This window comes from Ictidomys tridecemlineatus, chromosome 11 (genome assembly GCF_052094955.1).
Source record: "Ictidomys tridecemlineatus isolate mIctTri1 chromosome 11, mIctTri1.hap1, whole genome shotgun sequence".
Classification (NCBI taxonomy): Eukaryota; Metazoa; Chordata; class Mammalia; order Rodentia; family Sciuridae; genus Ictidomys; species Ictidomys tridecemlineatus.
In genome coordinates this window covers 68,239,292-68,379,173 of record NC_135487.1, presented here as the reverse complement: position 1 = coordinate 68,379,173, position 139,882 = coordinate 68,239,292, and the positions used below count along the sequence as shown (strand labels likewise).

The window sequence follows — 139,882 nt, the reverse complement described above, 5'->3', positions numbered from 1 at the left end:
ATCTGATGGTTTTGAGGATTAAAAACAATTTTAACTTTAGTGCATGTACCTGAGTAAAAATTTTAAACAATTCAGAGAGAAAATAAAAAGTAAGAAAGAGTTTCTTTCTGCTGTCCTCACCAATCCCTTTCTCAGAGCTAACAGCATGTTTGTTGCTGCTGTTCCTTAATTTATCATTTAAAAGTGTCTGTTGATTGTTTGCTCTGATGATAAGCAATTTATCTTTATTTCTCTTTACTATTAGTTATGTTTTTGATTCTTTTTTTTTTTTTTGGTTTCTTTTATACCTTTAATAATCTTGATTTCTCAGTCCATCAATTTTAAACAGTCTCATGACTCCCTACCAATTGAAGAAATGGTCAACAACTCTGGCTTCCTTTCCAACTTATTATGACCTTTTACCTCCTGACTTCTATAAATTATGCTATTAATTTACATAATCAGTATTAATAGATGTTTATTATTTTGAAGTTCTATATTTGACCTATGTTTTTCCTTTATGTATTGATCCTAAAAACTGCAGATCCGTAACTAGTTTGTGCTAGAGTATGTGAAGGAATTCATTCACAGGCAAAATTTTATATCTTTAAGTCTATATTGATTGAAATAAAATGTTCCAAGAACAAGGGGATAGATTCTTTTCTCTCATACCCTTAACACTCTAAAACATACTGTATGTTATTCACTTCAATAATAGCTTTTGCAGATTTTAATTTTTTCTTGGAGTATTTAATTTATTTAAATTTTGACAGATGATAAATAATTTTACTATAACTGTCTTAATAATACTGTGAATTACCAAATTTGTTCGGTGGTTTTAGTTCTCATCCTGGGATTCCTGAATTATATTTTTGTCTGTACTTTTCTTTGACAGAATAAAAATGCCTATGCCTTGATTTATCATTTAACTCAGTATATTTTCTATAACTCAGATCATTTTATGCTTCTTAATCAACTTTATCAAATTTCTGCAAAAGTTATTCTTTCTTTTTTAGTTGTAGTTGGATACAATACCTTTATTTTATTTATTTATTTTTATGTGATGCTGAGGATTGAACCTAGTAGCGCCTCTCATGTGCTAGATGAACACTCTACTGCTGAGCCATAACCCCAGTCCTGGAATATATTTTTTTGGATCCCACTTTTTTCTTGAATTTGTTTTGTTGTTGTTTGTTGTATCTGTTTTCTGAAGTATATTTGCAAGTGCCCTTTTTTATCCCCCCAAATAAGACTACCTGGAAGATAAACTTTTCATCTTTTTAGGTCTGACTAGGACTTTATTTCTTTCCCATGCTTCATTATGATTGGTTTGGTAATCCTACATTGAAATTCATTGTTTAGAATTTTGAAGGCATTTCACTATTATTTCCAAGCATCTGGTTTGCAGTAATCTAGGATAGAAAGATGATTGTTCAGATCAAAGAAGAAGCAATAGAGGTAGTGAGGAATGGTTGGATAATGGATATATTTTGAAGTAGGAGTCGAAAGAATCTGCCTGTAAGCCATGTAAGGAGTAAGGCCTAAGCAGCTGAAGAAATTGCCATCAAATGAGATTGAAATGACTAACTCATATTTTTAAAATGAGTTTCTTGTAGTAGACGTTATTAATACAACAGTTATCAAAATGCTTTATGATGTTCTGTTAACTAATAACACTAGTAGTGCTTCTGTATCTAGTGATGATGCTTGTAAAGTCATGGCTACAATCAGAAAGCAAAAACACTTCCTTGCATATATACCTAAGTAGTATCACATACCATATATTAACAATTTTTGGAAGTTTTCAGATTGTATAGTTTTATTTTAGGGAACCAAAAGAAATAGGTTTGGGTAGTGTTATGGTTCCTGAAAGGAATTTAGTTTCCAGACCATAGGATGATGTTGAGGGTTAGGATTATATAATTTAAGAACATTAGGTACTTTGATAAGATAAAGTTTTATTGTTTAAGAATAACAAGTCCTAGGGCTGGGGATGTCGCTCAGTGGTAGAGCACTTGAATTTTCCCTAGCATGCATCAGTTCTGAGTTCAATCCCTAGTATGGCGGGGGCAGTGGGGTTGGGGGGGAATGACAAGTTCTAATTTGAATCTTGCTTGACCTCAGAACTTTGGAATAAGAAATACTCTTTTGCCCTTTTTCTTGCTGAGTTTTCATTTTGAATCCATTAAGCTTCACATTTGATGATCTTTGAATGCCAGGGTTTTAATGTCAGTATGTTTGGTTGCATTCTGACTTAGCCAAAAACTGACTAGCAGAAATGGAATTTATTGAAAAGACTATTTTAGGGTGCTGAAATATTTTATATCTTGATCTAGGTGATTATATCTTAATCACAGGTGACTGTGTATCAGGTTGCATACTTAAGATTTGTGACCTTTATAAGTCTCATCAATTTTTTTAAAGCACACTTTTTAAAAACTAGAAAGCTGAAGACATGGACTTGAAAGATAGGCAGAAACTAAAAGAAGTTAAGTAGTCAAAATGACAGCAATCAAGGCCATGCCTGGTTGTGGTACTGCCATTTTTGTTACCACCACACAGCCCCCAGATCATCATTGGAATTAATTATAAAATATCCTGTTCTCAGCATAATCCCTGATTCAGGATCCCTGGCAGAAAGCTGTAGATGGTGTACCAACTTCTAGGCGTTAGTAATTGATTTTCATCCTTTCCCTAAAATTTATACAGTCAGTGGTAGATTCTGTGACTACAAGAAAGGCATTTGCTGGGAGGCAAAAGTGTCAAATGTCCACAATACTTCCCTAAACTTCATCTTTCCCTATTGCCTAAATTGAAGTCTTTCTCACTTACTTCCATATCCTACCCATCAAACGTCTCAGTACTGAATGTCTTGACCCTACACTTCAGTTTGCTCTATTACTTCAAGCTGCCATTATGCCAATCTCTTGTCATCACCTTTGCAATCAGAGATATCTCCTTTCTCCATTCCGACAATCCATCCTATTAATAGAAGCTAAAGTGATATAAAAAAATGAACCATTTCATTCCCTAGGCCTTCTACTTTGCTCTCTCTGCTCTAGCAGGAGGATCACAAGTTCAAAGCCAGCCTCAGCAATGGCGAGGTGCTAAGCAACTCAGTGAGATCCTGTCTCTAAATAAAACACAAAATAGGGCGGGGATATGGCTTAGTGATCAAGTGACCTGGGTTCAATCCCTGATACCACTCGCCAAAGGCTGTCTCTGAAAAGTCTATTAGTACTGAGATTTTTGGGGAAAGTAGATGGAGATTTGTGTTTCTCATAAAAAGTACTAATCATAATACTATTTGATTAAATTATAAGCATTTATAAACTTGGCAAATATTTACATTTAAACGAAATTTTAGAAGAAAAACTTAAAAATTATCAATACCATTTGTCATTGTTTGTCATATCACCTTGGCTTATTTTCATCAAGATGTTTACTTCTGAAGTTACCTTGTTTTTATTTGTTTATATTCCCTCTTTTAGAATGTAAACCCCAGTATAGTAGTAGGGACTTTGTATATGTAGTTTATTGCTGTATGACTAGGGACTGTAGCACAGAAGATCTTAAATTAATTATTAATAAATGAATGACTATAAAGGGACACTTGGAGAGTACTTGTCTTTTTCTTAGGGAAGGGCTAAGGACAATAAGATGCAATGTTCATATAATTTTTAAAAACTCACTCCTGAATAATTATTTGTGGTTAAGAAAGTAATGTTATCTCTTTTCTCCCCCCCCATTTCCCCCTTAATGACTTCATTTTTTAATTTTTATCTTTTGGAATTAGACTGGTTTTGGTAAAATTGGTGAATTTAAAAGTGGATTTGGTAAATTTTGGATAATTTTTTCTAGTAAATTTTTGATACACTATAGAGTAGAAGCAGTTTTTAAGTGATACCTATGTGAAAAGATACATCTTCCAATAAAAAGGAAGATTTTGAAGAAATAGCTTATTAAAATTCATCATTTGTTTCTTTAAAGAAATTTGTTAGCAAAATATGTCCTTAATTAATTTTGGTCTCATTTACTTGAATATACACTTTTTCTAGAAGTGGAAAAACCTGTTTTTCATTTTATTAAAAGAATATTTTTATAAGCTTGAATGAACCCTATAAATAGACTTCTTTATTAGAATAGCAAAGAAACCACTTTTGGGAACCAATACTATATTAAATGTTTTTCTTTTTTCTCAATGTCAAATGTTTATTTTAAGCATGTTAGAAAATGCATCAATATTGCCACTGGGTTGGGTTGACTTTGTCCTTATTTGTTTGATGAGACCATTTAACATGCTTTTAAGTGTTTTGGATTAACCTTGCTTTTTTTGCTTAAAGGAAATATAGATAGAGTGAAAGTTTGTTATGCAATATTCTGCATACTTCTTTGGAAATTCCATTCTTCAAAATAAACTTCTCCCTGGGGAGTTTAAAATTCCAACTTTAGAAAAGTACAAAAAGTACAGTTGATATTAAACCAAGAAAGGAGAAAGTCCTTTTCATTCAAGATTTTTTTTGTGTGAAAGTTATGAGATGGCATGCCCGCAGCTCAGCGTTTGTTTGTGGTTTTTTTACACTGTAGATATTGAACAGTGACCCCTTGTTCTTGACCTTTGCTCAAGAAATCAGATGCAGGTTGCCAGCATGTTTGTGTCTGTTCTTGCCTAACATTCTTTTCCCAGTAAAACTCACTCTTTAACCTAAGAGCAAGTTTGAATCATTAGGTAAGTGAAAACCGCTTGTCTGAACTGGTAGCTAAGAAATGTCAGTGCATAAAGTGCTGTCTGTCTGAGGTTATGTATGAAGCTCTAGTTTGATCTGTATTATATCAAAACACCTGTAAAGTCAAGCAAACTGTACATAAAAGCAGCCGCAGTAGTGTCTTTTTTTCTTCAACATTTTATTATGAAAAATTTCAATTATAAAGAAATGTTGAACGTTATTTACATAAGTATAAGCATTTTCCTATATTTGCTTGTTCACTAATGGACAGCCATTATCTTATTTTTGGTGGATTTCAAAGTAAGGTACAGGCATTGGTGCAATCCACAGTGTGTCATTTTGGAAAACAAAAAAAAATGAATTAGTGGTAAACTTTGTGTGACTATAACCTCTAAAAGTATCATATGATTTGTGAATTTGCCACAATATTAAAATTTTTCACTATTTGAAACATCCAATTGTGTTATATTCTAAAAAGTATTAAGTATTTTGAGTAGCTTGTGTTTTTTTCCACATTACTGTTAGCTATCCTAGACTTCCACCATTCACAATCTTTGCAATTTCTACCATATTCAAGAAATACCTGTGATATTATTGTTTTATTTCTCTTTATATATATATATATATTTTTTTTTTCGGCAGTACTGAGAATTGGACCTATGGGTGCTCTACTAATGAGCTTCTTCCCGAACCCATTTTATTTTTTTAGACAGGGTCTCTAAAGTTGCCCAGCTGACCTAGAACTTGCAGTCCTCTCACTGAACTTTCAATCCTTCTGCCTTAAGTTACTGATATTATAGGCATGTGCCACTGTGCTGGGCTCTCTAAAAAAACATTTTTAAGGGGCTGGGGATGTGGCTCAAGCGGTAGAGCGCTCGCCTGGCATGCGTGTGGCCCGGGTTCGATCCTCAGCACCACATACCAACAAAGATGTTGTGTCTGCCGGGAACTAAAAAATAAATATTAAAAATTCTCTCTCTCTCTCTCTCTCTCTCTCTCTCCTCTCTCACTCTTTCTTAATAAATAAAAAAAAACATTTTTAAAATTAAGTTTATTTTTAGGGTAAAACTTCATATTGCCCCATAAGCAGAAATTCAGCATCACTTGTCATTAACAAGCATAGTCTTTCCTGTATACCACAATAAATTCATAGCGATTAAGATAATTAAGATATTAAGATGTATTAAGATAATTAAAGTATGTGTTCTGTGTACAGTTCTGTATACCTTGGAATGCATACAGTACTCTGGAAAACACTGAGTTAATCTCCATCCTTCTCCCTTTTCCTAACACAAATATGGAAACAAAAAAGGGCTGGGGTTGTAGCTCAGTGGTAGTGTGCTTGCCTAACACATGTGAGGCACTGGGTTCCATTCTTAGCACCAAAAATAGATATATATATAAATAAATAAATGTCTACCAACAACTAAAAATATATTTAAAAGAAAAAGTCAAAGCTGGATTGGAAATCTATGGCAGAGCTAGGGAAGTTCTGGCTGCCACCTCCCTAAACACCATCCTAAGATTGTACACCTAGCAAGGATCATTTTTCATGAACTTTCTAGACCCCACTCTGGTAGGAACAGAGCTAAAGCCCAATCCTTGCAGCCTAAATTTCTTCCTTAGGGACTTCTCTGCTGTGGCTCTGACCACATTTTCTTTTTCATTTTTCTCTTTTCACACCTGTAACACTCTCCTATCATATATCTTTCCCTGAACTCTAACAGGGTGATAAGAGACCAATAACAGACCTATTTTTCCCTCCTAAATTTAGAACCACGACATAGGAGCTGGATATGTGGAAATCAAAATGCCATGTTTACTACTGATAAAGTTAATCTATAGAATATGACATGAATCTACAGCCAAATGGGCTTCGTCACCTGGCCACTGGCAGAGTTACTGGAAAATAGGCCTCTTCTGGCAGGGGGTGGTGCCTGTCAGCATTATTTTTTTAAGAATCTGCATCATGGTGTGTGTCTGTGTGTGTGTGTGTGTGTGTGTGTGTGTGTGTGTGTGTGTGTGTGTGTGCGCGTGTGTGTGAGAAAGAGAGAGACAGACAAACAGACATGTTCTAGGAGAGAGACAGTGGTGAGAACTCAGAAGGCACTCAGCCAAGCATGCTCAAATTCTCAGTTCACCACTCAGAGAAAGCCATTTTTTGAGACTTGGAGAACAGTAAATGAGGAGGGCAGAGTGAAGTTATAGGTGATCCTCTCATACCTTCTTCTCTTGAGAGTTGGAGAATAATTTCCTCCCTCTTATGGAAACAGGAAAAGAACAGGATTTTATCTCCTAATAAATGCCTCCTATTGCTTCCTCCTGTAGTAACCGAAGGTTACACATAAACTTCAGGACTTTTCTACAAATGGAGCAGGAAATAGAAATGATGCACTGTTCCTGGTTATTCTCATTATATCAAAGAAGACATTTGGTATTTGTTTTTTAGGGATTGGCTACAGGGAGGAAGAGCAGGAAGGAAAGATCAACATTAAACAGATACAATAGGTGGGAGGGAAAGGGAGAGAAAAGAGAAATTGCATGGTAATGGAGGGAGACGCTCATTGTTATACTAAAGCACTCATAAGAGGTTGCGAGGGGAATGGGTAAATAAACAAGGAGAGAAGTGAAATACAGTAGATGGGGTAGAGAGACAAGATGGGAGGGGAGGGGAGGGGGGATAGTAGAGGATAGGAAAGGGAGCAGAATACAACAGTTACTAATAGGGCATTATGTAAAAATGTGGATATGTAACAGATGTGATTCTGCAATCTGTATTTGGGGTAAAAATGGGAGTTCATAACCAACTTGAATCTAATGTATGAAACATGATATGTCAATAGCTTTGTAATGTTTTGAACAACCAATAAAAAAAATAATAAAAAAAAAGAAACCAAAAAAAAAAAAAAAAAAAGAAATGATGCACTGTGCATTGGGAGCCAAAAACAACACACAAAGATTCTCCGAGTAATTGTTAAGCAATTACTTTCATGGCACACCTCATTTATTTGCCAAGTGGTAAAAAATTGGGCATATTCACCTTTATTGATAAATTCTTTCATTTTCAGGTCCCTGTGGCCATGTGCCAGCTCTAGCTAGCTGCCTTGGGCCTAAGACATCCCAACTGGTCTTTCCCTTCCATTCCCAATAGAATCCACCACCTCCTCCTCCTCTACCTCCAGGGAAAATTTGCCTTCTGCAATCTCATTTGGAATCTTATTATATGATTAAAATACTAAGGTGTTAATTACCTGAATAAGATACTAAGGTATTAATGATGTGTAGGTTTTATTTGTACTTTATTTTTAAATGGGGGCATTAAACCCATTTTCAAGACTAACCCTAAGAAAGTATCAGAGGAACCTCCTAGTTTCTCTTGGTTCTGTTAATAGCCATATGTCCAAACATATCTATTTGTATACTTTATATAGAGAATATTTATAGTAACACTATGAAAAATGTGTGTGTTATAAACATGAGATTTGTGTAGAGCACAATATTGCAGGTGACAGCATAGACTCTGGAGGCAGACAGACTTGGCTTGTATCCTGCTGTCACTTGATTGCACTGTAATTAGTAATGTGATATCTGTTAACAGTTTTCAGCAACAAACAACCACTGTCAAATTACAAAGGCCTATTATAAAAATATTCAAGTAATACAGACTATTAAAAGTATTACCTTTGCTTCAAAGTAATCTAGAGTGAGGGCTATAGATTAAAGATTAGCCACATACTGTCTTTGTTAAAATTGAGGGTGGTAAAAGTCTGATCTTTGCTTTACACTCTTCCCTTCTTCCTTTCCATTTTTTTAGAATTAGAATAACTACCATTTTGATGACTTACTTCCAGGTTTTCATATGCAGAGAAATATGACTATCTATACCTTGGTATAAATACACATACATCTTTTTTATACAAATGGGGTCATATAATACTTGTACAACTTGACCTTTCCCTTGCTAATTTGTGGACTTCTTTCCTTATAAGAATGAACAAACCTGTAATCATTGCTCATCACAAATAAAGAGTAATCTTTATTTTGGATGAACATAATATATTTTTCTATTTTTCTATCAATGGACATGTAACTTCCTTCCATTCATTAATGTTGTCTTGGCTAATATATCCTCTCTTCAGTACCAGAAGTCAACACTTTGACTTTGTCAGCTTTCCATTAACAGTCTCCACCCACAGTTTTCTTGAATCCTCTAAAGTCCAGTGCATCCCTTAAACCTGCGAGGAGCCTGACCTTCACAGGACAAGAGAAGGAAAAAGAAATAAGAAGTAACTTTCTACTAGTATTATGTTTAAGTCACTGTGCAAACTCTGCTTTCCTGAGAAAGTATGGCTAAGGAATTTATTTTCAGGTTGTCTCTTTAATCCATAAGGTGAAGAAATTTCTTTTTCATTTTTTAAATTCGAAATCATATTTTTTAAAAATAGTTTTAGTTGTAGATGGACACAATACCTTTATTTTATTGATTTTTATGTGGGTGCTGAGGATCAAATCCAGTGCTTCACATGTGCCAGGCAAGCACTCTACCGCTGAGCTACAACCTCAACAAAATCACATTTTTAAATTATTTTTTGGAGTTACACTTTTTATGTGACCCTTTATGTTTTCTCTTTTCTTTCCATATAGAGAAACTAGTCAACAAATAAGTAAAATCTTTTACTGGATTTTCACTCCAACTTTGGAATCTTTATGAGTTTATGCTAGGTTGAATAATGACCCTAAAGATATCCATGCCGTAATCCCTGGAGCCTATGAATGTTACTTAATTTGGCAAAAGTATTTAAAGATATAATTAAGGACTTAAAGATGGAGGGATTTCCCCAGGATATCCAGATGGACCCTAATGGTAATTACAAGTGTCCATATAAAAGGGAGTCAGAGGGAGATTTGACTATAGAAGGGAGAAGGTGATGGATAGATTCCAGTGGTACAGCTGGGAGCCAAGGAATACTAGCTGCCACTGGAAGGTGGTAGAGGCACGGAATAGATTCTCACCAGAGCCTCCAGAAGGAACCAGCCCTGCTGTCACCTTGACTTTAGCCCCACAAGGCTCATTTCAGACTTCTGGCCTCTAGGAGAGAAAGAGAACAAATATCCTATTGTTTTAAGCTACTGAGTTCATAATCATTTACTATATAATCCCAGCAACTCAGGAGACTGAGACAGGAGGATGGGAAGTTCAAGATCAGCCTCAGTAACTTAGTGAGACCCTAGGCAATTTAGCAAGACCCTGACTCAAAATAAAAAATAAAATCAAAAACAAAAAAGAAACAAATACTGAGCTCTGTTCACAATACTGTGTAATTAATTTTTGTTATTTTTTCAATTTGTTACTTATTGTTCTTGTTGGTTTCTTTTCCTTCAATGAGTGTTTTTTTTCCCATATTTTTTTATTGGTGCATTATAATTATACATAATGGTGGAATTTGTTGTTACATATTCATACATGCATACAGTATAACAATGTAATTTGGTTGATATTATTACTCAGTGTTTCTTCTTTCCCTTCCTTCCTCCCTCCCCTCTGGTTCCTTTCCTATGAAAGAGATCTTTTGACCCTTTCCCTGAGTTTGGCTTCCTTCACTTAACATAATGTTCACAAGTTCCATCCATTTCTGCAAATTACATAATTGCATTTTTCCTTATGGCTGAATAAAACTTAATTTCTTTATCTATTTTCTTTATCAATAGATAAAGAAAATTTTCATTTTTTCATCCTTTGATGGACACCTAGACTGGTGTTCGTGGTTTGGCTGTGAATTATGCTGCTATCAACATGGGTATGCCTGTGTCCCCATAGTATGAAGACTTTAATTCTTCAGAATAAATATCAAAGAGTGGTATAACTCAATTCATATGGTGGTTCTATTCCTAGTTTTTTGAGGAAACTTTATACTGATTTCTATAGTGATTGTACTAATTTACATCCCATCAACATGTAAGTATCCATTTTTCTTCACATCCTCTTCAGCATTAATTATTGTTTGTATATTTGCTGACTGCCATTCTGGCTGAAGTGAGATGAGATTTCAGGGTAGTTTTTGATTTGCATTTCCCTAAGTGCTACCGATATTGAACATTTTTTCATATATTTGTTGGCTATTTGTATTTGTTTCTTTTTTTTAAGTGTTTGTTTAGTTCATTTGCCCATTAATTAACTGTGTGTGTGTGTGTGTGTGTGTGTGTGTGTGTGTGTGTGAAGTATTTTGAGTTCTTTATATATTCTGAATATTAATTCTCTATCAGAAGAGTATCTAGCAAAGATTTTCTCTCATTCTGTAGATTCTCTCTTCACATGCTTGTTTCATTTACTGTGCAAATCTTTTCAATTTGATGTGATCCCACTTATTAATTCTTGGCATTATTTTCTGAGCTTTAGGGGTTCTGTTGAGAAGGCACTGCCTATGCCTATCTGTTGGAGTTTGATTCTATGTTTTCTTCTAGGAGTTGCATAGTTTCTGGTCTGATTCCTAGGTCTTTAGTCCATTTTTAATGGACTTTTGTGTAGGGTGATAGGGATCCAGTAGTCTTCTACATAGAACCAATTGTTTAAAAGGCTATCTTTTCTCCAGTGAATATTTTTGGCATTTGTCAAGAATCAGTTGACTGTAACTCTTAGTGTTTGTCTCTGTGTCTTCTATTCTGCACCCTTAGTCTATATGTCTATTTTTATGCCAGTATCATGTGGTTTTTGGTACTATGGCTTTTAAATACAATTTGAGGTCAACTATTGTGATGCCTCCAGAATTGCTTTTTTGGCTTTGAATTGCTTTGGATATTCTAGGTCTTTAATTCTTCCAAATGAATTTTAGGACTATTTCTTCTAGTTCTATGAAGAATGTCATTCGGTATTTTGATGGGGGTTGTATTGAATCTGTATGTTGCTTGTGGTAGTGTGGTCATTTACGAATATTAATTCTGGGGTTGGAGTTGTGGTTCTGTAAGAGTGGTAGAGCACTTGCCTAGCACATCTGAGGCCCTGGGTTCAATCCTCAGCACCACATAAAAATAAATAAATAAAATAAAGGTATCGTGTCCAATTACAACTAAAAAATAAATATTAAAAAAGAATATTAATTCTGCCTATCCAGGGACATAAAAGGTCTTTCCATCTTCATGTGTCTTCTTCAATTTTTTCTTCAATATTCTATAATTTTCATTGTAGACATCTTTCACCGCCTTGGTTATATTTATTCCTAGATTTTTTTTAAGGCTATTGTGAATGGAGATATTTTCCTGATTTCTTTCTCAGCAGATTCATTATTGGTGTATAGGAAAACTATTGATTTTTGTATGTTGATTTTGTAACCTGCTACTTTACTGAATTTGTTTATTAGCCCCAACAGATTTTTGGTGGAGTTTTTTTTTTTGATCTTTTAAGTATAGAATCCATATCATCTGCAAAGTAATAATTATTCTTCCTTTCATATTTTATACCTCTTATTTCCTTCTCTTGCCTAATTGCTGGGGTTAGAATTTTTAGTATTGTATGAAATAGGAGTGGTGAGAGTGGATATCCTTATCTTGTTCCAAATTTTAAAGGAAATGCTTTCAGTTTGGGTTTTGTTATATTTTGTCATATGTAGCTTTTATGATGATGTTGAGGTGGGTTCCTTCTATCTCTAGTTTTTTCAGTGTTCTTTATGAATGGGTGCTGAATTTCATTGAAGGCTTTCTCACCATCTATTGAGGCAACTAAGGGTTTTTTTTTGTGTATGGGTTTTTGTACTTAATTTTATTTATGTGATAAATTATATTTATTGATTTGTGTATGTTAAGCCATCCTTTCACCCCTGGGATAAAACCAACTTGCTCATGATGTGCAGTCTTTTAATATGTTGTTAAATATCATTTGCTAATATTAAGGATTTTTGCATCTAAGTTTATCAGGGATATTGGTCTATAGTTTTCTTTCCTTCATGTGTATTTAACTGGTTTTGGTATGAGTGTGATATTGGCTTCATAGAATGAAGCCTGGAAGTGTTCCATTCCTTTATATTTTAAGGAATAATTTGAAAAACATTGGCATTAGTTCTTCTTTAAAGGTCTAATAAAATTCAACTGAAAATCCATCTGGTCCTCAGATTTTTATTACTGCTTCTGTCTCGTTGCTGGTTATTGGTCTGTTTAAGTTTTCTCTGTCCTCTTGATTCAGTTTTGACATGTCGTATATGTCTAGAAATGTATCAATTTCTTCTAGATTTTCCAATGTATTGAAGTATAAGTTTTCAAAACAGTCCATAATGATCCTCTGGATTTCTGTGATGACTGTGATGATTTCTCCTTTTTCATTTCCAATTTTAATTATCAGGGTCTTCTCTCTTTACTTTGGTTAGTTTGGCTAAGGATTTATCAATCTTATTTATCTTCAAAGAACCAACTCTGATTCATTGATCCTTGTGTGTATTTGTGTATGTGTGTGTATTCTCAATTTCTTTGATTTCAACTCTGATCTTAATTATTTCCTTCCTTTTACTGGTTTTGCAGTTGGTTTGTTCATGTTTTTTTCAAGGGCCTCGAGGTATGTCATTGGGTTGTTTATTTGGGATCTTTCTAATTTTCTTCTGTAGGCACTCATATCTATAAATCTTCCTCTTAGAACTGCCTTCATAGTGTCTTAGAGGTTTTAGTATGTTGTATCACTATTCTCATTTTATTTTAGAATTTTAAAAAATTCCCTGATTTTTCTATTACCCATATTCATTCAAAAATGTATCATTCAATCTCCATGTGTTTATATAATTTATGTTATACAGGGATTATTTAATGTTGACTTATAATTTGAATGCAAGATTATTTACTGAACCATATCCTCTTCCCTTTTTAGTTTTATTCTGAGATAGGTTCTTGATAAATTGCTGAGACTGGCCTCAAGTTTGCAATCCTCCTGCTTCAGCCTGCCAAGTTGCTGGAATTACAGGCATGCACCACCATATCCAGCTCTATCATTATATCTTATTTGCTGGATTATTAATTTTAGCATATGAAGTAACATTCTTTGTCTCTTTTTTTAAAGCAAGCTTTTATTGAAACTTAAATTGTGATACAGAAACACATATCAACTTATTTAAGTCCAACACAAATAAAGAGAGAAATTATGGCACCAAAATTTTCCTTCTTCTATCACACGAGGATAGATTCTATCCAATATACAGTTTTCATTTCTCTAGGCTTTGTTCCATACAAATTTGTGCAAGTTTTCAACATTAGAAGTCTTAAGATTATTAAGGGAAAGGAAAAAAATTTAATAAATAAAAATAAGACCTCAAGCCAACAAACATTACTAATCTACTGGGATACTGATCCAAAACAAAATCCACGTTGAGTATAGGTCCTCACAACAGAGCAAGTCAAAACATTTGGTGCTGTGCTCATTACAGAATCAGACAGATCAAGCTGATTGAGAGCTTCCTCAATGAAACATTCAGTCAACAGCATACTTGAGATATAAGTCAAACAGTGTTCCAAACATGTGATTTCAAATCAAGTAGATTTCATGAAATACTGAAAATGTGTTTCATTTATAATTATGGAAGGAATAAAGCATCAATCCAGAAATTATCAAGAAAATATTGTGAGTTCAAGAAATACAAAATGTAGTCATTTTTTCCTGTTCTCTCAGTTGCTTAAATACCACAGTATTTGCAAATATAGCTAAAAGATCCCAACTCTTGAAAGCCTATATACCGAGTCATTTCCCATTGAATATTTTTAGAATTTTAATTTTTAAAAATCTGTCCATATACTCTGCTATATGATAATATCTGAATAATCTGGACAGTTTTCATTCTGGGTAGTCATTCATTTGATCTTGTGGATACTGTGGTGGAAGGAATATGATGCAGGAACAGATGAACATAAACGTGTGTTACTTTACTTGATCACAGAACTTCTAAGTCTTAATATGGAAAAACACTGATTCTGCTTTGAACCAAAGTTCACAATACACTATTAAAGGAAATTACTGGCAATGGCTACTAAAAGTAAAATTTAAGTAGATGATCCAAGATGATAGGACTTAATGAATCCAGGACAACCTATATGCTAAATCTCCCTACTTATCCACTTAGTGATAAAAATCCTTTTATACCACTACTTAGGAAGTTAGTACAGGCATGGTACCCCATTAGAAGCTAATCTCATTTATGAAAGAGCACAGCATAGCATGGGGTATACAGTTCAGTACACGCTAATCTCAATCTATAACTCTCCACGTCCTCCCTGCTAGTCAACATTGGAGATGCTTAAAATTATTTTGTGGGAGACATGTAATTTTGTCACTTACCTTCCAAAAGAGCCCATGCCATTAAAAAGGAGGCCAAATTAATATGCCCTTAAAAGAACATTAAGCCCAGGGACTTTTCCTAATTCTCGCACCTGGGGTATAAGATTAGTATATAAACCCACAGTGTAAGTACATTGCTTCATTTGTGGGGCTGGAGGGGAAGACACCAGGTTGAGGGAAGAAATCAAAAGACTACAAATGCAGAAACAATTATTAAAATAGTAATACACAAAATGAGTAATTAGAATAATTTTCTTAAGGACTTGTGAAAGAAAAATTTAATTGTGGTTGCCAAAAACATCTCTATGAAGTAGAAACTGGTTTCAATAACATTAGTAGACAATATGTTCTAGAAAGTTGAGGTCACTGGATATAAAATTCTGGCAGCAATTTAATAGAACAGTCCCAGATGGTTCAGCTGAGGCCAACACCTAATGAGGACGAAAGCCTTGTCTGTGAGGAATTTTGGACAATACCTGCAGAAATATTATACCGTGCATAAGCCAGTCAAAATTGTTTTCACAGGTGTTGTAAAGTTTAATATAGTAAAAGTTTTTTCTGAATGCACTTCAGTTTCACAGCAAGAGTGGCATAGAATACCTAAACACAGAAGACAGCCTCCATGCAAGATATCTAACTCCTTGATATAATAATGCATACACTTCAAAATGATTACACTATCATTAGTCTAGGGCTTTCTGCAACTACAGGTGGTGGTTATGGAAAGCATAGCCCCCAGTACCAACATCTATAAAGCAGCCACCACCTTCTGTGGGTGTTCTCTTTTTGAATTTTTTTCTTCATTTTCCTTAATCAACTCTGCTGTGCTGCTTCTTGGCAAGATTAGTAAAAACAAAGTTGTAATCATTTAACTAACATAGCACTCTGGCAATCAAGACGAGTACTAAATGCCACACAGTGCCATCTTCTGTCGTGAATATATTTTGTATACAACTGGAGATACGAAAAATTGTGCTCTATAGGTGTAATATGAATTGTAATGCATTTCTTCTGGGGTGAAGAAAGCACTGTGTGACATTCAGGACTCTGACTAACAAACCAGGTGGTCACAAATTTTCCTGGCTTGAAGACTACCCAATCTTTCCTGATCAGATCATCATAAAAGATCTGACTTAAGTTTGTTTCAAAATTAACATAAGAACATTCTGGTTCTGGAGTGATGTGAATAGTCCAATAAGTTCCATTCTTTTTTATTCCATTCATTGAATACCCACAAGGATTGAACAGTACGGCATCAATGACAAAACCTGGTATCAGGTCACAAATTCCTCTCTCATGAGTGACACCCTTTGCAGTAACACCATCTTTCATGTAGAATTGGTTAGTAACTGCTGGGTCAAGCTCAGTCATCAAAATTTTCAGAGTTTAAATGCCGAATGTTTTCTCTGATATAAGGAGGCTGACTCATAGTGGGGTTGGGAGGGGGAGCGTGGGAAGATTAGACAAAGGGGAGGGAAAGGAAGGGAAGGGGGAAGGGGGTAAAAAAGATGAAGGAATGAGATGGACATTATTACCCTATGTACATGTATGGAGACACCAATGGTATGAATATATTTTGTATACAACCAGAGATATGAAAAATTGTGCTCTATGTGTGTAATATGAATTGTAATGCATTTTGCCGTCATATATAACAAATTAGAATAAAAATTTAAAAAAAAATTTCCAGGGTTTGATCTGGCTGACTTATTACCCGACTTTCTGGGAAATCCAGAGGATACAAGTACCAACAGTCAGAATTCATATGTCCCATAAAATACACTGTTCCATTTGGGAAAATTGCATCTATTTCTTCCTGGAAATTCTGGTGTGGGTATCCTTGATGAGACGGCTTCATGAAATTCTTACAAGAATAAAAGAAGCTTTGAACTGAGTCAAACCCACTGTAATCCTTAGTAAGCTTCAACAGGGGAAACAGTGCTTTCAGCAAGAGGGTGGTACCAAATGTCTTCAAAATGAAACGTCTCTTGGAGACAAACACACTACTCTCATAAGCTTCCTTATAATCTAGGTTGAGATTCCTCTCTCCCTTTATAGGTGTGGTATCCATAGACTTTGTGTTAATTCTGGTTTTGCTGCAGGAGAAAATGTCTGTGAGTGGGATCCAAGAGCCCATGCCTAGCCATTTCTATTTGGGTCCTGGTCATTAGTCTGAGCTTTTGCCTCTTGTTTTCATTGTAGTATTATTTTTTTTAATATTTATGTTTTTAGTTTTAGTTGGACATAATACCTTTATTTTATTTATTTATTTTTATGTGGTGGTGATGATTGAACCCAGGGCTTTGCATGTGCCAGGTATCGCTCTACCGCTAAGCCACAACCCCCGCCCTATTCAAGTGCAATGAAAGTTTGAGTGTGGCTAACTTTAAAAATAATTATTGTAAGAAAAATGATAAAACTGAGAAAAAAGGAAAAAAACGTATAATATATATCATGTATTATATATACAATACATATACATACATACATAGACACACATACACACACACACACACACATACACACACACATATACACATATCCATGAACCAATCAGCCCAGCAAGAACACAAAAGCAAAAAGAAAGGAAAAAAGTTAATAAAAAATGAAAAAAATTGTCTTGATTGAGGTGTTCAAAACAGTTGTTGAGAATGGATGGTCACTGCCTGTGCCCGACTGTTTTTCTTTCCATTTCTTCTTGAGCTAGGTTCAGAGAGAGAATCAGAGAGAGAGATATAACATACACAAAGTCTGGGAGTTGTGAAGCCCTTTCTCTTTTTGAGTTGCTCCCTGAGCTGTCAACTGGAGTAGCCTAAAACTGAAGCTGATTGAAATAGCTCTCAGCTTCCCTTCTCATCAGTATAAAGTAGGATGGAATGAGAGGTTCTGTTGATTGAAGTTTTGTCCACACAGACCTGGATCAATGCACTCCCCAGTTGGGACTGCTGTAGAGTTCTGTAAGGGGAATTCCACTGGCTAGGGCTTAGGTCTAATCTAGTGTTGGGACCTTTGTTGGGTGATATCTGCTCTGGGGAGATTAGATCAACACACCCCTATGGCCAGGCAGTTACTGATCACTGCTTGGAGTCTGGATCTTAGAAACCTCCTCAAAATTCTACTTATGGGTCAGGGGAGACTATCCTTTACACACTGCACCCATGAATATGGTCTTAGTTCCTGAATGTATTCACACTGCCTGTTCAGATTCCCAACCCTCAACTGGTCTTGTGAGCTACCAGACTCAAAGGAAAAGCGAATTTCACTCCTCTTTGTTTTTCCGACTTGAAAACCCTTCGGCGGCTCTCTACCTCCTAGTTGAGAAATACAGAGCACTTTTCAAACACCGGTCTGTTGTGCAGTCTCACAACTAAGTTCAGGCTGCTTTCCTGGTTTACAGGTCCATCTTTCGTGTTTCTCTCAACCCTCCCCCTCGGTGGTGAACCAGCGCTGCTGTTGCCACACCTGGCTTGGCTCCAATGTACTCTTTCTTGTTCTTTGTTCAGTGCACCCGAATTTCTGAGTCTCTTAGACACTCTGTCCCATGTTGAATTTTAGTGCATTCCCTCGTTCACCCACCTCACTAAGAAGCAGTACTTCCTCTGCTTGAATCCTGAGCCATGGAGCAACTGGAGATGCCACCTTCCTGTAATTTGCTAACTTGAATCTCTTCCATGAGTGTTTTGTAGACAACAGAACAAAGTTGTATATTCACAACTTGTAGTTAAGGAGTTCATCATGGCCTTTTGTGTTGTAAACAGGGGCTTACTACCTCCTAAACTTATTTGTTTCTTGCCCTCCCCACCCCACACTAGCTGCAACAAACTCCTGTTCCCTTGCTTGGATTTGGTCCCATGTCAGCACAGTGTGACTTTCCCTCCATGGAACTCCCCACTCTCCTTCTATCCCAGTGGTTCTTGGGGAGGAAAGAATGAACACTCTCTCACTCTGGGGACATTTGGAAATGTCTGGAGACATTTTTTTGTTGTCATAACTGAGGAAGTGCCACTCCTAGCATGTCGTGGGTAGAGATCAGGGAGGCTGTTAAGCATCCTACAATACAGAGAATAGTCCCACAATGAAGAATTTTGAAGTTCAGAGATCAACCGTGCCAAGGTTGAGAAACCCCATTTAGTCCCTGCACCCCAGCTCCACTTGCCTGCATTCAGAAAACTCCTATTCAGAAGCAGTTCAGTTAGACAGCTTTCTTGGAATTCCTTGTTTTCCTTGTCTCCTCCTTCTGACTAATGATTTCTAATCTGGACTGTGCATCTGTCCATCTCTAGTCACCACAGGTCATTCTCACATGTAGCAAAGATCAGGAAGAATTCCTTTCTCAAGTGTGCATTCCTTGGGGTAGTTAATGAATGAAGCAACTTAAGTATTTTCAAGTTCAGAACACTGTTTTGCAAATTCTTCCAGATTTTCATTCTTTGCTGAGTGACTATGCATAACAAGAATTTTAAAAAAATATTTATTTTTTTTTAGTTGTAGTTGGATACAATATCTCCATTTTATTTATCTATGTGATGCTGAGGATCGAACCCAGGGCCCCGCACGTGCTAGGCGAGCGCTCCACCGCTGAGCCACAGTCCCAGCCCCTTTAACAAGAATTTTGATATTAAAAAAATATTCAAATCCATCAGAAACAATTCTCTTATATCCTTTATTTTTCACTTGCCTGACCTTTGTTTAGCTGTCACTAATGGATTTAAGAAAAAAGTCTCATAGTGGGCACAGTGGTGCATGCCTGTAGTCCCACCTGCTTGGGAGGTGGAGGCAAGAGGATTGCAAATTCAAGGCCAGCCTGGACAATTCAGCAAGACCCTGTATTAAAATAAAAAGTAAAAAGAGTCTGGGAAGTAAATAGTGGTAGAATGCTTGCCAAGCATTCACAGGTCCTAAGGTTAATCCCCAGTACCAAATTAAAAATAATAAAAACAAAATCTGACTTTATTTCTTTTTTATAAAAATGGCTTCCTTAAAAATTTCAACAATATGGAATGGTACAAAGACAAAATTAAAACCATCAGAACATTGAATATGCAAATAAATGGTTAGGTTACATATTGTTGAATATCCTTTCAGACATGTCATAGTCCATAAAATGTGTATATGTTTGTGTGTATGACATCTTACAAAAACAGGGCCATAAATATACTGGTCTATATTTTACTTTTTTTTTTTTTTTGGAAACAATACTATGTCCTTGGTATAGTTCCTGGCCAATACATATAGATCTACATCATAATTTTAATAAATTTCTAGTATTACCCTTTGTAGCTCTTTAATGATTAACATAATCAGCTCCCACTGATGGACATTTAAGTGGTTTCTAATTATTCACTATCATAAACAGTGCTGATATGAACAACCTTGTGAAACAGCATGACCTGAAGGCAAGGTTGATATGGTATAACTCTCAGCTCTGCTGTGTAACTTTAGATGAGTTACTAAATTTGTCCCTCAGTTTTCCCATTAATAAAATAAAATATTATGATGCCTAATATTTGATAGGAGAACTGTGAGGATTTGGTGAGTTAATATACGTAATAGTACCTATTACATATATTAGTACATAACATCTCATAAAAGTTGTGTCCTATTCTAATATTTTTTCATTTGTCAGATATGTGGTTTGCAAATATTTTTTTCCTTGTCTATAACTTTTCATCTTCTTAACGGGGCCTTTTGCACATAAAGTTATTGAGATCCAGTTTCATGGATTGTACTTTCAATGTCAAGTTTAAGAAATTTCCTCTAGGCCTAGGTGCTAAAGATTTTCTCTGATATTTCTAAAAGATTTATAGTTTTACATTTAAGTCCATGATCTATTTTGTGTTAAGATGTGTAAAGATAGTACACTCATATTCATAGCAGCGTTTTTCACAATAGCTAAACCATAGAGGCAACCTGAGCATACATTAACAGATAATGGATGAAGGGATAAACAAAATGTGGTATAAACATACAGTGAGACATTATTTAGCCTTAACAAAGGAAATTGATGCCTACTACAATGCAAACGATGAAGACATTCAGCTAGATCAAATAAATCAGGCACAGAAGAGCACCTGCCGCATGACTCCATTCATATGAGGTACTTAGAATAATAGTTTCATAGAAACAGAAGGTAGAATGGCTATTGTCAGGGGTTCATGGGAGAGAAGAATGCGGAGTTATTGATAGGATCTGTGTTAAAACTTTGTACCATTTGGGGGAGAGTTAGCATCTTTATCATGCTGAGTCTTCCAATCCGTAGAAGGAGTCTGTACTTATTTGTCTTCTTTGGTTTCTTTCATTAGTACTTTGTAATTTTCAGCATAAAGATCTGTGTATGTTTTAAATTTCATATCATATTCTTTGTAGCAACTTGAAATGGAAGTTTTTTTTTTAACCTTTATTTATTTATTTTTAGGTGGTGCTGAAGATAGAACCCAGTGCCTCACACATGCTAGGCAAGCGCTCTACCACTCTGCCACAACCACAGTCCTAAATGGAGGTATTTCAAAAATAGATTCTGCAAACTGCTTTCTACTCCCCTATAAAGCTGTTCTGTCTTAAGGCTTCACCAATATTGAGAATTATTCATATTCTTTATCAACGTACAGGCAAAGAATAATAGTTTCTTCTTTGATATCCCAGCAAAGTTGAACATCTTTTCATTTGTGTTTTGGCCATTTGTTTATTTACATTGATAAATTGCCTAATTTCCATTGAGATGTTGCTTTTGGTTAATTTATGAGTTCTTTGTCTTTAGAGGCATTGATCCATTGTCTGTCTTGTATTGCAAATAATTTTTCCAAATTAAAAAATTCTTATTGGACTAGTATATGTGTGGGTGAAGGTTATCTGGTTATGAGTGTGTACATAAATAAAAATTAAGTCAGCTACACATTTACGGTGTGTACATTTTACTGTTGACAAGTAATACCTCAATAAAAAGAAAGGTAATAAATAAAGAAATTCATTGTTTTTTTGTGTGGTAATTCCAACAAAATATAAAAGTTTGTAGTATATTCTACTTGCTGGAGATTTGTTCTATTTATAATACTTAGGTTTATCCATTTATAAGACATAGTATTTACTTCATTCTGTTTTCTAATATAGTTATTTGAGTACATGGCATATTATCTCTATTGGATAATGTGTATTAAAGGCAGGAATTTATTATAGAGTCTCTTTATAACCATTCTGGGAATAAATGAAAGAGAAATAAATAACACACTATTTGGGGGTAATTTCCAGTTATTTCATGTTATGGATATTGAAGATCTATGTTTCAGACACTGTACTAGGAATTCTATCTATTCTTCACAAGAGCCATACAAGGTGGTCTATTGCTTAGCAACAAACCATCCCCAAATTTAGTGGCTTAAAACAATGATGCATTCACTATGCTAAAAAATCTGTGTGTGGGCATACATAGGCAGAGACAACTACTGTTCTCAGCATCCACTGGGTAGTTTGAAGGTTCAGGGTTGGAATAATTTGATGCCACATGCATTTAAATGATGTGGTCAATGTTGGCTGTTGGCTTAAACCTTAGCTGGGCTGTTGATTGGAACACCATATGTACCTCCTCCAGGTAGCTTGGACTACCTCACAGAAGTGGCTGGTTTCAAGGCTGAGTGCCCAGGGAGAGAACCAGGAGGAAGCTGTGTTGTCTTGTACGACTTAGCCTCAAAAGTGAACACAATGTCATTCATACTACATTCTGTTCTTGAAAGCAACCACACCACCCTGCTAAATTTCTAGGGAACGGGAAATGGAGTTTGGGGTATGGCAAGAATACGTGGGATGAGAAATACTGCTCTGTCCGTCACTGAGAGTTCCTTTGACCTTGGCAGAAACTCATCATGATTAGTTTACTAAAACTTCTAAGTGGCTTAATGCTCAGAATTCTGACTCCAAAGCCATGAGTATAAACTAGATATTTCTCTGATTTTTAGCGCCATTGACAAATATATCAATTCCTTTTATGTTTTATAAACAAATCCTTATGCATACCATTCATTTTCCATAGGAGGATCATCTATGAAATATTATTTTCCAATTATATTTAGACAATTTTGTGCTGCATAAGGTACTAATTTGTTTTAGAGTATTGTTTAATTCTTGGTTACTTTTTATCCATGGAAAGGGACTAGCATTTTTGTGGAAGCAGTGAAGAGAGAGCAGAGCTTAAAATAAATAAATAAATAGATAAATAAATAAATAAGAGAGCACAGCTTGTGTGGAGAATTGCATGGAGGGCAATGGCTTGAGTAGAAATAGGGGAGAGAAAAGCAATAAGAGATGAACTTAAAAGTAAGAAGGGCTGTGTCCTAAGCAGGAAAAGGGCTGAGACCCATTGCCCAAGGCAAGGAGGGATCTCTGAAATTTTTTAAATAGGGGATTGATGAAGTGCAGATTTGAATTTTAAATGAACACTTCAGCTTCAGTGTTCAAAGCAGGAGATTCAGAGTGATAATTTAGTCACTTCTTGCATAATTTGTAGTTTGCGTAGAATATTGTATGCTCATTCAACCCATAGATACAAGTAATTTTCAACTTAGGAAAGGGTTGTTCCCCCCACCCTCCATTGGACTATCTTTGGCCATGCCCCTCTTCCCCCTGTGTTTTATTAACTGTGCATAGGTTTAAGTCTTATTCTGGATTTTTAGGTGATAGTTCAGCACATATGTTCTAATGAGATGGAATTTCTCTAATTTACTTGAGTATATTAGGATAGGACAGGCCATGAAATAAATAAACCCAGAATTCTTCACAGTTGAACATGGGTAATTTTCCACTTGCAAAATGTCTGATACAGATTGAGAAACTTTTCTCTGTTTTACAAATTATTGGCATTAGAACGAATAGTACGAGAAGTTAAAATTGGAGGATTTCATGAAATGATTTAAAGTCAGGCCTGGAGTGGCTTCTATCACTTCCACCCACATCCTGTTGGCTGGAACTCAGTCAGTCACGAGATTCTCATCTAACTGCAGAGGGGGCTGGCAAATGCAGAGGCACACAGGGACATTTGACAAGAACAGTGGTTTCTGACACCACCCTCTGCCCAGATTTTATACTCTCAGTCAACTAAAATTAAGATTCTCAGAATAAGTGGATACAGAATCTTTTTGTTTCCAACTCTGTTTATAGTGTATCATCTCTGAGGACTAAACTCCTCACCAATATTCCCTAGTAGAGCTTGAGTGGATTTGTAGGGTTTGCTTTCCTAGTGCTATGCTGATAGCCTGCTGGAGAAATTCAAACAAAATTCTGTTATCTTGAAAAAATAAAATATAGTGGTGCTTACATGTTTCCCTGGTTGATATAGATTGGGTTGAGAAGAACACATAAAATGCCTTTCTACTTTTTAAACAGATGTCGCTCTTCTTTTAAGATAATGTTTACTATTTTTCCTTTTTCCAAGTATAAGACTTTAGGGCCTACATAATTGTTAAACTAAATTAATTGGCTACTAATACGTGTAAATTATTTATCCAATGGGTTAAAACTGTGGAATGTATTGGAAAGTTGAATGTTAATTAAACATCGGCTAGGGTTGGGGTTGTGGCTCAGTGGTAGAGTGCTTTCCTAGCATGCACGAGGCACTGGGTTCGATCTTTAGCACCACATAAAACTAAAAAATTTTAAAAAAATTAAACATTGGCTATTGGGAGTTACATTGTAATAAGAATATAGTACAAAAAAGGTCAGTTTACTCCCTTTGATACTTCGAGTCACCTCAGAATCCCAAAGTAGTTCAGCATTATTATTATTATTATTATTTCACATATATTTACAGCATTTAGACTTCACAAATTACTTTCATTTGTTTTATTTAATCTTTATAGTTCCATGCCATGGGAATTATCCTATTTGTTGGATGAAGAAATGAAGGTGATTTGCCCAGCATTATAAACCTAGTGAGTGGCTGAGCTTGGGCTCTCTCTGTTCTGACGACATTGAAAACCTATTGCCCAGTCCTACAGACATGACTGTTAGCTGAATTGTGCTGACACTTGGATGAACCTTGAATTTGGTCATCAAAATGATAAATCCTCAATTCATTTTTTATTATTACATTCAGAGCCATACAGCCTAGAAATGTCTTTAAAAATGACAAGCTGGTATCAATTTCAGTTTATAATTTAGCTTGCGTACTAAGGCTGAAATAAAGCAGACCATCAGCACTTAAGACTTGATTCTATATTGTTTAATTTTAACAATTTTTTTTCAAAGAGAATTATTATTCTTAAAAAAATATTGCCCCTTCTATTGATTAGGTTATTTTTTTTGGATGTTAATTTTTTGATTTCTTTATATATCCTAGAGATTAATGCTTTATCAGAGGTGCATGTGGTAAAGATTGTCTCCCAATCTACAGGCTGTCTCCTCATATTATTATTTTCTTTGCTGAAAATAAGCTTTTTAATTTGAATCCATCCCATTTATTGATCCTTGGTTTTACTTGAGCTTTAAGGGTCTTGTTAAGGAAGTCAGATCCTAGGCCTACATGGTGAAGATCTGGGCCTACTTTTTCTTCTATTAGGCGCAGAGTCTCTGTTCTGGTGCCTAAACGAAATAAGTCAATCCCCCAAAAAACAAAGGCCAAATGTTTTCTCTAATGTGTGGATAATAATTCATAATAAGGAGGGAACTAGAGAAGAGAGTTACCTTAGATTAGGTAGAAGGAAGTGAAGGGAGGGGAGGGGAGGGGTGTGGGGATAGGAAAGATAGTAGAATGAAACAGACATTATTACTGTATGTATATATGTGACTACATGACCAATGTGATTCTGCAACAACATGTACACTCAGAAAAATGAGAAATTATATCCCTTTTATGAATGATATATCAAAATGCATAAATGCACTCTACTGTCATGTATAACTAATTAAAACAAATTTAAAAATTAAAAAAAATATGGCCCCTAAAAAGAGCTGGAAAATGTATCTCTAGATGATAAGGGAGAATGTAAAATCTTCTATTTTACATTTTTCTAATTCTTCTCTGTAAAAGAATAAAAACATCCTAGAATGTCACAGTGCAGGTTAGTTAGAGAAACCTTACTCTCTGCCTATATTTGAGTGTGGGCATTGTTACAGGGAAATACAACCTATATCATTTGCCATACTCACCATGTATATATTTTGAGTCATAATTGTTGACAAGAAAGTAATTACACATTTTCTTTTTAACCATTGTTTCCTCAATAAAAGTTGGTTGGGTGTGTGGGATTCTGCTATGTGCACTTGTTTTACATGAACCTGTGACCCTCAAACAGCTCATCAGCCATGCAAGAAATGGATTCATCTCACAGGATTTAATCTGCCCTTCACTGAGATATTTTATTTCCATAGTAGGGATCTAGCTCTGTTATACAGTATCTGCCCTGGCAATGGCAGCCTAGCAACGGGGTAGAATGCCGCCTACCCTGGGCAGAGCCATGGGGCACTAGGGCACAGAGAGATGTTAATTATTTACAGTGGTGGATTAGCAAAGCTGCAGAGGAGCTCATGGGCCACTGACTACTGGAGTTAATTGCTTTTCCATCTGAAGTACACAGGGATGATGTGTTTATTTGAGGACCTGAAAATATGCTGGTTTAATTACACATTTCTTGGTGAATAAAAAGGATTTATAATGCAGAATAACAATTCAATTTGATCTAAATAAGTCAGATATTATTAGAATGATTCATTTCTTAAATAGCATTTTAATTTCTGCAAAACAGAAAGCTACTCTTCAGATTTTAAATAGTGTCCAATATTTGTGGTCTCAGGATGATCAAAAGCTAATATTAAGCCAGACGTGCACAGTTGCTGCTTAAGTCACATTTAAGAGTGGGAGACATTCCCATTATTAATAGTAACCAAAATGTTAAAATCAGAGATTATTATTTGGGGCAGAGGAAACACTGGTGGATGTGTCCTTGTGCCTGAGACCAAGCAGAGGAGACAACATCCATTAAGGGCCAACAATGCTCAGGTACTTCACATTATTTTTGTGAGTTGGGGTAGGTATGATCACCACTCCCATTTTATAGATGAGGTAGCCAAGACTTAGAGGACAGTGCAGCTTGCCCAGGGCATGAAGCCGGGCTCTGGACTCCAGCCTCTAAAGCTCTCCCTATTTTTACTACCCTGTAGGCCAGAACAAAGAACCTATGAATAGAGAAAGAAGACCAGATTGACCCAAAGTACAGCTTGGAAGGAATGGGCAACAGGGGACAGGGCAGAGCCATGGGGTTAGGAAGGAAGTACACCAGTTAACTCTGTTTTCATTCATGCCCATATTCCTACATCTTCCATTTTAGGTGTTTTGCTTCTTAGCTTGAGCCTCAAGCATGCTCTTTGCTGAGATGTAGCACGTCTGCCAAACAGAAGGTCTGGGCCAGAGAAAAGGACATCAGCTCGAGAGGCTGAAAAGCCTCAGAGAGATCTCATCCCATGGCAGCTGTGTGAGTTTGCTCAAGTTCCAAAGCCTTGGAGTCAAAGGGAAGAACAAGAAAATCATTAAACCATATCTGGCCACCTGAGACACATCCTGCACGACCTCTGCCCTTTCCTCTCTCCTTCTATTCATACAGATCGGCGTTGAGGGATGAAGTCTCTCCCTTGTTTCTCCCTCTTTCTCCCCCAGCAAATCCTTTGTGCATCTAATTCTGCTTGGTGTTTTCATCTTGTTACGACTTCAACTCCCAGGAACACTGTCCCAGCCATAAGTTATTATGTACTCTAGCATTTTGGAAGAAGGGAGCTTTGAGTGCCTGGTGGTCTTCAGCTGTTTTTTTGGACATATGTGACTCCATCTTTATCCCAAGTGGTACTAGACACGCGTAGGGGCTCTTTACAGAAGGTTGAGATATCTGATAAGCAGTTGGAACAAGAATTCACAAATCTTGGGTTCTGGCTGCTAATGAGACCCCATTGGTAGCCACAGGATAGGGACATGAGAGGACTTGGAAAAATTGAGTTTCCAAACACAGAATGAAAATATATTAAACTGATAGTAGTTGTAGTCACTAATATGATGAATCCCATGTTTAGTCTCTATAGCATAAATGTTGTAATCATTTTGTATTTGTAAATTAGGGGAAATAATAGCAAAATGTTACTTATGGCTTACTAAATACTAGTCATTATACAAAGTTATTATTATTATTATTATTTTGTACCAGAATTGAACTCAGGGGCACTCAACCACTGAGCACATCCCCAGCCCTATTTTGTATTTTAGAGATGGGTTCTCACTGAGTTGCTTAGAGCCTCACTTTTGCTGAGGTGGGCTTTGAACTAGTGATCCTCCTGAATTAGCCTCCCAAGCTGCTGGGATTATGGGCATGCACCACTGAAGTTCTTTTCTTGATAACCAAGGCAGACACTTATTCAATATTCATTATTTACCCCATCTTCTATGCTAATAAAATCCTGATTTTGAGAAAACAAAGTGCTTAGCCCTCTGTAGTGGTTTATGTCACATACCCATGACCACTCCTGTTCTCTGTAGTCTAAGCATTTTTTGCACTGAGGGATGGAGGACTGGATTATGGAATACACGTCCAGAAGATTATAGGTGAAATTCCTCACTCCCTTCAGGTCTTTGCTCAAATATCAGCTTCACTGGTCACCAGTTTAAAAGTGTAGAGTCTGGCACACAGTAAAATCTTAATACTTTTTTTTTTTTTTTTTAGTGAGTGCATGAAAATAAAACAAGGACTATCTCTGGAGAAGGTGCAGTACCTAGGCCTTGGGTTTGGAACATGCCTCACACATTTAGTGAATAGGAGGTCAACATGACTGGTGTAGGTCTCATGGAGGAGAGAATGAGTGATGAGACCCAGTAACAATGAAGCACACGGAGGCTTGCAGGCACGGTAACAACTTGAGCTAGGAAGCTGTGGGAAGAATGATATAGCACCTGACTTTCATTTAAAAATAGCAGCCTAGCTGTCATAGAGCGAGAAGGGAGGTAGAGGACACGGAAACAGAGAGAACCAGAGGTGATGGCAAACTCCAACCATGGTGAAGCTGTGAGGGAGGAGGGACATGATAAGGTTCTGGCTGTATATGAAGGTGTACTCCACAAGATTTGTGAGCAGATGGATGTGGACTGTGAGAGAAAGAGGGCGAAGGATGACCCCGAGCTTTTTGGCTCTAGCAGCCAGAAGCGTGGTGGCTGAGAGGATTGTCAGGAATGGGTTTTGGAGGGAAGGAAAGTCAGGCACTCAGTTTGGGGCATGTTGAAGTTTGAAATGACTATTACCTCCAAGTGGAGGTAGAGAGTCAAATGGCTCCGTGGCTCTTGGTTTTCTGGGAGAAGTCCAGGTAGTTTTTAAGACCATGAGACCTGGTGAATTCAACCCAAGATCCAAGTGCAGAAAAAAGTAAGACAACTCTAATAGGAATTCATCCGAATAGAAGCAGAAATCAAATTTTGCGCCTACTGATCACATTGCTTTTGTTCTTCTCTCCAAAAAGAGCTTCCCCTGTGAGACTGCACAAATTATAGGGCCATGTGCTAAACACAGTTCTAACAAATAAAATCTAGAGATAAACACATTTAAAAAAAAATAACAGATGGAGTCTGAGTTGGGTTTATCTAAGGTTAATTTAACCATAGAAGCTCAATAATTGACTAAAAGAAAGTATGAGGCCAAGTAGGTATAGAAAAACCTTTGATAAGGTTTAAGATCCATTCATGAGAAACAATAAAAACTTAGGTGGCAGAGAAAGAAGACAACTTCCTTTATCTAACGAAGGTCATCTAAAATAATCCTAGACCCATCATCACACATGGTGAAAAGCTAAAGACTTTCCTCTGAGTCGTGTCCAGAACCCGGTACCCACTGTCTTTGTCGTCCTGTTGGTGTGGTGCTGGGGGTTTGGCACCCAGGCACAAGGAGGAAATGATAACGTGTGAAATTGAGCTGCCACAGAATATGACACTGGGCTGTAAAGGGAAGTGGATTATAGATTGTGGGGAATTAATAAAAGGGCTAAGCAGGAAGGTGCCAGTCAGCTTTATTTTTAGGAAGATAAGGAACAGATTTGAGCCGGGAGGGTCTCCTGGCAGGAAAATGACATTTTTTTTTTTTTTTGGTTGTTGTTGAAAACTCTTATATGCAGGTACAAAATTCAGTGCACACTCAGTACAAAACTTAAACATATTTTATTGTTATAATCCAAATACTTTAATAGAAATGCAATAAAAGCCTATAAGTAAAACTACATATGTTCAATTTCATCTTATACAAAATAACAAATAAAACAAGACCCACAGAGACCCCCCCCCCACAAGTACCCCTTCAGATACTTTCCTATATGATGTCCATGTATGGCACCTTCTCTGTCTCTTTGGCTAGGCCAAGATTGATGAGGACACTCTTTTCCAGCTCCAAATAAGCCTCGTATTCCAATTTCAGTTCAGCCTCCACTTGTTCTTTTGACATCTGATATATTTTCTAGGAGGAAAAATAGCAAGACATCTCTAGAAATTGCTGATAGATAAAAACATCAAAGAATTAGAAGAAGCTGTTTTTGAATAGTTAGTGTGACTGGGCTCTCCAGAAGGGGCCGGGGAGGGTGGGAGGGCTAGAGGGCAGTCCATGTGCAGGGGTGGGGAAATGGGGAGAAGTGAAGGCCTGGCTCTCTCCAGTGCTTCTCTCCAAAAGTAAAAGAAAGCCCTCTTTCCCTTAACTCTTTCCTGGCTCTCACGGCCTGGAGGGAGAGTAACTTGACTACAGGCTGCAGAATCCTTTTGAAGTTCTCCCTCCCCTCAATCCCATAGAAAAGGCATAGCTTGTGGATCACATGGCTACTACTCCTTTACCCAGCTCTGGTTCTCCAGCTGAAATTTCAATTAGAAAGATTCCCATTTCATATGCTGTTAGAGCTGTGATTATTATTATCCTTTGAGAAGTGAGCTGTGTCCAGACTCGATGGTGGCAAAGAGATGCTGTATCATTTCCCTGGGGTCTGTGGGTTGGAGCCTCATCCCTGGCATCCAGAGGGCATTCATGAAGTCCAGCCAGGAAAATAGGATCCTCCCCTGACCTCTGACTAGCACTTTCTAGGTACCGATCACTGTCTCAGTGCTGGAAATATGGAAATATTTTAATTCACTTAAATCCCCACTGCAATCCTCTGAGGTTCATATTGCTATTGTTCTCATTCCCCCCCTTTCTCAGGGGATATTTCTGACTCACATTGTTTTTCCTTAGTGACTTTATTCATCATCCAAATGTAACAGAAGAGCCCTTTGAAATCCATTCACTTATCCATGATCTAGTTCCAGAGAAAATTTGAGAAGTGGCAGCTCTACTTACAAGAAGATAATGTGTCAAATGGAAATGATGTTACAAGAAGTAGTTGGAAAGGTTCTGGAAACTTTAAAGTAACACAATTTTAAGATATGACTATTGTAATATCCACTCATTTAAAAAATATTTCAAATGCAAGTTATTTTTTGGAGTTTCCATAATTCTACTTTGTTTTCACTGATGTCGGTAATTTGAAGTTGTTGCTATGATATATAAACACGCATAAAAAATTTGGATAATTACTTGGGTAAGGGAAGGGTGGCAGATATATCCCACCACATAATTTCATTGAATGTTTTTAAGTGTGAACAAGAAAAACCTAAAACCGTTTTTTTTTTTTTTTTTTGGTAGCAGTGGAACTCGATGAAGAGTTAATTGGCATTAATGCATAATTTGTAAAAGTAAGCAATGTTTTTGAAATGAGTTCCTCTGCTTCTATTGCACAAATTAGTTATCTATCAGTAAGTGATATTATTAATCTATTGGCTAGTGCAGTATGTTACGATATTTCCACATGTTGGTGCTTTTAACAGGGAACTCAGGTCTCACCTAAATAATTAAGGATGCTATGCATTTGGCTATAAGGAGACTACTGCTAGGACCAAACATAAAATTATTGGTGACAACGGGCAAGGGATGGAATGAACCAAAGAGAAGTAAAAATCTCAAGGGAAAAGGAGAGAAGAGCTTAATTAACAGACTATTGAAAAGACCCAAATTCCAGTGGATAAATGAAGATCAGAATTATAGAATTCATAAAAAAAAACAAAGAAAAGCTGAGAAAGAGGAGGGTGAGAGCTTGATTTAGAGTTCTAGGTTCCTTTTTGGTGGAATTAAAGATGGGTGTGTCCTGTACCAAATTCTTCTCTATTTCAAGTGTCATGCACAGCTCCAATATATTATATTATAGGAAAATTCACTCTCTCCTTGTCTGTCATCTGCCATTATAGTTATAGTAGCTCTCATTTGAAGACAGTCTACTATTTGTCAGGTTATTTAACTGAAAGTCTTACAGTAATCATCATCAAAGGTAGTTACTAATATTTCTATCTTCCACACGAGACAACTGAAGCTCAGCAAATCAAAGAAGAGCCCTCTTGACTCTCATAATGAGAGAAGGCTGGGGAAATGGGGGAAAAAGCCAAATGCACATATTTCCATGGGTGTGAGGGGGAAAACAACTTTCATTTCTACAATTTAACTTACAAATTTTTTCTTCTCCATTTCTAGTTCCATTTCTCTCTTTTCTTGCTCACGAATATTTTTGCGCTGTTCTACATATTCCAGATGCTTGACTTCTCTTTCGAAGTAGTGGTTAACACTTGCTATCTGTTAGAAACAATGGCTTGTGAGACAGTAACCCACAGGGAAGCTCTATGTTCTGTCCCAGACTCTTAGAATTCCTGCTGTTTGTAATGAGGCAGGCCACCTACCTGACCAACCTACTTAGTCCATCCTGACATGACCTAGTGACCATCTACCTAATCGTGAGAGAGATATCTACTTTGGGATGCTTCTAATCCTTGAGGTGAATGTAATTTGGAAATTGTACCCACCTGCCTACTACCAGAGTAGCTAGCTCAATATGTGCTTAGATTTAGGTCCTTGTGACTTGGAGGTTTTTGGGAAAGAAGTAGGTTGGAAGGAGGGGGCTGCAAATATCTGCTATTGCATAGTAGGAATATTTTTCCCTTTTTCTTCCTTGATTTGAAGGATATTTCATGTCATCAGCTGAACTTAGAAAACCCAGATGAGGATATCAGTGGAGACCCTGAAGGGACTGACGTAGAGCTGAACTCCTAGTCCCCTGAAGGGCTTAATATGTGAAAATAAGAACAGAAGCTGAAAAGTCAGCAGAGTCCTCAGGAAGGCAACCTGAGTAGGACGAGGGAAAGTGTGTCACCTGCCAGTAAGCAGGTTGTTGTTGGGATGTGCAGTGGGTTACAATCTGTGCATTTAATGTTGGTTGTGTATATACTTATGCATCTCTATTCATTGATTTTCTTTTTATAACCTCATTATTAGCATTGCTTTAAACTCTTGGGTAGTGTGTACCAGGTTTGGGGGAGGGGTGCAGAATATTGTCAGTTCGAATATGAGGCCTGCAATATACTAAGGTGGGAGGAGGAGGACAGAAAGATGCATAAACATGTCACCTGGGTTCTAAGGAAAGAACTTCACTGAAATTGGGAGGCTAAAATCTAGTTACAATCTGAAAACATTACTATTTATGATTATGAATTCCCAAACTGATTTTTCTATGACTCTGGGCTTCATCTAATTGCCTTCTCTCCCACCTCGTGTTAGGTCTTTTTTTCTAGCTTCAAACTAGTGAACTCCTATTAAGAGAAATATATCTCCTTTTTTTTTTTTACTGCATTAGTTTTTTTGTTTTCTCATAAAGCAAACATGCTGCCATTTTTAACACACTTTTAAGATATGCCTCAGCAATGTCTAGTCACACAAATCTTCAAAACTAAAAGTCACTAACCTCATTGAGGGAAGGGTGACTTAATGTCCATGGAATTTCTAATATATGCAGTGTTCCATAATAGTCAGCTATGGCTATAAATTGTTGCTTAGCTGAAAGATTTAAAAGAGAGAGAAAATTCAGCAAATTCAGCTTCAGAGGCTAAATAGGCAATGTGTTTTGTTTTGTGGTTTCCCAAGGGACGTGCTGTGGTTACAGTGATCTTGGCAGCTTCATCAGATGTTCATGACTGAAACATATAAACATGTAAAAGTCATTTTTTCCAGTTGATGAAATGAAAGCTAAGACTCTGAGTCTTCCTTGGCCTCCCTGTCACCTCAGACCTTGCTTTCCTGGCATCCATATGAGGAGTATGGCTGACAGCCGGCTTCTCTGTGGCTGGACTCATTGTCAGAGTTGAGAAGAAAGTAAGGAGGGCACATGGAAAGATTTTCAAAGAAAAGCCATGAAACATATTTTCACCAAACACCCTGAGGGCTAAAAGAATACCAGTTGAAATTCAAAGACATAGCCAGAACCACAGTCTTCATTACAAAACCGAATTGCTTACTTGAATCACTTAAAATGGGCAAAATACATTAAGTGTTTGAGAATTTTAATTTTCTATCTCGTTATATATGTCAGTATACTTTCTTCTCATTTTCAGAAGATCTAGTTCAAATGGTTGAATCCTAGACTCATGATCCCTGCAGGTACAAAAACAATGTTTTGTACCAAAGATAGGGAAACATACATTAGTGACACATATAGCTATGCAGTACCCAGATTGTGATACGCTACAGATGCTGATGACAAAAGTTTCTGAATCTAATGTTTCTGAGAGAAATGGATCGACAACTTCTTGCCTATACACCTTTGGAAACAAAAGGGAACTTCTTTTAGAAAAGGCAAATATGCTGGATTTACCCAGAAAGTACCATTTAAATGAAATAGAAAAATTGGGGAAAAGGAAATAAATTTGCTCTTTCATAGACACAGTCCTGGGTGTATGCTTGTTTTGCTGCATATTACCTTTTCCTCATCCTTAATCCAAAGATTAAAGTTTAAATAGCTATATAACCCCAGAGAATCATTTGATCTCGTGAAGAGAACTGCTTGATAGGGCCCACAGGAAAAATCACAAAAGTGACATAATGTCACAAAATATAAATTATAATAAAAAAGAGACAAAAATATTTTTATATGGAAAAGAAACAGCAAAAAGTAGCCAAACTTCAGGGATGATCCTGTCTGACCCCAAGAGGACAAGAAGGATGTTTCCCATCAAGCTTGACATGGTAAATGTGTATCAGAAATCATTGTCAACGAGGCCAAACAGTATGGGAAGCTCTGGGTGTACCCAAGGTTTGAGAGCAGGAGAGAAGGGGAAGGATGAGGAAGGAGGGAAAGAAAAGAAAGATGGAAGAAGGAAAGAATGAGGAAGGACAAGAGAGAATGGGGTGGAAAGATAAACCAAAACCTGAGAGAAAACACTGGATACTTTCCAAATGAATGTCAAAATGTTTCTCAGTTACCCAAAAGGATATAGCTCATTTATTTAGAATTAACATACAGGAAAAGGTCCAGGGCTTGATGTTGGTGATCATAGTTATGCAAATATTTTGTGACAGAGCTGGCTCATGGGTTTTCTCCAGAAGGTCCCAGACATCGATGTATCCGTCTTCTCTGCCAATATAGAAAACTCCAGGCCTTGTCAGGGACCAGTGTCCCGAGGTGTACCTTTTTGGTGCACAGCATGACTGAAGGAGAGGTCCATACTTCCAAGCAAAATTTTGAAAAGACAGGTTAAAAGCATTTGTTATTGCTGGAGAGAAACGCAATGATTTTCTTAAAGTATAACTCAGCTGGCCATGATCATTTAACAGCAAAATTATCCCACTGGAAAGTCTTTTTGTTGTGAGGGTGGAATACAAAAAAGCTCTTTTCTTTATTATTTGTTTTCATAGGTTATTTTTTTTTTCTTGTCTTAGTTGCTTTTAAACAAGATTGAACCTTCCAATTGAGCTATTGAGGGTCCTATCAATACCCACCTATCAATACCAGCTGTGAAACACATGTTGAAAATCAAGAGCTGAGCTGGCAAATTCTAATTAATTAACTTCAGATGAGAGTATCTGATGGCTTACAAAAGTATTTGGAAGAGATTTTAGACCACCAATGCATCTTGAGATTATGTCTTTTATCTATCTACCTTGGGATAATTTTCTGATTTGGGGAACTTTTCACAGAGTTGATTGGATTATGTCTTCCATCAACTGCCAGGGTCCATCAACCAACCAGGTTGTCTATGGGCATCTGCAGGGACTAAGCTAAACCACCTGCCTCATACCCTCCAATACACGGGTAGGAACCTTTCCCATGGAAAAAGAAGGTATCATGGCTTCCTGGACTTCTAGAGGTGAAACTTCAAACCTCTTCTTGCCTATGTCTCCCTCTCTTGCTCCTTCAGTCTCTATGAGGGTCTTGGCCCGCATGGTCTACGAACTATCTTGCCTGAATTTTCTTTTTTTATTTCTTTAACTACAATGTTAGCTCATTGTAAAAAGACATGTAAACATTCAGATGTAGATTGTTATAAAATAGAAGTCGTTTGTTGATGCCTATTTACGTAGTTTCCAATTTTTTTCAGTGACAACTTTGTACAGATGTTCAGATACATTTCTCTATTACTTGTGTAAGTTAGAGTTGCAAAGGGGAAACCATTAGGGTCAAGAAATCTATGTTCTACCTGGATCCAGCCCCTTTCCTAATCTTGACCAGACTCTTCCTCCTGCCTCCCTGTGACCCATGCATGTCTCTGACAGGCGATCATCTGCCTGGTGATGGACTTCTGAGCCCACTTATTCCCTCTTTCTGAAGCTTCCAGAAGAAAAGCTGGAGCAGAAGATGAGAGACTCAGTGTTTTCCCGTTGGACTCCACCCAGCCTCCCATCTTGCATTTTAAAGGGAGGCAAAAACACCAGCCACGTCAACCACCTGTGGTGTGTATTATTTCCAAGAAAAGGATTCGGAGAACAAGGGACTTGCTTTGCTGTTTACTGCCCGCAGGAAAGAAAAGCAAATGGATGTTTTCAAAAAGGCTTAAGGTGGTTCTGCTGACAAGCTGGGGCGCAGGCCATCTGTTCTAATTTTTCTAAAAAAGTACCCAAAGGCAGTTATGTCAGAATAGGCCATTGTTCCTATTGTCTTTCCCAAGAACAAAGGGCCACACCCCCACTCTTCCATTTCACAGGCCACTTACCATAACACCTTCTTTCCAAATAGCCACATTCCACCCACCAATGGTGAGGACAATGTCATTGTAAAAAGGTGATCTCTGGACAGTGTGGACAGCTCCATCATGGACAGTGTAGATGTTCACTGGTTTCTTTGCTGTTGGAGTGGAAAAGACCATTTTGGGGGTGAATGAATTTATAAGGGATAGCTCCTCATCTTTCTATGAAAAGGTCTGGAGAATTTCCCACCAGGGCTACTTTTCAGGCTCAGAGGAATACTTCGTCTTCTTATTCATTTACTCATTCATTAGTTCATTCAGGGAATCAATAAATATTATCTGTAGATTGCCTACATGTGCCAAGATGGATGGGTAAACAATGGCTAGTAAACGATGTGATCCTGCCCTCATGGAGCTTAAAAATCTAGCGGGAAAGACAGATGCTCAGTAAATAAATCCTAACATATAGAATTAAAGTATGGTAGAGACTGTTATTAAAGAAAAAATATTACAAGAAAGTAACAAGGAACATTTGTCATTTAGAATGATGGTCAGAAAAGCCTTCTCTGACGATTAGTCATGGACATTGGAAGACATTGGTGTGGAGGAAGATTCTAGAAAGAGGGAACAGCACACACCAAAGTCCTGAGGAGGAAAGTGTTTGATACCTTTGTACACCTGAGGAAATCAGCACCAGAGTTTAGTAATCACAACATGAGCCAGGAAAGGTCCAGACCATGCAGGGTCTTGCAGGACAGTTTGGAGTCTAGTCTAAGGGTAGTATGTTTTAATGAGTCCTAGAAAGGAGACAAATTGATTGGCGGTTCTAAAGGGCCTCTGGTTGTTGTGGGGGAATGGATTAGAGGCAGGTAGAGGTGAAGAGGGGACAACAGGGGAGGCTGCTGCAGTAGTTCTGGGGAAAGAGGGAGGTGGCTTGGATTAAGGTGCAGTGGAGAAAAGTGGATTATCAAGAAATATATGTGAGCTGGGATGTGGAGACCACTCAGATAAGGAGAGTAAGAGATGAAGTGCTGAGAACAAAAGCTAAAATTCTTTCTTTTTTTTTCTTTAGAGAGAGAGAGAATTTTAATATTTATATTTTTAGTTTTCGGTGGACAGAACATCTTTGTTTGTATGTTGTGCTGAGTTCGAACCCGGGCCACATGCATGCCAGGCGAGCGTGCTACCACTTGAGCCACATTCCTAGCCCCAAAAGCTACATTTCTGATGAGAGTAATTGGCTCTGTGAGGTTGCCACTTGTTGCAAAGGGTTGGGAGGGCACTAAAGAAGGAACATTCCAGATGGAAGATCAGAGTTGATGTTAGTCTCTGCCCCAGGCCACAGAGTCTTCCCACTTTTCTGGACTCTTCACCCAGAGCACAGGAAGGTTTTGCTTGGGTTTATTCTCTCCTAGGCCTGTCTGCAGAGCTCGATGCTCCTCATTCCTCATGTCAAAGCCCAAACCAAAATGTCTAGTTACTTTACACCAAAATCACGATCTTGTTCTGAATCTCACTGTAGTAGTTATGTGGGAGCTGGGGTTGTTCTTCCCCTGTCCCCAGAACACTGATGGAACATGAAGTATAAAAAGATCTACTACATCTTAGAAGACCTTATAAAGAAGGGTTTTTCTATCCACATTAATAGCAGCATTATTTACAATAGCCAAAAGGTAGAAGCAACCCAAGTGTTCATTGATGGTGAAATGGATAAATAAAATGTGATGTAGACTGACAGTGGATTATTATTCGGTCCTAAAAAAAGAAGGAATTATGATACATGCTACATTGTGGATAGATCTTAAGGCTATTATGCTAAATGAAATAAGGCAGTTGCAGAAGAGTAAACACTTTATGTTTTCACTTATATGAAGTACCTAGAGTAGACAAGTTCCTAGAGACAGAAAGCAGAATGGTGGTCACCAGGGACCAGGGAAAAGAGGGATAAGGAGTTAGTGTTTAGATGGTGTGGAGTTTCAGTTTTGCAAGAAGAAAGAGTTGAGATTGGTTACAGAACAATGTGCATATCCTTAACACTACTGAATTGTGCACTTAAAAATTATTAAGATGGCAAGTTTCTGTGTATATTGCCACAATTAAATTTTTTTGGAAAAAAACTTATTAGGAAAAATAAATAAATAAAAATGTAAACATAGCACTTCTGGATTAAAAAAAAAAAAAAAAAAGGGCAATTTTCCTCTACCCAGAGCCCAACCTTGAAGACAGTACAGAAGACATACTTCTAAAGGCCACCTTGAAGTGACCTAGTAGATTAAGACAGGAGACTCTGGAAACCAGTGGCTGTCTTCTTGCTGCTGCCCCTGTGTCTCAGGGTCTGGTGTTGCCTTCAGGGTTAACTAAGCTTCCCTACCCTGATGAGCAGGCCCTTCTGTAGTCTAGAACTGCAGTGACAGTAATATCCATAACAATAAAGGTTTGGGGATTTTAAAATTTTTTTATTTTATCTTTTTAGTGCTGGGGAACCAAACCCAGGGCCTCATACACCAGACAAGGGTTCTACCAAGGAGTTAAACCCCCGGCCCAGGTTTGTTCTTTAAAATAACAGCCCATAAAACCTTTTTCTTCCTTTTGTTCTTTGAAAGACCCGTTGGCCATTCAGCAATGAATGAAGCTGTCTTAAATTATTAAGTGGAGTGCCAGGGCCTCTGGGCCAGATCACTAAAAGAAAATTATAATAAGCGGAAAAGCAGTTTTTCTAAGTCATTGTCTCTTGTGGGATTCAGTAGGGTCATGCGGTTAAGAACATTGACTGGTGGCATATGTGACCAAATGCTGGCATCAATGCCAGCACTGCCACCTATGGCAGCTACCCATGGGGCTGCTATGAGGTGAATTACATGAGTTAACTCATAGAAAGTGCTTGGAAGAGTGCCTGGCACATGGCATGTGCTGATTTGACAACTTGAGAGCAGACTAAAGGAAATAACACGTCAGCTGTCACCATTCCGAATCTGCATTTCTTGGCTTGTCACTTAGATCATCTGGAAATGTTTGGTTCAGTCTTCTTTATCACACACATCTCAGTGGGTATAATCTGACTTCCAGGAACATCTCCTAAGAAGAAGAAATTCTCCTTCCTGCCTGGTTATATATTTGAGATAAGCAGAGCCCAGAGCATCAGGCCACAGTAGGTGCCTAACCTTTACTCAGAAAACTCCACACTGTTTAAGAAATACACTGGGATGGGAGGTGCCAAGAGACATCCCTCCAGTTCACACAAGGCAAATAGGGCACATAATTTACAGTGCAGAGCGTCTACACATTGACTTTCCTTGGACTTCAAACATTATTCAATGAGAATAATGGGTTTTTTTTTCAGCTTTCCATGCTATAAAATAGTTGACTGATGATTTAAAGTATTAACCGTAATCTTTTAGCAGTTAAAGCTATTCCCATTTTTAAAATGAACTAAATGCAAGAAATTAAAACAACTCCTCTAGTCCTGACTACCCACATTCCATTGGCCACAGAGTCCTGGCATGTCGACCCCTGCGTCTCTCTCTCCCCTGTAACCATGCTTGGACTTCAGTACTGTCTCTCATTGGGGCTGTTGCAACTGAGTATCCTGTTTTCGTTATGAGTATTATCAACAAACCAGCCCATCTTTGCTCTCCTTCCAGGAGATTTTCTGATTATATGCATGGCTCTGGGAAAATGTCCAAAGCTCTTAGGAGGGAGCTCAAGGGTCTTTGCCACCTGGACCAAGTGTCCTCCCTAACATCTCCCCTGTTGCCTTCTCTATTGCTGTGCTTTGGCCATGAACTCTTCCTTTTTCCTAACTATCCATTGCTCTTCAGGGTTTTTGTGTTTTTGCCCTTGATATATATTTTTTGTACCTAGAGTCTTTCCTCATCTGATCCAAATGGAAACTTCTGATCTATTTTCCAAGACCTAGCTCCACTGTGTCTCTCTTCAGTGGGACCTTTTCTTAATAGCCCCATATTGAGTCAGTTCTTCCTTGGGCTCCCACATCACTTTGCATTTTCTAATAACCATAGATCGAATGGCTGTGTGATGTCTGACTTGTTTTGTTGGATTTTTTCAATAGATCATGAAAATCTATTGAGGTGGAATAATATCCTGGTCATCTTGATCTCTCCAGTGCCTGGCACATAACAGGTTCTCAATAATCACCTGATAAGTGGATAAAAGTAAGAGGGAAAGAACAAGCCAATAACAGTATGTTTCAAACATAAAGCTCTTGCATTTTAACTTTACTGATATTTGTTATTTTACTAGTAAAATAAAAATCCATTTAAAATAGATGAATAAACCTGTTTGAGATGGGTCTTCCAAAAGGCAGTTTAGGAAGTTGACTGTTAGGAGGAGATGGAGCCTCAAGAGAATCTCTGAGACCAGAAGAAACTGGTGCCTACATGTCCACAACCAAGTCATGGCATCTGGTCCTCAGCCAGTGTCTCAATAGTGTGGTGACAACCACTGCCGTGTTATACAGCTACTGGCATATAGTACATGCACGATTAATATTCATGAATTATTGAATAAATAAATTACATGAAGAAGCATAAAAGAAGTTGAATATAATTCATTTTATCCAATATCTAATTTTGAGTTCAATTTTAAGTTATAGAATTAGGAATAAATGGAAAGCAAAAAAATCAGTTCTGTGTAACTTGATCCTTCTTTGGGTCACATCTGATCCTCTCTTGATGCCCCACTATTGTCAACAACACATATTTGAGTTTTTGGACAGGGGATACCATAGAAGGAAAATATAAGTGCTTTTGCTTCAAGATTAAAAGCTTTTGTTTCACTGTTGGCATGTGACAATGAAAGCCTTCCCAGGTCGATGGCAGACTCTGGTCTCTGGAACCAGATCAGTAGGACTGACTGGGGGGGAAGGTTTGAGGTAAAGATGCCAGCCCCAACAGCTGTCCCTTGCAGGATGTGGCTTTGACCTCTGACCTCTGTGGGTCATTCACTTGCCACTCTTCCGAACACCCACAGAACTGACCAGATTTCCTCCGCAAACTGAGCCACTGTTCCACAGGGTGCTGCTCCTACATGGTACTCTGAAGCCTTCCAGAGCCTTTATCTGCTAGCAGTTCCAAGAGCCAACTCTTCCTTTGCTTATGGTTATTTCAAACTTGAAAATGTGGTACAATTACATTGTCATGGTGGGATAAAATTTAAAGGTCTAAAGTAAGCAGCTGTAATTGTAGTGAATCCCAAGACTCTGAGCCTATCAAAGACAGGGAGCTTTGCTTATTGGTGTGCCTGTTCTCCTGGGTGTGACCCATGCACCTTTGCTTAGCTGCCCAAATCACGGGAGCAGGAGTTTGGGGTTACTGTTTAATTAAGTTGTTCAAGTGTCTCAGTGATGTAAGCATCATATAAGTCAAATTTGGGGGTAAAAATAAATCACCTAGAAAATCTTATTAAAACCTGGATTTAGGTTCAATAGGTCCCAGGGTAGGATCCAAGATTTTTATATATTCTTCTAGTAAGCTCTGTGGTGACAAATATGCCACTTAGTAGAGGCCCTCATTTTAAGTAACACATGTATTAGAACAGGTGCTCTCCCTTCCACGAGCAGGACAAGGACCAGGCCTCTCAGGACTTCACAATATTTCTTTGGATGGTTTAAATTAAAAAGAAGATCTTATAAATAACAGAGCAATCCACAAAACTTACTCATCAAAACTTACTCATAAATCGTCCAGTGTCAGGATCTCTTTCTAATTTCCAATCTGTATATATCACTTCACCTTCCTAAAAATATTACAGGTTTCTGATGAATACAATGACAACTTCGGAGACAAACCCTCAAATTCATGTGCTCAGACTAACTGCAACCAAGACAAATATGAGTCCACAGTTCAATGTCATCAAATGATAATTAGATAATCACATTATGAGAGGGTATCGAAATCATGACTGTACTTGGTTTTACAAAAAATGAGTTGGTATTTATATACATACAGTGACATAGAGAACATGGTGGCTATGGAAATGTGCTATGTACAAAGAAGCCTGACTTCTGGGGTTCCAAAGTTTTTGCTGAACCATGATCAGTTTCAACTCATTCAGTGATCTGTTCTTAACATGTAACAAAGTACTTAATAACGACTCATGGACTAAAAGAAAAATTACCTTTCAATTACCTTTTAAAGTTGAGACAGGAAACATTAAGTTCAGTCCAAATAAAACAACAAGTAGTATGTATTCTGTTAGTACCTTATGACCATTTTAAGAAGGGAAGGCAGAAGGACCCAGTGTAAAAAAAAGAAAGAGCCACATGAGAGGGAAGCGTACAGGGCCAATGAATGACAGAGGTGGAGAGGCAGTAGCCCCCACTGTCATCTTTTACATGAGAAAATGGAAACAGAGAAGTTCAATGACTTAGTCAAGGTCACCCAGATGTAGACTCCTAATTCTAATCGCCACACTGACCCAGCTGACTGAGGGTATTTAAAAAGAGGAGATGGGATAGATTGGAGGAGGAGGGGATAGAGTCGGATGTATAGGCCAGGGAGGGGAGATGAGAACACATTTGATTCATGCAAAGTGAAGGATGAGTTCAGTGGTGGTTGCCAGGAGCTGCAGAAACGTGAAAAATGAGGAGTTATTGTTGAGTGGGTGCAGAGTTCCGGTTTGAGATGATGAAAAGTTCCAGAGATGGATGGTGACAGTAAGAGTGGATTTAATACCACTGAATGGTACACTTGCAATGGTCATGATGGACAATTTTGTTATGTATATTTTGCCATAATTTGAAACAATTTTTTTAAAAAACCTTGATGTGACATGCAAGTTATAAAACATACGTCTATTGGTAGTGTCCCACTGCTTACTAAACCGAATTCCAAAGGCCATCTCAGGTATTGGACTCCAGTTCCCCGTGCCAGGCATAGCTCTCCCTCCTGCACCATTCTGTGCCACCACCTGCTGACAAATCCCGGACTTTTATGACTCCCAAATGTTACTCAGGCTATGACTCCTGCTTGGAACCATATTCTCACCCTGAGCCTTTTGGTTTCTTCTCAACTGCTTATGTCCCCTCAACCCTCCTGCTTCCTGTTTTGGCAGTTTCTGGACTGGTGTTGACCTCTGTCACACTGTCAATGTGTCTGCTCCTTAACTAGGCAGAAAGTGCCTTGAGGACAGGGACTGTAGGGCACACTTTATCTCTGGTCAGTGTTGAGCACTGCTCCTGGCAGGTGCCATGCTCCCCAGAGCTCGTGACTGGGGATTCATCTTGGAGTACCAGCTTGTGAAGGCAAACTGCATTCTGTTAAGACGGAGCTGTGGCATCTTCCCCTGGTTGATCTGGGAGTGGAAGGAGCATCTCCACCTGACTGTAGACAAAGTTCTGAGCCTCACTTTTTCATCTGTAAAATGGGACTAATAATATTGGCCTTTATTCTGGGGATTAAATGAGTCATACTTTGGAAGGTCACCTGGCACAGATCCTGATACATAACAATGTTTGATAAATGTGGTTTTGCTTTGGTTATTACGGTAGGTGCTGAAAATGGCATTCATTATCATTATTATACTCAATGGTTATTTATCTTCTGAATTAATTTTTTAACAGTCTTTCCCACTAGCTTGTGTTAGAGTAAGAAAGTGGTATTTTCTTAGTAAATCTCTAATACTTAGCATGTTTTTTTCCCCATACAGTGAAGTATTCAGTGAATACTTGCAGGTTGATCAATAAATTATTAGTAAAAAGTGTCCTTAGTTTTATAGAGGTTTTTTTTTTCAGATTTGTGAATCTATGAGGCAACAAGGTTAAAAATCTCAAATGCAAATAAGCAAAAGAAAACATGGAAAATATTTGAACACCATAAGTCTTAGTACAGGAAACACATAAAACAGGACTATAATCTCATATTTTGGTGTAATTAGGTATTGATTTTAAAAGCAGGGGATTCCTGTTTACCTCTGTCCCCACGAAGAACTTTGTGCAGAAGTCTTCTAGTGGCTTCAATTGCTCAGACATACCACCTTCCAGATTGTAGTACGGGCTAGTTTCTCCTGCCTTCAGTGCTTTGGTCTGGGCTAATATTTTGTCTTTCAGAGGAGCATAGATACAAGAACACATATTTACATGAAATATCTTTTAAAAATATAGTTTACATTTTCTATTCCTTGCCATATACATCTGTCCCAGTCTGTTCTGTTCTGTGGCATATGACGTATATCATAATTAAATACGCAAGCAGCATAAGAGCATAATTAGTCCAGGGGCTGAAATGCAAACACCATCAGGAAGATGCTTCTTTTAAAAAATACTTGATGTCACCTTGTCTTAAAACAAAGTTCATGGTCTAAAATTAATAAATATCATTTCCTGAATCTTTGGAAAATAGAGACAAACATGAGTGAAAGAACAAAAGTCACTCTTTATCTTGTCTCTTAGAGATAACCACTATTAAAATATTGGTATTTTCCCCTCTAGTGACTTTTCTGTATGTGTGTGTGTATGTATATATACACACACACACACACACATTTTTTAAAACATTGGACCATTTCTATTTGACCTTTTCATTCTGCTTTTCCATCTTAAAGATATGTCTTAAGCATCTTTGTAGATAATTTATTATTTTTTAAAAAATGTAGTAGTAAATCTCTGGGAAAGATGGTACAAAAAATACATGTTCACAAAACCCTTCTCATTGCACCTCCTCAGTCTGCCCTCTGGTTATATCTATGGGAAATACCAACTAATACAAAAACCAGCCAACAAACAGACAAAAACTAAAGTAGGGTAAGAACACTTTAGCTATACTAAAAATTTATGTTACATTAAAAAATCTTTAGCATAATACTGGACAAAATTAATAAATGACATAGTCAACCAACACTTCCTTTGTTCTGGGACCTATATGTTTTGAAAGGTCTCTTTTTTTACTGGGTAAGACATTAAAAGCAAGTAGTGAAATAACCCAAACACAGGGATTTAAAGAAACTGGACACTTAAGTAATTGTTTACAAAGTGCAAATCAATGTTTTAATAAATAACGAGGCACATTCAGTCACATTATTCTCCTTAAAAGAGACAATTTATACACATTTAGGAAAATCAAAGAGGAATTTCTATTCGTTTCATATATAAAATGAAATCATTAAAATATTTTAGATTCTTCACCCTTGTTTTAATGTCTGCTTTTCTTTTTAAATAGTGTACATAAATATATTAGTAGAGCATTACATGTACATAAGTTATAAATAATTATATGTACATTGGAGATCTGTACTCAAAAATATTTACTGAGAAGGTACAAGATCAAAAATCTCAGAGGCAGGCTGGGATTGTGGCTCAGTGGTAGAGTGCTCGCCTAGCATGCATGAGGCCCTGGGTTCGGTTCCTCAGCACCATATGAATGTAAAATAAAGATATTGTGTCCACCTAAAACTAAAAAATAAATAATTAAAATTTTTTGGAGGCCTCTGGTCTAACAAGGGTAATGAAAAACAAGAAGCAAATGAGAAGTAATATTGTAAAAGAGAAGAGAGGCAGGATGGGCTGGGAGTCATGAATTCTGCACTGGACACATTGACTTTGAGCAGGTGGGTTGGATTCAGGCCTGTGAGAGGTCTAGTGGAGCATTCTCAGCCAGAAAGTGGGAGCCACGTGAGCAGACTATGTTACCAACAAGGGTATAGCTGAAGTTAAAGTTTGAGGTACATTCATGATGAGAGCAGCAAGGCAAAATGGAGCCAGGAAATGGAGGAGGAACTGAAGAAGGAGCAGAATAGGAAAATCACCAACACCAAGGAATGAGTGATGAGCTCCAGGAAAATTTATTGTGGTAGTGCCAGAGGATGAGGCCAGAGAAGAATGTTACCATCAATTTCATTTACTCAGACCTGAGTGGGGCATCTTTAGATATTTAATAAATTCAAAGTCATCCTAAGAGGTCATGGATTTTTCATCATGGGGGTTAGTAATACTAGTAGCTCACATTCATCAAATGCTTATTATAAGCCAGGATCTGAGCTGTGTGCTTTATGTGAACCATTTCATTCAATCCTTGCAATAGCTTCCAAAGTGTGAATGTATTAATCCTCCTTCAAGGATAAGTAAACTGAGGTTCAAAGAGATTGAGTATTTGCCAAAGGTCTCAAAGATGGTGATTAACATTTATTGTGCTGTTCTTAGAGCTTTGTGCGTATTCACTCATGTTTTCTTCACAATATCCTATGAGATAGTTATCTTTATATTTTACTCCCTTTATCTTCTCACTCTGTTTTCAAGCAGACTAAAAAGTAAGGCAAAGAGAGGTAAAGTAATATGATCTGGTCAAATAGTGAACAGTGACTTTGAGATTTAAACCTAGACCATCAACTTCACAGTCTTAACCACTATACCACATTGTTTAGAAGAATATATGGCAGGCCCTGAAAGCTCTTGTAAAAGAAGAATTTCACAATCATTTAGAGCTAAGAATTCCTCATTAAAATAAATGTAGGATTTCTTAAAATCATTTCAATTCTTCAAAGGGCATTGTCATGGACCTAAAATGGGAGGCAAAAGGTGAGTGGTCTCTGGCCCCTAGATGGCGACAGAGCATGAGAAACTGACACTGAGACCAATTAGATCTCAAAGAAAATGGAATATCCAGGACTGGTGATCCACAGTGGAAGGAGGGCCAATACTGGATCAGTAGCAAAATGTGCTGAAGTGTTTATGAGTGTGTTCTAGTTAAAGGGTCCAAGTCTGGCTAGAATAGATAGATAACTGGCAGTTTGTCCAAAAAAGATCCAAAATACCATAATTGCTTTCCAATTAAAGTCCTTAAAACTGGCTGTTTGCACAGGAGGCAGAAAATGACCATATAATGACTGACTGCCTTTAAAGATTAAAAAAAAAAAGTTAGCAAGATTCCTGGGATTAACAAATGAAATTTACTTCTTTTAGGCACTATAGAATTGCCTGAAACATGAAGAGCCAGGCATGCATAAGGGGACCTAAAACCAACTAGAATCTAAGTTGGGAATCCAAAAACATGTATCCATTACTGTTACAAACTGATGTAAAATGCCTTTTCTCTGAGAATCATCTATAAAATCATGTTGTCTGGAAAAAGAACATTCATTTGATGATATATACTCTGGTTTGATGACATATGGGACATGCTGTAAGCTTCTTATTTATGTATTTTGATTTTTTATTGATGCATTATAGCAAGCTTCTTATTTTAAATAGGCCTTTCCTTAATTTGATGTCAATATATACATTACTTATTTTAGTGTCTATCCCACCAGAATATTAGCTCCATAAAAAACAGGGACTTATCTGTTCTACAGTTGTACCCTCAGAGCCTGAGTCTTTGCAGGAATTTTATAAATATTTGTTGAATGAACTCAGACATCAATATGGAAATAATTAAAAATTATTCTTTAAAAATATAAAGGAGCACAATATTTCTATATAATACTCTGGCCACATCTATTTTTATGCACTTATTGTTGAGTGTTGGCTGTGTCAACAGTAAAATGAAGTTTCTTTTAGAGATAAAAAAGGCCTCTATGTCATGAAATGGTACCATATTTAGGCAGCCTTCAGCAAGAGGTAGCTTAGGAGTCTAATATTTATAAAAATATGATGGAAAGAGAAATTATCCTCACTTAATGAATATTAAAATTTAGATTAATTTGTTTAAAAAATATATTATCATATTTCAGTGCATTTAAAAAAATATACTATAGAGAGACATCTGCTTTAGGTCAAGATGGAGCAACTGGGACTGAACTTAGGCTATCTCACCTAAAAAAAAAATCACAAAACACAGACAAAGTATATGAAACAATAATATTTAGGATGCTTGACCTCAGACAACAAAGGGCAGTGATATCTGAAAATTAAGGTTAAAAAATATGACAGTTTTAAATCTGTCAACAATCACATTAAATATAAATGTTCTAAATATCCCAGTTAATATACAGACATGATCAGGCTGGACTAAAAAAAATAAAATAAAATAAAGACCCCAAAGAAGTGTTCAATACAAAGACACAAATAGGCTAAATTTAAAAGGCTAAAAAAGGTACTTCATGTTTTTTCACTAAAAGAAAACTGGAATGACTATAACAATAGTAAACAAAGTAGATTTTGAAGTCAACGTTATTACCAATTAATCCAGAAGACATTAATCTTGGGATTTGTGTATCTAATAACAGAGCTTCAAAAATAATTGAAACAAAACTGATAGAACTATGAGAAATCGAAAAATCCACACTTATATTGGAAAGTTTCAGTGTTGAAAATCAGAAAGGATATAGAAGACTTAAATAGTCTCCCTTTATCTGTGGTTTGCTTTCTGTAGTTTCTGTTACTGTGGATAACTATGTTCAGAATATATCAAATGAAAATTTCCAGAAACAAACAATTCCTAAGTTTTAAATTGCATATCATTCTGAGTAACATCATGAAATTTCACACCATGCTACTCCATCCTACCTAGGATGTGAATTTTCCCCTTGCCCAACATATCCACCCTGTATAGGTTACCTGCCCATCAGGCGCTCAGTAGCCATCTTGATTATCAGACAGACTGTGGTGGTACTGCAGAGCTTGTGCTCAAGTAACCCTTATTTTACTTACTAATGGTTGCAAAGTGCAAGATTAGTGATGCTGGCGATTCAAGTATGCAAAAAAAAAAAAAGCCATAAAGTGCTTCTTTTTAGTGAAAATGTGAAAAACACAATAAGATATTTGGGGAGTGAGAGAGAACACATTTATATAACTTTGATTCTAGTATATAGTTCCATATTGAAGTGTTTGATTTTCTGTATTATTTTCACAAGTTAAACTGTTTTAGCAAGTAACTCACCTTGGATATAATCAGATACAGATGCCCAAACTATTAAATGCCTTTTTAATAGGCAAAAAGCAGTTACCTTGTGTTTTGTAAAGAAGATGGTCTTCAGTCAGGCTTATCTTGGTTGGGCAGAGGTCTAAACTTGTTTCCTCCTTAGACAGCTTTATCTTTGGGGAGAACATAAAGGAAAGCTATGTTCTTTCATATCAAGAAAGAAGTTCTTATCAAGGATAACTTGAGATATCCTTAATTTTGCCTGTCCCTTCTGACTTCAGATTGTGGGAAACCCACCAACCTCTCCCTCCCTTCCTGCTTCCTTCCTCCCAGGTGCTTTTTACCATGGAAAACACCTAACCCACATTTCCAAAACCTTGCTGCAAAAGGGAGCTTGTCTGGAGGCACATTTCCAAATCCCAAAGTTTCATGTTTTGTTATCTTTTTGAAAATGCCTTATTCTACTCCATAAGAATCCTTATTAGTTTTAATATAAAATGATGACTCAATCATCTGTTCCCTAAATATTTCAATTAAATGAGACTCCAGGAAGTTGTAGAGGGACCTTTGCATCTACCTGACCTCCACCAGGGACATATGTAACTCTAAGTTTTCTAGAAGTGGCCTTGGGCCCCCCTCAGATCCTGGTGGCCAGGATGGTAAACTGTTTCACTTTAGGTTTTTCCTTCATGGCTCCTTCTCTATTTTTCTATTTTAGAATATTTGCACATGTTGTACAATCATTCTTTTTTTTTAATATTTATTTTTTAGGTGTAGATGGACACAACACGACTTCTTTATTTTTATATGGTGCTAAGGATCGAACCCGGGTCCCCCTCATGCTAGGCGAGCGCTCTACCGCTAAGCCATAAGCCCAGCCCTGCTTGTTTTAATTATTCACCACTCAGTAAATTCTACCCCAGAAAATTTCTAATATTTTCTTTCCAATTCTTTTCTGATTACTTCAGGGATATTCTCATCCCTCTATGCTCTCTCATCCACTAGGGGCATATTTAATAATGTAGTTCTTGTGATACTTATAAACTAAAAGAAAAGTATTAAGTTTGGAATTCAAATTAGATGTTCTGGGCTGGAGATGTGGCTCAAGTGGTAGCACGCTAGCTTGGCATGCTGGGCCGGGTTCCATTCTCAGCACCACGTACAAACAAAGGTGTTGTGTCCAAGGAAAAACCAAAAGATAGATATTAAAAAAATTCTCTCTCTTTAAAAAAAAAAATTAGATGTTCCAAAGAAAAAGCCCATTCACACTTACTATACACAGCCTTGGCCATATTGTTGTCAAGGTAAATTGCTTTTCTTTATACTTTGTAATTCAAGGTGTATACAAATAACTTTCAAGTTCTGTTTGGGCTAAAGTATTGCAACTACATTATTTCTTACTATTGATATGCAAACTATGCAGGACTTTGACAGTATTGGGGAAAATTAGCTTTTCTAGGCTAACTTGGGAAACTACCCATTTTTGAGTAATGGATACACAACTGAATAATTCTTACACAAACCATTTGTAAGCTATTGTTCATGGTTTGCTTATATATGAAATATCAATCTCAAGTTCACAATGATTTTGATTTCTGATTTGCTCTAGGCAAGCATCAAAATAATGCTCAATCAAGGAATACATTGTTTGAATGAGTTCATGAATTTTCAGGTCCTGTGTTAATTTGAGCTGTTTTACTTTTAGAGGCTGTGCGTATGTATGTGTTATTTATGCAAAATATATATATGTACATAAGTAAATAGGATGGCTCTAACCCCATGCTACCTCACCTTAGCGAGAGGTTTCCAGGAGAGATCCAGATGCAAAAAAGTAGGTGGTACATCAAAAGGAATTTCAATACTTTCTTCTTTCTTTTTCTCTGTTGGCTGAGGGGTTAAAGGTTTCTGTGGTCTAATATCCCAGAAACATATGGTGCTAAAAGAAGGTTGACAGACATCTTTATTAAATACAATTAAGAGGTTTAGTCTCAGCACCAACATCAGTGCTGATACACACCAGCAATCTGACTGTGGCTGTTCTAAGGTCTCTGAAACTAATTTTTTTTTTTTTTTTAAGAAATAGGTCAGGTTTTTATTTCATAGTTTAGGGGATTATACCATATATCAGGTTTTTTAATGACCTCCCTTGTCTAGAGATTAATATTGCCATATGTGAGAACAGAGTTTAGAAACTGATGCAGTCTTTTAAATATGAAATTAAGATACGTCTTATAAGCTAAAAATTCCACCCATTTAAAGTGTATGATTTAATAGATCCATCAGGTCTCCCTTCCTCATAGCTGTTGCTTGCTCAGGTCACTTTTTCTCCTGTCAGTTTGTATATACTTCTGCTGTCTTTAATAGTACAATAATAGTATTTAAAGGTTAGATAAATAATAAACTCTACGGTGGGAGACCAACTTTACACATGACTGAGTCACACTCCCTGGCTGGGTGCTGAGGTGCTCAGTCACAGAAATGTGGCAGAGCTTTCCCCACCCTTCTTGGGTGTGGGGGTCAGTGTCTTGTGCATGGGTGTGTCTTGCTGCAGCCCCATGGGTGGAGCTATGCTCACCTGTTCCTTTGTAATTAACCCCTTGCCCTATTTAGGATAGAATCTTCCATGGAAGTGGCTTATGTGTGTCCCCTTCTCTTACTGTGCCCTTGGGTGTGACCTACCCAGGTGTCAGTCAACCTGCTGACAGTGGACATCATGAAGATAGACTCAGCCCCCTGAAACCTGACCCCTTGCCTCATTTGAATAGCTTCCCTCAATAAAAGGGGTCAGCGTGTGCTCTCTCTCTCTCTCTTTCTGCAGACCCTTAAGATCAGAGGAGCCATCACAGCGACCCTAAACAAAAAGGTATTTGTGTCTCTTGCATGGTTATTTCGTGCAGCCCAGTTAGCCCAGTTTATCTGGAGTGACCCCTGAGCCTTTTAGTGGCGCGAACAAAAACCCGGCACTCTACATATTTCCTACATTGTTATAAATTCTTGGTCCTATAAATTAAAGGACAGAATTTTATTTAAATGATTATTCACTACCAAGTTGCTTATAAAAACACTTTTTACAAATGTACAAAGAAAATGGAAAAACTCTTCTACTTTTTAAAAGCTTTCCCAATGAAACGTTATAATCTCCCTAAATGTGAGATAAAATTGAATGTAAATATCACACACTGCAAATTTATAAATAAGAAAATGTGAAGAAGCATAATAACTATAGATAACATTATACACTGTTATCAACCATGAATCCTGGTTAATTCCCTTTTGTTTTTAAAACAACATACCTACTGCTATAAAAATATTTTTACACACTAGTAGCAATCTATACCAGTCTGCCCTTGAATTATATTAGGGTTAATTGTTATAATAAAGATGAGTTAAAGAGCACAAGACAATGTTCTTAGGAACAAATAAGAAAAAACAATACATTGGGTGAAAACATTTTAGGTAATGTTTGAAATAAAACATACCAATCTGCTGAACATGTGGCAAGCTGACAGCATATTCCATTTCGATTCTCAAAGACAGAGCCCATTCTGTTAATCTATTTTTTAATGCAAAAAAAGTCAATTCTGTATATCTAGAAAAGTAATAATTTTTTTCTCATAGTTATTTTTATATTTTTAATTTTCCTCTTCTATTTTAATATAAATTTTAATAAAAATCATAATACTACCACAAGAGTTTGGAAAATATGTCTTAAAATCAAATATGATTTTGTCACATATTCTTGCCCAGTCACAGAAACATTTTTAACATAGTTTTAATTAGAACACATGTAAATTTTTATCCTCAGAATTTTCATTTTACATAACTTGAACATTTACCTGGGTATATGATGGATTATTTTAATAGTTTCATAATGTATAGATGATGTACTATACTTTCATTATTGTTGGAGTGAAGACCCTTTTAGTTCTTTTATATTATCAATTGTGGAGTTAAACATAGCAGGTTTTATGAGGTGGTTGAGCAAGTAAAATCAAGAAAAGAGGCTAATCTTGGTGACTGGGATAGGAAGAAAGGAGGGGTTGCTGGGACAAAAGGATGGCTACTTCCAGGCCAGCCTTAGCAATTTAGTGAGCCCCTGTCACAAACAAGCAAACAAACAAAAAGAGGCTGAGTGTTAACTAAGAGACCAGTGGTGTCCAGTGTCGGTAATTACTGGCGTAACTCTGCAAGTACAAGGAGGATCTGCAGGAGAGTTGATGACTCCCCCTTGTCCTAGAAGCTCTTAAATCTCAATTAACTAGCTGTCAAGGCAAAAGCCACTCTTGAATTAATAGGGAGACATGATTTCCCCAGTTCCCTCCCCTCCTGATAGGGATGAGGAACAGAACAGTGAAACAAAAGTGGGACTTCCAGCAGCAAATAAGCGGTGAGAGCAAGAGTGGAAGAAGAGGACAGAGGGGGCTCTGGTTAGGCCTGGAGGCAGCACAGGAGCTGGGCAGCCACAGACGAGGGTGACACCACTGTGGCCTGAAGGCCTTCAGGTTGTGGAGCTGCGGCCAACTTCCCCTTGAATCTGATAGTCCGTGCACCAAGATCTCCCTTAGCCGAGGCTCCCTGTTGCATGAAATCAGGGCCCTCAGAGATGTGACTGCTCTGGGATTTTATGTTTTAAAACTAAAAATTCCTAAAATCATAATATTACAGAAGCTTGGAGAGCAGAAAGCCTTCAAATCAAACAGAATGCTACTTCGGCTTCTTTTCCAATCTTCTTTCATGTGCACACTTTGACATGAGTCTTTAGGGTGTGCATGTAATATTCTATCTTGAGACACAAGATAAATTGAATCAAATATGATTTGGATCATTTCTTAAGTTGAATTCCCAAAATTGGAATTACTGGTCAAAAAGCTTGAAACTTTGGATGACTTAAGAACTACACTGACTAATTGCATTCTAGAAATTTCATATGTCAGTCAGCAATGGTAATGGACAACATTTTTAACCTTTCAAATACTACTTTGTATTAAAGAGATTTCATTCTTTAAATTTTAATTTAAAAATTAAATAGATTCAAAAGAGTAAGTTATCTTTTCTTTATTAATTTGTTTGATATTAGAAAGGCTGGGTGATTTTCATGTTGACTCACTGTTTTGTTTGGTGTATGTTTTTGCTTACTTATTGAAAATTTTTATAATAACATCACATTTAGTACAAATATTTTCCTCCATTTCATTATTTACTTGTTTTTAAATTTATTTTGTGGTGCCAGAAATTGAACCCAGGACCTCATGCATGCTGGCCAATATACTCTACCACTGAGGTATACCTCCAACCTTACCTTTTACTTTTAATCTAGAAATTTAAATGTGTATACTTTGAATCTGTCAATTTTTTCCTTTATCATTTCTTTCATCATTAAAAAGCTTAAAAAACTATACCCATTCCAGAAATCTGACTGTTTTTTTAAAATATAATGTTATTTCTATTTAAATGTATTGTCATCTGAATTAACTTGTATGTGTGATATGAGTTAAAAGAGTTATTTTTCTTGTGTCATAACTTCCATTATCATATGTAAAAATTTTCAAAATAATAGAAACTGTATGAATTGTTTATTTTGGTCTATTATGACCTTTTAACAGTAGTTTTGTTTTACATAATCCACTTGAATACCTGGTTGAGCTAGTAACTCTCAAAAATGAATTTCTCAGAATGTTCTTTGATATTTACACTTGTTCATTCTTTAAAGTACACAGCAAACCCTAGTGTCCTTGAGGGAAAACATGTGGGGAGTTTGCTTGTTTTCAAATTCATAAAACTACACTTTGTGAGGCTAGAGTCAAGCTCAGACCCTCAGTTGGGGTGGTCATCCAGGCATGCTATTGTGTGGCTAATCTTCACTAGCAGCCCTTTGACACACACAACTCAAAAATGCCTTGGCAAAGCTACAGCTTACAGTGTGTCACAGATTGTTAGGGTTGCCTCCCCTAAAGACCTGAGATCATAAATTCTAAGTCCACAAATGCTAAAGGAGTATAATATTTGCACTTAAGTTTTGCATATCACACCCTCATTTTCTCCACCATCGTACCTGTATCAATGTTGATACTAACTACAGTTTTCGGTGGTTAAAACTATCCCTAGTTGGAAGATTGACCTTATTCAAATCCCCAACTTCTGACACTGATCTGGAAATGGTGACCCAGTTTTTGATGTTAGGCTCCTGTTATTCACCCCCACCCCACCCCCCCAATTTAAATATAAATGAATTATTGACTTGAAACACCTACTTTGGATAAAATCTGAAAATTTATAATCCAGCAGGAGAAAAGTATAAAGCCATCAAGACTCACCTCGAACGTGTCAGGCAGCCAGTGTATATCTGTAATTATTTTCCTATGTCCACTCTCTATTGAAGAGACAGCACAGTGTCTGATGAAGTTGGACTCTTTAGGACTTTCCGGTTCAAGGAGAAACATAGGCTGAAGAAATGTTAAAGTCACATTTCAGAGAGCTGATGAGTGAACTCAGACTCTACTCATCATTTCAATTAAAATTAATAACTTGAAGATATATCAGTTCAAGGGAAAACATAATTAGTGTTTCTCTATAGTGTATATTTATGTAAGATTCTTGATTTCCCCTTAAGTTTAGTCTAAGATTTTATTTCTAAACCTAAGTATTGTTGGCACACTCCTGAAAGCATCATTGGTCTATCTCAGTCTTGAAGGAGAATTTCCATGTGTGCACAGAATGTGACATTGACCATTCCTTGGGGTTCCGGGGTGGGGGTGGGGGTGAGGGCGGGTGGGGGGATGTTCAATATGGTGGCCAAATACTGAGTCGGGAGCAAGAAATATTTTTCCAGTGCTTTTTAACAAAATCCACAACCTCACAAAATTATAGTATATTTTGACCAGAAAGGATTTGAAATCCATTTTATATATGAGAACTAATTCCTGATGAAGTAAGGTGATGTGTCTAAACTCACCCACTGTGAGGCAGAGCCTGGATACCTGGCCCTCTGTTCAGGGCTCTCTCAAGACAGCACATAATATAAATCACTTGGTCTCTTTGTTTACTTAACAATAACAACAACAACAACAACCCTCCCCCCAACATCTGGTGGGATAGATGATGCAACTTGTTTTGTTGCACTTTTAAAGGGTCCACACAAATGCAGTTTGGAACACATCTATGAGAAAATGGGAAGGCTTAGGAAATAACATTCTTTTTTTCTTTTCTCTACTGAGTCTTTGTTAAACTCGGCAACGTTTTTGATGAATTCCTAAATGAGAAAAAATTTGCAAGTAAAAATTTTTAGAAAACCAACCTTGAGTGTGACCTTTTTACTTTTGCCACTCGCCTTAATGTTTTCTATGTGATCTGCAAATGTGGTGATGTCCCACAAGACGATCTAAAACAGAAATAAATGTTTTTTTAACACTTTCAGGAAACAGCTAATTGGATCTTAAAGATTTCTTTAGAAAACTATTGATATGCAGCCTGATAAATCAGTCTTCTTAGGTGATAATCAAATTTAGTCTATATCTTAATAAGCAACTTTTAAAATGAATATTAAAAAGGAATGTTTTCTCCTTTCTAAAAGTTCTTCAGCCATTGGATTTTTCTGCTTGTGATAATAAATGCCAATGTTTTAAAAAAATCTAGATGAGTATCATGTACTTTGCTTTGCTTTGGGAGGAATTCTTCTCCTGTACTTGTGAATGTACAACTGCTATAGACCCAGGGGAAAAGATAATTTTCCAAAATTCTCCAGAATTAAGTTCTCCAGAATTAAGTACAAGGCTGGTAATTGATGATTTCTATTTTTTTTGGGGGGAGGGGTGGGGGAGACTATAGGGGCACATTACTACTAAGCTACATCCTCAACCATTTCTATTTTTTTTTTTTTTTTGAGAGAGAGAGTCTTGTTAACCGCCTGGAGTCATGGGGACTATAGGTATGTGCTTCTGTGCCCAGTAGTTGATTTTTATTTAATTGAATATATAGCCAACTTCAATTTTGTATATACCTGGTCATTTTCTTGAAAAACCAGAATAAAATAGAATATACAATATTAAATTAGTTTCAATGACTAAAGGTTTCAGTCTTTTTTTTGTATATATATATATATTTTTTTTTTCTGATGAATTCTATTTAAATCTGTATCATCCTCTAATAACTACTCACAGAAAAATTTCAGAAGAGGTCTTTTTTTTTTTTTCATGAAGTAGTAATGCTTGTAGCTATTTTTCTTCCATGGATTCTTATAGAATATGTGGCTCTATCCCAGCAAATCCAATAGAGTTGACCCAATTTTTGTCAATCATTGTAACTGGGTTACTCTGTGAACACCTCATATGCTGTTACCATGTCTCACACATCTTCATCCCCTGGTTCCTGGCAGGGTGACTGGCACTCAACTGGCAATGTTTTCTTCTGCTGAACTTAATTTTTAAGTTAGTTCAAAAAACTACCGAATCAAAATTTATAGAATGCTATCCACATTAATAAGTGACTAAAATATTCCATAAATACCTGTCCATTTATACAGCCTCCAGCAATGATGTTAGGGTCACTTGGACAGAAGTTGAAGCAGACGATATCATCGGGGCTCTCCAGCATTAGCTAAAGCAAATCCCACAAATGGAAGAAAGAGCGAGAAAACCTATTAAGATCATAGCTAGTAAATAACATTAAGGTGGTTTGAGGTCTAATTTTATAGCTGTCTATAAGCAACGTGCATTAGAGTTCATTCTCAGAAATCTATCTCTGATTGGAAGGTGCTTTTGTGGAATATTATCATGGACATTGGCCATACCTATGATAGTGGGGATATTTTCAAGGGCACCTAGGTCTTCTCCCTTGCCTACTTCTAACATGCCTCCTATGTAATGGTTGTCACATGTTAGAACTTTTCTAAACCAAAGGACTATGAAATTAGTGTTTTTGTGAAGTGTGGTAGTCAGTTTTACAACAGCAGGATATTTGCTTTTGTTCTCTGATACATACCTAGCCTGGCACATAGTAGACACTCAAGAATAAAATTCCTTCAAAAACAGAATATGGGGCTATTGCCAGTGATATTTTAAATTTTATAATAACACAGAACCCATAGGTGAAAAGTAAGTTGAAGGAATAGTTATATTAACAATGTTTAGTACCAGTGTAAAATGCTTACATGGTTACTCTTCTTCAATCACAACAGCAAAAACAAACAAACAAATAAATAAATAAAATTTAAAAAGCCCCATTAGGCTGAGTGAGCTAGCATTTCCCACCTGGGATTAGAGTTAATTATCTTCATTTATTCCGTACTTTGTGGATTCTAGAGAAACCTCTTTTTTTCTCTCTCTCCTTCCTCCCTCCCCTACCTCCCTCCTTCCCTCCCTCCCTCCCTTCCTTCCTTCCTTCCTTCCTTCCCACATGTTAAACAAGCACTTCACCATTAAGCTACATCCCTAGGCTTTTAAATTTTATTTTGAGACAGGGTCTTGCTAAATTGCCCAGGCTAGCCTTGAACTTGGAATCTTCCTGCCTCAGTTTCCCAAGTAGCTGGGATTACAGGCATGTGCCACACCATGCCTGGATTAAACTTTTACTTTTGAAAATAAAATTATTAAACACTCTCTTACAGTGTTGATTAAACAAAGACAAAATGAAACAATTTGCATTATTTCTTAAAAGATTATGTGCTTGTGTTTTTAAAGCTACTTTTCCAAACAGGAAAGGACAGTCTTTCTTTTCTCTTTCTTATTGCCTGGAAGTTCAGCTGTACTTTCATAGTAAGGAGTGGAGAGTATTTCTGCAAGGCAGTAATGTTAAAAATCCTCTGTGGCGGTGGGGTGGTGGGGGGTGGTGGGGTGTGTGTGTGCTGGGGTTGTGGCTCAGCAGTAGAGTGCTCGCCTAACCCTGGGTTTGATCCTCAGCACCACATATAAATAAGTAAATAAAAATAAAGTTATTGTATCCAACTACAACTTAAAAAAAAAATCCTCAGTGGGAGAATGGCACTAGCTTTGCAATAAGTAGATTAACAAACAAGAACTAGAGATCTGTCATTTTGATATCTGGGTCTGTAATAAAATTTCTAGAATCTCTGACAGTAAAATTGCCATAATTCCAATGAATTTGGGAAGAAGCAACAAGGAGGGGCTAGGGCTTTTTAAGGAAAGCCTTATAGTAACAACATATTATTATATTTAAGAATAGTACAAAAACTTAATCTAACATTCAAAAAAAAAAAAAAAAAAAAGCACCTTCCACTAAACAGAACTCTTATTGAGCAGATACTGGAAACTAGAACCATATGAAACAAACCCAGACTTCAGTCTCATTTTATGCAGATTGCTGTGTGTTTTAGTTTGGTTTGAGTGGTGTGTGTATGTGTGTGTGTGTGTGTGTGTGTATGTGTCTAGGTTGGTTGGTTGGTTTAGTTTTAGTTAGGCTATTTAAAATTGGGAAATTTTCACACAAAATCTTAAATTACTGTTTCTCTTGACAAAGGGATGCCCTGGCAACAAGAGAGCTGAACAGTACTGATCCAAGGTAGATAGGTCCCGTACTTGGGGACACAGTCCTACTCCTTCCACCCTCTTGCTCTCCCACACAACCATCTTTTCTCATTTCCGCCACCTACTGGTTTTTCTTGGAATTGAGGAAATTCATATGAAATAATAGAAAATGAAATACAATTGAAAATCAATTTGTATTTGAAAATCAATATTAAATAAACCCAGAAGAGTTTGTTTTAAAAAAAAGGTTTAAAATTTCTCTTATAACCATTTTTTAAAAAATATATTGCTTTGTTCAGCACACTGTTTCAATAAACTCACCATAAACTTTAATTTTGCTCAAGTTGGATGACATGCTAGGCATTAAAGAAATCCCAATTTCATAAGGCTTTACAACATTAATTAAGTGGTAAGAAAGTACTTTGCACTTAGAAAAACTGCTAAAGATATATGACAAATTAGTACCTGAAATTTCCCGGTTATGTGGGTAACTTGTAAATTACCTGAGGATGTATGGGATCAGAGAAACTCCAGAATAAAATCAAGGATGGTTGCAGCAATAATTTACCAGAAAGCTGGACTCTCTCTTCAAAGGAGAGACGCTCGGTCATTGACACAGCGATTAGCCCTGAGTGAAATGTAAGGAGACATTAGCATTGGCAGCAATAGTAGGTGGAGAAGAGCTTCCAGCTTGTGCTCTTCTGTGTAGCAACTATTAAAAGATTTGGTAATTAAAGAAAATGTTGCCAGGCATGATGTTGCACACCTGTAATCTCACTGACTCAGGAGGCTGAGACAGGAGGATTGCAATTTCAAAGCCAGTCTCAGCAACTTACTGAGGCCCTAAGTAACTTAGTGAGACCCTGTCTTAGTAAATGAATGAATAAATGAATGAATGAATGAATGAATGAATGAATGAGTGAGTGAGTGAACAAATAAATAAATAAAGGGCTGGGAGTGTGGCTCATTGGTTAAGCAACCCTGGGTTCAATCCCTGAAAAAAAGAAAATGTTTCCTTTTGTATGTGTGTGAAAAAGGGCTGGTGGGGAGTTTGAGGAGAGAGTGAGCAGGGACTTCGTGGTTCTGCCTTCACATGTTCCTCTGCTTCTCAGCTGCCAAGCTCCTTAAGGAAGGTAAGTGTTCTGTCTTGCCCAGCAATCCTGGAGGCAGAGTGTCAGGAGGAATGAGTCCAGTTGGGGAGTCCCCTTGCACTGCACAATTGAGTGACCTGAACAAGTCACTTCCCAGAGTTGAGATTTGGTCCTCTTGTTGTAAAATAGAGGCAGTAATATGTGCATGTCCCATGGGATGGCTGGGAGGACCTGTGGAAGCAAAGGTGTTTGGCAGGTACCTGGCACTCAGCAAATGGAATTGGTTTTGAAATTGATCTAGTTTGATCTAATTTTACATAAAGTTAAAATTGATCTAATTTTACATTAAAAAAGCAAGGCTATTTGATATCAGCACAAAAGGGAATCCATCATTTCCCTCTCACCATAGATAGTTGGGTGCCATGAGATGTAGCTAATCATTTTATCCGTGCCACTATGAAGGTCAGTAAAGGACTGGTACTCTTTCAGGTGGGTGTCAGTTTTATCTCCAAAGGCACCTTCTTCTTCTGCCAGGCGCTTCCAGTCTTCAATGAATGTGTTCATGATTTCATTTTGCTGCAGGGCTATTTCAACACTATTTTATTCAAGAAAGCAATGAAGATGTTTGATTTTAGTGTTCAAAGATAAGGCTATTTTAACAGGTTTTTCTTCATTCATATTGAACAAAACTAATAATTCTCAATTATACTTGGTCATAAGGATTAATCCCACATGAAATAAATAAATTAAGAAAAAAAAACTTCATTGGAATTTGTTACTTAGAACTTCTTTCATGAACTTGCTATTCAGCAGCCGGAAGGAAGGGCCATTAGCTGACAGCCTCTGTGGGATCCGAGGCAAGTCTGCACTCTGTGCAGGTCAGTGACCGAGCAAGATGCCAGGGCCTGACCAGTTCTGCTCTGAAGGCTGTGCTGCATTGGCTAAGAGTTTGTCTGAAGCTCTACCTGAACACTTCTTCCTTTATATTTCACAGTGTATACTCAGGAAACCTCTACTGCTAATTTGGCCTCAGTTGCTTCCTGGAAAGCCCAAAGTGACACAAAAGGAAATTTCTAAGGCATTTTCAGTATTAAATGATCACTTATACTAAATGAGGACAGCTCAAATATATGTGTGGACATGCATGTAATGTGTATGTGTGTATTACATAGATACAAATATATGTATGTGTATAAATTCAAAACAACAAATAACTGATTCTCAACAGGGGGATATTTGGAGTTTAGTAGTGCATGTGTGTATGTGGAGTTTAGAAGTTTGTGTGTATGACAACTAAAACTGGTGGTTTTAGTTGTCACAATGCCACAATGCCTGGGAGGTGTTACTATATTCAATTCTATTACCCACCCCCTTACAATATATAAGATAGTTCCTAAAATGAAGAATTGTGCTACTGAAAATGATAATATTGCTCCTTTAAGGAATAATCTGAGTGCCTGTAAAATCTCTTAGCAGGCTAGGGATTCTGGTTTCACAGGCTCCTGTCTTTAAATAGTTACTACGTTTATTATTCCTTTATATAATTAAGTTTGAAAATAGCTCACTAAGCTTCTTGGAGCTTTCTTACAATTAGAATGCTGCTTCAATGATTGAAGTCCAAATATCTTGTGTATGTTTACATAGGTGTGGTAAGCTGAATCATTTCCAATGATGAATTTCTTAAAATAAGAAGAAACCCTGCATTTAGACAATTAAATGTAAACACTAAATTTCCTAATGGACATTCCTAAAATGTAAATAAGGGTCCCATTTGATATCTCTGTCACTGATCCTTAACACTACTGGTCACTGCTAAATTGAATTCTCTCTTGGTTAAATTCCTTGTAGTTCATCTTTTCGAACAGAAGCATTTTTAAGTCCCTGTGTTTCAAGTGTGGACCATGGGCCAGCAGCAGCGGAGGGCCGGCAGCTTGCTAGCAGCACAGTCACAGGCCTCTGTCGCCATCTACCACACTTGATTAGGGATTGATGAGAGGCCCTTTATTTTGAACATTTTTACTTCCCCAAGGCCGAGCTCTCCCTTGAAATGATCATTTGCAAGTAGACCTTTCATTTTTAATCTTCTTATCAAGAAAAACGTTAATGGCTACTTAGTGTTACAATGAGGTGCTATGTGTTTTGCTATGTTTTGATTCTTGTAATCTAAGTAAATCCATATTTTAGTTATGACCAGTGTGACTATGCTCTGGCAGCATTCAGTTTATTCTGAGCCTTTTCTTGTAACACAAACTTCAACTGAGCTGAGTTGCTGGCTGACGACACATTGACAACTCTGTATTGATATACAAACGTGATAGTTGGTAGCTCAAGACTTTTCCCTCCAAAGTTACCAGCTGGAAGCTTTACATGTCTTCAGAGTCCATAATTAACAGTGCCTTAAGACTGCCATTTGAGACTCATCTCGATGTGACTATGCTCTGAACATTCACTCTGAACATTCACTGGATGACAGAGGTGAGCAGTCCTTTGTTTCATTGTTGGATAAGTTGGCTTTTCACACCTGTTCAAAGTATCATCTTGAGGGACTGGTCTCCCAGTTCATTAGGACATTTTTCTCCATGGATGCACAGTGTTTAGTTTGTAACTAACATTTTGTGTCAGAGTAAAATTTTTTTTTTTTACCCATTTTTGCCTAAATGTTCACATATTCCTTTTGTTTATTTTGCTCTTGTGTGCATTACAATGGACTGATTAATTTGGGAGCTATCTTGACTTGTTATTTGATTAGGAGGATTAAAAAAAAAGGAACCTGTTTTATTGCATGAATTACAATGCTTGAGGTTAAAATTGTCATCAGGTATTGGAAAACCTGACCATGGTCCAGTACAACAAGTGACAAGAAACCTTAAATTTTCTTCTTTCTTTCTCATTGTAGCATGCTTGCTGCGAGTGAGTGGCAAAGAGTGAATGTACTCTGAATCATTAAATGAATTTTTGCATCAGATTCTTTCTAGACATCGGTAACAACTTTTGAGAGTTGCTGGAATTTTCAGACATTTAGTTCAGACTGAAAAAATTAATGAATGTTTTCTTAAAAATAAAAAGCTTAACTTGGGCTATGTATAAATTTGCCTATCACATTTTTTAATTTTGGAAAGAAATAGAAACCAACCCATTCCGTACAACTGCTAGACTGGTCCACTATTGATCACTTCAAACTCTGATGATAGTTCCATGAGATTTAGTGAAGCTCATTCTCTAGTTTAGAAGCCCCAGAGCTCTGCTCTGACTCCTAGCACCAACATAGGGGTTGTTTTGAAGACATCTCTCTTTCAGAACCTGGGTGGCAGCAACACAGAAATTTGTGATAACAGTGACATGTCCAAAAAGCATATCTGAATTGAATTTGGTTTCTCATTAACAAAGATAGTTTTTGCAAATTCTTTCATCATAATAATGATCATCCCTAATACCCACAGCATCTTCAACCTAATTGTCCTATAAAAGGCAATGAAGCTGAGAAGGGGATTGTGGGGTGGAGAAAAGAAACCGTAGTATATACAAATATACTTTGACTAAGGTTGAGCATCCTTAGTCCAAAAATTTGAAACTTGAAATTGTTGAAAATCTGAAACAGTTTGAACAAGGACATGACACCACTAGTAGAAAATTCCATACCATGAAACTTTGTGTAAAATTACCTTCAGACTATGTGTGTAAGGTATATGTGAAACAAATTAATTTAATGTTTAAGTGTGGGTCCCTCCCAAGCTATCTCATTACTATTATTATTCTCAAATCCAGAAAAACCTGAAATTGGAAACACTTCTGGTCTCAAGTATTTTGGATGTGGGATACTCAGCCTGCAGTTGTTAATTTGCAATTAGGAAAACATCCTCACACATTCAGTTGCTCAGTGTGTTTGGTGTGGTCCCAGCATAGGATATTGCTTAGCAATAGAAGGGCAAGAAATACTGAGAATCTATAGAATGTGTCATGATCTCATGTTTTTGTACTTTCTATCTAGATACCTTATAGAATTATTTATTAGAACCATTATAAATAAACTTGCACATTTTATGTTTTATTTCAAAATTTTAATATAAAAGTTTTTTACCTTGTGGATACCTTCTTAAGAAAATCAATCAAAGTCTTTGATTGTCCAAGTTTCTCTCTTTCCTCTTCTGAGAATTCTCTAGCATAATATTGTGTAGTAGCATTTTTGGGGTATGTCCTAATATATTCAAAGAAAGTAGAATACAAAAAATTATATAAAAGAAAAGCACATATATACGTCATGATAGGTCAAAAGTTCATCTCTGTAGCTGGGTGCAGAGGTGCACATCGGCAACTCCAGTGACTTAGGAGGCTGAGACAGGAAGATCAAAAATTCAAGGCCAACCTCAGCATTCAGTGAGATCCTGTCTCAAAATGAAAACTAAAAAGAACTGGGGATGTAGCTCAGTGGTCAAGTGCTCTGGGTTAAATTCCCAGTATAAAAGAAAGTTTGTCTTTGTGACAGTGATATTAGCTATTAATTTATACTAAATTCTAAAGTTCAAATTTTCTTTTGTCTTAGCAATTGATATTGACTACCATTCAAAGTCTAAATGTATTTCTCTCTGACATAATTAAAAGGCTTATTTTGTAAAATTTTAACTTAGAAATCATTTTTAATTTATAGAAAAGTTATAAGAAGGATATAAAGAATTCTCATACACCTTTTGCCCAGATTCATCGATTATTAACATTTTCCAGATTTACATTATCAACAACTTAGAGAGATCCTGTCTCAAAATGAAAACTAAAAAGAACTGAGGGGGCTCAAGCTGCTGAGGGCCATTACCAAGTAGGAATGACGCATCGAAATTTCCTTGCCAAGCATACCTCATGCTGCTTAGAGGACATTTGATGGGACATTGCATGCATGCTTTAATAAGGTGACCTTGCTCAAGGACCAAGGCAGATCCGGGTTTAGAGCTGATCAGGTTTGAGGAAGTAACCGGCTCCTTGAGTTTAAGGCGTTGCCAGTTTAAGATAATGGGTTTTAGGGAAGTTGGAAGTTGAAGATTATTGCTGGGATTAGGGTGTTCCTGCTGCTTGTTCCCGTTGAGTTCTCGTGAGATTAAAATGGGATTTGGAGATAGCCTCGTGGAGTAGGTGAATTGTGCAGGCAGACGGCAGAACGTGTTTGCCCCTGGACCTGTGTGGAGGCGGTGTGAGAGCTGGAATAAAGAATTGCTGTTTGAACCTACAAAGCTGTGAGTGCCTCGTGATTCTGGTGCCAAGCCGAGACATTGGCCTTTGGCATCAAGCGGTAGCGCGCTCGCCTGGCATGTGTGCGGCCCGGGTTCGATCCTCAGCACCACATACCAACAAAGATGTTGTGTCCGCCAAGAACTAAAAAATAAATATTAAAAAATTCAAAAAAAAAAAAATAAAAAAAATAAAAAGAACTGAGGATGTAGCTCAGTGGTAAAGTGCTCTGGGTTAAATTCTCAGTATCGTTGGCTCTCTCTCTTCACGTCATTAGTGTTTCTTGACTACTGCAATACACCCCCATGCTCAGGGAATATTTGGCAATGTCTGGAAACAGTTTTGGTTGTCAATGCTGGGAAGTGTTGCTGGCGTCTAGTGGATAGACCCCAGCGATGCTGTTATACAGCCTATAAAACACAGGGAAGTTCCCCCACAACTGAGGATCATTAAGCCCAACATGTCAGTTGTGCTAAGGTGAGAAACTCTGCTCTAAATATGCAACTAGGAAGAAGTTATAGTTAGGCAGTGATGGCAGCATGATCTCTGAAAGAAATCTGCTTCCTCCAGTCTGCTCTCCAGGTCACCTCCTCGTGAAAATGTCACATGGCCTTTTACTTCTGGGCTTCATTGATAGCCCCACTCACTAGACTGGGTGATGTTGGTCCTTGCATGTGGTGCTGAGAAACAGACGGAGCACAATAATCAGGAGTGTGGGTACTGAGGACAGGCGGCCTGACCTTGAAGCCTCATTCTATCACTCACTCTTAAATTTAGATCTCCTGCCCCTCTCATCTATTTACACCCTCTATAGCCATCACTATTACTCACAGCCAACATTCCTTGAAAGCATACCACATCCAAAGTCTTGTGGTTGGGGTCCCTGTTGTTAGAGGTTTACTGTCCCTTCTGAGTCCACCTACTGAGTCTACCCTGGTTGGCTCTGACTTGGGACTTGTCTGCACCCGGATAGGGACCCAGAGGAAAGCTGGCTGGCCTGGCTGGACATTTGTCTCAAAATCCAAGGTCCTTTGGTACCTACGTATCACCTCTCTCCTTTGTGTCTCGCTCTCACTTCTTGGGAGTTTATGGATCTCTACTGTCATCATTCCTTGCAGGGACTTTATTACTAATCCTTGTCTTTCTGCTTGCTTTCTCTGGTTCAAGCCTGTCAATTCATCTGCCACCCTGGTTTCTGATTCATTTCTTGGCCCAGCATTTGGTGTTTATGTTTCTGTGCCCTGACTTTAACATTGTACTCTCAAGGTTTCTGATTTTTGGCTTAAATAAATCTGAAAAGCATTTGTGTGTTGCATTCCATGTTTTGGACCCCTGATTCTTCTGGTCTTGAACTCCCTTACTGTATTCTCATGGCTTTTCCCTTAACACTGAATATAAGTGAGTGATCAAGCTGAAAACTTTCTCTAACTCCATCCCATCCTTCCTCTTTCCTTGTTCTATTCCTTTTTTTCCTCCCCATTTAGTAAGTGCATGTCAGGAACTATTGTAGGAGTTAGAGACATGGGGGAGGGGAGAGAGAGAGAGAGAGACAAAGTTTTTGTCTTGTGGAGCTTAAATTCTAAATGGGAAGGGGAAAAGAGTCAATTAAAAATATAAATTAAGCAATCCGGCACCATGAAGAAAAATAGAGTAAGGGGTTAGATAGTAATGGAGGTGGTGGCCTTTATGTAGGAGTGTCAGGGAATGCCTCATTTGAGCAGAGGAGGAGGGAAGGAGACATAAAAGATACCTGGTAGGGAAGGGCATTCTAGGTAAAGGAACTGCATACTTATACCAAGCCTGAGGGTGTTTGGAGAATTCAAGAAACAAGAAAGACAGTGTGGCTGCAATGGATGAGAAAGGGAAATTATGAGAAAGGAGGGGAGAAGGGAAAAGGGAATCCTGATCATATGATGCCCTATAGGTTCCTTTAGGATGGAGACCATTGGAGGGCTTTAATCAGTGACATAATCTAACCTACTTTTTTTTTGTGTGTGTGTGATGGTGCTGAGGATTGAACCCAGTGCCTCACCCATGCTAGGCAAGCACTCTAGCACTGAGCTACAACCCCAGTCCCCCATACATTTTGACAGGATTTATCTGGCTTTTCTATGGAGAACAGAATGTAGGAGGAACAGGATAGATAGCAGAAGCCCAGACAGGAGGAGTTACAATAATCCAAGCAAGAAGTGGTGATGGCTTTGTCCAAATTGATAGCAGTGGATACATTTAGAAAATAGATCCAAGAAAATATGAGGCTTTTGGTCTGAGTAATTAGGAGTATATTATTGTCATTTATTGAGAGGAGAAGGATTCAGGATGTTTTAGGTTTGGGGATATAAAATCAAAATTTTGTTTTGGGGCATTTAAATTTGAGATACCATTAGATAATTCAATTAGGCAGATGAGTAAATGAGTGTAGGATTTGGGGGAGAGATGGAGGTTGCATGTATAGATTTGGGAGTCATCAGCAAAGAGATGGTAGGAAACACCACAGCACAGAAGGAAGTCATCCCAGGATTAAGTCTAATTAGAAAGGAGATCAAAAGGAGATAGCCTCGGTGCCCTGAAATGTTTAGACAGTTTCTAAAGGAAGAGGAAGATCCAATAAAAGAGACTTATGAGCTGCCAGTGAGTTAGGAGGGGATAATAAGAGTTTTCAATAAATCCAACAGAAAATGTGTTTCAAGAGGGATCAACAGTCAATCCTGTTAAATACTGCTGAGTGGACTAAGGTCTGAAAATGGATCACTGGATCAAACTGGCAGAAATCTTGTTAAAGACTGCTTAGAGTGGGCTTTAGACAGAAAGCCAGAGAGAAAGTGGAACTACGAAATATGGACAACTGCCGTGAAGAGTTTTATTTGCAAAGAAAAGCAGAGGCATTAGGTAATAGCTGCAGGGGGCAAGCTATTTGTTTGTTTTAATGATGAATTCGTAGTATTTTGTATGTACACATGTCTCCTTTCCACCTCTTCCACTCTGTTGACAGCCACCATGTAAATTTAAACATGGTCACATTTTTTCCTGGTTTAATTACAACAGGCTCCTAGTTGGTCAGTCTCCTCACTTCCAGCCTTTCTCTTCTCTGCCCTCCAATCCACAGTACCTGGATATCTATAGCCTTACCATCCTGTCTCTGCTTCAGAACTTGCCAAACTTTCCTACTGTCTGTCATTCTTTGTCTGCCTCATCATGGAGGAAAACAGAACCTTTGATGCCATCCCAAGAACTCTGAATTAATGTATTTTTGTAAGTAATAATGAACCAAATAAGAAATCTAGCCAATGAAGGAAGACTTGAGGTGTAAAATGATCACTTAGGTGGTATAATGGAGCAGATAGGAAGAAACAGTAATATTCCAGGTGAGTAATGACCAGCATTGCAATTATTAACATCACTCATTTTCCCATCTCATATTCTTTATATTCTTCCACAGTTGTATCTCACTTTCTTAAGATTTTTAACGGCATTATTGAGCATAATTAGATCTTGAATTGAATGACTCTATGTGATCTATAGGATCATTGTCAATCCATTTCTATTAATTATAAAGAGCTCTCAAACTATCATGGAAGTTGCTAAATTTTATGGCAACTGTCTATAAAAATACATAAGCCTATTCTATACCTACCATTTTGTCTGAGTGCTTATGTCCTTGACAAAGGGGATTACTTGCATGCCAATATCTTTCTCGAGTTTTTTAAGGGTGAAGTTTTTATCTGGGTAGGCTGTACAGTCAATGTAGGCATCTTTTGTACTGGAAGCATTCTGGTCACTGAATGTAACTGGTGCACCAAATTGATTTCGTTTTCGAGAAATCATATATATAATCTGCAACACATGTAAGCAACAAAGGTAATATAATGAAGTCCTAGGAGAATAAAATGGATGTATAGTAGACAGTGTTGGCATTCTTCTCAGTTCCTCTCAGCTCTCTTTGTACAATTTCCATGTGCCCATTCAGTTTTCCATTCCCACTGGCTATACCCACTTTGGAGGACGCTCTAGCACCACTGAGAACACAAGAATAGAAAGTGACTGGCTGATTGCGTCTTGACCAATAAGGGACTGGTAGGAGGTATATGGAAGCCCACTTTCTCGGCTTCTGTTTGGGACAAAGCTCTGAGTTTAGATTGCATGGCCCCTCTACAGGTTCAGGATGAGGCTTGGGGGACTTTTGCCTGAGACTGCTCCCTTGCAGGACTTCCTCCATGTCTCTGTCCTGCTGCTTTTCATCTTATCTTATGGGGCACATTCATAATAGTCACTCACACACAAATCCTCCTCTCAGGAGATGCTCTGGGAAAGAATGCCATCATATTCATTCCCCAAGGGCTTTGATAAGGAAGTATCACAAACAAGGTGGCTGAAAACACAGGTTTTGTTTTCTCAAATTGTGGAAGCTGGAGGTCGCAAATCAGGGTATTGGGAGGGTTGGTTCTTTCTGAGGGTTGATGGGAGAATCTGGTGTTGGCCAGCAATCCTTGGTGTTCCTCAGATAGTAGTTAAGATGGTTCTACTCTCTACCACCTTTTCCACAGGGTGTTCTTCTACATGTTCTACATGTAGCCATCTTTTTATAAGGATACCAATCAATTTGGATTAGGGGTTATCCTACTCCAACGTGACTTCAACTAATTATATCTGCAATGACCCTTTTTCAAAATAGGGTCAAATTCTGAGATAACTGGGATTACAATTCCAAAGTATCTCTTTTTGGGGGGTGGGGTAGATTCAACCCATAACATACACCTAAGAAAATGGCCATTCGTCTATAAGATATTAAAAAAAAGACATATCCCCATAGTACACGTAACAGATTTTTTAGATCCCTCAGGAATAAATGTTGTTCAGCTATAGGGAGGTAAGGACTGGAAGTCATATTTAAGCCCCTGACCTGCTTTGTAGATTCCTTCACTGATTCTTCCTCAATTTCTTTTTCACTGCCCAAAGAAACCCATGGTTTAGAGACAGGTGGTTGGTAAACATATATGTCTTCAGGAATAAGTTCTTTAGTTTCTTCCTGTTCTTCTGGTAGTACTTCTGGGGGCTGGAGTAAAAGAAATAGCATTTTAAAATAGATGACCAAATTTAGGTTTGCAATCACATGTTTGTATTTTGCAATAAATGTTGCTTTTATGTAAGTTCATTAAGCACTTTCTGTTTGTTTTCTTTGTAGGCTCATGCTTTTGAATGATGAGAAGTAAATTAAGTCCAAAAAGGGAAGAATAAAGAATGAAAAAGAGACATTAAGAAAGTAAGAAGAAGAAGGGGAAGATAAAGGAAAAGAAAAGAAGGAAGCATGACTAGAAAAAGTCATTTATTGCCCATCTTTATGATCACAGAATGCTAAATTTGATGATAAAATGTAAAACTAATTTTATCTGATTTAATGAAAGGTTCTTTGATAAGAGGAATGTAAGTATGAATAAAGATGATATCCCTTAAATTAAATATTAGCAATGAATTTTTTTTAAAAAACCAAGATGTTCACTGCTGTTTTATTTGTAATACTGGAGGAACTAGCAACCAAATGAATATCACTAGGGAAATGGATCAATGACAGCGTGGTATCATTGTAAAGTAAAACCCCAAAAAGCAATTAAAATGAACAAACACAATCAACATATATATGATATCCAAATGTATCAATATTTATAGATTCTAGAATTTTACTATTCTGAAAAAAACTGCAGAATGTTTTATATAAAATGACATAATCTCCATGATAAATTTTAAATTAATTAAACAACAAAACGCATTATTTGCAGAGGATACATATATGATAAAGGCATAAAATCATGGGTACAAAGATTATAAAACAACCTTAGAATAATGGTTCCTTATAGAGAGGAGTGAAGAAAATGAAATTAGGGATGATATCAAAAGGAGTAACATTATTTTTATTTTATTTTATTAAATTTTTTTGAAGTAAATATGATAAAATATTCATTTTGTGTGGTGATTTTATAGATATTTGTTATACCACTCTTTTCTATACATTTAAACTATTTCACAGTAATAACATGAAAGCAGAGAAAACAATGATAAAAATAAAATTTAAAGTATTAAGGCAAAATGAAAGATTAGTTTTAAATTAGAAACTATCAGGTATTTAAAATTCTGAGCCCTTCCCCTAATTTTTCTTCTTATTGGACAACCATGCAAATATGTGTGTCTCCCTCAAGCAATATGACCAACTTTTTCAAATAATTCCACTCAAATTATGAATCTCTTGCTGAGTACAGAGGTGCACGCCTGTAATCCTAGTGGCTCTGGAGGCAGAGGCAAGAGAATCTTGAGTTCAAAGCCAGCCTCAGCAAAAAGCGAGGTGCTAAGCAACTCAGTGAGATCACATCTCTAAATAAAATACAAAATAGGGCTAGGGATGTGGCTCAGTGGTCGAGTGCCCCCTGAGTTCAATTCCTGGGATTCCTCATCCAACAAATTATGAATCTCACAAATCTATTACCTTTCTTGCCTACCTTCAGCAAAGGGCTTTACCTGTATTAGTTCATCTGATTCAAATGGGTACTATTGGTGCTACTGTTATAGATTTGAGGTTAGTAACTTACCCAAGGTCATGATAATGGGTGTGACTGGAGAAAAAGGATCATGGACCAGGGAGAGACACTCCCAGGAGACCAGTGGTGCTCCAGATAACCTGGTTTCCTCTCTTGCTGGGTTAATGAAAGGCAAGCAGGAAGAGTGCCTGCCACCCAGAGACATCTGATTCTGTTCACCCTCCATTTACTGGTCACCTGTTCTAGGCACCTGAATCTGATCTGGGCCCCAGGGAAATTGAGTTGAACAGGAATAATCAGAACATGTATAGGGATCCCCCAGAGGTACAGCTTCCTTCCAACATCTGACAAATCATATGGGCTTGGGATTTGCTTACATTTAAATAGTTTTCCTTGCCCTCTTCAGTGCCAATAAGATAAAAGTTGAGTCCATATTGGAAGTCTTTGTCATAAACAAGCAGAAGCTCATCTCCAGGATATTCCTGTAAGAAAATAATCAAAAGAGAAGATTAATGTTTAATGGTTTATTCAGATGCTGACACAATATTGATTTTTCTTTAATCAATTAGTCATAAGAGATAACCATAGTACTAGTCTGTGACTGATAACCCTAGACCACAAAATTATTTGCTTAACTTAAAGCTCTTAAAAACACAAAAGATCCAGGGATATTTATCAATACAACTTTATTTCCAACAGGAAGAAAGAACCATTACTTTTATTTGGTGTGCTCTATAGCATGTTGGAGAAAAATCATGAGCAAAATTATGAATTAAACAAAGCAACATGAAAAAATAAGAGGTAAATTTGTATTCAAGGTAATAGCTCTTTACTGGGTGCAGTAAACTAACCTGAACTAACCTGAACTGCTAGAGCTTTGCTTTTCACAGAGGATAATCAAGCAGGATTTCCAAGGAGATGTGGGCAGGCTAGTGTTTGTTCAAAGTAAGGGGGGCTGCCAGATTTGAAATTAACAACCTCTCAAACTTATATTAATGTTCTTGGTACATAATAACACATTGTGCACCATAATGAGGTAGGATGGAAAACAAAGAGGGATATTGTACTTACTTGGACAATTTTTTTGACTGGGTGGAAATCAGATACTGCGCCTCTGTTTTGCAAGTCTTCAAAAATATCTTCTTTTTTGATAAGCTTATAAGGTACTTCATCTGTGATATCTTCATCTATTCGGCAGTTGAATATTTCCTGGGTCTTGGTAGTTAACACTAGAGGATAAATTTCAGGATGACCTAGGAGAGATAAAGTGAATTTGGACATTATATATAACTACTTCAAATATTAGCAATGGGAATATGCAATTGTTTGCTTTTAATACATTTCTTGGTTAAAATTTAAAACTTCAAAGTTATTGTTATTATATTCAAAGTAAATACATCCATTTATAAAAAGATGTTGAGCAAAACAAAAAGGAAGAAAATAACAATGGCCCATAATCATACCCTTCAAGAAAGAACTTCTATTAATATTTCTTTTAGTCACCCCAAAAATACCTTATATGAAATTCTGGATCCTGCTTTTAATACTTACTATTATGTCACAAGTGTTTTACTGACATTAACTAATCCTTCAAAAACCATCATCTTAATTTAATTCTGTAGCATAATTTTAAACCCTTATTGGTAAACATTCTAACATTGTCCCATATGTTTCCAATTATTGTAAATAATCCTATAAATAAATATCTAGTTCATAAATTTTATTCCATTTCAAGTATTTTCTTGGGATAGATTTGAAAGTGAAAGTATTGGTTCAAAGGTCTGATCATCTTTTCAGGCTCTTTTGAACCTCTATTTCTTTCTTAAAACACCTCCAGGCACCTGCCTGGGATGTGGGTCTCTGTCACTAGGTGATGTGGCTTTCCATTTCATTCAGAAAACAGGATCTGTATAGCACAGAATCCTGCTCAACAGCTGATCAGCACAGGTGTCACAGTCTCACCCTTTGCTCAAAGCAAAAGACCTGCCCACCCCCTCCACCGTCATTAGCCACGGCACCATCAACTATTCGTTCTCCCTTCAACTTGTCTATGCCTAAGCTGTTTTCCCTCAGCACACTTATTTGCTCAATGACTTCCCTTTAAAACAAAACAAAAAACCCCAAAAACCAACACACACACACACACACACACACACACACACACACACACACACATACACACACCCTTCCCTTGACCCAATGTAGTGACTCTGCTCTTTAGGGCTTCTCCTTTTCGCAGTCAAATTTCTTCATGTTTTTCAATTATTGACTTCTCAATTAAGTTGTATCACAAAACCCTTGGACATAGGAAGGAAAGTGGGTAGGGAATCCCTGTTTCCCCTCTGGTTCACCAGTTCCAGGGTTGCTCTCCAAAGAGGAGGGAGGAGGATGGAGAAGCTTCCATTCCTGGTCTCTGGTGCCTCCCTCCCACCCTAGACCTGTCCTCAGCAGCAGCATGCACTGGGACAGAGGATGAAAGAGGACAAGGGAGCATTTTGACTGCTGCCATCCACTCATTTAAGCTTTCTTCCCATTTTCTTATCCTTTGTCTCACCATCAGCTTCTGCCAAGCCCTCTAAGCTCTGCATCTGCACCCTGAACTTTCTCTCTCACATCTGTGCTCCTGGGGTCCCAGGCCCACTGTCTTCTTTTCCAACTCCCATATACCTGGATATCTCACCATCCTCCTTCCAGCTGCTCAGCAAAGGCACCAGTGAGGGGAGGAGTGTATGTGTCCTCCCATTGGAATTCTGAGCTTATTTTCCTGTAGAAACATTTTCCTCTACCCAAGTGGTTCTATGGTACAATTATTCAGGAAATTTTGGGGTTTTGAATGACTGCACACATAACACAGACTATATGTGGAAATATATTCTAAATTGCAATCAGTTGGTATAACAAACATTTGAAATTCAGTAAATGATGAATTAGGGACAAATACCCATTTTTATCTCCCTCGAAATACTAACCATAACCCTTGACATATGCAAGATGCTCAATAAATAATTGTTGGCTTGAATTACATATGAGTAATCCTTTGAAAACATATTGTGGACAGTGATTTGTATAGTGTTGAATACATAGTAAAAGTTCTGAAGTTTTGTCATGAAAACCATACAGTGATACAGCCACATTAATGTGTATAGCAGCACAATTCACAATAGCTAAATTCTGGAACCAACTCGATGCTCTTCAATAGATGAATGGATAAAGAAACTGTGGTATATATACACAATGGAATATTAGCTTAAAAGGGAATAAATCATGGCATTTGAAGATAAATTGATGGAGAATATCACACTAAGTGAAGTAAGCCAATCCCAAAAAATCAAAGGCCAAATATTTTCTCTGGTAAGTGGATGCTGATCTATAATGGGAGGGCGGGGGTAGTGGAGACCACTGGAGGAATGGAGGAACTTTAGATAGGGCAAAGGGGAGACAGGGGAAGGGAGAGGGTATGGTGGAATGAGATTGATATCATTACCCTAGGTACATGTATGATGACTTGAATGATGTGACTCTATTTTGTGTACAACCAGAGAAATGAAAAATTGTGCTCCATTTGTGTACTATGAATCAGAATGCATTCTGCTGTCATATATAACTAATTAGAACAAATAAATAAATTTAAAAAAACATATTGAGAGAGTTCAAGCAACCCCTGTATATTTTAAAAAATTCATCTGCACTTTGGTTTAAAAATTTTTTTAAAACATATTGGTTGTTATTTAGCTTTTAAAAATAGAACTAGGTAGATCCTTGAAGCTCTCTTTACATTAGGGTAAGACACAGGTAGTCAGACCAAAAAACTGCCTGCCCTCCAAGAAACTGGAAAGACAGTTGTGTACTATGCTTCCCCGCCTAAACAAAATTTTCAAATTCTACTAGCTTGATATTTTTCACAAAGCTATCCTATTGCAAGAATTAGGAATTTTCAAGGTGACTTTAATATAGGATCTAATAACATTCCTTTATCTAGAAGTTTATAAACCTTAGAGACTGTTTCTAGCTGGAGTTGGCAATTAATCAGACAAAAGGCAGCCACTAGACTACAAAAAAAACCTCTATAGGCTGGTATATTCATGCCCATCAGAATAATATCCAAACTGAAGAGAGCAAGGCTGGATGCTTTTGGCCACCCCAAAGGGTCTGGGGCTAAATTCAAGACAAGAACAGTTCTTGTTTATGCTTTGAGGCACACATCTCTATGTGTCTCAGGTTACAGCAATGGGGCTAAGGTGATCAGCACTGAGATGGGCCCAATTGAACCTCCAGCATATGGGATATTAGTTGCTGGAAGATGTTGGGGCAGAGGAGGAAGCCTTGGGGCCTCCTGAAGCTGATGGAGATCAACAGTGCCTGACACAGGGCTGTACCTGCTGGGAGCGGGCAGGTTAGTGCAGGCTTCAGGCCCAACAATGTAACAGCCATGTTTTATAGGAGCACCTACCTGTGCCAGGTGCAGTTCTAAACACTTTGTATGCATTACAAACTTATTTAGTATTCACAACATTCTGAAGTGGTTATAAAAGCTGTCTCTGTCTTCTTCTTTTAAACGGAGGAACTGAAGCCCACTGAAGTCTGAGGAACCTTTGCAAGGTCAGCCACTGAGAGAGTTGGACGCTGCGGAGCTGCCATCCAAACTAGAATCCTGCTCCTCCACATAGTCAGGGAGGGCACAGAGAGGAGGCTCCATAGGACACAGTGAAGCGAAGATATTCACCTAGCACCTGATAGAGCAGGATCTAAGACAGACTTGAGCTCTACATAATTCATGCCTCAGACTCTTGCTGTGTACACAAGCCAGGGCATGGAAGTTAAAGCATAGGTTATACATGTATTGTCTTACGTATTGAAAGAGTTCATTTAAATGAACCTATACATTTTATATACTTCACCTGTGCCCTTTCCCCCCTCATTTTGGTTGCTATCTAGTCTTTTAAAAATAGCTTTGCTGAAGTCTAATTGACAAACAGTAAACTGCATATATCTGAAATGTACTATTTGATAAATATGTGAATTTGATAAATATATATAAGCCCCAAATGTTTCCTCCTGCCCCTTCCTCACTGCACTTCTCCATCATCCCCAAGCAACCGACCACTGACATGCTTTTTTGCTTGAAATATTTATAAATGGAATTACACAGTGTGTACTCTTTGTCTTCTTTTAGAAGCATAATTATTTTGAGATTCATCCATGCTATTTGCTGCATGTAGCAATGATTCATTCTTTTTTTTGTTGCTAACTGGTATTCCACAAAAGAAAATAATCAAGATTTTAAAGAGATTTTCTTAAATTCCTAGCATTTTTAAAAATAACTAATAATTTTAGGTATTGTCTATAGGAAATCCTTGCCTAATCTCACATCACACATATTTTCTTCTAAAGGTTTTATAATATTTGGTTGTACATTTAGGTCTCTGGTCCATTTGAGTTAATTGCATATGATGTGCGGTATGGATTGAAACTTATTTATTTATTTTTGCATAAAGACATCCAATTGTTCCAGTATCATTTGTTGAAAAGACTATCTTTTCTCCACCCAATTGCCTTTGCACTTTTGTTGGAAATCAGTTGACCCCATCTATGTGGGTGGGTCTATTTTTGGACACTATTCTCATCCATTGATCTTTAATATCTTTATTATCTTTCCTATGGTGATAAGGGTTGTGTGAACTTACTTTGTTATAGCCCCATGTGAGGAAATGTATCTCCTATTTTAATTTCTACTAAAAATCTCATGAGGTAGACATCCTACCTCATTATTCAGGTGAGGAAGCAGAGAGACTCAGGGAGGTGAAGTTATTTGGGACTATACAGTCATTAAGTGGAGGAATCATGATGTGAATCAGATCTGTCTGGTCCCAAAGGCTGTGCAATTAACCACTTGTAGTAAACAGAATAATGTCCCTCCAAAGTTGTCTATGTCCTTTTGGGGACCTTTTGGGTTGCATTGTGATGCATTTTATTGGTGATAATGCTGAAGTGCTGTCTAGTGTTCCTAAGTGCAAGAAATCTGATATGCCTAATGGAGAAAATACGTGTTAGATAAGCTTCATTCAGGCATGAGTTACAGTATTACTGGTCACATGTTAAATGTTAATGCATTAATGACATATATTAAATGAGGAATCTTTAAACAGAAACACACTTAAAACAAGGTTGTGTATTGACTAGTTGATAAAAATGTAAACAGAGGCTTGAAGGAATCTAATTCTGTATTTCTCCTAGAAACAACATTTGGTATTGGATAAGTCATTATTGAAACAATTTTATAGAATTTTCATGAATAAAGAGTATTAATTTCTGGGTATACATATGCAGTAGTAAAAAGAAAAGTTATCCAGATAGTAGTATTAACTATTCCCACCAGAAATATATGAGTTCCACTTGCTTCACAATTGCCAACAGATGGAACTGTCAGGATTTCTATTCTTACCTTTGAGAAGGAAAGGTAGCATCTGAGGAGGGCAAGAGAGTAGCTTCTAATATGTTGTTTTATTTTTTGACCTGAGAACAACTATGTGAGTGTATTCACTTTAATAATTCATTGAGAGTACATTTACAATTTGTACATTTCAAAATTTAAGTTATATATTCTGATAAAATATTATATTAAAGTAATTGAGTAAAATGTAAAAAAAAAAAAGAGTATTAATTTTGGATTTGGAATGTTCCCCAAAGTCCTATGTGTTAAGACTTAGTCCCCAGCTTGGTACTAATGGGAGATGGTGGAAATTTCAAAAGGTGGAAACTAGTAAGAGGTTTTTAGGCCATTGGGGGTATGCCCTTGAAAGGGACTGTGGGACCTGAGTCCCTTCCTTTTTTTCTCTTTCACCTCCTGGCCATGAGGTAAGCAAGCTGTTTGTTTTGCCATATGTTCTTGTTATGATGTGTCACTGCAAGCCCAAACCAACAAGGCTAACCAGTCAAAACTGTGAGACAAAGCATACATTTCTCTTTATAAGTTGATTATTTCCATTGTGTGTAATAGTGACAGAGAGCTGACAAACACGTCTATACTTTAACTTGACAGTTACACATGCTAGGAAGAAAAGGCCTCTTGAGATGGAATTGGAGTCTAGATCTCAGTGATACAAAGACAGGTGCATAGAAATGTGAGAGCTCTTTCCCTATCCATATAACCAAAAGCCAAATCTTCATCTAAATCAAATCTGAAAGTGAGGTTTCTCCTCTACTTCCCTGAAAAAGTCCTGTTGGTATAAGATTATTTAGCCCTTAAAAGAAAGAATGTCATTAGTTTTGTTGTTTAAGTTCTAGTTCATTTCCTTGAAAGCCAACCCCTTTCCTTGAAATAGTGAAATCTATGAAGGACAGACAAATGATGCTTATGAACCAGATTTTGAAAAATACTATTTTGATAAAAGTTATAATATGCAGACTTAAAATACTTCATAATTACAAAAGATCTTTCAATAATCACAAAATATATTTTTAAAGGTCTTCTTGGTCCCAGTCTATTTCTTAGTTTGAAATTCTGTTTTCATTTCTTATTTTTTTATTTTTTATTTTTTTCATTTTATATTCTAAATCACATGGTATAATGGTAGCCTTTGGACATTTTGATGGATCAATTCAATATGTAATAAATATTCTTTAAAAAATATCTTTTAAAAATTTGTTTATTTATATGTGATAGTGGAATGCATTACAATTCTTATTACACATATAGAGAACAATTTTTTCATATATCTGTTTGTATATACAGTATATTCACGCCAATTCATGTCTTCATACCTATACTTTGGATAATAATGATCATCACATTCCACCATCATTAATAACCCCATGCCCCCTCCCTTCCCCTCTCACCCCTCTGCCATATTTAAAGTTCGTCTATTCCTCCCATGCTCCCTCTCCCTATCGCACTGTGAGTCAGTCTCCTTATACCAAAGAAAACATTCGGTATTTGTTTTTTTGGGATTGGCTAACTTCACTTAGCATTATCTTCTCTAACTCCACCCATTTTAAAAATGTCTTTAATTAATTTACTTTTATGTGGGTCTGAGGATTGAACCTAGTACCTCAAACATGCTAGGTAAAATCTCTCCCACTGAGCCACAACCCCAGCCCCAATATATAATATTTGTGCTTGCTTATTGTATATTAAAATATTATAAAACTGGGACATAAATACTAAATTATATTTCTACTTACCCATGCTCTCCATATTTAATGGTTCCTCTTCTTCAGTATCTAGAATATAATAAAATGATATCACATGTACATTTTTCAATCAAGTAAATATCTTAGTTTATTGTAACCTTTTGCAAAACGTTATAATTAAGAGCATAATTACAAATATACAATGAAGACTTAAACTGTCTTATGAATAATTATAGAAAAATCTGAGTAATTGCTTTTCTCAAAGTTATTGCTTAGTGATATACTTTCTACAGCATTCATCGTATGTATGGTATTTAATTGATAGTGAAACAAAATGAATCCAAAGTAAAAATTAATCCCCAAATATTTAATTCTGCATGTGTTTGACTTTATGGCAGCAAAAATATTTCATTTTGCTTGATACATGAAAACAATCATTTTGGCTGCTAATATATATAGAAGAAACACAAATCCCCTTTGAATGAAAAATAATCTTACCAGGTAATGGTTTATGTTTTTTTTTGCCACGTTTCCCACCACCTGGGCTCTTTCCTCTTTGAGCTTTTGGAGCCATGGTTCTGATGTAGGCTGCTGAAAGAGAGATTATCATTAGTAAATTTTAGCTTACGATTTCAAACATTAAGCATTATCATTTTGTGAACATAATAATATGTTTTCTAAACTTTTCCCTCGACTAAATCAACATGTATTTTCAGTGGAGTAGATGTTCTGTGACCAATGGTTTATTGTGAAAACAATCTTGCTGATAATATCTTGTTCCAATGGAGCCATTCAGCTGAAGCACAAGATGGTGACCTGCCAAAATTTCAAAGTTTCCGCAGAGGCCCTGCCATGGAAGTGCGACAGAGGGCAATGGATCCCCTGCTTTTCACTACTGTTTCCACCCCAGGTGGTTGATCTCTTGCTGCCTTGTGCTGGGATCCAGCACAGGTGCCCCAACTACAAAGATGAGCTTAAAGTCTGCTGGGAAGGACAGGCCCACAATGTGCATATATGTACATAATTGTTAAATAAACAGTTTAAGTTGTACATTGGCCTTAGCATGTGAGCATATAACCACTAAAGTCTCATTTATACTGTCAGAGGCTGCCTCTGGATGTTTTCCGTGGAGTTGCTTATCGGTTTTGACAAGATATAACACTAATCAAGGTCATTACCATCACAAAAAAAATCCCCATGTTCTCCAAGATGCCTGCCTTACCCATTCGTATTTAATGGCTAGGAGTGTGGTTTCAGGAGTTTAGCCAGCAGTCTTTAAAAACAGGCTCTACTTTTAACCAGCTGAGTAACCCTAGGCAAATTACTTAACTTCTCAGTTTATATTCATCTCTTCAATGGTTAAAACAATGACCTTCCTCACAGGGAGTCCGTGAAGACTTAAGATTAATCAAAATCTCATCATCTTCAACTCAGTTATCTCAGATTGGTTTGTTTCATTTTAACAAATTAACACAGTTTGACTATTACGTCATAACCTATGATCAAAGAAAATCACAAGTCTTTTATTAAAACCTAGTTTCCGGATTACAAAAATCCTGACCCAAAATATGGGTGCCTATAAATATCTTTATCTTTAGATTTTTGCCCAATAAGTTTTTCAAATGGTAATAATGATAGCTTGTGGTTGTGGAGCGCTTACTATGTGCAAGGTATGCTTTTAAGCAATTCATGGGTACTTTTAACTTAATCTTAACCTCATTTTATTATTACTGCTATCTTTATCTCCACTTTATGATGAGAAAAGAGGCCCTGAGAGGTTCAGTGACTTTGCTGAGGGGACACAGAGAGCAGTGGGTCAGGCAGTGAGCCCTTACAGTACAGCTATAGGGCCACGCTCTCTCTGTAATAAACTGTCCCTCAGACTGGAAAACGTTTGTTATGTTTCATTACAAATAAAACTATTTGTTGGGTACAGTGGCACACACCATAATCCCAGTGACTCAGGAGGCTGAGGCAGGAGGATGGCATGTTTTAGGGCAGCCTCATCAACTTAGAAAGACTGTCTCAAAAGAAAAAAAGAAAAAAAGGACTGAAGATGTGGCTCAGTGACAGACCTTGGTTCAGTCTTCAGTACTACAAAAACAACAAAATAAAACAAAAACAAATGAAATTATTTAAAATCATTGTCTTCATATAGAAAGGCACAATTTATGATTTAATCACCACTATATTATTATGATGTAGAAATCTGTAATTTTTAAATATTTTGCAAAATAAAAAAAAAGCTCAGCTTCAACTTTTCAGACTAAATGTTCTCTATCCGACTTGTCAGTTTTAGCATAATTTCAGGCCTTGGACCTAGCTCTTTTTTGTAAAGATTTCTTTTCAGTGTACTTATCAATTCCTTATCTCCATTTTCTATTTCAGGAGCATTTGGCTTAAAATGCACACACAAAGAGTGAACACTACCTAGCCTCATCTTGCACACCACTCACTGGCATGTGTGCATGCACACATACACATACACACACACATACACACACAAATACACACCACCATCACCACTATTCATTCTCATATTATCTATTGACTAGGATGGACAAGGGGTTATCCTAGGTATTAGGGAAACAGCATTGGACAAAATAGGCAAAATAGGGGTAAAAAATGCTTGCCCTGATAAAGCTTGCATTTTAGGATGAGACAGAAAACGAAAAAATAAAGGAGCACAATAGTGAGTATCTAGGTGGTGATAGTTGCTAAGAGGAAGAATAAAGTAGGAAAGGGAAAGAAGTGCAGAAGTGGTGCAGCTATGATTTTACAATCCCTGACACGAGAGGCCTCACTATGTGTCACCAGAGTAAAGTCCCAGAGAATGGAGGAAGCCTGTTAAGACTGCAGCAAGGAGAGGGCTAAAGCAGGAATCCAAATGAGAGACAATCAACAATCCATGGAAGAGATGATTGCAGCACAGATCAGGGAAAAAGTGGAATGGATAAAAACGGTTGGGTCAACCTGGTGGTGTGTCTCTGTAGTTCTAGCTACTCTGAGGGCTGAGGCAGGAAAATCTCTTTGAGGTTAGGAGTTCAAGGCAAACTTGAGACTAGGAATTTGGGGCCAGCATGGGCAGTATAGCAAGACCCCATTTCCTAAAATAAAATCATAACTTGGAGTCTAGTTGTATTATTTAGATGGAGCTAATGAGATTTGCTGATGACTTGATGTAGGGTCTGAGAGAGGAAGGGATAAAGGATGATTTCAGTGAATTTTGCCTAAGAAATTGAAGGCATGGGGTTGCTATTTATTGATATAGGGAATATTAGGAGTTTGATTGAGGGCATGTGAAATTAGTCTCTGTAAACTGTGAAGATGGGGATTATGTCTTTATCTCCATTGACATAACCCCTATAACTAGCATAGTGAACATATTAGAAAAATTGTTTTAAAAAGTTGAGTTAATCATTGCTTGGTTTCCTTTTCCCTTCTGCCAGTCTTTGTGAGTCTCCAGTCTGGACAAAAGGTTTTTTTGCCAAATGGTCCATGGAATTTCTAGTATGCATGCTGTATTAGTTTTCTATTGCTGCCATAACAAATTATCATAAGCTTGATGACTTTAAACAACACAAATTTATTTTCATACATCACTATAGATCAGAAGAAGTCTGACCAAGATCTGAAGTATTAAATTTGAATTATATAACAGTTTAATAACATCATTCCCTAAAATACTCAAGGTAAACAGGTGTCCATTTCTTTTCAAATGCTGCTATTAAGTAATCTGTGTACTTTGATTGAATTTCAATTTTTGTAGAGGGAGAAACAAAGTCAGTTTTCCAGCAGTAAATTGACAAAATTGGAAGACATTATAAATGCATGCTGCCTTACCAGAATAGCTCATTTATTACTTTCACAAATATTAATTAACTTCTGTGTCTAAATTATAGACTAGTGACCAAGGGTAAAGGGAGAATCAGGTTGTTCTGTAGTCTTTCAGAGGCCGTAAGCCTTTTAAATTAAATAGCAACATAAAAAGCAATGTCTTAGTTTCTAAATAGAAAGTTTATTAGCTGAAATTAGACTGGTGAATATAGTCAAAACTGGAAAGAAAATGATAACTTTGGTAGTAGCTACCTTACAATGAACTTATGTTTCAGGGAAAATCTCATAGTTTATTTTAGTAATTACAAATAATAAAAACCCCACCAATATTATATCTAGAAAACAAATCACTTTTGATTGGAGGTACCTATAAAAAATGAATAATACTGTCTTCATACTTTTAATAAGTACACTTATTTCAGGTTTATTTTTATAAATATTTTTTAAAAACTCAAATAAAAAATACTGCTTTTATAGTTGGGCTTACTGAAGTTTTTCATAAAAGTGCATATTTTATACACTGAAATGCGATATAATACTTTTCAAATTTTATTTTTCCATTAAATTGATTATAAAAAGATTATGAACACATTTTCAATATAATTTATTGCTTTACTGAGATTACTCTGAAATGTTCACATTTTTTCTGTTTCCAGCTGAAATTGATTTGTATTTACTAATAATAACAGAAGAGATATCTCATTTCATCTACTCCCTAAAGTAAAGGTTATGTACAGGGATTTGTGTTATGATTGGTTTTCAAAGCATTAGAGCTGACTGGATTTCAACCAGAAATTATAGAAGGTAACACTGAGAAATGTTAAGCATTTCGTTAAAAAATATTTTTGACGTTTGAACCACTCATAGTCATTATAAATTAATCCATCCATTCTAGAGTACTTTCTTGCTACCAAGGTACCAAGGTCACATTGTCTATCATCTAGGTTAACGGCCACAGACTTTAGAAGCTGGCGAACTGGGTATTGGATGAGTCCTCCAGAAAGTGGATCAAAACCCAAGATGGTGCTCTACTGATTTCAGAGTTGTCCTTGACGTGATTCCAAGCTAACTCTCCAGACTTGTCCATAACTATATCCTCTTGAGATGCTTCTATTATTTAGGAGGATAACTACTACAGATGAAGGAATATGTGGTGCAAATTACAACTGACATAGCACAGTGACTTAAATAGCCACAATTTCTTCTTTACCTTCTTGGTGTATACACACAAGCTGTTTGCTTATGCCCATTTTTTGGCCATATTTATTTGTGGCCTGTTGCCAGCAGGTCTTGATTTGAAAAGACCTGTAGCAATAGCATCTTTTCTTCACCTAGGTCCTCAGAAACTTTACCTTTCTGATTCTTCTTCAATTAGCTGACCTTATCTAAGGTCATTAGCCTCTCATCCCAAAGTATTTATAAACTTATCATGCTTGTCCCCCATCTTTTATGTTTTTAAACAGATATTTACAATAAAATTTGAGACTAACATCTTGGGAATTTGGTAAATGTGTCTCCAACAACTGCTTGTCAGTAAATCTCCATTAAGACCCTGATTAGTCTCCAGGGTTCTCCTGGGCCTTTCAGCTGTCTTCTGACAAGTACAAAACATGCACCCCTCGGAGATAACTTGTTTCCTTTGTCTACTACTCTTGTTTCTTCCCCTCCGTATCTACTTTGCTTTCTTTCCGAGACTGAATATTCACTCATTTAAGTAGATGCTATCTTAACACTTTATTCTTTGAAATGTCCTAGCACCCTTCAGTGCTAGGGCTCATTAAAATGTCTCCTGAATTCTCAGCCCTCCTTTTCCACAGCTTCCTCTGGTTCCTGCCTTCAACCTGTCTTCCTAGTCCAGAGCTCCTTTTCTATTTTGTGCCATAAATCCCTTTGGCAGCATGGTAAAGCTCATATATCAGATAAAAATGTGAGGTTACAAGAGAGATAGACTATAGTGAAATCCAGCCATTAATATATTTTGAAAAACTATGCTACGTTAATTCATGAGCTTCTTTATTAATACATTAAATAAGATCAAGCAGTGAGTCTAACAACCACCTTAATTTTGGAGGTTGTAATGAGCATAAATAATATATCTGTAACATCTATAATATAATATGAAAAGAGGTATGATTTATTTTTGTGACAAAATTACAGTTCCTGCTATTACTACTGTGGTTTGTTACCAAATGAATACATTTAAGTTAGTGAAAATAAACATATAATTTTTTAATTTTATATATATTTATTTTTAAAATTCCTTCTTTTTTTTTGTTTTTTTTTGGTACTGGGTATTGAATGCAGGGGCACTTGACCACTGAGCCACATTCCCAGCCCTATTTTGTATTTTATTTAGAGGCAGGGTCTCACTGAGTTGCTTAAGTGCCTCGCTTTTGCTGAGGCTGGCTTTGAGCTTGTAATCCTCCTGTCTCAGCCTCCCAAACTGCTGGGATTAAAGGTGCATGCCAAAGCATCGGTATAGAATTTTTTTTTTTTGATCCACTTTCCTAATCCTCTAGTCTAGATCATGACACTTAGCTGACCTTCCTGCCTGTGTGCTAAGTGGAACAAACATCTAAGGCCTGCCTTCAGAACTTCAGTTCCTAAAATGCAAATCTTATTTATCAAGTCACTTTTCTGAACTGGAGCTAATTTGAAATGCAAATTTCACCCTCTGATTTGGTAGGCCTGCAGTGATTGTGGGACCCTGAAGTTTTAAAAGCAGTACCAGGCAGTCCTGCACTGATGGTCTGCATACCACACTTTACACAATGGGATAGAGTCCAAACTTATACACATGTCCTTCAACACCCTTCGCAATCTACTCATCACACTCACCTTTCCAGTTCTTGTCCAGCCTCACCAGGTTACCATCCACTCTCAAACAGTTCCAGTGCTTCCCTGCACCCCCTCACCCCCTCTCTCTCTGTCTGGAGAACACCCTACCCTCCAGCCATTTCTGATCCACACCACATGCATCCTTTAAGGTTCCACTACGCATAATATGACCCATTTTATGAAGCCTCCCCGACTTTCTCTCAGTGTAAAACAATCTTGTTCTCTTTGACACATTCTAGTCTCACTGTGTATTGTTAATTATGCCAGACCTCTGCAAAAGCAGAAGGCCTCACACTCAGAAGCTGCCTGAAAAATTGCTGTGAATTTATTTAACATTTAGCATTCACCATACACTAGGAGGAAGGAGAGAGAGTGCATTTAGCAGAAACTCACTACTAGGTAAAATAATCCCTAGGGGAATAGGTAGGGTCCTTACTTTCAAAGAGTTTGTATCTGCATTCATCTTCCTGTTTATTTTACAGTCCTGAAGTCATCTAACTACTAAAGCCAGCATTAGTCTTTTCTTGGATCCTCCCCCACCTTGAATAACCAAGATCATGTCATTTTTTAATATTCATTCATTAAATGATTTATTGAATCTGTACTATGTGTCAGGCAATGACTATTGCTTCAGTGACTATTAAGTCACTGAAGATATATAAGCTGTTAACAAGTCAATACCTGCTCTCAAAGTTCTCGTTAACTGCTCTTTCTTTGCCTGCTTGGCTAGATTGGAAGCTCTCTCTGAAAGCAGCGAAAGTCTTATTTTATTATTGTTGTTGTTATTATCATCTGTATTCTTCACCTCAGCAATGCAGAAACATTTCCGAACTCCCTTGAAAAAGTGAATAAAATAACTTTTTTTTCACTCCTTTCTCGTTCAGAACTGACCTTACCTGTTATGGATAAACTGAAGAGAAAGAAGTCTCTTTGCCGTACTCCGGAGAAAAGCTCCTTCGAGAACTGGAGATGGGAGTTTGACTCTCCTCTCTCAGAAAAACAAATCCCAAGAGTACAAATCGCAGCTCCCCCGCCGGCCGTTGCCAGGACGCATCCGTTGCTAAGAGAGAAGAGGCGGTTCCTCTGCTGAGATTGACAAAGCGTCATCACCAATACAGTGTTCTCTCTCCAACAGTTTCTTTTAGAGATGGCTTGTGATTGGTTGCTTGGATGTGACGTCACCCAATGGAAGCGAGGGTGGTGCGCAGTTTCACACTGACCAGGAGAGTTGAGCAATTTAGGTCTGTATCCACGTCAGTGGCCAGGTCTCACAGGCTCGGTCCAACTTCGCACCCACCACAAGAATCCTCGCGGGGTGAGCTCTCTAGGATCGGGGGACTAAGGGTTTATGGAAATTGCCCTCTAGGAACCCTTGGGACAGCTGCCCCGGCAACCCCTCTTTGGCGAGCTGAAGCCTCCCTAGGAACCTGTCTTAGAATTCAGGTGTGAAGAGGAAATTGGGTTCAACCGGCTGTCATGGGCGTCCCAGAACTGTTAATATAGTTATTTCTTGGAATCGTCCTGGATGTCTGAATCTCAGGGGTGGAAACGTTTGAATCCCTGAGTAACATCATTTTATCTTGTAATTATGAGACCCAAGGGATTCAGAGTGAAGCTCAAGCTCTCTGAACGGTTTCCCTCTTTTCCTTAAAAAAAAAAAAATAATAATTATAACTGCCCTAATTTGTAAAATGGCAGAATTTAATAAAACAACGCAATTGACTTCCATAATTGGTCTGAATTAATTTTCTTACATTCAATATAAATGAAATACTTGAGAAGAGGCTATAGGCTTGTAACATAAATGACATTTAATCCTAAATAAAGATTTTACATCATACATAGAAAGATCACGTTGGTTCTTTACAATTTCAGAAGAATTTGTGTGCAAAATCTAGATTCATTTTACTATAGGAATCATGAAAGAAGGAGGAGGGGAGAGGGGGGAGGGGGATGAGGAGGAGATGATCTTGGCAGAAGTCTTATCTAAACATTGTTAACAACCTTTTCCTGGACTCTTCTACTCCTGATGCTGAAAGATTAACTTTCTCCTATCTCAGTCCTGAGTCCTGTTTCCTCATTCTGTGTGCTTTCCTGGTGGCATCTTATTTTTTCCCTCAGTATAGAATAGCACCTTTAAATGCATCAGTGACCATCATTTCTATATTCACAGCCTAAACTTCAGACTTGAATTTTCACTAACTATTGGACATTTCTAACTACCAGTCTAGTTTGTATCCTGATGTTGAATAATTGCTACATAAAGATAATGAATGAGTGAATTAATTAATTACTAGGCTGTAGGTACCACAGTGTAGTCAAAGCCAATCCATTATCTTTCAGATATCTTTCAGAAACTTTTTCTCCTTTTTTATTTCCTATCTGAGGTAAGAGCACCACTGTCTATCAGTGAGAGTTGGCAAAATTAGAAAATTGAGTCATCCCTAACTTGCCTTCTATTTCTCACAGTCAACACATTACTAAATCCTATAATTTTCTTTTGCAAATATCTCTCTAATAATCCATCTCCTCCTAACCATCTTCTGTGTCTCCCTTATTTCAGGTATGACTTATCTACCATCTAATATGTAGAATTGTACTATCTTCTTCTGTCTTTTATTTACCAAGTTGCCATGAAATGTTCTAAACCAGGGATTCAATGCTGAACCTGCTTAAATATCCTCAACCTGGCATATGAAGTGCTATGCAAAGAGTTCTAAATGATACATTTAAAAACAGGTAGTTAGACTTTTCTCTCTTCCTTCCTCTCTTCCCAGTGCAACCCATTTAGTCCAGTGCTTCTCAACTGAAGACCCCTAAGAGCTGAAGGGCATGAAAAGAGGGGTTATGGGTTAGTAGTAGGCTGATGAAGGGTTATAAATTTAAATAGACTTCTGCAACTGATATATTAGTTTTATATAAAGAATTCATAAGGTTTTTACCTTCTGCTTCACAAGGTATTCATGTTTATTTATTTTGGGGGGGGGTAGTGCTGGGGATTGAACCTAGGGCCTTGTAATGCTAGGCTAGCACTCTACCAACTGAGCTATATCCCCAGCCCTCATGTTTAATTTTTAAAAATGTATAAAACCACTATTAGCTAGAATTGATATTAAGTTGCATAAACACAAATTAATGCAAGGCAACTGTGACATACTTATCCCATCCTTTTCCACAGCTCCTGATGGTACTACTGGACAAACCCTGGAGTGGTGTGTTCCAGGGTGGGAGCCAGAGCCTTAGTTATACAGGGCTCTTGATAGCTCCCCCAAAAATGCCATTCCCTTTCACAACTGTGCATCTGCTCATCCCTTTATTTCTGTCCAGCTCTACCTCCACCCATATGCTTTTCCTCATCTTCATTACTTGATAAACTCCTTTTTAATTTTCAAAACTCAAACATCACATTCTCTGCAAAGCTGTTTCACCTTTTCCTCTGTTTATCAATTAGAGTAAGTATTACCTTGTGCTCTAATGGCTTGTTTATATGGGTGTCTCCCTTTAAAAATATTAGGGGTGGCAAAGTGTTTCATTCTTTTATATTTGCACTGCCAAAAGAAGCATCTGATATATTTAGTAAAATATGCTTAGTTATTTAATTGGCTGTTCTTGAAAACAGACCTAGAAGGAGCTAATCAAAGCCTCTTTGTATTCTTCTAAAGAAATTTTCTTGAAAAATAGTCATAATTCACTGAAGTCAGATATAAGGAAGTGAGAATTATAACCTTGTGATTTAGATGAGACACCAAGCACTTCTGTCATCTTTTCTTTAGAGATATCCCAAGGGGATGTATGTTTGGGGGAATGAGTCATAAGCCACATGTCAAGAAAGTTAGAAATTAAATGGAAAATGTTTAGAAATTTCTTCATGTTACAAATGCATGATTGACTGACGGTCCATTCTTTCATGGGAACTTTCAGGAATGAAACTTTCAGAAATGAAACTGTACTGTGGTCACAGTGAATGCTTCCATCCAGGGGATGCTGATTTAAATTTGCCTGAAACATAAAAATAAAACATAAAACTTAATCTTGGGACTGGGGATGTGGCTCAAGCGGTAGTGTGCTCGCCTGGCATGCGCCGGGCGCTGGGTTCCATCCTCTGCACCACATAAAAATAAAATAAAGACGTTGTGTCCACCAAAAACTAAAAAAAAAAAAAAAATTAAAAAATTCTCTCTCTCTTTCAAAAAATATTTTAAAATTTATTCTTAATTTTATTAATTGAATGGAGGTTGAATGAGTCAAGAAGTCAGGACTGCAAATGCTTTTCTGATAACTTAGGGACATTTAGATAAATTTCAGATTGGGTTTATGGAAGATGATCTGACAAGTTAGATCTGAGGTGGATTTCTACTAATTATATGTATTTTAAAAGAACTAGCACAGAAACTAGGGATGGAAAACCCTTTTTTGGAGTCTTAATAAGTTTTGTTTATCTGCACCAATATGCCTGGAGGGAGAAAAGGTGAGAAAGATGGAAATGTAATTGTTTGAATCCTAAACTAATGGAATGATCACCTGTTTTCAAAATGCTTGGAGAAATATCACAGTCTAGTGCATGAGAAACCAAGGAGCATCTGGGAAGAATGCTCAGCTATAGAAATGAGAAAACCAAACAGAATGGTCTGACCTGGGAACAAAGCTTAAGCTGTTGGAAAAAGGGACAAATTGTGACATTTCTAGAGAGAGGAAAAAAAAAAAGAACTCAAATGAGAAATTAGAAAATGTTTAACACTAAAGTGAGGAGAAAGGCAATCTTGCTACTTATGCAGAGAATGTACTTAAGTGTACTGAAACTAAGGGAGTACAGGCCTGGATGACTCCAGAATTTCTGACCCTTCCCACAAGGGAATCTCTGCAGACCATAGGAAGCACACATCTCCAGTGGGGCAGTTCAAAAGCTGAGGAGGAAAAACATGGGGCTGTGTGGCAGCAGAGTGGACTTTTCTGTGAGTGTAGGTGAGTCTTCCTAAACCCAGAAAGAATTGGTGATGGGGGAACTGCTGTATGGCAGTGTTAGTGCTACAATATCAGCAGACACAGAGAGCCAGTGAATACCAATTCCACATGTTTAATGATTCTTACCACCAGGGAAGGACACACACACACACATACACACACACATATACACAATAATACTGGGTTTAGAATGGGAAAATAGTGTTGAAGACTAAATCTGTCACTTTCTAGATAAGTAGCATCATATAAACCATTAAATTTTTTAAATCTCAGTTTTATATCTGAAAAATTTGGGATCATGATGCTCTTCGAGCAAGACAGATAAAGGGTAGGAGCAAGCACATTGCTGCCATAGGGGAATTCTTCAAAAGGTCATTTTTGAAATGAATTGCAAATAGTTCAGGTTTCTGTAGGGAACTCTCATGTGCTGTGAAAGAGGAGAATTGATTCTTCTCTCAACCCAGCTTCAGATTTGAAATAAAATATGTGGTGAATATTTTTGTCATGTGAGGTTCCAAGTCATAAGGTGCAATTAAAAAGCAATACTCCCATCCTGGAGTCTGCCCAGTTTTCATAGCCAAATGTTGAATGGTTCAGTATTCTCCCTCAAAGTTGTATAGTTTAGAAAATTGTGTTTAATAAATCATTTAAAATGTAAAGAACAAGCATATGTTTATTAACAGAAACCATTTTCCCCCTCTTGCCACCAGATAAATGGTGGATGAGCCTTTGAGGATGGATATGAAAAGATTACCCATTATTAGCCTGTCCAGATTGCCCACAGATCTTCATCTGGCCCTTCTTACATAACATTGCCATAAAAAGGCCCGAATAGTTCCTTAAATGTGGTATATATTCAGCGAATGCTTGTTAAATCAGAATCTTAATTCTGTGCAAAGTGAATTTAAAGACATTGTTATTGTCCTTTGGTGATGATTAAATATAAATTTAAATATCTATCTGCCTTTTAGGCATTTCCACTTGGATGACTAATACATATTTAACCAGAGTGTTTCAGTCGGGTCAGTGCCTGCCAGGAAATACTTGTTACTAGTCCACTAGCCCGTGAAATATTTGTTACCCATTCCACAAAAGAAGTGCAGAAATTGAAAGTGCTTAAAAACTTTTTAGCAATTTAGTAGTCTCTTTGTGTTATGTATGAAGAAAATTGAGGTTACTATTCAAAATGTCTTTATTCCAGTTTTCTATTTGTACTATATTTAATAGAAGTATCAGTCTGTGGAAGAGATGAAAATGAAATAAAGCCAACCAGCCTTTTAACAGCCCGAAAAGCACTCGATTGACATCTCAGATACACATTCAAGACTAAATTCTCCCCACCTTCCTGTTCACCCTGCAGTTTTCTTCATTGCAGTGAATGGCAACTTTGTCTTCTTGGTTGTGTGGCAAAAATATATCAGATGCTATGTTGCCCAGTGCAGATAAAAAAAATTGAGACTCTTTGCCACTCCTAATATCTTTAAGGGGAGATACCCATGTAAATATGCCATTGTGGCACAAGGAAAGAGTCATCCTTGATGCTTTCTCTTTCATTCTTCACACTTTGGAGATATATTGTCAACTTTGTAGCCAGAGGGATGTACTTTTAAAGCCTAAGTCAATATCATGTCAGTCCTTTGCTTAAAACCCTCAACTGGCTCTCATTTCACTCCATAGAAAGCTCACATTTGATGGCCTGCAAGGTCCAGGACAACCTGGTTCCTGTTACTAGTTTCATTTTCTACCATTGCTCCCTGCAGCTCACATCTGTGCAGACACACTGGCTTTCCTGTGGTTACTCAAACACACATGGCAGGTAGCTCCTATCTTGCATTAGATGTTCCCTCTGTCTGGAACATTTAAAACACATACCCTTCAAACTTTTGCTAAAATACTAACTTCTTAGTGAGCCCTACCCTTCACCCTGTTTAAAATGACAACTTCCCAGCACCCCTCATTCTCTTAAGAGTATTTATCACCTTTCAGCGCATTGCAAAATGTACTTATGTTCATTGACTGTCCACTGAGAAATAAACTCTACTAAGGCAGAGATTTTTGCCGATTTTACTGCTACACCATAAATGTTTGTTCAGTGATGTGGGGCAACCATTTTGGAGATCATTTGGGTGGTCTACATTAAAACTGAAAATGTACACTCCTATAATCTAGCAATTCTATTCCTGGATACTTACCCTAGGGAAACTTTTACACATGTGCATAAGGAATTGGTTCACTGACAATTTTATATTTTTGTAATGGAAAAAAAAGTGCATTAGTACGGAAATGGATGGAATGCTATGGTACAGTCAATAAATTATTATGAAGCTGCTAAAAATAAATACACTTGCCTGGATATAACTAGAACAAAATTATCAGGTAAGCATTGAAGATTAGGTACAGAAAAATCTCATCTTTATGAACAAAAATATGCATGAATTATTTCTATATGTGAGAGAAATATTACATATATATGAATTGAAAGGATTTACATGAATTCATGACTGAAGCTACATTGAGGTAGGGCAGTCAATTTTGTAATGCTTTATTTAAATAAAGTAAAAAGACTGGACCCACAAAAAATGAAAACTAATATTTGTTCAATTGGAGGTTTGTGGATATCAATTGGGATCAACCTGTTATTTATTTTTTGTATTTTCTCTATTTGAATTTTTCCCATAATTAAAAAAAACATTGTTTACTAGACTAATATTGTTAGGATAGGAATTATATTTTATTTTATTTTGTGCAGTGCTGGGCATTAAACTTAGGGCTTTGTACATGCTAGACAAATGTCCTGCCACTGAGCTCTATTCCCAACCAGGAATTATGTTTTATTTCTATTTTTATCAACAGTACCTAATAATCTCACTGTAATATAGGAGGTCTTCAATAATCTGAGTGTGTGTGTGTGTGTGTGTGTGTGTGTGTGTGTGTGTGTATGCTGAATGAATAAACATTTTATTGGGATCTCCTTTAGGGACAGAAGATGAATGCTTTAGACAGAAATGTGACAACCTTTTGGGTTTACATATGTGTGACTTAACACCCATACTACCTGAGACTTCAGCTGAGCTGTTACTATAAAGCAAATACAATTTTGACATGGCAATAATATCTGGAAAATAAGGAAAAAAGTCCCCTTCTATCCACCAGATATCAAGGATGTCATGAGGATCTATTGATTATCATAGAAGTGTTTCCAAATTTCAAACAGATGTTAATCACTGGGATTCAGGAATAGAAAAAAATGGAAATTTCTAAAATTATAAGTTATTTTGTATTTTTCATACCATTTTATTTACATGTTCTTAAAATATAGGGAGTAAGAATAAACAGTGAATAGTTTTTCTGTGTTAGAATTATGCTAAAAGTTCCAAGGATTTCTTTTTGTTTAAAAAAGATAATAAAAGCATGGTTTATTATTACTATGAATCAGTATATTGAACGAGATTAAGTATTTCAATTATATATAATAATGATTGCTGTTATAGATTGTGTGTGCGAGCGTGGAATTAAGAATTGAATCGCCAGCCATGTGCTTGCTAGGCAAATGCTTCACTACTGAGCTGTATCCCCAGCACCAAGCCTCTCCCCCCACCTTTTTTTGGTACTGGGGATTTAATCCAGGGGCATTTTACCACTGAAGTACATCACCAGCCCTTTCTATTTTTTATTTTTAGACAGAGTTTTGCTAAATTGCTGAAAGTGGCCTCAAACTTGTGATCCTCCTGTTTTAGCTTTCCAAGTAGCTGAAACCTGCCACCATACCTGGCCTGTTATAGCTATTTTATAATAAAAATCATTGAAAGAAGGAAGCATTGATGCAAACTAAATTCTAAAAAATATTTTTAAGTGGAAAATAAGACTAATATTTTAAGTTATTCTGTCAATGGTAATTTAAGACATAAAATAATCACTTTATTTGATATCTTTACTTTGTGATAAATATCCAGAGGAGATAAAATTTCTTATTCTTGCATTTGATGTTGGTTCAGTTGTTAAAAGTGCTTCCAAAAGCATTATCATATTGAACATAGGGCATATGTTGCTTTATATAAACTGACTAACTTTTTTTTTCTTTCATACAACTGAGTGTTTTATTGGTTTCTTTTTTTAATTTGTGGAATTATTTTATTAGTTAGGCTTTGGTTAATATGGTCTAGTTCTTCTCAAAAAGGAAATAGTATTCACATATACTGATACTCATAATATATATATATATTCTTCATTGGAAAACCAGTTAACTTTCTTTTTGCCTTATTTATTTATTTATTTATTATTACAATTCTTAATACACAATTATACAATAATTTATTCATATTTCTGATTATATATAAGGTCTGTTCTAATTAACTTTTTTAATATTTACTTTTTAGTTGTAGTTGAACACAATACCTTTATTTTTAGTTATTTATTTTATGGGGTGCTAGGGATTGAACCCAGGGCCTCACACATGTTAGGTGAGTGCTCTACCACTGAGCCACAACCTCAGCCCAATTAATTTTTTTAATAATGAAAATATTTCATCTTTTAAAATATACTTTAGTGAATACAATCATGCTTCTATATTAACAAGGGCATATTCTGAGAAATGTATCAGGTAATTTCATTGCTGTGTGAACATCATAGAGTATACTTACATAAACCAAGATGTGTAATCTCTATATAGCTAGTTATATGGGATAGCCTATTACTCCTACACTACAAATCTGAACAGCATGTTACTATACTGAATACTGTAGGCAATTGTAAAACATAGCTGAGTATTTGTTTCTAAAAATATCTAAAGATAGAAAAGGTATGGTAAATATGTGGTATAAAAGTGTTTTTTTAAAATACTATACCTTATCAGACACTATGAATGGAGCTTTCAAGACTGTAATTTTCTCTGAGTGAATGAATAGTGAAAGACTATAAAGGCCAAGGACATTACTGTAGACTGTGAACACTGCACTTAAACTATATCAAATTTATTTAAAAATTTCCTTCTTTAATAACAAATTATAGCAGTCTTACTTTATACATTTTTAAGTTTTAAACTTGACTCTCTTAATAACAGCTTAAAACATAAACACATGGTACAATCATATGAAAATATTTTCTTTATGTCCTTGTTCTATAAGATTTTTCTATTATTACTATTTTTACCTTTGAAAATTTTTGTTAAAAACCAAAAAGCATGCAGATCATCCCAGACCCACACAAGACTAGGATCATTAATATCAGTGTCTTCCACATCCACATCTGTCTCACTGGAAGGTCTCCAGGGGCAACAGCATGTGTGAACAGTCATCTCTTCTGGTAACAATGCCTTTACCTGAAGGATCGGTCTGAGTCTATTTTACAGTTAACTTTTGTTTTATATAAGTAGAAGGGGTACACTCTAAAATAACAATAAAAAGTATGTGTATGGGGGCTGGGACTGTAGCTCAGTGGCAGAGTTTGATCCTTAGTACTGCATAAAAATAAACAAATAAAATAAAGGCATACTGTCCATCTACAACTACAAAAATTTTTTAAAAAGTATCCGTGGTAAATACATAAGCCAGTAACATAATCATTTGTTATTATTATTGAGTATTATATACCGTGTATAATTGTGTGTGTTGTCCTTTTACATGACTGGCAATGTATCAGATTTGTTTACATCAGCATCACCATAAACATGAGTAATACGTTGTGCTAAGATTTTGTGATGCCTACAACATCCCTAGATGATAGGAATTTTTCAGCTTCATTATAATCTTATGAGACCACCCTCGTGTATGCAGTGTGTTGCTGATCAAAATATCCTTATGCAGCACATGACTCAAATACTGGAAAATGCAGCGAGTGAATTGATTGGGTAATATTCAAATAACATTTTTATCTCCTAGCGACAGCAATAGTATTACACAGAGTCATATGTTGAAACTGCCAATTTAGAGACTTATCTTGCTTCCAAGACTTATTTCTGGAAGTATCTTTCATGTGTGTAAATTTATGACATTCATTTTATTTGCAAGAACAACTCCCCAGCAGCCCCAGGAACACACACTTAAAACAAGGCAATAGTTAAAAGCAAGATTGACTGATTAGATCTTAACTGCTTCTCTTTCTTAAGCTCTTGCCCTGCTTTCCAGCAATGTTTACTTAAATCTTGAAATTATTAGCATTTCCTCTTTCTTTTACTTGGTGTCAGTGTACTTCTTTGAGCCCGTAATAACACTTTGTTGATTGTTAAGGTTAATTTTCTCCTTTATATTATTTGACACCTTTGAAACAAATCAACTGAACAGGTACATGCATGTGATCTATTTTGGACTCTGTTCTATAGTTTATATATATCCTATTTGTCTCTTTTTTTCCGACACCAAACTGTTTTGCTTATATAGTTACATTAGATGGCTTGGAATCAGGTAGGGAAAAATCTTCCAGACCAATGAACCTTGGTCATTCTAGGTTCTTTGCATTTCCATATGGATTTTAGAATCATCTTGTCAATTTCTATAAAATAGCTTGCTGGAATTTTCCTTGAGAATGGGTAGAGTCTATAAATGAACTTGGTTAAAAACTGACATCCTAATAGAATTAAGCATTGCAATTGATGAACACAGTGTATCTTTTCATTAATTTAGATCTTTAAAAAAACAGAATCGGCATTCTCAAGCACATAAAATATGCCAGGCACAGTAATGAGTGCTCTATATTTATCATATTAATTAAAATTCACCATTCCATTTATTAGACAATTCAACATAAAATAAATGGAGAGGGGGAAAGAGTAAATAATTTCCTAGAGGTTGGTCAGTAAGTAGAATACAAGGGAATTTGGGACCCCATTAGTGTGACTCCAAAGCCTAGCTTTTTTTTCATTTATGGGTCTGAATAACTCAGCTCTAAATAGAATTAAGTGAGGGAGAGAAGGCTATCCTTTATGCCTATAAGCCTTCCCATGACTCAGATTGTCCGAACAATCACACATTGTAAACTCTCACCACCGCCATAAGTTCAATGTTATAGTAAGGAGCTAATGTTAAATTGTGTGGCAGCAAATGGGCATTAGAGATTATATTTTTCAAATTGCACTTGAGAATTGAGTGTGCCAATTATACTTTAGGCATCTATCTACTTTGTCTACAACACTTGAGATTCAGGCTAATGAACAGCAAAAAATTGTTGTATGCCATTACAAGAAAAGATAATTCCATTTATAAATTGCTGTTGCAAACTGATCTCTGTCTGACAGCTCTTTTTTAGGCAGGGGCAGAGGGAGGGTGGAATACCAGGGATTGAACTCAGGAACACTTGCCCACTGAGCCACATCCCCAGCCCTGTTTTGTATTTTATTTAGAGACAAGGTCTCACTGAATTGCTTAGTGCCTCATTTTTGCTAAGGCTGGCTTCCTGAGCCGCTGGGATTACAAACATGCGCCACAGCTCGGGGCCTCTGACAACTCTTGATACAATTTCCGGAATATCCTTCTAAGGAAATTTACTGGCATTTACAAACTTACCTGTGGCCCCAAATAACGAAAATTTAAAAAATAAATAAATAAAGCAAATCCAAAATGATTGTAATTAAAATCAAAGTTCCTGATAAGGAGTAGAGTAAGGTTTAATTCATGAAAAAAAAAAAAAAAAGTTACAGTTCAAAGTCTACTTCAGGTGCTTCTAATCACATTGCTTCTAAGAGGCTCCCAGGGCTCTTCCCACTGCCCAGCCTAGAGAAGAGTACAATTTATAGTCTCATTTTCATGGTACTTGTCTGAAGAACCAAGGAGGGCACAAGGCTCAGGCTTGATGTCTTATACTTCAGAATTTCACCTTCTACGCCAAAATCAGAATGACAGGCCTTGGGATGCTAGGTGCTGTTCATCCAATATCGGGTCTAAGTCCTGCAATCACTGGAGAGGAATGGACCAGGAGGAGTGGCCCTGGCCCCTAGGAGGCCCGAGCCCAGGCACCTGCACCTCACCATGGAGTAGGGTTGTTTACTATGAAAGCAAGGGGCGTAAGGAGAGAGGGTGCCAGAGCACTCGGACAGCTGGACAGCCGCGGAGTCCTTCAGAGGGTTGCTTTGTGCACCCGCCTTGCTAAAAGGCTGCCCCAGAAAGGGCGTGGAAAAGAAGCTGAGCAGTGGGGAGGAGGGTCACGGGTTAAAGCGGCCAGGGGAGGGAGGATGCCAGGCTCACGTTGGACTCTGGGCGGAGCGGAGCCTCAGAGGCTGCTCGGGTAATGCGCTGACATGCAACACGCCCCAGCTGCTGAGCAGATTTGACGCCTCCTCGCCCAGTCGCTCCGTTGTTCCCCACTGGGCGCCCCCTCCTCGCGCCGGGAGCCACAGGTGAGCCGCACCAGGTGCCACCCGGAGGCATTAGGTGTCGTGGGAACAGCGCTTCGCGCGCACGGAGGGACCACTGTGTGGCGAGCTGTAGGTGACGCAAAGCTGGAGGACAGGGCTTTTGATGCCATGGAAGGCACAGAGGTGGGAGCGGGGTGCGAGATGCAGCTGTTTGGCACAACGCCAGTTCCATCGCTGGCTAAAGGTCAGTTAGTAGCACGCGCGGGCTGGGGGTGGGATCCCGGCCCCCCGGGTCGCGTGGGTTTGGCGCGCCTGGCCCGGGTTAGCCCCAGGTGGTAGCTTCGGCGGGTGAGCTCTGCCCCTCAGCTCCTGCCAGGCCTCCGCCCACTCAAAAGCCAGGGTCCAGAACTCCAGACCCAGACTCTCTACCCTGAGAGGCTGCACCCTGCATTGCCTGCCTGGAGCTCGGAGGTGGTCTTGAAGTTGCTCAGCCTGCTGCTATTAACTCGGATTGTCCCTTTAGTAGAGGCATGTGGTCAGGGAATGGAATTGGGTCTACAGTGAGTCTCGGTCCTGGCGGAAAACAGCTGCCAGGGGAGCTTTAGCGGGCTAAAGAGCTTAGGAGCTCACGGGCCAGGCTGACTGCTCTGGGTCAGCGCGCGGCATCTCTGCAGGGCCTGTCTCCCACCTCCTACCACCTCACAGAGGAGTAGCAACGCTTGTTGCTGAAGTTTTGTGTCAGGTGAAATTGGAAAGGTTGAATCACTTTGTCACCAACTCAGAGGCTTTCACCATTTTCCCAGATTCCCTATCTCTAATTTCCTGCAGCTCAATCCAGTTAAGCCTCTGACAGCTGTAAATAAATAATTTACATGTTTCAGAGCGTGCTTCATACCTGGGATAGACTTTTTTGTTGTTGTTATTTTATTTTTTAAATACATGACAGCAGAATGCATCACATTTCTTATTACACATATAGAACAATTTTTTCATATCTCTGTTTGTATATAAAGTATGTTCACACCAATTCTTTTGATGGGGTCCTGTGCATACCTTGCACTCCTAGTGCCTTCCGAGTAGATGCAAAAGGTAGCTGCCAAAGCGCCTTCTGCTGCTGGGGATTCCAGCAATTTGCAGTTAGCAAACTGCACCCTCAGGAGAGTTTTTGAGACAGGGTAGAATTAACGTTTGCAGCTAATTGAATGAACCTCCTGTCTTTGTGAGTGTAATGTTTGCTTCTGGAGCAACTTGGTGCGATGTGCTAAATAAATTAATGGTGGTTGGCTCATGTTCTCTCTGTTCCTGTGGGTTATTGTTACACGGTGTGTGGCTGCCTTGTCTAAGGTTTCATCTTCTCTGTATCAAAACGGAAAGAGCTTAATGTGCTCTTAAATCTGTAGTCCATAAAAATATTATTAGCAACTTCGTTTTTATGTTGGTATTCATATGAAAATTTTATCAGCATAAATCATCTTTGTAATAAGTCCCATAGTAAAAGTCTTCTTAAATTTGCTGGCTCAAATAGTTTACTTTTTAAAAAGAAAAAATTAAATGTTTTGTTTGAAAATACAAGATATTAACTTTTTTCTCTCTCTTTTGTCTTAATCTAAGAATTATTCCTCATCATTACATTTTATCCACAAACATAAGAGCCACACTTTAATAAGTTCTATCACAATTACTTCATTTTGAAGGTACTGCATATGCTACCTGGTAAACATGCTTCATACTTTATTCATTCAGCAGTATCCTTATTAATGTTTCTTATTAATCAAGAGTTTTAAAAATGTTCCCCATGGCTAGTTTTTATAACCAACAACTATTTCTTGGAAGTATTTGGTTTGCCAAGAATGTTGGAATGCAAGTCAAATGTGGTTTTTAGACTTAGAAAAGAGTGTGGTACCTAAATTGTGACTTGCCAGGTAGTATATAAATGTAGGTTGTATTATTCCCCCTTCATTGCTGTTTGTATAAGCTATGAAAACAACAAACAACCAGTCTTTCTATTCTGTATGGAAGGATTTTACTCTCTTGGTGGTTTGGGATATTTTATTTTGAACAGGTTTCCATAGTATCAAAATTAGTTTGAGGGAAAATCCAAGATAGCTCCCAATCTTTGGAGTGACTTTCTCCATCACTTTGGAAAAGCCACCTCACCCTTTTCAAAGTGACAAAAGAAACAATAGATATCAAATACTTTGAAAAGCAAAGTGTATTATGTAAATATAAGGTCTTCAGTGAAAAGCAGAAACAAGTGATGGGGCTAATTGGGAATTGGACTGCAACTGAGTAACTGCTCTTCCCTTTGTAGAACATCTCAGTTCCCTGAGATTCACAATGCTCTGAGGAACCTTATTGGCTGTTTAGAAAACTGCCCTATCTGCTGAGGGTAGAGGGGTAAGCAGAGGTAGACATTATGCCAGAGCTTTATTCGCATTTTTATTTAATGCTTGTTATAATCATATGAGGGTAGATATCATTATTTCTATTTTACAGGACAGGAAACTGAGATTCAGTGTGTCTGAGTGATTTGCCCCAAGTCACACAAGTATCAAATTATAGAATAGAAACCAAACCAGATCTTGCTTCTCTACTGTACACTCTATTACCTGCCACTTAGCGCTTTTAAACTTGAAAAAAAATTTTTTAAATTAAAGTTTTAGTTTCTCCCCAGAGGAAAAATGACCATATCCACATATACATAAAATGTTGCATGTAATTTCAAAGTCCACCTACCCTCTGAAGTTTTTTTTTTAATTCTAATTTGCTATGTATGACAGCAGAATGTGTTACAATTCATATTACATATACAAGCACAATTTTTCATACCTCTGGTTGTATATAAAGTATATTTACACCATTCGTGTCTTCATAAATGTACTTAGGGTAATGATGTCCATCTCATTCCACCATATTTTTTACCCTCAAACCCCCTCCTTCCCCTTCTACCCTCTTACCCTATCCAATGTTTATCTATTCCTCCCAGGCCCCGCCTCCCAACCCCACTATGAATCAGCCTCCTTACCAGAGAAAACATTCAGCATTTGGTTTTGGGTGATTGGCTAACTTACTTAGCATTATATTCTCTAACTCCATCCATTTACCTGCAAATGCTATGATTTTATTCTCTTTTATCGCAGAGTAATATTCCATTGTGCATATATACCACATTTTCTTTATCCATTCATTTACTGAAGGGCATTTAGGTTGGTAAACAGTTAAGCTGTTGTGAATTGTGCTGCTGTAAACATTGATGTGGTATGCTGTTTTTAAGTTTTAAAACTGTAGTATGCTGTTTTTAAGTCCTTTGCGTATAGATCAAGGAGTGCCATAGCTGGGTCAAAAGGTAGTTCCATTCCCAGTTTTCCAAGGAATCTCCATACTGCTTTCCATATTGGCTGCACCAATTTGCAGTTCCACCAGCAGTGTATGAGTGTATCTTTCTCCTCACATCCTCACCAACACTTAATGTTGTTTGTGTTCTTAATAGCTGCCATTCTGAATGGAGTAAGATGAAATCTTAAGAGTAGTTGTGATTTGCATTTCTCTGATTGCTAGAGATGTTGAACATTTTTCATATATTTGTTGATTGATTGTATATCCTCTTCTGAGAGGTGTCTGTTCGGTTCCTTGGCCCATTTATTGATAGGGCTATTTTTTTTTTTGGTGTTTAGCTTTTTTGGGTTCTTTTTATACTCTAGAGATAAGCGCTTCACCTGATGTGCAAGTGGTAAAAATTTGCTCCCAGGATGTAGGCTCTCTATTCACCTCACGGATTGTTTCTTTTCCTGAGAAGAAGTTTTTTAGTTTGAGTCTATCCCATTCTTGATTTAAATTCTTATGCTATAGGAGTCTCATTAAGGAAGTTGGGGCCTAATCCGATATGATGGAGATTTTGGCCTACTTTTTCTTCTAATAGGCTCAGTGTCTCTGGTTTAATTCCTAGGTCTTTGATCCACTTTGAGTTGAATTTTGTGCATGGTGAGCGATAGGGGTTTTATTTCATTTTGTTGCATATGGATTTCTAGTTTCCCCAGCACCATTTGTTGAAGAAGCTGTCTTTTCTCTAATGTATGTTTTTGGCACCTTTGTCTAATATAAGAAAACTGTAATTATGTGGGTCAGTCTCTGTGTCCTCTATTCTGTACCATTGGTCTGCCAGTCGATTTTGGTGCCAATTCCTGACTTTTTCCAGTTTTTAGGTAGAATGCTTTCAATTTTTTTCCCATCTAGAATGGTGTTGGCCTTAGGCTTAGCATAGATAGCTTTTATGATGTTGAGTTTTTTAAAAATTTTATTTACTTCTTTATTTTTATATGGTGTTGAGGATCAAATCCAGGGCCTCACACTGCAAGAAAAGCACTCTACCACTGAACTACAGCCCCAGCCCTGGGTGTTGTATTTTGTTGAATACTTTTTCTGCATCAATTGAGGTGATTATTTGATTCTTATCTTTAAGTCTATTGATGTGATGAATTACATTTATTGGTTTCCGAACCAACCTTGCATCCCTGGGACCAACCCCACTTGATCATGGAGCACTATCTTTTTGATGTTTTTGTATTCAATTTGCCAGAATTTTATTGAGAATTTTTGCATCTATGTTCATTAGGGATATTGGTCTAAAGTTTTTTTTTTTTCCTTTGATGAGTCTTTGCCTAGTTTTGGAATCAGGGTGATATTGGCCTCATAGAATGAGTTTGGAAGTACTCCCTCTTTTTCTATTTCACAAAAGAATTTGTATAGTATAGGTATTAGTTCTTTTTTATAGGTCTTGTAGAACTCAGCTGTGTATCCATCTGGTCCTGGGCTTTTCTTGGTTGGTAGGCTTCTAATGACATCTTATATTTCCTTGCTTGAAATTGATCTGTTTAAATTGTATATATCATCCTGATTCAATTTGGACAACTCATATCATATGCCTCTATAAATTTGTTGGTGCCTTCCATATTCTCTATTTTATTAGAGTACAAGTTTTCAAAATAATTTCTAATTATTTTTTGTATTTCTGTAGTGTCTGTTGTGATATATATATATTTTTTTTTCATCACGTATATTTGATTTGAGTTTTCTCTCTCCTTCTCTTTGTTAGCATGGCTAAAGGTTTGTCTATTTTTTAAATTTACTTTTTCAAAGAGCCAACTTTTTGTTCTGTCATTTTTCATTTTTTAAAAAAATTTCAATTTCATTGATTTCAGCTCTGATTTTAATTATTTCCTGTCTTCTACTGCTTTTGGTGTTGATTTAGTCTTTTCCTAGGGCTTTGAGATGTAGTGTTAGGTCATTAATTTGTTGACTTTTTTCTTCTTTCAAGGAATAAACTCCATGCAATGAACTCTCCTCTTAATACTGCCTTCATAGTGTTCCAGAGATTTTGATATGTTGTATCAGTGTTCTAATTTACCTCTAAGAATTTTTTAATCTCCTCCTTGATGTCTTTTGCAACCCATTGTTCATTCAGTAGCATACTATTTAGTCTCCAGCTGTTGGAGTAGTTTTTATCTTTTATTGTATCATTGATTTCTAATTTCATTGCATTATGATCTCATAGAATGCAGGGTAGTATCTCTAATTTTTTGTATTTGCTTTGTGGCATAATATATGGTCTATTTTAGAGAAGGATTCATGTGCTGCTGAGAAGAAAGTGTATTCACTTTGAAGGATGAAATATTGTATATATGTAAGCTAAGTCTTAGTTATTGTTTATTATTGAGTTCTATAGTTTCTTTGTTCAGCTTTTGTTTAGAAGATATATCCAGTGGTGAAAGAGGTGTATTAAAGTCACTCAGAATTATTGTGTTGTGATCAATTTAACTCTTGAACTTCAGAAGAGTTTGCTTGATGAATATAGATGCTCCATTGTTTGGGATATATATATATATATATATATATATATAATATATTTATAATTATAAATTATAAATATTATATATTATATATATTTAAATTATATATATTTATAATTGCTATGTCTTATTGGTGTATGATTCCCTTGAGCAGTATGAAGTGTCCTTCTTTGTCCTTTTTGATTAACTTTAGCTTGAAGTCTACTTTATTTGATATGAGGATGGAAACCCCTGCTTGCTTCTGTAGGGCCTAGGATTGATATGCTTTTTCCCAACCTTTCACCTTCAGTCTGTGTATGACTTTTCCTATGAGATGAGTCTCTTGGAGGCATCATATTTTCTTTATCCAATCAGCTAGCCTATATCTTTTGATTGGTGAGTTTAGGCTATTAACATTCAGGATTATTTTTGAGACATGATTTGTATTCCCATTTTTGTTATTGAACTTGACTTGGGTTTTCCTTTGATTAGCTTTTCCTTTAGTGTAATTCCTCCCTCTGCTGATTTTCATTGTTGTTTTTCACTTCTTCTTCATAGAATATTTTGTTTCAAGGATGTTCTGTAGTGCAGGATTTCTAGCTATAAATTCTTTTGAATTTTCAATCATGAAATTCATATGGAAAAATAAAAGACCCAGAATAGCAAAAGCAATTCTAAGCAGGAAGTGTGAATCAGGAGGTGTAGCGATACCAGATTTCAAACTGTACTACAAAGCAATAGTAACAAAAACAGCATGGTACTGGTACCAAAACAGGCAGGTGGACCAATGGTATAGAATAGAGGACACAGAAACCAATCCACAAAGTTACAACTATCTTATATTCGATAAAGGGGCTAAAAGCATGCAATGGAGGAAGGATAGCATCTTCAACAAATGGTGCTGGGAAAACTGGAAATCCATATGCAACAAAATGAAAATGAATCCCCTCCTCTCGCCATGCACAAAAGTCAACTCAAAATGGATCAAGGACCTTGATATCAAATCAGAGTCTATGCGTCTGATAGAAGAAAAGGTTGGCTCTGATCTACATATTGTGGGGTCGGGCTCCAAATTCCTTAATAGGACACCCATAGCACAGAGTTAATAACAAGAATGAACAAATGGGACTTACTTAAACTAAAAAGTTTTTTCTCAGCAAGAGAAACAATAAGAGAGGTAAACAGGGAGCCTACATCATGGGAACAAATTTTTACTCCTCACACTTCAGATAGAGCCTTAATATCTAGAGTATACAAAGAACTCAAAAAATTAGAAAATAAGATAACAAATAACCCAATCAACAAATGGACCAAGGACCTGAACAGACACTTCTCAGAGGAGGACATACAATCAATCAACAAGTACATGAAAAAATGCTCACCATCTCTAGCAGTCAGAGAAATGCAAATCAAAACCACCCTAAGATACCATCTCACTCCAGTAAGATTGACAGCCATTATGAAGTCAAACAACAACAAGTGCTGGCGAGGATGTGGGGAAAAGGGTACTCTTGTACATTGCTGGTGGGACTGCAAATTGGTGCGGCCAATATGGAAAGCAGTATGGAGATTCCTGGAAAAGTTGGGAATGGAACCACCATTTGACCCAGCTATTGCCCTTCTTGGACTATTCCCTGAAGACCTTAAAAGAGTGTACTACAGGGACACTGCCACATCCATGTTCATAGCAGCACAATTCACAATAGCTAGACTGTGGAACCAACCCAGATGCCCCTCAATAGATGAATGGATTAAAAAAATGTGGCATTTATACACAATGGAGTACTACGCAGCACTAAGAAATGACAAAATCATGGAATTTGCAGGGAAATGGATGGCATTAGAGCAGATTATGCTAAGTGAAGCTAGCCAAGCCCTAAAAAACAAATGCCAAATGTCTTCTTTGATATAATGAAAGCAACTATGAACAGAGCAGGGAGGAAGAGCAGGAGGAAAAGATTAACATTAAACAGAGTCATGAGGTGGGAGGGAAAGGGAGAGAAAAGGGAAATTGCATGGAAATGGAAGGAGACCCTCATTGTTATACAAAATTACATATAAGAGGTTGTGAGGGGAATGGGAAAAAATAAGGAGAGAAATGAATTACAGTAGATGGGGTAGAGAGAGAAGTTGGGAGGGGAGGCGAGGGGGGATAGTAGAGGATAGGAAAGGTAGCAGAATACAACAGTTACTATTGTGGCATTATGTAAAAATGTGGATGTGTAACCGATGTGATTCTGCAATCTTTGTAATGTTTTTATTAACCAATAAAAAAATTCTTTTAACTTTTGTTTATCATGGAAAGTTTTTATTTCATTATCAAATCTAAAGCTTAATTTTGTTGGATACAAATTTTTTTTTTGGTTGGCATCCATTTTCTTTCAGAGTTTGATATATATTGTTCTAGGGTCTTTTAGCTTTCAGGGTCTGGGTTAAAAAATCTGCATATAACCTAACTGGTTTCCCCCTATATGTAATCTGATTTTTTTCTCATGATTTTTAATATTATATCCTTATTCTATATGTTAGGCATTTTCATTATAATGTGCCTTGGTATGGATTTTGTACATTGGTATCTTGTAAGCCTCTTGAATTTGGTTTTCTAATTTGTTCGTGTTTGGAAAATTTTCTGATATTATTTCATTGAATAGATTCTTCATTCCTTAGGTTAGGAACTCTATGCCTTCCTCTATCCCAGTTACTCTTAAATTTGGTCTTTTTATGCTATCCCATATTTCTTGAATGTTCTGCTCATGATTTCTTACCATTTTCACTGTGTAGTCTACATTCTTTTATATATTTTGTCTTCATTATCTGAGGTCCTATCTTCCAAGTGGTCTAATCTGTTGGTGATGCTTTCAATTGAGCTTTTAATTTTGTTTATTGTTTCTTTTATTTTAAGGATTTCTGTTTGTTTTTTCTTTAGAACCTCTATCACCATATTGAAGTAATCTTTTGCTTCTTGTATTTCCTTATGTAGCTCTTAGTCGAAATGATCTTTTGCTGCCTGTATTTGCTCTCTTATATCATCCTTTATTTCACAGAAAATTTTGATTATGTTCATTCTGAAATCCTTATCTGTAATTTCATCTGCTGTGCTGGCCATGGATTCTAGTAATGTGGTATCTTAATTTGTTTGGGGCACTTTCTTTCCTTGTCTTTTCATATTGCTTCCTTTCTAGCTCTGTTGATCCGAGGCATTATTGTTTTTACCTTTAGACTTATACCTCCCCTGTAGGGTTCCAATACCTCACCTTTGAGGGGAAGGACAATGTTAACAGATCCCAATATCCACGAAATACCATCTAAAAACAAATAGTTGTTATTAAGACATTAAAGTTTGGTCACAATGTACAGAAATAGTGAATTCAATTATTATCAACAATATAATCAGTAGGTTTGTAAAAAGCTTTACAGTTTCTAATGGTGGACAAAGAACCAGGGGTGAGGTATAGGGCGATATGCTGAGGAGGTATGAGATGAGGATACAGAGTTATTATACCTTAGGAAGTGTGAAAGAGAAATCTAAAGAAGAAGATTAGTAACAGGAGAATAGAGAGGTAATAATTTGGGGTAGACAAGTCAATAGAGTGCCTAAGACAAATACACATATATATTAAGAAAAATTAAAAAATGTTAAAATAGTAAAAATTGGTGGAAAAAAGAATATACAATACAACTGTAATAAACTATTCAGTTGTCTCAGTTCTCAATATCCTAATTCATGCAAAATACTTGGTTTCTCATATGTGAGGGTGGGAGAATAAAGGGGAAGTGAGGGTGGGAGAATAAAGGGGAAGAAGAAAGAAAAAAATCTCAAAGGAAGAAACCAGGATTATTTTGGTTGGAGATTAGTCCTGCTTTCTTTCTCATCCAATAGGTGGGGATTTCTGTTCTTAGTTGGTATCTCCACCCTCAGGATGGTGGGGATTACCAGGGTGTGAGGGTTGGTCTTGGGTACAGGGTACCTGGAAGTGGGGTATAACACCATCATCCTGTTGGGAGACTGTACCTCAAGGATCTCCTTTGAAGTCTGCTTCTGTGATGAGGGCACCGGGTCTCCTCATCTCACGTGGACCTCACAGTTCCTGCAACCTAAATTAGTCTCTAAAGTGTATCTCCCTCCTCCTCTCCCTTTCTACTTCCTAATCAGGAACTTTTCTCTCTGGGGGTCTTGTGTGTTGCACTCTGGTGGCTGTGCACCTATCACAGAGGGCTGTTTTGAATTGAGCATTCACTCTGCTGAGTTAGAGGCTGCTGGGGATTGGGAGGAATTAGAAAACTATGGGTACCTGGCTATTGGGTGTTTCAAACTGGTAAAGATGGTGATGGAGGTGACCCAACATGGAGGCTGCTGCTTTCAGCCATGGGGGGATCCAGGTGATGGCTGTGGCATGCAGAGTTGTGGCTATCAGCTTTCTTCAGAGCCTGTGATGTCCCCGGGTGCAGGCAGGGTACCTTGAGTAGGGGACTATGGCACTAGCTGCTAAATCCCAAGATGGAGGCGACTGGGGGAGCCCCACATTAGTAGATGGGGGTCCACATGGAGTGGTGGCCAGAGTTCCTGCATGTGGGTAGCGGCTGAGTGTCCTTTGTGGGGGTGGTGCCTATGCTGGTGGTTCTGCTCAGGCACCTGCAAGATTTGTATGGGCCAGTACTTGGAAGTCCTTTTCTAACTCTGAGGGCCTGGGCCCTGTGCAGCACAGTTGCTGTGATTCCTGTGCGGGATCAGCTGTGGAGGGGTCCTCTACCACTCTCAGCAAAGCAGTATTCCCACTAGTTGAGACCCAGGTCATGGATGACACAGAATGATGCCTCCCTCTGGCCCGCCATCTTGGATCCCCAGCCCTGTGAAGTTCTTACCCAGAATCTTAGGTCTCCAATCTTTGCTCTAATGAGATAGAGAGCATATATCTATCTATGTGTACACACACACACACACAATACATAATACATGCATATACTCTTTTACTGATAGGAGCAGCTCTTGAATTTGATAACTTTCAACAAGGTGGAAATTCCCTTAGTAATAGAAATAAATGGAGAATGTGATGTCTTACATTTTAATTGATTCTATAAGCATATAATAGTGCAGTTTAGAATAATTGTGCTTATTTGATACCATACCTGTGTTTGGACTTCTTCCTGAACTAACCTGAACTCTCAAGCAACATGGACTTGTGCCTTCATTCACCTACTAGAGCTCATGTTTTTCTTCTTCCCTAGAGATGGCAAATCCTGAGATAGGTATAAGTAGCTCCACCTCTCATGAAGAGGAAAATCGCTGCAGCTTTAACCAGCAAACATCTCCATCTGAGAAGCTTCTGTTAGAAGACCAGATGAGGCGAAAACTCAAATTCTTTTTCATGAATCCTTGTGAGAAGTTCTGGGCTCGAGGTAGAAAGCCATGGAAACTTGCCATACAAATTCTAAAAATTGCAATGGTGACTATCCAGGTAAGCAGCTCAGATCACAGGAGTGAGTTTGGTAAAAGTGTCTTTAAATAGCAAGAGAACAATGGAAAATAATTTGTAAATTCATGCATAATGGAGAATAATAAATAAGGAAACATAGGATCTCAACCTTTTTCTCCTTAAAATTAGTGAAAAGCTTTGGCTTTTTTTTTTCTTTTACTTTTTTTTTCTTTTCATCTTTCATTAAACTGTAATTTTAGCCATAGATCTAATTGATTTTCAGGGATTGACAATTTTAATATTTGGATTCCAATCAATAGGTTTAATAGTATGTGTATGTGTGTGTGTTTGTGGGGTGATTTCTAAATCAGCCATGGAAACTAGACATCGCCTAACAGAAGGACTTCCTTTTCCTTCCTAGTTGGTTTTCTGGACATTTGTCTCTCTTAAAAAATGTCATGGGTTTCTGCTAAAGGCAAGTTCTTGGATTCTCACAGCCCTGTGACCATGAGAACTATGCAGAGGGAGAATGTGAAGTTAAATGAAAATTGTCATTAGCCAGTGAGAGATGGAACCATTTTAATTAATAGGGAAATTTTGAATCTAATTACCTTGACATCTTTAAAATTTATTTGAAAACCATATTTTGTGATGCCTATATATAGCAGTTGTGATTCATTCTTTTGAAAATATGTTTTCCTTCTGATGAGAGTAATTATCTCTTGTTAAAAACCATACGGCAGGGAGTGGGGGGGTTGGAGAAAGGAAGGAAGAAAAACAAAACAAGCAGATGTTAATGGTGAAAGTAAATGATAGGGTTTTTTTTTTCTTTTGTTAATTTTTGCTTTCTCTTTTTGATGGACAACTCTCTCTTTAAAAGAGAGATTTGTGAAAAAATAAAATCCTGACATTTTTAATTTTAATTGCTTTGTAACTGGGAGACACCAAGGGTAATTCCTATAATCCTATGAAGTTGGTAGAATGCTTGCATGTGTTTCTAATACCAGAAGTTATGTTAAGGGAAATGAACATTTGGATGATACTCTGTTCTAGTATATTACTTTACTTAATTCTAACAAAACCATTTTATTTAAAATTAATAAAATACTAGCATTACTCATATTGCAGAAAAGAAGACTGCTGTTTATAGTTTTTAAAAAGCCAACATGGCTAGTCAGTGGCAGAATCAAGACTTCGGAAGCAGTTGTACTCTCTCTCTCTAATATATCACTCTCAAAACAGATGCTGGACTCTCAGTATAGTATTTGTCAACTTTGAATTGAACATCTTAATTTCCAGGTGCTAAAACAATGTGTCACAATAAAGTTTATCTGTGTTGTCTTGTATACAGGGGACTATGTATCAACTAAATGAAAGTATTATTGCTTGAAATACCACCCTAAGAATTTTCTGTAGACCAGACTAAATAGTTTTATAGAATACATCATCATGTTCAATTTTCAAAACAAATTGGAGGTGGGTAATGGGATCTCTATTTTACACACAGGGCACTGAGGCTTGGTGTGACAAAATAACATGTCATAGTCAGGAAACTGGAAGAATAGAACTGAGATTCAAACTCAGGTTTATATCCTCTAACTCTGAGGTTCTCAATGCACTTTAATCTTTTAGGGAGACCATCTAACCTTCTTATAATTAGTAGAGTGGTCAACAAGAAAAACTGGCCAGTGGTTTAAGCCTGTTGGTAATAAGCATGTAAAAGGTGTTTAGGTGAGCTTTTAACAAGAAACTCAGAGTTTCTTTATTGTAATGTTTCTTTACTAGTACTTGAGCAATCAAACAAATATCACATAAAGGCAACTTTGTCACTGAGCAAATGAGGGTGACATGGTGACAGTTTATCTCTTTTTATAAAAAAAGAAGTCTTTCTGTTAAGTTGAAGATGTTTGTGTTTGTAGCAATAGAAGAAAAATATCTACAATGACAGGCAACCTCCTAAGAAATATCCTTTCCCTCTACCTGGCTCACTCTCTGAATTATAATAGTTATCTCAGTCACTCTTACTCTTATCTGTCACCAGGCCCTTCAGGGCAATGACCTCATTATGTCCTCAGCACCCAGCTCAGTACTGGCATATAGAAGGTATTCATGTATTTGAATGAATTGCTAAGAATATCCTGGGAAATCTTTGGAGACTTTTTTGGTCATCAAACTATTATCTTATTGGAATTTGAATGAGGACATTTGGCTTAAAGAGGGTTCTGAGGAATGGGAGCCAAGTTAGGCTAGGAGAGGATGAATATGTGGTGTTGGTCAGACATCCTAATGAGAGGAAGAAGGGGAAAGATTTCTCAGTTTCTTTGCTGATGGAGCACTGCATTGCTTTGCATAGTGTAATAGGGTGGAGAGAGCTTAGATTTTTAGTCTCCTGGGTATGGGTTCTAATTTTGATTGAACACTTGCTAATGTTGTGACTTGAAAAAGTTGTTTAACTTCTCTGATCCTTTATGCACTAATTTGTAAATTTGTTATATTAGGGACCATGCTGAGGGATTGGTTAATAAATATGAGGAAAGTTCCTGGAATAATTTATGGCACATCGGTGCTCAGTGTTGCTCCCCCTTTCATATAAAATATGCCCCGACTCACCCTGGGATCTAAGTCTTTTTTTGATACTGAGGATTGAACCCAGGGGTGCTTTACTGAGCCACACATCCCCAGTCCTTTCAGACAGGTTGCTAAGTTACTGAGGCTGGCCTTGAACTTTTGATCCTCCTTCCTCAGCCTCCTGAGTTGCTTTGATTATAGAACATGCCACTATGCTGGCTTAGAGTACACTTTCTAAATGGGGAGGCAAGGGGAGAGGGAGAATAGAGTAGATATTGAAATAGTTTGGGAGAGAAGAAAAGATGAAAGAGTAAAGCAAGCTTTGGGGTATGATTGAAAGAGTTTCTGTTACTATGGCAGCAGAGCAGTGAAACAGATTTTTGTGGGTGAACAATTGAGTTTCATGTGAAACTCTGGAGTCAATCCTGCCTAAATATTAAGAACACATTATATTAATATACTTTAACTTAGAGATGAGTTGAAAGGATATTTTTAAATTTTAATCTTATTGTTACCATTTTGGAAACGAGGTCTAGGAATATAGTTTGGCCATGGGAATTGGACTTTCTTACCATGCAGTATCCAGCAGCTGCAAACCTCCTTGGTATCCTATGGAATTCATGGAAACTCTCCTTTGCTGTTCAAGCCTCTGTACCATCTACCTCCACTTTTTCTTTTCAGATTTTTCCCCTGCTTACTGTTTCTTTTTTCTTTTAAGCTGGTCCTTTTTGGACTAAGTAACCAGATGGTGGTAGCTTTTAAAGAAGAGAACACTATAGCATTTAAACACCTCTTCCTAAAAGGCTATATGGACCGAATGGATGACACGTATGCAGTGTACACACAAAATGATGTGTATGATCAGATCACCTTTGCAATGAATCGGGTAAGTCAATGAGGGAAAGGAAAAGACTGGGAAAATGGTAGCAGTCATAGAAACTGACCCTCAAGGACAGAATGGGAATAGTTTCAGGTAGAAATGTCTATGTATAAGGTCATTTTAAAATTGTCTTTTACAAAACATTGCCAATAAACATTTATAAAACTAGCATTTGAGAAAAGCTTTTGTTTAGCACTAACAGAAATAGATACTTTAATGACTTAATTAAAAGCTTCAGAGATAGGGCTTGGCATGGGAATTTCAAAGATTTTAAATGATTAACCATGACCCTGATTAAAGTTTTCATTAAGTCTTCAGAGCTCCTGTTTGCAGAGGGCCTCAACAAATAGTGAGATTATTAACTTTGCAGAGTTTATATAGCAATCAAGATCTGAAAGTTCATTTAAAATAAAGTAAGGCTTTAATGTCATATATTACAATGATTTTATTGTGCTAGTGACTACCTGTCAAACAAAAAATAAAATTGTTTTTGATACTGGTGAGTCTATAATCAATTTTTTTTCTAGAAATAGTACTTTTGCAAGATCCCAAATATCTTATTTTGGAGCTGAAAGTGTTCTTGAAGTTGGTATTTCCAACCTGGGTTAGCTTATAGACAATGTTTCATAATTATTACAACTCTTCTTCAAAACATTATTTTAGTATGATTTCGACTCTTCATTTTCTAGAGACAATCTATGCACTGTGTGATGAAAAATTGTTAGACTTAAATATGTCTTTATGGCATTAAGATTTTGGTTAGCATTGGGAGTAGTAAAATTAGTGATAGAAATAAGTTGCATAAATTGTTAAACAAAATTACGTCCTACAATTTGTAGAGAGGAAATAGCATAATGCTCAAGAGATTAGTTTTTTCCATTTTTCTTTTTATTTATTTATTTTAATTAGGTATATATGATAGCAGAATACATATTTATTCATTGTACACAATTGCAGCACAACTTTTCATTTCTCTGTATACAATGTAGTGTTGCACTATATGTGTAGTCATACATGTACCTAGGGTAATAATGTCTATCACATTCTACCATCTTTTCTGCCCCAATACCTCCCCCCCTTCTCCCTCCCCTTTGCTCAATTCAAAGTTCCTCCATTTTTCCCATGCCTCTGTCCATTTGGGATCAGCATCCACTTATCAGAGGGACCATTCAACCTTTGGTTTTTTGGGGATTGGCTAATAACTCCACTTAGCATGACATTCTCTAACTCCATCCATTTTCCTGCAAATGCTATAATTTTATTCTCTTATAATGTTGAGTAATACTCCATTATGTATACATGCCACATATTCTTTATCCATTCATGTATTGAAGTACATGTAGGTTGCTTCTACAGTTTAGCAATTGTGAATTGTGCTGCTATAAGTATGCTGGTTTTAAGTCCTTTGGGTATAGACCAAGGAGTGCGATAGCTGGGTCAAATGGTGGTTCCATTCCAAGTTTTCTAAGGAATCTCCATACTGCTTTCCAGATTGACTGCACCAATCTGCAATTCCACCAGCAATGTATGAGTGTGCCTTTTCTCCCCATATCCTTGCCAACGCTTATTGTTGTTTATATTATTGATAACTGCCATTCTGACTGGAGTGAGATGAAATCTTAGAGTAGTTTTGATTTGCATTTCTCTATTTACTAGAGATGTTGAACAAGTTTTCATATACATTTGTTGATTGGTTGTATATCTTCTTCTGATAAGTATCTGTTCATCGCCTTAGCCTATTTATTAATTGGGTAGTTTAGTTTTTTTGGTGTTAAGTTTTTTGAGTTCTTCATATATCCTGAAGATTAGTGCTCTATCTGACATGCTTATGGCAAAAATTTGCTCTCAAGATGTAGGCTCTCTCTTCATCTTACTTGTTTCTTTTGCTGAGAAGAAGCTTCTTAGTTTGAATCTATCTATCCCATTTATTAATTCTTGATTTTATTTCTTGTGCTTTGGGAGTCTTGTTAAGGAAGTTGGGGCCTAATCTGATGTGATGAAGAGTTGGGCCTACTTTTTCCTCTATTAGGCACAGGATTTCTGGTCTAATTCCTAGGTCCTTGATCCACTTTGAGTTGAGTTTTGTGCATGGTGAGAGGTAAGGGTTTAATTTAATTTTGCTGCAGATGGATTTCCAGTTCTCCTAGCACCATTTGTTGAAGAGGTTATCTTTTTGCCAATGTATGTTTTCAGCTCCTTTGTCTAGTGTGAGATAACTGTATTTATATGGGTTTGTCTCTGTGTCTTCTATTCTGTACCATTGGTCTACATGTCTGTTTTGGTGCCAATACCATGCCATTTTTGTTACTATAGCTTTGGAGTATAGTTTAAGGTCTGGTATTGTGATGCTTCCTGCTTCACTCTTCTTGCTAAGGATCGCTTTGGCTATTCTGGTCTCTTAGTTTTCCAAATGAATTTCATGATTGCTTTTTCTATTTCTATAAGGAATGACATTGGAATTATAATTGGAATCACGTTGAATCTGTATAGCACTTTGGGTACTATGGCCATTTTGACTGTATTAATTTTGCTATCCAAGAGCATGGGATATCTTTCCATTTCTAAGGTCTTCTTCAGTTTCTTTCTTTAGTGTTCTGTAGTTTTCATTGTAGAGGTCTTTCACATCTATTGTTAAGTTGATTCCCAAGTATTTTATTTTTGAGGCTATTGTGAATGGGGTAGTTTTCCTAATTTCTCTTTCAGAGGATCCATCACTGATGTGTAAGAATGCATTTGATTTATGGGTGTTGATTTTATATATCCTGCTACTTTGCTGAATTCATTTATAATTCTAGAAGTTTTCTGGTGGTTTTTTTTTTTTTTGATCCTCTAAGTATAGAATCAGCAAAGAGTGATAGTTTGATTCTTCTTTTCCTATTTGTACACTTTTAATTTTTTTCATCTGTCTAATTGCTCTGGCTAGAGTTTCAAGGACTATGTTGAATAGAAGTGGTGAAAGAGGGCATCCCTGTCTTGTTCCAGTTTTCAGAGAGAATGCTTCCATTTTTCTCCATTTAGAATGATATTGGCCTTGGGTTTAGCATAGAGAGCTTTTACAAAATTGAGGTATGTTCCTACTATTCCTAGTTTTTCTAGTGTTTTGAACAAGAAAGGGCACTGTATTTTGAAGAGACTTGGTTTTAAGATTTTCATTTTAAGTGTATTGAATTTCTCTAAGGTACTCAGCACCAAATTGGTATTTTTTCTTTTTTTTGGGGGGGGTGTTAAATAGAGGCAAGAGAGAAACAGTCCATTAAAATTTTTTATAAAACATCTTTACTGTTATTGACAGGCCTAAAATCAATCTTCAAAATACAATATTTGGCATTCAGGTCATTCTGCTTCTCAGATCTCCATGTTATTTAAATGTAAAAATCCATATAGATTCTTTATCCTAGTTGCATCCTAGTTGGTCTATTCTTGATACTATAATAAAATACCTGAGACTCGGTAACTTATAGACAACAGAAATCCATTTCGTACAGTTCTTAGGCTAGAAAATCTAAGACCAAGGCATCTGAAGGCTGTGTTCTCACATGGTGGAAGGGCTAAAGGACCTATCTTACTTTTAGTCCTTTTATAATGTTCTCAATCCCATTCATAAGGGCTTCTCCTTCCTAATCACTTCCTAAAAGTCTCACCTCTATATTGTGGTTTAATTTCTAACGTAAGAATTTAAGAGGATGATAATACATTCAAACCACTGCACTAGTATGTCAATAAATAATACTAACCATGGTGATTTTCTTTGGGCAGGTGAGTCCCAGCTATCTTCCAAGCACCATTAGGTACTTTTAGCTGAGAATGAATACTATCTATTTTTATGAGCAAATAGGATTTTTGTGGTTAAGAGATGAGTTATTCCACATGTATCTGTGGAGTTGGAAATAGGATAGATATCAAGGCAGGGAGGGTCCTTGTTTTCTGTGAGGACATGTCTGGACAGTAGAGGTGATAGTCACCAAAGGGAACTGTCAGGTGAGAGTGCCACCTCAGTCACTGGAGGCATTTCCAAAACTAATCTTTCATGCTGAAGGGCTTAGTCCGCAGATGGCATCTACCTGGATAACCACCAGGGCTCATCCTAATCGAATATTGCAATTTTAACAGTTTCACATTTGACTATGCTTTTCATGTTTTACCTGTGCTTCTACATTTGAGTGTCAAAGACCTAGTTATTTTGTTTTAATGCTGGGTCCTGGCTTTCATTTTACTTCCTCAGTCATTTTTGAGTCATCTTCACTGACTTCTTTTCTTTCATTTGCCCTTTAAATTTGGACAATTCTCAAAGATTTGTCTTTTTCCTGAAGAAACTCCCCCCCCCCACACACACACACCACCCAGCTTTTGGCCAGCGCGAGGATGAGGTGACTCCCAATCCGCTGCTCACTGTGCTTTGTGCTGTTCCTCAGAGCTGCCAGTCCACAGCAGCTCTGAGTTCTCTTCCACCTGCTCCCCAGACTGCTGCCTCTTTTGGGCCAGTTGCTTAGGTGTAAAGGCCTCAAGTTCTTCTTGGAATCTTTTATTCTTTTAACGCATACTGTATACATTCCTGTGTCTGGTTCACCTCCCTTTTTTCCCCCACTCAACAGAACTCACCTGTTCTACCATTTCTTGTTTATTTTCTAAACTATTCACCTAGAATCACAGAACTGATTGCATAATATTTCTCACGATATAGATTTAAAGATAGAAACATATAGACTATCTTTATAAATATGTCTATAGCTCCATAAGCAGTGTGCAGAATTGTGTTTTTATTCTTTTGTGGTTTTACTCCACAAAAGGAGAGTTACAGAACAGGAGCTCAGATGTTTGTGAACGAGCTCATAAGACTCATTATAGGTGGTTGGATCTGGAGATCATAGAAGGGTCACAAACAAGCATTCTATAATCAGGAGCAATCAGTTTTGATTTTCTTTGCTTTTGGTGCCACGTCTCTACTCAGCTTTTAATTTTGTTTGTATATAATCATCCAAAGGATAATTTGGGACCTTGCATCTGAGTAATAATTTCCTCTCAAGGCTGCAGAGGCCAGAGGGACAGATATCCAGCCTGATTAAAGTCCCACAGAGGCCACAGCCACTTAAGTGCCCTTTGCAGTGAAGTTCCCCAGGGTACTGCCTTCCAACCACACACTCATCTCACATCAAACACAATGAAGTTAGATGAAGACCAAGAACGAAGCATAGATTTGGTAACATGCTGCTCAGTGGTGACCTTGGCAAGGCCCAGCTTGGAGTGTACCACATAGGCCCATATTATAAATTATTTCCTTCATTTATCAAGGCATGTTTCCCATGCATCTTTTGTAGAATTATTGTTCTGTGTCCATCGTACAAATTTGTTAATTCCAGGAGAGACAGGTATCACCTACCTATCTTTATATCACCAATCGTGCTAAACGTATTGCTCGGGGTAAGCTCTGGAACCATCTACAGAAATCCATCAGGTGTACATTGCAATTATTTCAAGGTACCATAGGATTCTCCTTTGTAAAAGTACTCTTTTGTTTTATTTAGAGGACTCACTGAAACAAGGGAAACATTTCCAAGAAAGTGATTAAACTGTATTATAAAGATTAAGTTCCGTTTTTTAAAAGAAAAAGTTTAAGTGGTGATCTGGGAACAGGTGTATCCCATTTCTATTATAGTTCTAAGTAGAACTCGGATCTTGTAGGAAATATTTCAAAGATAAACAACATTTTTACTCAGACTGACTGTAACAATCAGTCTCTGGACATAGTTCTTTAAGGAAGGAAAGAACCTCAAAGATGGTGTGGTTTCAGACTTTAGTTTTGCAGATAAGGAACCAGAGCTCAGAAAACCGTGTGACAGACAGAGATAAGTCTTGAAACCAGAATTCAAGTTCAAGGGTGCTCTTTGCCCTTAGCCTTCCAGGTGCTCAGCAGCAAGTCCACTTACTCTGCATATTAGTATCTCTGCCCTGAGGGGAGGTGGGAACCTGCCAGAGCTGGGGAGGGAGGGACATCATGGCTCACCTCTGCCCTGGCTGGCATGCCGCTTTCTATTTCTTTTTGGACACAGTACTTGGAGCTTCGCAACATTTCAGTTGGGAATCACGCTTATGAGAACAAGGGGACCAAGCAGTCTGCTATGGCAATCTGTCAGCATTTCTACAAGCAAGGAAGCATCTGTCCTGGAAATGACACTTTTGACATTGATCCCGAAATTGAAACAGGTGATGTTCCTCTATAAGCTGGAAGTTTAGTTTTTAACTCTTTGCTTTGTACCTAAAATCATTTATTTCATCTCTGAAAACATTGATATGGTCACTATTAGGGCATAGTAAGAATTATACGGAAGTCATTGTGTCAGCTTCTGTTCTAAGCCTTTACTACAACTCATGAATCCTCACAGAAACCCAGATAAAGCAAGGTTTATTATCATCCCCCATAGAAGGTTGAAGTAGGGCTCAGAGAGTTCAGAGCTCTGCTCATGATGGAGCTACAAAGAGGCAGCACTGAAAGTTGGCCCAGGTGGTCTGTGCTTGGCCATTATACTGCACCACCTCTCATGCCCAAAAGTCAATTAAAGAGATGAGTAGTATGTCTACAACACATCATGGGTTCACAGACTCTTTATGTATTGTATTAAGAGGGATAGTAAAGGACAATTGTAGCAATTACTGAAATTTTTCTAAAATGCTGCTTTTCTTTTTTTGGTACTGGGGAGTGAACTCAGGAGCACTTAGTTTAATCACTTTTCTGTGCTACATCCCCAGCCCTATTTTGTATTCTATTTAGATACAGGGTCTCACTGAGTTTCTTAGCCCCTCAATGTTGCTAAAGTTGGCTTTGAACTCACAAACCTCCTGCCTCAGCCTCCCGAGCTGCTGGGATTATAGGTGTGTGCCACACCACCAAACCTGGCTAACATGCTTTTCTTTATTAAAAAATTGCTTATAGAGAAAAAATTGTCAACACATAATATTTTTAAAAACAGGGCCTTTAAACCGTTTAGAAAATCTTAAGCACTGCAAATGCTTCAAATCCTGTGTTTAGGATACCAAAAGGAAGTGGGAGGCACTCAGAGTTAGGCTTAAAAAGACAAGGAAGCAAGAGGGCATTCTATAAGACCCTAAGGAAATGGAGTTGGAGTCTCCATCTCCCAACCAACCCAGAAGTGCTGTGGTCTCTCATGTCTTAAAAACACAGGAGGCCCTGTAACCAAGTGGTATTGATGTCTAGCTTCCAAAATCTTAATTCAGAAAAACATGAGGCTCTGAATAACTGATCTTAAATGGGCTATCCTTTCAAAATGGAGTTTTATTTTTCTGTTTTAGGCACTACGTCATGTTTTTGTTTCTTTCTGTGGCAGAATGTTTCTTTGTAGAACCGGGTGAGGCTTTTCATATTGGAACATCAGAAGAAAATAAACTCAACTTCACGCTGGACTTCCACAGGTGAGGGAAACAGACAGGAACGTAACTTGTGTTTGTTTGTGTGTGTGGAGCCACTGAGCCAATGCCTCCTCTCTTTTCTAGACTGGTGACAGTGGAGCTTCAGTTTAAACTGAAAGCCATTAACCTGCAGACAGTTCGTCATCAGGAGCTCCCTGACTGCTATGATTTTACTCTGACTGTAAGTGTGAGGTGCACTGAATTCGGTTCCAATCTGGAGGAAAAAAAATCATTTTTATCTAGTTATATGCTTCGCATACTTGTATTGAGGCAAGATCAAAATGACAAAATATTTCCACATGAATGTTCGTAAGTGGGGCATGGATACAGCTAGCTCTATTTTGCTATAAATTATCTACTTGAGAAATTCTGTAACAGCAGGGACTTGTCTTATCTCCAGTACCAAGAATAGTGTCCGGCACAGAGTTGATGTTCATACATGAAAGGAGAAGAGGTGTGTGGTTGTGTGTCCAAGGTTCCATACTGAGTTTCCTCATTGTGGATAGTTTAGCCTTCGAGTTATTGCTCACAGTGGTTTTCTCACATTGCCTCTGAATGTTCTGAATGTCTCTCCTCCTTCCGCCCACCCTATCACTTCTATGTTGTCTGCATTCCAGTTGCAGGTGGAGCTGTAAAGCTCTCTAGCAAGCAAGAAATGCTATCACGTGAGTTTATCGGCTCACAAGATCAGATCACTCACCTGCTACTGTTTGGTCATAGCAGGAGAGCATTTGAAACAACTTAGCTTCATATGATGCAGATTTCTGTTACTTCAATGGTCGTTTTAATCAAAAGCTCTTCTTCTGATAATCAGCTAATTGATTGTAAAAAAAATCAAGTTTTCAGAGATTGAGGTTAGAAAAAAAATCTAGCATATAATATAATGTAATAGTTATACAGGACATTTAACAAGAAAAAGCAGTAAAACCATAAGACTAGTTTGAATTAGCCTACATATTTTGATCTTAATATTATCAGCAAGTTATGAATTATCAGTATTACTTGATTTCTTAAACTTCAGCTATCATTCACAATCTCCTCTCTTTATTCTTTCTCTCTTGGGTTTGAGAAAGGACAATTTTCAGGTCTTTTCTAATTTTTCTACCTTCTTTGTGAACTTCTTTGTGATTCCTTGGTTAGAAATACATTCTACACACTGAACTCCTAGGTGTTTTGTGGGCTTCCTCTTTTGTTCACCCCCCTACCTCCTTTTTGGATTTTTATATGGGTTTAACAGCCTCTCCTTTTTAGGATTTTTCTCAGTGTTTATCATCAACTCTGCTGGTAGAAAGCCTCTTGAAGTCAGGAATAATTTTGTTAATGTTGTGATCCCTCAGCAAAAATAAAGGTGACAAAAATATTTGTGGGACAGGTAAATGAAATATTAGTGAGATCTGGACCCTTGTCAGTGGCCCAGTTCAGTGGTATCAGCAAACTGGATTTTTAGCCACAGGCAGATTTGTTTTATTTTCAACATTATTGTTGGATCATCCTAAAGCTATGCTTCTTTATGGTGGATTTAGCATTGTATGTCACAGAACTTCAGTAGAGCTTGTGTCCTATGAAGTGATTTAATAATAAAAGCCATTAATGCACCTGTATCCTTGGAAGGAAACATAGGCTACACAGCATATATCTGACACAAAATGTAGGGGATCTGGAGTCAGATAAATCTGATTCCAGCTCACCAGTTAGTAGCTATGTAATGTTAAGCAAATTATTTATGTGGTTTGCACCTCAGTTTTCTCATCTATAAAACAAAAATCAATGTCTGCCTGACTGACAAGATTATCACCAAGATGTGAGATAATATATATACAGGACTGACTTAAGTATTTGTTATGTACTGGAAAACAACTACTCTTCTTGGTTTTCTGTGTGTTTGTTATTGCCTTTGTTTTTTTTGTTTTTTTTTTTTTTTTTGTGGTTCTGGAGTTCCAGTAGAGGGCTTTGCCCATGGGAGGTGAAGGACTCTACCACGGAGCTACCGCTCTTGACTTCAACAGCTATTTTTAAACCTTTGTGTGGGTGCCCCCAGTTAGATTTATAATGGAAAAAAACAGCGCATTTTCAATCATGCATAGTACTTTAATGATTTGTGCATCATGTACTTTGAAGATCTTTATTAGAGGCATAAATATCTAGGATTCTTATATTCTCTTGAAGAATTAGTTCTTTCATCATTATGAAACAGTAGTTTTTAACCTTGATAGCATTCTTTATTCTTCAGCTTTCTTTTGATTAGTGTTAACATGCTAAATCTTTTTTTATCTTTTTAATATTAGTTTATTTGTGTCTTTTTATTTAAAGTGGGTTTCTTGTTAGGCATAAAATTGTGTCTTGCTTTTTTATCCAGTCTTACAATCTCTTTTCATTCACATGCTTAGGACATTTAATTTTTTGTGGTTATTAATGTTTTCCATTTTTTTCTGCCCTCTTTAAAAATTTTTATTCTGTAGTTGTAGATGGACAGAATGCCTTTATTTTATTTGTTTGTTTTTATGTGATGCTGAGGATCAAACCCAGTACCTCACACATACTAGGCAGGCACTCTACCAGTGAGCTACATCCCCAGTCCACTGCTCTTTTTGATTAAGTATTTTTTATTATCTCGTTTCTCATTTTAGTTATACCTCTTTGATGTTTTATTTTGGGGCTTACAGTATACATCTCTAAAAATCTACCTTCCAGTGATGCTACATCACTGCATGAATAGTAGTATTAGAACCTTATAATCATGATTGCATATCTCCCATCTTAGTTTTTATGTTATTGTTGTCACACGGCTTCTTTCTTTCCTTTTTTAAAATTAGAGCTTAAGGGTTATACATGGTAGTCGGGTTCATCTTGACAAACTCATACAACAATTTATTTCTGTATGTGTTATGGAGTTATAAAGCTCTGTAGAAAGATGCTCTCATGTGAGTTTATCACCTCACAAGATCAGATCACTCACCTGTTACTCTTTGGTTATACCTTATTATTATTTTTCTTTAAATAGCCAATTATTTTAAAAAATGATTAAAATGATAAGAAAAGTATCTGTATATTTTCTTATGTACCTACCATTCCCAGTGTGCTCCATTCTTGTTTGTAGGACAGTTTTGCATCTGGTATCATTTTCCTTCTGACAAAGGGCTTTCTTTAACATTTCTTTCTCTTTTAAAAAAATATCTTTAGTTGCAGATGGACACAATACCTTTATTTTGTTTATTTAGTTTTTTTTTCTTTTGTTTATTTAGTTTTTTTTTTTTTTTTAATGTGGTGCCTCACTCGGGCTAGGCAAGCACTCTACCACTGAGCCACAACCCCAACCTCCCTTAACATTTCTTACAGTCCAGGTCAGCTAATGATGAATTCTTTCAGCTTTACATCTGAATAAGTATTTTGACTTTATTTGAAAATACAGTTTGGATATAGATATCTTGTCCTTCCCCTCCATGTAACTCTTCTATCTTATACTGTTTCTGATGAGAAATCTGCTGTCATCCTTATCTTTGTTTCTCTGACCAGGATGTGTTTTCCCCCCGGACTCTTTTTAACATTGTCTCTTTATTTTTTAATTTAAGCAATTTGGCTGTGAAATGCCTTGAGGTTATTTTCTTCATGTTTCCTATGTTTGAGGTTCATTGAGCATCTTTGGTTGGTGATTTGTAGTTTTTATTGCATTTGATATTTATTCATCATGATTTCTTCCCATATTTTTCTGTCATTTTCTCCTCACCTTTCAGAGAATTCAATTACATCTATATTTGGTCACTCAAAGTTGTCCCATAGCTTTGCTAATGTTCTGCTTATTTGTTTCATGTTTCAGTATTTATTCTCTGTGTTTTTCATTTTGGAATGTGTTTATTGCTGTGTTTTCAAATTTACCAATTTTTTTCCCTGTGCTTTTTAATCTTTTCTAATTCTATCCAATATATCTTTCTTTTTTGTATGAGGCATTCAGCTTCTTCTGAACCTCATTTGAGATGTGATTGACATTAAATCATGATTTACTCATTCCAGATATTTAATGAGCACCTATTATTCATAAGATTCTAATGCTCTTCAAACAAAGCATTTTCTCCTTGGCAAGGATTTCTGACTCTGCCACATAATACTGAGCATTTTTGTTGCATGAGGCTATTCTGGGCCCTCTAGCCACTATGAAGGACAGTCAGTGACAGTGCTCTCTGTTACGGAGGAAAGAAGCTTGCAATTCATTCTTTCAGCTGTTCATCTGAATAAGTAATTTGAAACAGAGGGACAAGATTCTAAACCCATTTGAAATCTCTGGGGCTGGGGATGTGGCTCAAGTGGTAGTGCGCTCGCCTGGCATGTGTGCAGCCCGGGTTCGATCCTCAGCACCATATACAAACGAAGTTGGTGTGTCCGCTGAGGGGCAGCGGGGTGCTGTGGGGCAAGATTGATTTTTTTTCTTGCCTTGTCTTCCCTTTTCCCTGCATGGGGAGAAGGAGGCAGCTAGAAGGGGAAGACAGCAGGAGGCCTGTGGGGGGCATTCCAGCATAGCTTCACTCTGCTTGTTGCCCTGTGTCTTACTGGTTATCCCAGAAAGCAAGACATGGCTGGCGACTTCCTGTCACCAAGCCCTTTATAATATATGTGAAGCTAGAGTGACCACATAATCTAGGCCCTGAATGAACATTTTGAAAGCTCCACCTGAAATGTGTCCAGACAGAATGCGCAGCGCCTGTGTTAGTAAAACTTGCAGGAGCACTGAAAATCTACCCCCAGCTGAGGCCCTGCTGGAAATCAGGGTAAAGCATAGCAGCACCAGCTCTCACCACATCAAGAGGGTGTCTGGAGGGACTTAGAACTGGTAGACGGAGTAGGTACTCTTGTTACAGAAGGTGTGCAGGGGTGGAGTGCTGTCCTAGAACAGGGTTTTGGAGACTAAAAGTTCTCTACAGAAGACTCCTACAATCTTCTCAATTCACAGAGAAATAAGGAAAACTTCCCAAGGTTGAATAAAGGTAGCAATAGGTTGGAGATGGGAATCTGGGTCTCCTGTACCAAAAGAGTTGCTTCTCAATCAGTACATCATGGTATTTTAGCTTCAAAAACTGTACACATATCTTTGACCTTTTTTATTTCTTCACAGATAACATTTGACAACAAAGCTCATAGTGGAAGAATTAAGATAAGTTTAGATAATGACATTTCCATCCAGGAATGTAAAGACTGGCATGTGTCTGGATCAAGTAAGTGATAAGTTCTACTCAGTTTTGGAATGCTTACTAAAAAAAAATGTAAAATGGTTATTAAATTACTGCCCAAAAGATGTGTGGAGCACCGAATAAAAGATTCCCAAGTCCCCAATTCTCTGCAGTATCAGTAGATACCTGATATTTCGGATAATATGTAAGTTATTAGTATTGAAATGACTCCTTCCATTCTCCATGTGTCCTTGCTTGCCTACTCCTTACCAAGAACATACTCATAGACCCCCACTATGACCTACATGTACCAAACAGATATTTATTGAATGCATATTGCATATTTGTATCTTCATTTTTCTCCTTTAGTATTTTAAAGTATCTTTGTGAGAGGCTGAATCCTTGTTTACAGAGGAAGAAACCAAGGCTCAGAAGTTATGCATACTATCTATGGTCATGCAGGCAGGGACAAGTCAGGTATGATTTTACCCTGAAGCATCCCACATATTATAATTGTCTTCCAACCAGGTTAAAAAGTAGACTAAAGGAGAAAAGGGTCTACTCTTAGAATCCAGGTCTATACTGAATACTGTCAAGAATTTTGCGTCTGGAGACATAAGGACTTGAGAAAACTGCCTGGAAAGAATTTATATGTCCATTTTATGGATAGGTAATCTATCCATTAGATTTTAGATCCAAAATAGATCTATCCATTTTATCTATCCCTCATCAATAACAATGGAGTGCTTAATAATTAGGTCAGGGGTTCTTGGATTCCATTGAGAAAAGGGATCATGGCCGGTATCTGCTAAGCAGTAGTTCCCCAGCTCCTCAAAGGACAGTTAGTAGGCACCTAGGAATGGGTAGTAATCCTTGCTCAGACCGTATTTGGATAATTACTGCTTTAGGGGTTCCTACTAATTGATTTACCAAGTTTAAAAGTAATAATGATATAATATGAGTAAATGAAAAGAAATTTCTGCATTGTAATTTTTTTTTGTACTGACAGGCAACTTTGAATGTATGAGGCTCTTGAATCACAAACTTTATTTCAATCACAAAGTTGTTTATTTCAAAGACAAACCTGTTTTGTCATCTGTAAACACCATAATCCTTTCTCTTTTTTTCCACAAATTTTAGAATAGGGAAAATTAGAGGATATGAAAGTACCTGGCACACAGGCTTACTCTCAATGTTTATTTCTTGGTTTTGAAGTTTTTCTAATGTAGATGTAGACATTGTGTAGCCCTTATGTGCCTCATGGCAAATAGGGTGCTTCATGACAGAACTAGTCTTAAGTACTTTATCTTTGTATCAGTATAGAGCAGTCTAACTGGCTAGAAATAAGTTCTGTAGCAGAGCTGAGGCCTTTGTCCATCTCTCTTCATTGATTCTACTCATGTAGCCAGATTTTAAACCTTTTCTTTTATGGTACTAAGGACTGAATCCAAGGCCTCACACATGGTAGGCAAGCACTCTACCACTGAGTTACCTTCCAAGCCCTTTTTGTTTTTTTCAAGGAAGAGTCTTGCTGAGATGCACAGGCTGGCCTTTTGATCCTCCTGACTCAATCTCCTGAGTCACTGGGATTACAGGCATATGTCACCATGTCTAGCAACTTTGTACTTTTGATTCTCCAAAAGCTCTGAGTGGGTGACCCTTTCTTATCACTCAGGTATCAGCTAAAACTTACTGCCCCCTAGGTGAGACTTCTTACTATGCAATATACACAGAACTCCTCCCCATTCTCCCACCCCAACCGCTCCACACACTACAGTGGTTCTCAAATATTAGCATCACCTAGAGGATGTGAAGAGCCATAGAGTTTCTGAGGTGCATTTCTAACAAGTCCCCTAGGGATGCTAAGAACTAACAATATAGAGTGACAGGTGCTGGAAACAGCCCACAGAGGTTTAAACCCTGACTTTGCTACTTACATCACCTTGGGCAAATTATGTAACTTGCACAAGGCCCTGGGTTCAATCCCCAGCACCACAAAAACAAAACAGAACAATACAAACAAACAAAAAACCAAAATAAACATATAAAGGACTTGGTGCTATGTCAAGAAATGTGCTCATTACATATCAGCTATTGTGATTTATTTGGTCTATATCCCTGACTTCTATCTGAAAGTATTTTGTCCATGTACTTATTTACTCCTTAACTTGTCTCACTGCAGTAGAACAGAAACTCCAGAAAACCAGGAGTCTTGTCTATCTGGTCTGTTACTGTGGCCCAAACTCTAGAAAATGGCAAATGAATAGTGGGTACTTAAGGAATATTTACACCCAGATAAATAGCTGTTAATAGGAGGTGCGGGAAGGATAATTCTATTTAGAACAAAAGATCACAAGCTGATAATTTTATTTGATTGATGGCCATGGTGATTTTCCAAAGAAGGGCTTTCAATCTTAGTTAAATGCTGGTTGGAAGAATGTCAAGTCTTCTTTTTTGTTGTTGTTGTTGTCTTTCTGGAACGAAAGTTGGAATTTTCTGAATGATTCTGAAAAAGAAGTAGATGCCACCATCTTAATGTCTTACCACATACAAACTACGTGTGCTCTTTGCTTCTAGTTCAGAAGAACACTCATTACATGATGATCTTTGACGCCGCTGTCATTCTGACTTGCTTGTCTTCGTTACTCCTCTGCTTCAGGTCTGTGGTTAGAGGACTTCAGCTTCAACAGGTAGGAGCTGATGCTTTCTGGGAATGCAGATAGCATTTTGATAGACAGGGAAATTCACTGTACCTCTCTTCTTTCCTCTAAAGGAATTTGTCAGTTTTTTCCTCTTCCATTATAAGAAGGAAGTTTCTGTTTCTGATCAAATGGAATTTGTCAATGGATGGTACATTATGATTATCATTAGTGACATGCTGACAATCATTGGATCAATTCTGAAAATGGAAATCCAAGCTAAGGTAAATATTTTTCCTAATGATTTGTGACATTTCCATCATTAGTATCTGATTTGGATTAATGATAATATATTTTTGCAGAATGTGAGAATTCATTCTCTCTCTCTCTCTCCCTCCCCCACCCTCTCTCTGTGTATTTTTTTTGGTATCAGGGATTGAACCCAGGGGTGTTTAGACACTGAGCCACATCCCCACCTTTTAAAAATATTTTATTTAGAAAATATATATATTTTATTTAGAGATAGGGTCTTGCTGAGTTGCTTAGGGCCTCGATAAATTCCTCAGGGTAGCTTTGAATTTTGATTCTCCCACCTCAGCTTCGCCAGCTGCTGGGATTACAGATGGTACCACCACTGGGCAATAATTTCTTCCAAGTTTTATGTTGAGTAAAGTTGAAATTGATAACAGTAATTTTCTTTACTCTAGTCAGGAAGTCTCGTAGGCAGATGTTTTTGGAGGATAATCCATAAGCCACTGGGTCAAAATCATGGATGCCCAGTAAAAATGCCCTGTTAGACCTTCTGAATCTGAACTCACAGGAGGGGTCTGTAAATTCTTACACACAACAAAATTCATACACACACCAAAATAATAATGGTGAGAGTTTTAAAAAAAATCTTACAAAATATATTAAAATCCTCAACATTAAAAGAATGGGTTAGAGGGCAGAGTAAGGTCAAGGTACTATGGTATGGTGCTTGCATTTGTTTCTTATCATTCAGAAAATACTCTCGTTTACTTGCTTTTTCCATTGATGTGCTCCAAGATTATCCTTTTTAAGTTATGATTAACCTAGCTCTGAAAGAAATTCTTCCCCCAAGTAAAACCAAATTAAAAAACTAATATTGTTCAAAATAGTCTTGCTCAATCTTACATTTTTCTAGCCTTGGTGCAACTAATTATGACTCTGAGTCACAAAGGGAGCCAGTGATGAGCCTGGGCAGGGACCATAATTGCAATGGCTCTGATCAAAGAGGAGCTTATTTCTCTCTTAGTAATAGTCAGGGTGGGTATTCTAGGATGGCAAGTAGCTCAGCTCCCTGCTGTCATTCAAGAACCCAAGTTTCTCCCATTTTGTTTTTTTGCCATCCCTAAGGCTCAGCCTGACTACATGATCCACACTGGGTCACCTCACAAACGGGTGGCCTCTGGGAAGTGAAACTATCCCCAAATATACATTCACCAAGGTAAGGGTGGAAGCTTTCCCCTGTTTTATAGCCTTGGTTCAAGGGTAGTAAACCTCATTTCTTTTCATATCTTTACTGGAGACACAGTCAAACTGCACTGCAAGGGATCCTAGGGCATGTGCTTAGGAAGTAGATAAAAAAGAAAGAAAGAAAAAGGAGTGGTAGATTTGCAGTATATTTTTATTTTTACCAAACTCAATGATCACTCATCTCCATGAGTCCTTATTGGTGTCCAATAAACTTTCTCCATTTTCCTAGACTATTCATTCCTCCTGTCTCACAGATGATCATTCCTTCTCTTCTGAAACCTCTGACCCCACCCTCACTCTCAGCTAATGACCTTACTTCTTATTTTACAAGACCAAGAGGGGAAAACAAAACAGAACTTTGGCAGACTCCCACATCCCTTACCTACCTATAAGCATGAGTGCCTATACCTTCTGGTTTTTTTCCTCTTTCCTGTGAATAATAGGTGCCCTCCCCACTCACTTACTCAAGGACACAGCTCCAGCTAGTCTTCCTTCTCTCTGAATCATCAATTTCCCTCTCTCTCCCAGGTAGTCGTCCTCTAGCATGTTTCTCCTTTCAAAAGGGATAAAATCTCAGCTTTATTTCTCTATTCCAGCTTCTGCCCCATTTCTCAGATTCCCTTTTTATAGGAAAGATCCTCAAAAAAGTAGTAATCTCATTGCTATAGTTCTTTTCCTTCCCTTTCTCCTTATATATATTCTTTTTTTAAAATTTTTTTTAGAGAGAATTTTTTAATATTTACTTTTTAGTTTTCGGCAGAAACAACATCCTCGTATGTATGTGGTGCTGAGGATTCAACCAGGGCCAGGCGAGCACGCTACTGTTTGAGCCACATCCCCAGCCCCTCCTTATATCTATTCTGATCAGGCTGCCCTGCCACTCTATGGAGTCTTTCTTCCAATGATCTCCCCTGTTGCTAAGTCCATGAATCAATTATTTATCCCCATCTTGACCTGTCAGCAACTTTTAACACTACTGATCATTCTGTCTTTGGTGGCACTTTTTCACAAGGCTGTCACTTACCTGGCTTTCCTCCTGAGTCACTGACTGGTATTCAGACTATCCCTTGCTGGTTCTCCTTCACCTTGCCAACCTTCAAGGTGTTGTGCTTACATACCTTCTCTTTTCTGCCACTACCTTGGTAATATCTTCTAGTATCCATTAGCTAATGTTCCCAAATGTATATCTCCAGCTTAGAATTCTCTAGATTCCAGACCTGAGAATCCAAATGGGTAGGCCACATCTCCACTTGGATGTTTACTTGTCCTCCCAAATTTAACTCACCTGAAACAGAAGTAGAATCCCCACCTCCACAGTCCAGACCTGCCTCTTCCGTGGCCTTTCTAATTCCAGTTAATGTCAACTCTCTTCAGTTGCTCAAGCCAAAAACCATAAATTCATCAAGAATTCCTCTTTCACTGATTCCCTCTCTCACTCATGTAAGCCAAGAGGAAACAATATTGGTCTACTTTTAAAAATCACCTCACCCCCACCACTATTCCCAGCCTGGTCTCAGCCATCACCAGTTCTTAGCTGTTACTGCAATAGCCCCCGCTATTCCTCCTCTAACCATCTGCTGTCAACCACAGCAGACATTTGACTATGAGGACCTATGCTATCCTTACCTTGTGTCTCCATATTCTATCAGTTGCTCCCTCTCTCACCAGGCTCCCTCCTGCCTCAGGAACTTTGTACTGGTTGGTTCCTCTGCCTGGAAATCTCCTCCCCAAGATTTTTGCTTGACTAGCTTCCTCATTCCTTCTAGATATTTGCCCTTGTGCTACCTTTTCATTGAGATCATCCCTGGTTACTCTATTTCAAATTATGAAACTGTCCCCATTCTGCACCCCCTCCCTGACTTTTCTTCTCAGCCTTTACCACCAGCTATCTCTCTGAACACTCAGCCTCCCCCTGCCCCATCTAGAACGCCAACCAATATTTCTTGCCCAGATGACTTTGCTGTTTGACTATGTTTTTTCCCACTCCATCTTAGAGTCTAACAAGTTATGATGTCTGTAGCATATTTCTTGGGACTTCTACCTTGCTCGTGTGGCTTGGAGTCATCCGGTACCTCGGTTTCTTCCAGAAGTACAATGTAAGGAAGTGCATGATTCGCCATGCCGTTGGCATTTGTTTCAAAGTTATTGTTCTGCTTTGGACCAACGACAAGGGGATTCTAATGACTTGTCTCACTTTCCCAGCTCCTTATTCTGACCCTTCAGGCAGCGTTGCCCAATGTCATCAGGTTTTGCTGCTGTGCAGCTATGATTTATTTAGGCTATTGCTTCTGTGGATGGATTGTGCTGGGCCCTTACCACGACAAGGTACTGATGAACCACATTTTTACTGTTGTTGTTACTAAGCTGTTAGAATGGGGCCAAGGGCTTGTTTATCCTTTATAAAGGAACTTCTTTTGTGATTCAGCCTTAACATGTAGAAGGTAGTATATCTGTTGCCATATTTATAAGCTAGAAAAGTGTGACCAACTTGAGAGAATCATTGATTCACTTAACTGTCCCGAATTCTGTTTGGAATATGTCAATTATTATGTTCTTTCTACTATCAGCAAATTTTAGTCAATTTGATTCATCAGCATATATCAGAGAAGGACATGGCTAAGCCTTCTTAAAATGTGACTTTATTTTTTTAAGTTGTATATAGAGAAATTGGTAGCAATATTTGAAACTTTTGTTACCAGAGGTGTAGTCCTGAAAATTATATCTTACCTTAAATGGAATGAGCTTTAAAATGAAACATACACACGTGCATGGTTGGGATCCAGACATCTCTGCAGAATGCCAGGGTCTCTTTCTATGAAGGTAAAGAGGAAGAGGAAGACTTATCTTAGAAAGGCCCCATGGGTACAGATTTGGTACTTCTGCCTTCCATTCAGATTGCTCCAATTAAGAGGAGCACCAAAAAAGGGCAGCTTATTCCAGAAGGGGAAAAAAAAAAAAAGCAATAGGTCTGTGTGTGGTATATACATCACAAAGCAAATGCTGTGACTACCTCAGGTTATTTGTTTGAAAAGGGTAACTTGGAATATCTGGCCCCATTATTTTTAAAGTAACATCCTGAACACAGGTCTCCAATGGGAAGGAATGTGGAAGAAAATGAATTTTTCTCTTTTTCTTTTTCCAGTTCCGTTCTCTGAACAGGGTTTCTGAGTGCCTTTTCTCCCTGATAAATGGAGATGATATGTTTGCCACATTTGCAAAAATGCAGGAAAAAAGTTACTTGGTCTGGATGTTTAGTAGAATTTACCTCTACTCGTTCATCAGCCTCTTTATATACATGATTTTAAGCCTTTTTATTGCGCTGATCACAGATACATATGAAACGATTAAGGTAAGGTTTACCAAGAGCCATATGGTATTTTGTATGGTGACATTCTTCTGGATTTTGTATGGTGACAATAACACTTAGGACCAAAGAAAGAAAGAAAGAAAGTTGATGGATGTTAATTTCTTCAGGGTAGACAAGGTCTTAATTTTAGAGGCAAAAACAGAACTGAAAGCATAGGATTTCCAGAATGTTAAGTCTTGTCTTTAAGTAACTGTGCTTTCACAAGCAACTTTTCTAACATTTTATTAGAATTATAAGGATCAGTATTGGGTGAGTAAAATATCTGGAATTGCAGAAAGCCAGAATTGTGTGGGAAACTTTAAAAATCGATTTTCATAAAGAAAAACTGAGCTCTCCATTTGGTGTGTGCTGTAACTGAATCCACTACTCTTTGCAATGCTCTTTGGGGCACACCCCCAGGGGCTCAACCTCTGGAGCAGCAAAGGGATTATGGCAAGTACTCGGTGCTTTATCCAGTCAGAAACCTGATTTTAAAAGTTATTATCATTCATATTGGATATTTTAAAAAATCCATTTGAGTCCCTTAAAATATGGAACAGTAGAATAAATATCCTTATATATTTAAATTTCTAATAACTTTATACTGTTAAGTCTATTATTGGAATTGACACTTCCCCTTGGGGACTTCTCTTTCTGAGAATGAAAAGATGGAAATATGATTGGCCCAGGGATGAAAAGAAGGCTGATTTGGAGTTGATAATTATGATCACCTTGCTTGTGAAGACTGAGCCATGACTACATTCTTGACCAACTTTCAGGTCAAGAAATGCTCTCTTCGATTCTTGTTTGGCAGATGTGTGCTTTGGTCCCCCAAAATGACTGGGAAAGATTGCAGATGTAACTGTCAAATACTTCCCCATGGGGCTTTTAAAATTCAGTATCTTCAACTCTGTGTGCAGAGAACTGTGTCATTCAAAGGTGACATCCCAGAAGGCTAAGAGTAACAGTTTGATGACTCAAGCTAATCATTGTAACATTATACATTGTAACATTTCAGATGTTACCCTCTTTCCTAGGGCTGAGAGAACTTGCAAAATGGTCGAGTTATTTTGGATCCTTTCTGTTCAGGGAATCCTAAAGATCTCATATCCTATACTTTGATGCTTATGTGGCCCTTAAACAAACCTGTCTGCCTGAAGGAGTAACTCCAAAAGGGTTCACAGGTGCCTTATAAGGCAATCAGACCTTTGTCCAGAAACCTGCACCAGCTCAGGAGTGTCAAAAGCTGTGAGCTGAGGTCATCTGGGGGAAGACCAGGGATGTCCACCCCTCAGCCCCCCAAAACACCTCTACCAATCTATATTAGTTGGGTTTCATCCAAGAAACTTCCTTCACACAGACATAGAAGCCAAGGGGCTGCAGTAGTGACAGAGGGTCCCAGGTTTTACATGTGGCTGACTGGAGTCTCTCCAGGAGGGAGACAGATGCCTAGCCAGACTCCACATGCTCATTGTGGGCTGAAGTGGACTGGGAAGAGCAGAGCTGAGGAAGGCAGCTGCAGAGTCCCAGGTCTACTTTACATCAGCCAAACCCAGGGGGGCCTCCAGAGGCTGCCTCTCCCAAAGCTACACTGCCCCTCTAGGAAAATCCCTGCCCTTATCAAATGGTCCATTTTGTATTTGGAATAAAGCTGTTTTTAAGGGCTTTACTAATGAGAGCTTTTCCCTTCTTCTGCATAGCACTACCAGCAGCATGGATTCCCAGAGACTGAACTTCATACCTTTATATCAGAATGCAAGGACTTACCCAATTCTGGAAAATACAGATTAGAAGAGGAATCTCCAGTATCTTTATTCTGCTGTTGTAAAAAGTAGCTATTAGGTTTATCCGTGTTCTAGAGGAAAATATAATATGTAGCTGAATTAAGAGACATTTTATGTAAGGAAGAGAACTCAAAGATTTAGACAATAAAGTTATTGTGAGAAATCATAAAAAAAGAGACTATTTGAATATTTTGAGATCAGGTGCAGTATGTTCAAATACTATTATTTTAAGCTAATTATAGCTATAGCTCACCAAGAACTTTTTGTATTTTAAAAATAATACTTAATGTCCTTGCTGCTTTATACTGGGTTTATTTTTAAAGAGTAATTTTGATGAGGGAAGCTATTGGATTATTGTTCTTTCTTATTTATTTTGTCATAATGTTTGAATGTGTTCTCTGTGCCCCTCTTTACTCTGCCTGTATGAATTGTGTCCTCAATGAAAAGCAATCCCTGGTTTGACAGTGACCTTGGACAACTCAGTGTCCATCCCTGAGGGAGTGAGGATGGTTGCTGTATATCCACTGATCACTGTATTTAAAAATCTTCTTTTAAGGACTGAACAAGAATGAAACAATCATCACCAGCTAACAGTGTGATATATTTGTTTCTGAAAGACAATTATCAATTCTACTTTTAGTTCTGGAGAATAGGTATTTTAATATTCATTTACAAGTTTTTTTTTTCTTTTCTGTCAGTGTTAAAGTACAAAGTCGAAAGAGTTTCTATACATAAAATGAAAATGAAACCAAATACCAATTGTATATTAAATAAAGATTATGTTATTGGTACTTAAGTGGCCTTATGAAAACTTTTATGTACTGTGCCTTTCCTAGGCACATTCAGTCTCATGGTAAGGCAATTTGGGGCCAGGAGTTGTGATTTTATGGAATAATTTTCTATAAGTCATGCAGAAAATATGTTGGACAATAATTATGCTCAAAATTTAAAAAACAAGTGAGAAATGTGTGCCTTAAAAATATAAAAAACTATTCTCTATTCCTTGTAGACCATCGATTGGTACTTTCGGATTTTCACAACATGAATATTTGTTTTATGTATTATTGTTCAAATAGAAATGAGTTCAATAATGTATAATAAAGGTTTTCTCAACGCAAACTTTTCTAAGGAAACTGATTTTTAAATTGCTGATTTTAAAGGCTTAATGAAGGTGGTTTTGAGACACTGAAATCTTCTATTTACAATAATGACTCCAGGCGTTGAAATGTGAGGTTCTGCAAAGGTGTAAGTTCTTTTTGTAGTTCTTGTGGCTTTTAAAAAACGAAAAATCTCAACCTCCTGATGAGGATTTGATTTAATTCTAATATTTGTATTACAATCATTTTTAGAATTTAGTAGGATGCAAAATGAATTTTAAAATCATGTTTATTATTTGATAAGCCCTTTTTGTTACTCTTTGAGAAACTTCTGCATTAGTAATAACTTCAGCGGCAGTATGGAGCCACTCAATGAGGGCTGGGCCTGGAGTATTGTTTTGCTCTGCATTCACTGTGTTTCTTCCGTGGAATTAAAGTCAGGGACTTGGTGCCTTCAGATCTCTCTTCCGATTCTTTGCACTTTCTCATTGTGGCAGGAATCCCTGATAAATTCCAAAGCCTAATTTTTAGTAATGCTGCCCATGAATAGTTCAACTATTTCATGAAAGTAACAGCGCTAACTTACTTGAACCACCCCAAAATCTGAAAATAGCCTGATCTAGGTTGGAGAAAGGTTATGGACTATTTCTAATTTCTCCTTGTTTGTGCATATGTACCTTGAAGAATATCAAAGCAATGATAGGAAGGAATGGAGTAATTGTTTAATGGAAGTAATTGCTTTCCCAAGCCCTTCACTCTCCTTAACCCAGGAGACTAGGGTTGGCTTTTGTTGGATACTCCTTTAAGAAGGTGAGCCTCCTTTCCCTCCATACTGATTCTCAAGTTTCTGGTCATAAGAATCTCTGGGGATCTTGTTAAAACTCTAGATATCCAGGCAGCACCAGAATAGAGTCTTATCTATCAAGTGATATGTGGATGCTAAGAATCTGCATTTTTAATAATTGCACAAGGTGATTCTGATGCAAGTGATGGCCAAATTGCCTAGAGCAGGACCAGAAACTAGATACATTCTTTTGTTGGCACTATA

The 139,882-nt window shown here is 37.3% G+C and overlaps 2 protein-coding genes and 1 long non-coding RNA gene across 7 annotated transcripts; 1 reads left to right on the top strand and 2 right to left on the bottom strand.

Moving 5' to 3' along the window:
* Window positions 1-30,010: 30,010 nt before the first annotated feature.
* Window positions 30,011-88,997, bottom strand: Dnai3 (dynein axonemal intermediate chain 3). 3 transcript variants are annotated; one of them, XM_078026628.1, is made up of 23 exons: window positions 88,854-88,997; window positions 81,781-81,873; window positions 81,334-81,372; window positions 74,224-74,405; window positions 73,530-73,634; window positions 71,526-71,678; window positions 70,260-70,459; window positions 65,487-65,603; window positions 61,813-62,003; window positions 60,821-60,945; window positions 58,342-58,431; window positions 57,134-57,217; window positions 56,154-56,282; window positions 53,319-53,392; window positions 51,631-51,775; window positions 49,925-50,012; window positions 44,958-45,088; window positions 42,721-42,784; window positions 37,058-37,188; window positions 35,369-35,573; window positions 33,817-33,908; window positions 32,532-32,654; window positions 30,011-30,467 (listed from the first exon to the last, which is right to left on the bottom strand). In XM_078026628.1, exons 2-23 carry the CDS (start codon window positions 81,854-81,856, stop codon window positions 30,324-30,326), a joined length of 2,688 nt encoding a protein of 895 aa, XP_077882754.1. In that variant the 5' UTR covers window positions 81,857-81,873; window positions 88,854-88,997; the 3' UTR covers window positions 30,011-30,323. The 3 variants fall into 3 exon arrangements, with proteins under 3 accessions (XP_077882754.1, XP_077882755.1, XP_077882756.1); XM_078026629.1 differs by having other exon boundaries at window positions 81,781-81,870; XM_078026630.1 differs by lacking the exons at window positions 42,721-42,784; window positions 44,958-45,088.
* A 12,090-nt stretch (window positions 88,998-101,087) lies between these two features.
* On the top strand, window positions 101,088-138,856 carry Mcoln3 (mucolipin TRP cation channel 3). Of its 3 annotated transcripts, none has more exons than XM_005334068.4 (13): window positions 101,088-101,245; window positions 112,255-112,484; window positions 115,729-115,896; window positions 121,938-122,091; window positions 123,231-123,315; window positions 123,397-123,493; window positions 128,417-128,516; window positions 131,049-131,161; window positions 131,245-131,394; window positions 134,602-134,703; window positions 134,810-134,932; window positions 135,750-135,956; window positions 137,654-138,856. In XM_005334068.4, exons 2-13 carry the CDS (start codon window positions 112,257-112,259, stop codon window positions 137,786-137,788), a joined length of 1,662 nt encoding a protein of 553 aa, XP_005334125.2. In that variant the 5' UTR covers window positions 101,088-101,245; window positions 112,255-112,256; the 3' UTR covers window positions 137,789-138,856. The 3 variants fall into 3 exon arrangements, with proteins under 3 accessions (XP_005334125.2, XP_077882753.1, XP_077882752.1); XM_078026626.1 differs by lacking the exon at window positions 101,088-101,245 and adding an exon at window positions 101,287-101,447; XM_078026627.1 differs by lacking the exons at window positions 101,088-101,245; window positions 134,602-134,703; window positions 134,810-134,932 and adding an exon at window positions 101,280-101,447.
* Window positions 130,822-134,816, bottom strand: LOC144368101 (uncharacterized). Its single transcript, XR_013427876.1, has 2 exons — window positions 134,234-134,816; window positions 130,822-131,178 (listed from the first exon to the last, which is right to left on the bottom strand). It is a non-coding gene; the product is annotated as an uncharacterized LOC144368101 (long non-coding RNA).
* Window positions 138,857-139,882: the final 1,026 nt, after the last annotated feature.

What these genes read in the sequence shown, in the direction of transcription:
- Dnai3 (XM_078026628.1), bottom strand. Translation starts at nt 81,856, where the DNA reads ATGGCTCCAAAAGCTCAAAGAGGAAAGAGCCCAGGTGGTGGGAAACGT. An exon ending in TGAAGGAATCTACAAAGCAG is followed by an intron (nt 70,460 to 71,525) that starts GTCAGGGGCTTA and finishes CATGTGTTGCAG; the next exon opens with ATTATATATATGATTTCTCG. An exon ending in ATGGCACCCAACTATCTATG is followed by an intron (nt 60,946 to 61,812) that starts GTGAGAGGGAAA and finishes CATTTCACTCAG; the next exon opens with GGCTAATCGCTGTGTCAATG.
- Mcoln3 (XM_078026626.1), top strand. Translation starts at nt 101,372, where the DNA reads ATGGAAGGCACAGAGGTGGGAGCGGGGTGCGAGATGCAGCTGTTTGGC. An exon ending in TTGCAATGGTGACTATCCAG is followed by an intron (nt 112,485 to 115,728) that starts GTAAGCAGCTCA and finishes TTTTCTTTTAAG; the next exon opens with CTGGTCCTTTTTGGACTAAG. An exon ending in ATACATATGAAACGATTAAG is followed by an intron (nt 135,957 to 137,653) that starts GTAAGGTTTACC and finishes TCTTCTGCATAG; the next exon opens with CACTACCAGCAGCATGGATT.